General features: G+C 37.5%; 13 protein-coding genes, 1 long non-coding RNA gene and 3 pseudogenes across 14 annotated transcripts; 8 read left to right on the top strand and 9 right to left on the bottom strand.

Annotated features, from left to right (window-relative positions):
• The first annotated feature begins 7017 nt into the window (after positions 1 to 7017).
• Positions 7018 to 7732, top strand: LOC149383749 (ethylene-responsive transcription factor 3-like; annotated as a pseudogene).
• Positions 7733 to 30585: 22853 nt separating this feature from the next.
• LOC149383750 (basic helix-loop-helix (bHLH) DNA-binding superfamily protein) lies at positions 30586 to 32799 on the top strand. The gene is made up of 6 exons (XM_089629232.1): positions 30586 to 30986; positions 31288 to 31479; positions 31572 to 31637; positions 31707 to 31775; positions 31873 to 31950; positions 32289 to 32799. Exons 1-6 carry the CDS (start codon positions 30750 to 30752, stop codon positions 32415 to 32417), a joined length of 771 nt encoding a protein of 256 aa, XP_089485358.1. The 5' UTR covers positions 30586 to 30749; the 3' UTR covers positions 32418 to 32799.
• Positions 32800 to 33204: 405 nt separating this feature from the next.
• Positions 33205 to 34089, bottom strand: LOC149383751 (germin-like protein subfamily T member 2). Its single transcript, XM_089629372.1, has one exon. It carries the CDS (start codon positions 34043 to 34045, stop codon positions 33380 to 33382), a length of 666 nt encoding a protein of 221 aa, XP_089485498.1. The 5' UTR covers positions 34046 to 34089; the 3' UTR covers positions 33205 to 33379.
• A 1597-nt stretch (positions 34090 to 35686) lies between these two features.
• On the bottom strand, positions 35687 to 38612 carry 5-FCL (5-formyltetrahydrofolate cycloligase). The gene is made up of 8 exons (XM_089629514.1): positions 38302 to 38612; positions 37703 to 37843; positions 37459 to 37623; positions 36715 to 36756; positions 36546 to 36591; positions 36328 to 36398; positions 36113 to 36239; positions 35687 to 36018 (listed from the first exon to the last, which is right to left on the bottom strand). Exons 1-8 carry the CDS (start codon positions 38591 to 38593, stop codon positions 36006 to 36008), a joined length of 897 nt encoding a protein of 298 aa, XP_089485640.1. The 5' UTR covers positions 38594 to 38612; the 3' UTR covers positions 35687 to 36005.
• A 1877-nt stretch (positions 38613 to 40489) lies between these two features.
• LOC149383753 (serine/threonine-protein phosphatase PP2A-2 catalytic subunit-like) lies at positions 40490 to 44127 on the top strand. The gene is made up of 6 exons (XM_089628338.1): positions 40490 to 41037; positions 42695 to 42809; positions 43012 to 43120; positions 43217 to 43294; positions 43391 to 43582; positions 43675 to 44127. The coding sequence occupies exons 1-6, from the start codon at positions 40782 to 40784 to the stop codon at positions 43846 to 43848; spliced, it is 924 nt and encodes a 307-aa protein (XP_089484464.1). The 5' UTR covers positions 40490 to 40781; the 3' UTR covers positions 43849 to 44127.
• Positions 44128 to 44501: 374 nt separating this feature from the next.
• LOC149383754 (putative myosin-binding protein 5) lies at positions 44502 to 47702 on the bottom strand. Its single transcript, XM_089628235.1, has 3 exons — positions 46832 to 47702; positions 44845 to 45570; positions 44502 to 44770 (listed from the first exon to the last, which is right to left on the bottom strand). The coding sequence occupies exons 1-3, from the start codon at positions 47397 to 47399 to the stop codon at positions 44724 to 44726; spliced, it is 1341 nt and encodes a 446-aa protein (XP_089484361.1). The 5' UTR covers positions 47400 to 47702; the 3' UTR covers positions 44502 to 44723.
• A 1215-nt stretch (positions 47703 to 48917) lies between these two features.
• LOC149383755 (Pre-mRNA cleavage complex II protein family) lies at positions 48918 to 53301 on the bottom strand. Its single transcript, XM_089628957.1, has 10 exons — positions 53154 to 53301; positions 52491 to 52751; positions 51828 to 51925; positions 51629 to 51662; positions 51288 to 51457; positions 51010 to 51190; positions 50476 to 50656; positions 50180 to 50279; positions 49863 to 49990; positions 48918 to 49258 (listed from the first exon to the last, which is right to left on the bottom strand). Exons 2-10 carry the CDS (start codon positions 52685 to 52687, stop codon positions 49205 to 49207), a joined length of 1143 nt encoding a protein of 380 aa, XP_089485083.1. The 5' UTR covers positions 52688 to 52751; positions 53154 to 53301; the 3' UTR covers positions 48918 to 49204.
• A 559-nt stretch (positions 53302 to 53860) lies between these two features.
• Positions 53861 to 57183, bottom strand: LOC149383756 (leucine-rich repeat extensin-like protein 1 pseudogene; annotated as a pseudogene).
• Positions 57184 to 57459: 276 nt separating this feature from the next.
• Positions 57460 to 59524, top strand: LOC149383757 (small ubiquitin-related modifier 1-like). The gene is made up of 3 exons (XM_089629532.1): positions 57460 to 57679; positions 58110 to 58262; positions 59166 to 59524. The coding sequence occupies exons 1-3, from the start codon at positions 57581 to 57583 to the stop codon at positions 59238 to 59240; spliced, it is 327 nt and encodes a 108-aa protein (XP_089485658.1). The 5' UTR covers positions 57460 to 57580; the 3' UTR covers positions 59241 to 59524.
• Positions 59525 to 60912: 1388 nt separating this feature from the next.
• Positions 60913 to 70317, top strand: MOS14 (ARM repeat superfamily protein). The gene is made up of 27 exons (XM_089628873.1): positions 60913 to 61238; positions 61809 to 61886; positions 62007 to 62069; positions 62579 to 62626; positions 62707 to 62853; positions 63001 to 63132; positions 63264 to 63304; positions 63813 to 63904; positions 64355 to 64482; positions 65038 to 65113; positions 65220 to 65340; positions 65418 to 65517; positions 66062 to 66143; positions 66333 to 66415; positions 66599 to 66718; positions 66933 to 66984; positions 67107 to 67262; positions 67554 to 67677; positions 67798 to 67879; positions 67960 to 68048; positions 68130 to 68204; positions 68313 to 68367; positions 68631 to 68750; positions 68879 to 68971; positions 69063 to 69208; positions 69312 to 69489; positions 69597 to 70317. Exons 1-27 carry the CDS (start codon positions 61116 to 61118, stop codon positions 69873 to 69875), a joined length of 2883 nt encoding a protein of 960 aa, XP_089484999.1. The 5' UTR covers positions 60913 to 61115; the 3' UTR covers positions 69876 to 70317.
• A 1855-nt stretch (positions 70318 to 72172) lies between these two features.
• LOC149383759 (serine/threonine-protein kinase AtPK2/AtPK19-like) lies at positions 72173 to 75090 on the top strand. The gene is made up of 6 exons (XM_089629004.1): positions 72173 to 72897; positions 73283 to 73365; positions 73450 to 73570; positions 73686 to 73859; positions 74420 to 74527; positions 74603 to 75090. The coding sequence occupies exons 1-6, from the start codon at positions 72298 to 72300 to the stop codon at positions 74894 to 74896; spliced, it is 1380 nt and encodes a 459-aa protein (XP_089485130.1). The 5' UTR covers positions 72173 to 72297; the 3' UTR covers positions 74897 to 75090.
• Positions 75091 to 87290: 12200 nt separating this feature from the next.
• Positions 87291 to 89105, bottom strand: LOC149383760 (Homeodomain-like superfamily protein). The gene is made up of 3 exons (XM_089628956.1): positions 88720 to 89105; positions 88227 to 88435; positions 87291 to 87907 (listed from the first exon to the last, which is right to left on the bottom strand). The coding sequence occupies exons 1-3, from the start codon at positions 88997 to 88999 to the stop codon at positions 87527 to 87529; spliced, it is 870 nt and encodes a 289-aa protein (XP_089485082.1). The 5' UTR covers positions 89000 to 89105; the 3' UTR covers positions 87291 to 87526.
• Positions 89106 to 106349: 17244 nt separating this feature from the next.
• Positions 106350 to 112128, bottom strand: PTAC2 (plastid transcriptionally active 2). Its single transcript, XM_089629136.1, has 6 exons — positions 110709 to 112128; positions 109362 to 109874; positions 108620 to 108841; positions 107785 to 108099; positions 107584 to 107691; positions 106350 to 106948 (listed from the first exon to the last, which is right to left on the bottom strand). Exons 1-6 carry the CDS (start codon positions 111821 to 111823, stop codon positions 106630 to 106632), a joined length of 2592 nt encoding a protein of 863 aa, XP_089485262.1. The 5' UTR covers positions 111824 to 112128; the 3' UTR covers positions 106350 to 106629.
• A 3431-nt stretch (positions 112129 to 115559) lies between these two features.
• Positions 115560 to 116438, top strand: LOC149383762 (uncharacterized). The gene has a single exon (XM_089627907.1). The coding sequence runs from the start codon at positions 115560 to 115562 to the stop codon at positions 116436 to 116438; it is 879 nt and encodes a 292-aa protein (XP_089484033.1).
• Positions 116439 to 124532: 8094 nt separating this feature from the next.
• On the top strand, positions 124533 to 126085 carry LOC149383763 (uncharacterized). Its single transcript, XR_016301857.1, has 2 exons — positions 124533 to 124836; positions 125755 to 126085. It is a non-coding gene; the product is annotated as an uncharacterized LOC149383763 (long non-coding RNA).
• Positions 126086 to 127017: 932 nt separating this feature from the next.
• On the bottom strand, positions 127018 to 130070 carry LOC149383764 (ARM repeat superfamily protein). Its single transcript, XM_089628714.1, has 5 exons — positions 129047 to 130070; positions 128788 to 128896; positions 128232 to 128692; positions 127401 to 127781; positions 127018 to 127292 (listed from the first exon to the last, which is right to left on the bottom strand). Exons 1-4 carry the CDS (start codon positions 129860 to 129862, stop codon positions 127416 to 127418), a joined length of 1752 nt encoding a protein of 583 aa, XP_089484840.1. The 5' UTR covers positions 129863 to 130070; the 3' UTR covers positions 127018 to 127292; positions 127401 to 127415.
• A 10672-nt stretch (positions 130071 to 140742) lies between these two features.
• Positions 140743 to 141913, bottom strand: part of LOC149383765 (uncharacterized) — a 4748-nt pseudogene continuing 3577 nt past the window's right edge.

The following is a 141913-nucleotide window of genomic DNA, read 5'->3' on the forward strand; positions in this document are numbered from 1 at the left end:
TTATATGAGCTTTTGACATGTACCGATTTCTTGACATTTTATTTTTATAACTTAAAGCGCGTAACCTCTCATTTATTTTGCCATATAAACAGTAATTAATTGGGTTTGTCATTTATTGTGAGATCCGAATTTCGATCTCTTTTTCAACCATCATAATAACATCAGGATATTTAGAAAAATAAAAAGATATAGCTGGATAAACCACAGATTTAATCAAAATTTCCTCTTCTCTATACGAGTAAAAACAAATCTAATAGAAATTATATATTCTATTATACCTAATAAACCAGGAATCCGGAGCGCCTTCTTTCACCCTAAAAAATTTATTCAGCTGCTGTCTATCTGGGCTTCGGACGCCGTCAGCTCCGGCCCGGAAGGGAGGTCGCTTCGCTTTTTGTGTCTTCTTCCCAAACCCGCCACCGCCATGCTCGCGCGGCTCCACCGGTTCCAAATCTGTCTCCTCTATGCCATCGGATCCAAATCTACTCCTCCGTCGTGCTCGCCCGCCTGCACGGGTTCCAAATACGCCACCGGTTTAAGATCCGCGTCTTCTCCATGCTCGCGTGCTTACCCTGGTTCCAGGTCCACCACCGGGCCCACATCCGCCCGCCGCCTCCATGTCCTTCTTGTGTTTGGTTCAATCGGCGGTGCTGTTTGTTTTTTATTTCTGTTTTTTATACTATGTAATAGCGCACATATATATATATATATATATATATATATATTAGTTATTATTATTATTATATTTATTTATGATTATTTTTTGGGAAATTGCTATAACTACCACCAATTCAATAATAATTTTCAATAATCCACCAAACAATAATTTTGGCCAAATATATCATTTGTCTCTATGTGTAAAACCCTAAATACCCTTAAAAAAATTGTTCTTTACATTTCATCATCTAATTCACTCTCTCTCTCTCTCTCTCCATAACGTCTGATACTTCTCCAAAGATACATCTCCAAAATCTCATCACTCAAACTCACCCAAAATCAAAACCCTTCTTCTTCTTTGAACCACGATCGAAATCCTTACCCAAACATTTCAACGAACGAAACCCTTTTTCTTCTCCACGAATCTCTTCTCCTTCTCCACGAATCTCTTCTCCTTGCCCGGATTCTACTTGGTTAGTTTCAGCGAATCTCTTTGCCAAAGTCTCTACTTGGTTAGTTTTAATGTTTTTTCTTATCATTTATTTCGTTTTGTGTATGTTTATTCTGGGTATGTTTAAATTTGGGGCAAAAATACGATTTTCGTGATTCTGGGTAAATTTTGAAGTTGTTTTGCGAAGTTCGTAAGTTTTATCAGATGTCAATAGTTGACGTCAACAATTGACGTCAACAGTTGACATCAATTGTTGACATCTTATGTCAACAGTTGATGTCATCTGTTGACATATATTGTTGATGTATAATGTCAACAGTTGACATGAACTGTTGACGTCAACTGTTGACATTAATTGTTGACGTCAGTTGTTGACATATGATGTCAACAATTACTAACTTTGGATTTCTTCTTGATTCGTACGCAGTGATGGCGGAAATTTATTGAGGACGTCACTGTAATGGAGAGTTGGCTGAAGTTTGGATTGTTGAAGAAGAAAGATTAGGAAACAATGTAAACAATAGATCGCAATGTGTTTCACGTACTACTCTTATCTTAATCTTTTGTTATGCTTTTGATAGCAATGTTGTTCACGTACTACTTGTATCTTAATCTTTTGGTATGCTTTTGATGGCATGTTTAATGAATATCAACAATATATCAATCATCAATCTGTAGTTGTTTTTTTAATGGTTTTGACGTCAATTGTTGACAACTTGACATCAATGTCAACAGTTGACGTCAATTGTTGACATCTTTGATTTATGAGCTCTCTGTTTATTGACATTGATGTCAACTATTGACATTGATATCAACAGTTGACGTCAATTGTTGACATTGATGATGTTGACATTGATGTCAATTGTTGACATTGATATCAAGAGTTGACGTCAATTGTTGACATTGATCCTGTTGACATTGATGTCAACAGTTGACGTCAATTGTTGACATCAACGTCAACAGTTGAGGTCAACAAGTAGTCTGTACAAAAAAGATTCTATTTAACAAAAGTAGTTTGAACAAAAAAACATAATGAATTAAACAAATACTCTTAAACAAAAGTAGTATGAACAAAGCATAATAAATTAAAAAAAAATATTGTCAGAACAAAGTATAAAAAAGTAGTCATCCAATCTTAATGTAGAACGAATTGCCGATTCATGAGTTGGGATCGAATCACACCCCTCCTCGAGTATTGATGGCATATTCGTTCTATGTTAGTATTGGGATCAAATTTCCGCCATCACTGCGTACGAATCAAGAAGAAATCCAAAGTTAGTAATTGTTGACATCATATGTCAACAGCTGACGTCAACAATTAATGTCAACAGTTGACGTCAACAGTTCATGTCAACTGTTGACATTATACATCAACAATATATGTCAACATATGACATCAACTGTTGACATAAGATGTCAACAATTGATGTCAATTGTTGACGTCAACTGTTGACATCTGATAAAACTTACGAACTTCGCAGAACAACTTCAAAATTTACCCAGAATCACGAAAATCGTATTTTTACCCCAAATTTAAACATACCCAGATAAACGTACACAAAACGAAATAAATGATAAGAAAAAACATTAAAACTAACCAAGTAGAGACTTTGGCAAAGAGATTCGCTGAAACTAACCAAGTAGAATCCGGGCAAGGAGAAGAGATTCGTGGAGAAGGAGAAGAGATTCGTGGAGAAGAAAAAGGGTTTCGTTCGTTGAAATGTTTGGGCAAGGATTTCGATCGTGGTTCAAAGAAGAAGAATGGTTTTGATTTTGGGTGAGTTTGAGTGATGAGATTTTGGAGAAGTATCAGACGTTAGGGAGAGAGAGAGAGAGAGAGAGAGAGAGAGAGAGACAGAGACAGAGAGAGAGAGAGAGAGAGAATGAATTAGATGATGAAATGTAAAGAATAATTTTTTTAAGGGTATTTAGGGTTTTACACATAGAGGCAAGTGATATATTTGGCCAAAATTATTGTTTGGTGGATTATTGGAAATTATTATTGAGTTGGTGGTAGTTATAGCAATTTCCCTTATTTTTTTTCTTTTATTTCTCTTTTTTGTATTAGTGTTATATATATCCAGACTATTGTATTTCTAATGCATTATCATTCAGATTAGCTCTTCTGTTTTCGTAATCTAAACCTTCATGGTATCAGAGCTCTAAAATCGATTATCCTCATTTGTTCACTGTTGGATTGTCACGAAATTTTCACAGAATGTTCGTGAATAACTGTTGGATTGTCACGAAATTTTCACAGAATGTTCGTGACACATATTCGCTCATTCTGAACGATTGGATTGGTGCTCTGAATATTCTAAGTTTAGTTTGTCTGTCGAGTGAAGATATGAATTACGAATTTACTTTCGCAAAAGCTCCGACTAACAACGCCAAAATTGAGTTTGCGCCTTCATCAATCGTTGGATCGCCACGAAATTTGAACATACATGTTCATGACATTCATATGTACGTTTTGAATGGTGGGATTAAATTTTCGAGTTTTCTATGTCTCTATGTCGGATGAATCACAGAGCTGCGAATTGTTTGGACAATTTTACTTTGCATTGGATAGTTTGTTTGTTGTTTGGTTGCAAATTGCTTCGATCTGAAGTGTATATTGGGCTATTTGGAATTTAGTTGTTTGATTTCATATTTGGAGTGTTTTTGGTTTGAGTTTTTGTTATGGCAATGCACAATGACGAGTGTGCTTACTGCAAGAAGAAGGGTCATTGGAAGGCTAAGAGTCTTGTATTGTTGACATTTGAACTCTCATGATATTTTTTATTGTAGTGGTTGTAAACTTGCAAAATTAAACAGTGTTTCGTCATCTCTTGCTCTTTTTGATATTGTGCATTCTGTTGTGTGGGGACATGCTCCTGTGTCTACTATAAGAGTGGTTCTAGATATTATGTTTCTTTTATTGATGACTTCACTCGTTACATTTAGGTTTATCTTATAAGCGTATATCTGATTTTTTTTTATTTGGTATTTATCGTGATTTTAGAGCCCTCGTTAAAACACAACACTCTACTGTCATTAAATATTTTTGTTGTGATTTAGGGGGTGAATATACTTCTAACGATTTTTGTCAGTTACCTGCTTCTGATGGGACCATTCGTCAAACCTCATGCACTGACACACCTCAACAAAACGGTGTTTTCGAAAGGAAACAATGTCACCTTGTTGAGATCGCCCGCTCAATTCTATTGTCTACCGAGGTTCCCAGTATTTTTTTGGGGGGGAGGCTATCCATACCGCTGTCTACGTCATAAACAGAATCGCTACCTCTCACAATTCAGGTTTGTCCCCCTTTGAAAAATTGTTTGGCAATGTCCCTAATTATGCCTCTTTACATGTGTTTGGTTTCACTAGTTCCGTGCTTCGACCTCACGTCGAACACGATAAATTGTCCTCTAAATCTGCTTTGTGTGTCTTTTTTGGTTATGGTATTGGTAAAAAATTATAAGTTTTTTTTATCCGGTTAGTCAAAAATTGTATGTCTCTCGTCATGTCGTGTTTTTAGAGCATATTCATTTCTTTTATGTTCCCGCTAGTTCTCATCACTTGACTCAGGACGACCTTACTCATATTGATCATTTTGATATTGACAAATGAGGCTATACCCACTAATACTTTGGTTTTTGAGACACACACGCCTCTGACCTCCCCTACTACGACTGCTCAGCCATCGCTCGAGATTGCGGATCATTCTACTTTGCGTCAGTCCACTCGTCCTCGTAAGTCCACTAAACTTCCCGCTTTGCTTATTCTTCATACTCTATCTCTTGTGTTTCCTTTCTCATGTCTCTTCATTCTTTGTCTGAGCATTTGTCCTATAGGGAGGCTATTGTTGACCCTCTTTGGCAGACTGCTATAGTTGAGGAACTTACTGCTCTACATCAGACTCACACTTGTGACTTCGTAGCGTTGCCGTTGGGGAAGCGAACCATTGGTACTCGTTAGGTCTATAAGATCAAGCCGAAATCATATGGGTCTATGGAGTGGTACAATACATGTCTTGTTGCTAAAGGCTATTCCACAACTATCTGTACTCTAATCATTGTGGCTTTTGTTCATCGGTGAAAGATATCTCAGATGGATGTGAAGAATGCTTTTTGTATGGTGATCTTCACGAGGAGGTCTACATGACATCCCCTCCTGGTATCGTGCATCAGCCCGGTCATGTGTGCAATTTGTGCAAAGCTCTCTATGGTCTCAAACAAGCTCCCCGAGCTTAGTTTAAGAAGTTCTCCACCGTGATCACCTCTCTTGGCTTCATACCTAGTAAGCATGATTCAGCTTTATTTGTCAAGCATACAAGTACAGGTCGTATCCTCATGTCCTTGTATGTTGATGATATGATTATTATTGGTGATGATTATGATGGGATTGAATCATTGAAGTCTGACTTGGCTCGGTATTTTGCTATGAAAGATCTAGGTTCGTTGCGTTACTTTTTATGTATAGAGGTGGCTTTCTCTCCAAAGGGCTACCTTCTATCTCAGCCAAAATATATATTAGATATTTTTTAGCGCGCTCGTCTCACTAACAACATGACCGTTGATACTCCTCTTGAAATTAATGCTCGCTATTCTCCATCTGACGGGTCTCATCTGCTTGATCCTAGCCTATAATGCACGGTGGTAGGGAGCTTGGTTTATCTCATGGTTACTCGTCCCGAAATTACGCATGATGTTCATATTGTCAGTCAGTTTGTCGTTGCTCCTACCACAGTTCATTGGACTCCCATTCTTTGCATTCTCATGTATCTTAGTGGTACTCAAAGTCTACTATTTCCTTCCTCGTCTATGTTAGAGTTACGCACCTACTTTGATGCCGATTGAGCTGGTGATCATACGAATCGCAAGTCCACCACTGGATTTTATGTTTTCCTTGGAGATTGACTAATCTCTTGGAAGAGCACGAAGCATGATGTTATTTCGCTTGCTTCCACTGAAGCAGAATATCGCGCTATGGTCACGACCATATGTGAAATTGTTTGGTTACGCTGATTACTTGCTGATCTGGATGTCACTCTTCATCATCCTACGCCGCTATACTGGGATAATCAAAGTGCCATCCAGATTGCTCGTAACTCGATATTTCATGAGCGAACCAAACATATTGAGATTGATTGCCATTATACCCGCCATCATTTACACTTTGGTAGGATCACATTGCCCTATGTTCCATCTTTTCTTCAGATCGCCGATTTATTCAAGGAGGCTCACTCCACTTCGCGCTTCCGCTTCTTAGTTGACAAACTGTCAATGTTTATTGATGTAGCATCGTGAGTTTGAAGGGGGATATTAACATATATATTAGTTATTATTATTAGAATAAATCTCATTTTTACCCCCCTGGACTCGTACCTCAGTTACATTTCGCCCCCTGGACTCGAAAATGTTGCAAAACTCATCTCACAACTCAAACACGTGTTACAAGGCCCCACTTCCGTCAGTATTTGGACGTTAAGTTTAACTTTTTGATGACGTGGCAATATTTTAAAGGGTATAAAAGTATTTTCTATTATTCTAAATACTTTTAATATTTAAATATTGTTATCAGATTAAATATTTAAATAATTTCTATTATTCTCTCTCTCATCTCTCTCTTTCCTTTCTTCTTCTTTTCTTCTCTGCATTTTTTTCTTTCCTGGTTCAGCGTGGGTTGTGTTTCCTGCTTCAGCGTGGGTTGTGAAATTAATCGCTCTCTACAGAAGAGCTAGAGAGAAAACCCAAATAGAAGAAAACACAACCCATTTTATATGCAGTTCAAAATTAAAATATTGAACCTCGTGAAGTGAAAGTTCCCAACAAGAACAAGAGCAGAGTTACTCGGTCTTCCCTCAAGCTCTTCTTTTTCTTCTTCCATTACACACTTCTTCTTCCTCGCCGTCCTGGTCTGCAATGGCACAGCTCGGCTCGAAGCTCACCATCTGCAGCGTGAGCCTCTCATCGGCGCGCAAGAAAATCCTCGGCACAACCTTAGCCCTGAGAACGAGCCTCCCGTGCTCGCGGTGGGACCTGAGCTCAAGACCGTACGCATACGTCACCAGCGGAGGAGGGAGGACCACACTGCGGCGGCCCCGCCTCGCTGGAAAGAGACCCTGGGGCTGATTCGCGGCGGAGATCAGAGACCCGTGGAAGAAGGCACGCGTGTGGCTTGGCACCTTCGACTCTGCCGAGGAAGCCGCCCGAGCCTACGACGCCGCCGCCGTCTCTCTCCGGGGACCCAAGGCCAAGACCAATTTTCCAATCCCTAACCCTAACCCTAACTTTAGCCATGCTCTCGTCGAAGATGTCCACGGGAAAGACGTTGTTCAGGCTTCGAGCAGCCTCAGCAGCACCGTCGAGTCCTTTAGTGGGCCCAGAGTCTCGGCCCAGGCCCAATCGCGACCCGCCATGCCCGTGAAGCCGGTCTTCCCGCCGAAGATTGTCGCAGCGACTGCGATTCGTCCTCGTCCGTGGTAGTCGACGACGACGACAATGACGACTGCCTTATGACATCGACGTTTCAGAGAGTGTTGCCGTTCGATCTGAATCTCCCTCCGCGATGGACGGCTTAGATCTGTTCTTTGGAGGCGATGACAATGAGCTTAAAGCAACTGCTCTGTGTCTCTGATGATTGATTTGTCTCTGATGGGGGTAAATCCCATTTTTACCAGTCTAATACTTGTTTCCTAGTAATTTAGTTATGGTAATTTAGTTAATCCAGTCTAATACTTGTTTTTTGAATCTTCATAAGCTAATCAGGAAACACAACCCACGCTGAAACAAAACACAACCCACGCGAACCAGGAAAAAAAAATGCAAAGAAGAAAAGAAGAAAAAAGGAAAGAGAGAGAGGGAGGACAGAGAGAATAAATGGATGTATTTAATTATTTAATAACAATTAATATATCTGATAATAATATTTAAATATTAAAAGTATTTAGAATAATAGAAAATACTCTTATACCCTTTAAAATATTTCAACGTCATCAAAAAGTTAAACTTAACGTCCAAATACTGATGGAAGTGGGGCCTTGTAACACGTGTTTGAGTTGTGAGATGAGTTTTTGCAACATTTTCGAGTCCAGGGGGCGAAATGTAACTGAGGTACGAGTACAGGGGTAAAAATGAGATTTATTCTTCTTATTATTATTATTGTTGAAATTGAGCTCGTCAGCTCGCCCTTCCGCGTCGAGCTCGTCAGCTCGCCCTTCCGCGTCGAGCTTGCCTCGGAAGTCCTCTCCTTGGAACTCATTCCTCATGGGAAATTGTCGCATTTATTTCTCATGTTATTTCCGATGTCTTGCTCTCTGTGTATATTTATTATTCTCTTTTTCCTAGAAGTTGTTATTACACATGTATTTATTACACTCTCTCTTGTACCCACCATATGTATAAATAGGTGATACAAATTAATATTAAATATAAGAAATATTCAAAGTCTCTGAACACTCTCTCTCTCTTTTCCGATTCTCTCTTTCTTTATCTTCTCTCCAGATTCGACTCTCTCTCTCTAAACTTCAACATGGTATCAGAGCAGGGAAAATCAACCACCATGAACACCACTCAGACCCCGCCCACTCAGTCGCAATCTGAATCCTTCTCCCAACATATCACAAGCCACAAACTCAATGGCCACAACTTCCTACAGTGGTCCCAATCTGTGCTCATGTTCATATCGGGACGAGGTAAAGATGACTACCTCACAGGCGTGGCCACATCTCCTGTGATCGAAGATCCGACGTTCAAGAGTTGGAAGGCCGAAAACAGCATGGTGATGTCCTAGCTCATAAACTCTATGCTCCCCGAAATCGGAGAAACCTTCCTCATTTACCGAACGGCAGCAGAAATCTGGCAAGCAGCTAGAGAAATCTTCTCCAACTCAGAAGATATGTCCGAGCTGTTTGAAACTGAGAACACTCTCCACGACTTACGTCAAGGAGAGATGTCTGTTACTCAGTTCTTCAGCTCGCTCACACATCTATGGCAGAAGATCGACCTCTACGAACAGCACCAGTGGACCAGCTCCGAAGACTCAAAAGTCTACCGCATGATAGTGGAGACCAAACGTGTGTTTAAACTACTATCCGGCTTCAACCAAGACCTTGATGAGGTCAGAGGTCGGATACTTAGTACAAAACCACTACCATCTCTCCGTGAAGCCTTCTCCGCGGTCAGACACGAGGAAAGCAGGAGGAAACTCATGCTGGGAGTTATCAAATCGAGCTCACTTCCGGGCTCATCCTCAGACTCGTCCGCGTTCACCACGCATGGAGACGAAGTTCTTGCAGCCCGCGTCTCAACAGAGAAACCTCGCAAACCTCGCCCCTACTGCGATCGTTGCAGACGACCTGGACACCTCCGAGAAACCTGCTGGAAACTGCATGGGAAACCACCGAGCTCGAAGTCTACCCAAGATACTAAGGATCCTAACTCAGTCGGAAACTTAGTATCCACCTCATCCGCTGCCTCGACCTCGACCTCAGACTCCTCTCCCTTCAGCAACGACCAGCTCGCTATTCTCCAGAAGCTTCTTCAACAAGTCCAACTCAGTGGAGAACACTCGGGCATTGGCCCTCTAGGTAACTCTCCTAGAGCCCTCAATGTAAGCTCAGAGAATCCCACAGCATGGATTGTCGACTCCGGTGCCACTGATCACATGACTGGTAATCGAAATCTATTCACAACTTACTCCGCTTGTAATAAAAGCATATCAGTCACCATCGCCAACGGAGCCAAGACTCAAGTAACTGGTATTGGCACCGTTGTCTTGACGAAGTCCATGAGGCTAGACTCGGTGTTCTTTGTGCCTCAACTACAATGCAATCTCTTATCTGTGCATAAGATCAATCAAGACTCTAAGTGCCGAACTGTTTTTGATGGAAGTTCATGTGTGTTTCAGGAACAGGCCACGGGGAGACAGATTGGTAATGCCGAGCTGAGTACCGGACTCTATGTCATCAAGCCAGAACAGCCCGCCATGTGTCAGCTCGCCCAACATTCACCTCAGTACAAAGAGATCATGCTCAATCACCTTAGACTAGGGCATCCAAATTTCATGTATCTCAAAAGAATGTTTCATTCTTTGTTTATCAATAAAAATATCAATTTCATTCAGTATGACATGTGTGAGTTCGCCAAACATTCTCGAAGCTCGTATCACCCCACCTCGTACAAACCATCTCGTCTTTTTGCCACAATTCACAGTGATATATGGGGGCCCGCTAAAGTTCCCAATGTCACTGGAGTTCGATGGTTCCTTCTCTTTGTTGACGACCACACTAGACTCAGTTGGATATACATGATGAAACAAAAATCTGAAACATCCAATCTATTCAAAACCTTTCACAAAATGATCCAAACACAGTTCGACACATCCATTCAAATTGTCCACACTGACAACGCTCGAGATTACTTTAATTCTGAGCTCGGCGATTTCTTCAAAACACATGGCATAATTCACTCCAGCTCGTGCGTTCATACCCCGCAACAAAATGGGGTAGCCGAGCGGAAAAATCGACACATTCTCGAGGTCGCCCGAGCCATCATATTCTCCTCAAACGTCCCATCTCATTTTTTGGGAGAAGCTGTCCTCACAGCCACCTACCTCATAAACAGAATGTCATCTCGTGTCCTTGGCTATAAAATCCCATCTCAAGTCCTTCTAGAGACATACCCTCACTGTCGACTCATCTCAACCCTACCTGCGAAAGTGTTCGGCTGTTCAGTCTTCCCCCATTCTTATGGCCAAAGTAAACTTGAACCAAAATCGCTCAAATGCATCTTCCTTGGCTATTCAGCAACCCAGAAAGGCTACAAATGCTATGAACCCCGATCACGAAAATTCATAGTCTCAATGGATGTATCTTTTCATGAGTTCAGTCATTACTTCGCCAATTCAGCTCGTCATGGGGAGAATGACGAAAATGACTTCCCAAATTGGCTCATCATAAACCCAGAATTCAGCTCGCCTCAAAATCCGACCTCACCTGTCTCAGAAATTCCCAGCTCGCCCAGCTCGCCTCAAAATCCGACCTCACCTGTTCCAGAAATTCCCAGCTCGCAAGCCTCTGAACCCTCTCCATGCGAACTGAATATCACCCAGAGTCCGGTACAAGCTCGCGACCAAGATGTGATGAGAACCTCGCTGCCTTTGCGATGAACGAAGCTCAAATCGTTGCGGAATTACGTGGGTTGCCTCAATAAGTCTTTGCTTCAATTTGGATGAAGGTTTGCTGTTTTGTTGTTGTAGGGAATTTTTGGTGGTTTTTGGATAGGTTGAAAGGAAGGGTCGGTTTGGTGTTTTGGGTGGAGTGATAATCGCCACAATAGTTTGCAATTTGAACTATTGATAAGATTGAGGGGGGAATGAAAGACGCCACAATAGTCTATGGAATGAAACTATTGATAAGTCTAGAACTCGAAGAACGCCACAAAGTTATTTGCCTTGATAAGTTCAACGATATAGAACCTAAGAATTTAGAGAGTATTTTCTCACAAAAGTGTTTTCAGAAATGTTCATTCATAATCTATCCATTACAAAATAGGTGCTCATGATTTATAGATGCATCAAGAGACTTTTCATAATCCAAAACTGAATATTAATGCATAAATTAAATCTACTTAAACACAATAATAAAAGCTATAATTAAATTAATCGAGAAGAACACAAAACGTCATTTTGAAAGCCTAAACGTCAGAATTCGGCTTAAATCCCGAGACCCCACAACGTGGGTCTTGTTTACTAGGTCGATTCCACTCCGAAAACACTACTCTTTTGTCTGTTTCGGTGATCTGAACATTCTTGAAACTACAGCCCAGTTTGCCCTGCATCATTCTCCCCGTGTTTGACAGAATTCGTCCTCGAATTTGATGCATTCTTAGGTGGTGCGAATGAAGAATGGCAATCTTGATGAACTCCAAAATACTCAATTCAACCTCAAATAAATAAGACACGTCAACGAAAGTTGTATCACCTCCATCGGATTGATTGATAATTGGAGAAAGAGATATCTTCGTGCCTTCCTCGTCTTTGTCAAAGATTAGCTCTTCGAAGATCGGATAGTTAAATATTGGCTCTTTGATGTTATATTTTTGGAAAATCGATTCGTCGTTGAATTCCTCGTCATGGAGTTCCTCGTCGTATATTGGATCACCCAATGGCTCAAAAAAATGTTCTTCATCTTCAACGTCGTCATTGAACACGTATGACATGGGGTAGTCTTCAACGAACCCAGCAAAAAGTTGCATGATTCACGATCGTCTTCGGCTCTGATACCAAATGATGAGAACCTCGCTGCCTTTGCGATGAACGAAGCTCAAATCGTTGCGGAATTACGTGGGTTGCCTCAATAAGTCTTTGCTTCAATTTGGATGAAGGTTTGCGGTTTTGTTGTTGTAGGAAATTTTTGGTGGTTTTTGGATAGGTTAAAAGGAAAGGTCGGTTTGGTGTTTTGGGTGGAGTGATAATCGCCACAATAGTTTGTAATTTGAACTATTGATAAGATTGAGGGGGGAATGAAAGACGCCACAATAGTCTATGGAATGAAACTATTGATAAGTCAAGAACTCGAAGAACGCCACAAAGTTATTTGCCTTGATAAGTTCAACGATTTAGAACCTAAGAATTTAGAGAGTATTTTCTCAGAAAAGTGTTTTCAGAAATGTTCATTCATAATCTATCCATTACAAAATAGGTGCTCATGATTTATAGATGCATCAAGAGACTTTTCATAATCCAAAACTGAATATTAATGCATAAATTAAATCTACTTAAACACAATAATAAAAGCTATAATTAAATTAATCGAGAAGAACACAAAACGTCATTTTGAAAGCCTAAACGTCAGAATTCGGCTTAAATCCCGAGACCCCACAACGTGGGTCTTGTTTACTAGGTCGATTCCACTCCGAAAACACTACTCTTTTGTCTGTTTCGGTGATCTGAACATTCTTGAAACTACAGCCCAGTTTGCCCTGCATCAAGATGTCTCTCCGAACTTGAACCACGACACTATTGAACAAGGTAACATCGAATCTCCAGACTTACCCATTGCATTAAGAAAACCTCCTCGGTCGTGTGCTCAATACAGGATGGCGGATTACGTGTACTATGAGAATTTATCTACGAGCTACCAAGCCTATGTGGCGAAGTTAGATGAAGGAAAAGTGCCGAACTCCATCGAGGAAGCCCTTCAAAGTTCCGAGTGGCGAGACGCAAGTCATGCTGAGATCCAAGCCCTCGAAAAGAATGATACGTGAGATATCGTCGAGCTACCACCAGGCAAGCGAACTGTTGGGTGTAGATGGCTCTTCACCATCAAACACAATCCAGATGGGACAGTGGAGAGATACAAAGCCCGAATTGTCGCAAAAGGGTACACCCAGGCGTATGGCATTGACTATCAAGAAACATTCGCTCCAGTTGCAAAGTTCAATACCATCAGAATCCTCCTTTCACTAGCAGCCAACTTAGATTGGCCTCTCATCCAGCTCGATGTAAAGAATGCTTTTCTAAACGGCGAACTGGAAGAGGAAGTCTACATGCAACTCCCACCAGGATTTGACAAAGATCAAGGAGCCAATAAAGTTTTCAAACTCAAGAAGTCACTATACGGACTAAAACAGTCCCCTCGAGCATGGTTCGGAAAATTCACCAACGTGCTCAAACGTTGTGACTACGAGCAGAGTCAAGCAGATCCAACATTCTTCTCAAAAATCTCCACACAAGGCAAGCACGCCATTCTTAGTGTGTATGTGGACGATATAGTCATCACCGGAGACGACCTGGAAGAGATCAGGAGGCTGAAGCAAACTTTGTCATCTGAGTTCGAAGTCAAGGACCTCGGCAGCCTACGATACTTCCTCGGCATGGAGGTAGCTCGATCAGAAAAGGGCATCTCTGTTTCCCAGCGCAAGTACACGTTGGATCTCCTCAAAGAAACTGGCATGCTTGGCTGCAAACCAGTTGACACTCCGATGGATGCCAATGTGAAACTTCTAGCTCGCACCAACGAGGCCGCCACCGACAAAGAAAGATTTCAGCAGCTCGTAGGAAAACTCATCTACCTAACTCACACGAGACCAGATATTGGATTCACAGTGAGTATGGTAAGTCGATTCATGAGTAATCCCTCAGAAACTCACATGGACGCAGTCATGAGGATTCTCCAATACCTCAAATCTGCCCCAGGGACTGGTCTCTCCTTCAAGAAAAGACGAAGTCGAGGTGTCGAAGTATTCACAGATGCAGACTGGGCCGGACATGTTCCAGACAGACGATCAACATCAGGCATGTGCACATACGTCTGGGGAAATCTTGTTACCTGGAGAAGCAAGAAGCAGTCCGTTGTCTCAAGAAGTAGTGCTGAAGCCGAGCTCAGGTCCTTAGCAAGTGGAGTATGTGAAGGCATCTGGCTGAAGAGAGTTCTCGACGACCTCAAGATCATCATCGAAGGTCCAATCAAGCTCTTTTGCGATAATCAAGCTGCTCTCAGGATAGCCAAAAATCCAGTCCATCATGACAGAACAAAACATATCGAGATCGACCGATACTTCATCAGTGAAAAGATTGAAGAAAAAATAATCGATATGGAATACATTCCGCCAGGTCATCAGCTCGCCGACATTCTCACCAAAGCCCTTCCGCGAGCAACCTTTTTCGAGGTATGTAGCAAGCTTGACCTCCTCAACATATACAGTCAAGCTTGAGGGGGAGTGTTGAAATCGAGCTCGTCAGCTCGCCCTTCCGCGTCGAGCTCGTCAGCTCGCCCTTCCGCGTCGAGCTCGTCAGCTCGCCCTTCCGTGTCGAGCTTGCCTCGGAAGTCCTCTCCTTGGAACTCATTCCTCATGGGAAATTGTCGCATTTATTTCTCATGTTATTTCCGATGTCTTGCTCTCTGTGTATATTTATTATTCTCTTTTTCCTAGAAGTTGTTATTACACATGTATTTGTTACACTCTCTCTTGTACCCACCATATGTATAAATAGGTGATACAAATTAATATTAAATATAAGAAATATTCAAAGTCTCGGAACACTCTCTCTCTTCTCCGATTCTCTCTTTCTTTATCTTCTCTCCAGATTTGACTCTCTCTCTCCCTAAACTTCAACAATTATTATTATTATTATTATTTAGTATTATTCCTCTTTTTCTTTGTTTCCATTTTTTATTGTATTAGGATCATATATATTCACATTATTGTATTTCTCTTTAATGCATTATCATTCAGACCATCTCTTCTATTTTCGTAATCCCTAAGTCTTCACTATGTTCATTACTTTTTGTATTGTTTGGTTTTTGGATTGGGGACGAATTGGCCGTTGTCCACCTTCTCGCTCGGAATACTCTGTTAGACTTTTGTCTATATAGACTGAAGACATGTCTTTTTGGTCAACGGACCGCGGCATAGTCTACCATATAGTTAGTTCTCTTCTTAAGAGGGCGAGGGAGCAAGCATTTCGGCATCTATTACTGTTTACCTCTCAGGATTTTAATTATTTTTATTGATTACTTCGTGCTTTTTTTCTTAACAGTTTCGGTTACTTTGCAAAAGCTTATCTCCGCTACAAATTTTTTATATTTTTCTCTTTATCGGTATCATACAATTTCGTTTTTTTATATATATATAAAAAAAAAAAAAAATAAAAAAAAAAAAAAAAACCAGGAATCCGAATTCAATGTCTTCAAGATTAATCTTTGAACAAAAACCAACCACCCTCTTCAAATGCAAAGTTACTGAGAGAAACGCAAATATGACTTTCTTTTTGTGCTATAGCTTTTATCTTTCAAAAATGTCACATGTTATAAAAATGACATGTATAACTTTAATGTAATTGTTATGTCAAAATCAGATTTGATGCGAACAAGATGATGACCAAAGTTATTTCAAGCACGTTTACAAAATTGAAACAAGGTGCAGTTAATGAAATTTTAGTTTGTATTAAAAAGTCCATCTCGAATGGTGACAAAGAAGTGTCTCACATGCCGTCTTCGGGCAAAACAAAATTGGAGTCATATTAAAGGGAATCTGATAACAACAATGTGAATATGATATATGATCATTACTATAAAATAAATAAATAAAAATTAACTATTATGAGGTCGTTCAAATTCCATTCTTTATATCGTTTTGTTGCAATAATTTTTACAAATTTAACCATTAGTCCTATAATCTTAATTACTCGCTGATACACAAAATGACATGAAACCGCAGCAAACAACGCCTAACGATATCTAACTAGTACTCGGAAATATGCAACAAAAAACGTCGATAATACACCCCTTAAAAAAATGATAATACGTGACATTACTTAATTCTAAAGTCTAAAATTTCGGAAAATTGTGCCGAAATTACGATACTTTGAGAAGTCTGACATGTTTACGATCATATGTGCGTTTCGCTATTTTGTGTATCGAGTATTGCGTCGAAATTGCGTGGAGATTTCCATGTCGTTGTGTCCTTAATATCTTTTGGCTCATGGTATAAAATACAAAAAATTGTGTCATTTTCGTCTCAATTTTCGTTGCATTCCACGCCGTTATTCCGGTCGTGTCGTCCAAAAGTCGACCAAGCAAGTGCAAATTCAACAATATTTCGAGAACTTGCGTGAAAATTGCATGGAAATCGCGTTTATTTGTGTACATTTGTGTCTTTCAGCCTATAAATCGTAATTTTTAAGGTTTTTTTTCATTTTATTCATTAGATGTTGTTTGTACTTGTTTCATGGTGAATATATAATTATTTTAATTTTTTTTTTTGAGAGGTTACAAATTTTAAACTGGTGTTAATTGGAAGTTAATTGTTAAAAAATTGTAGTTAATGTTGTCGGTCGTTTTCGAACAACGATTTAGGAACCGGAAGCGGTTAGACCCAAGGCCGGACCAAGTGATCTCGCTTCGGTTCAAGCGTGTCGGACTTGGTATCCCAAGTCTTCCCTTAGCTGTTGATGATGTCTATCTCGTTCAAACACCTGAAAAAGTAAGAAAAGAGGTTTGAACTACAAAGGGGAAACAGAGGGGGTGCCTCTGTTTACCTCTCCGACGCTTAACATTAGTAGGATTGAGGTGGAATGTAGAGCGTTTAAGTGTTTAGAGGCCAAAGATGAGCGAAACGAGTGAGGTATGAGTTCGACAGCGTTTCGGGACTCAAAATCGGATTACATTTGGGAGAGGGCGGACCTCTCTATTTATAGGCGGCCAATGGGTGTTTGGGGAACCCCTTGGCCGAGTGAACCTTTTTGGGTCGGCCATTGGCCGGCTGAAAGCTTGGGCCGGCCAATGGCCGGCTGAACATGTGAAGCTGACTCGGCCCTTGGCCGAGTGAACAGCCTGGCCGGCTAAAGGTTTCACTCGGCCATTGGCCGAGTGAACAGCCTGGTCGGCTGAAGATTTCACTCGGACATTGGCCTAGTGAAGGGGCTGGACCTTCGATCGGCCATTGGCCGGCTGACCTTTGGGTCGGTCATTGGCCGGCCGAACCCTTGGGCCGGCCATTGGCTGGCTGAGCATTGGTCCGGCCATTGGTTTGGACCGACCCATGGCTGAGGTAAGGTTTCGCCGTCCGAGGCCTCGCGCCAGTCGCGTGGGTCGAAGTGACGCCTTTGTCCTCGTCGGTCCGAGACGGGCCGACAACATTAGCCCCCCGAGTTTCCGGTCGAGCGTGGGTCGAGTGGAAACTCAACACTTGAGCTGACGTGCGAACCCGGGATAAACGCCCTCGACCGCAGAAGGGCTTTCAATGCATCGCGATGGATGGCTTCGGTACGTCGCGAGGGAAGGCCTTTTTGCGTCGCGAGGGACGGCATTTATGCGTCGCGAGGGACGGCCTTTGTTTTACGTGTCTTATGTTCTCGATACACTTACCGTAGTCGATTCGCACGGTTTTGTTGATGCGCGTCTTATTTTCTCGATTTGCCGACCATGGCGTAATCGATTTGCGCGGCTCGGCGATGCGTGGATTATTTTCACGACTTACCAACGAAGGCGTAATCGATTTGCACGGCTCGGCAATGCGTGGCTTATTTTCTCGACTTATCAACGAAGGCGTAATCGATTTGCACGGCTTTGTTGGTGGTGCGCGGCTTATTTTCTCGATTTACCAATGAAGGCGTAATCGATTCGCACGTCTTGATGGTGCGTGGTTTATTTTCTCGACCTACCAATGAAGGCGTGATCGATTTGCACGGCTTTATTGTGCGCGGCTTATTTTCTCGACCTACCAATGAAGACGTGATCGATTTGCCTACCAATGAAGGCGTGATCGATTTGCCTACCAATGAAGGCGTGATCGATTTGCACGGCTTTATTGTGCGCGGCTTATTTTCTCGACCTACCAATGAAGGCGTGATCGATTAGCACGGCGTTATTGTGCGCGGCTTATTTTCTCGACCTACCAATGAAGGCGTGATCGATTTGCACGGCTTTGGCCTCGTGGGGCCTCGGTGCCACATTCGTGTGACCAGGTTTTCCGTGGACGCTGGCTAGACCAGTTTCGTCCGGCGGGCGCAAGCCTTTGAAACCCATTTGTGACTCGCTGCCTATTGGCGCACGAGTTGGGCGGCGAGCGTGACCGTACCACTTCATGAGCGCGGCACCCTTGGGTGTGGGTGTCATGTGATAGGGGGGTTAGATGTAACCTTGATCCCCCGGTGAGTGTGGAAACTTAGTGCACTGGCCGCATTTTCGGGTTGAGTCTCCTGGGTCGAGTCTTGTGCCCTTGTGAACGCGATGCCATGGCGCGCGCGTCACGTTTGGGGACCCAATTGGCCCATTCTTTCTCTCACGAGAGCGTCGTAGAGCGAATTTTGGTGCGCCGTTAGGGGCGACTTCAGCACGTCGTTAGGGACGGGTTTTGTGTTACTTGTATGAGAGCACGCAGATTTGTCATCGAGACTTGTGAGTCTATCGGTTATTGGTGAGTCAAGAAGTCGTGCACATTTGACACGAGGACTTTCCAGTCGACTCGCGGGCTTGTGACTCGACTCGAGGAGCAAATTCAACTCGAGGAATCATGCATAAAGTTGACGCGATGTCTCATCAATCGACCCGTGAATCGAGACTCAGCTCGAGGAGTGACCTCAACTCGAGGAGTCATGTGTAGAGTCGACGCGATGTCTCATCAATCGACCCGTGAATCGAGACTCAGCTCGAGGAGTGACCTCAACTCGAGGAGTCATGTGTAGAGTCGGCATGAGGAATTATAGTCGACTCGTCGACTCGGAACTCAACTCGAGGAGTGACCTCGACCCGATGAGTCATGTGTAGAGTCGACACGAGGACTTATCAGTCGACTCGGGACTCAACTCGAGGAGTCAACTCAACTCGAGGAGTCATGTGTAGAGTCGACACGAAGACTTATCAGTTGACTCGCGGACTCGGGACTCAACTCGAGGAGTGAACTCAACTCGAGGAGTCATGTGTAGAGTCGACACGAGGACTTATCAGTCGACTCGCGGACTCGGAACTCAACTCGAGGAGTCATGTGCGAAAATTGTTTCCCTTCGGGACCTCCGGCCCAACCATCGGCCCCTTGAGACTTTGTTATACTTTTATTTTTTGTTTTGAAAGTGAGTTTCAGTTTCATTGATTATTGTTCCCCATTAGCCCCCCGAGTTTCTTGCGTACTCGTAGAGGAGACTAGAAATTATAATGCAGCAGGATAAAGGTTTCGATGCGAAATGTAATCTGATTACCATGTCAAAATAGTCAAAGATTACATTCCCATGCCATTGGCCTTATTTGAAATTGTCTTAAAACCGGAAATAAAACGACAACAATCAGGCATAAAGGAAACGGGAGCGGGCTTCAATTGGTAGTACCATCTTCCGCAGCTTGACCTTGTCTCCGAGCTGGAAGATGGTGCTCACCATCTTTCCCTTTCCCTGCCCGTCCACCCCTTGGACGTAGCACATCCTTGCCATAGACTGGTCTCCAAACATTATGGCAATTCCCTTCTCGATCGGGAATTTCATCATCAGGTGGTAGGTGGACGTTATGGCCTTCAACCGATTGAGGGTCGGGTAGCCGATGATGATATTGTACGTTGAAGGCTGGTCCACGACCATGAACGACACGATGTGGGTTACCTCGATTCCCCCCGGTGTCCCGAAGGTGACCGGGAGGTCGATGGTGCCCTCCGTCATGACCTTCTCCCCGGAGAAGCCGAAGAGTGGGGTCGCAATCGGGGTCGGTCTCATCCCGGACAGTTTCATCCTGTCCAACGCCGATTTGAAGATTATGTCGGCGGAGCTGCCATTGTCGATCAAGATTCTCTGGACGAGATTGTTGGCGACCAGGGCCGAGACGACTATCGCGTCGTTTTGTGGGTGAAGGACTCGTGCCGCCTCCTGGCTGGTGAAGAACATAGACTCGAACGGGGCCGGAGGAGGAGCCTCGTACGTGTGGTTGATGTAGTGCGCTATCTTCCCTTGGGAGACTTCTCGCACGTACTTCTTCCTTTGCGTGCTCGAGTCTCCGAACTCCGGGCCGCCCATGATCGAGCCCACGACGTGCAGCTGTGAGCTCTCCGGTTCTTCGATTGCTGCTCGGTCTGTAACGGTTACCGTCGCCGGACCTTTTCTTTCTTGCCGCGGGCGCTCTCCGTGTGCCGCGGCCGTCCCGGTTGTTCTAAGGACGTACTCTTTCAACTTTTCATCTTGAATCAGGGCCTCGATCTGACGTTTGAGCTGGTAACATTCGGACGTCAGATGCCCATGGTCTTGGTGGTACTCGCAGAACTTGCTTCGATCCCGCTTCGCGGGATCCTTTGTGAGTGGAGCGGGGCTTCCTAGCTTGTCGCGGTGCAGAGCTAGGATCCGTTCTTGCGGAGTGTTCAGGGGGGTGAACGTCGAAAACTTTCGGAAGTTATCGACGTGCGGGGGCCTCGGCCCAGGGAGAGAACGACCGTTAGGGGCCTGGCCTCCCTTGTTCCTCCTCTTTCGAAGGTTTGATCGTCGCGGCGACGACCGCTTTGTCCCCCCGACTTCCGGCCGTCTCGGCCGTCGAGGTAGTCCTCGATCCCCATGTAGGTGCGGGCTCTCGACATTAGCTCCGCCATGTCCCGCGGGACCTTTCCAACAATAGACTTGAGGAAGTCGCTCGTGCGAGCTCCCTCGGTGATCGCTGTGATGGCGTCCTTGTCGTCGAACCCTTCGACCTTGTGAGACTCCTCGGTGAAACGAGCGAGGTATTGTCTCAAGGTCTCGTCTCTCCCCTGTCGGATAGACAGGAGGTAGGTCTTCGACTTCTTTTGCGCCATGAGAATGGCGAAACGAGCAAGGAAAGCTTCTCGAAGAGCCCGGAAGGACGAGATGCTCCCTGGTCTCAAACTCCGGAACCATTCAAACCCTGACCCCGTGAGGGTCAGGCTGAAGGCCTGACACAGGGTAGCGTATGTCTGTCCCTGCATCGTCATGCATGTCTCGTAGTGCTGGATGTGGAAATTCGGGTCCGTCCGTCCGTCGTAGGGAGGGATGGACGGTAGCTTGAAATTCCCCACGCAAGGATGCGCGAGGATTTGAGCGGCGAAGGGAGAGTATGACTCCTCGATCCCTCCATAAAGCATTTGCCTCCCCGATTCCCTCATCTCAATGATTTGATTCTGGAGGCTTTGAATCATTGTCACCATGTCGAGCCCGTTAGCAGGGCTGACTACCGGGACCGCGGGAGTCGCCTGTTGGCGCTCGTTGGACGCTTGGTCCCCGGCATTGGCCTGAGGTCGGCCAAGAGTTGTGGCGGGGAGCGCGTCCCTCCGAGAGTTGAGCCTTTGGCGGAGATCCTCCCCTCGAGAGTTTCTCTGCGCCGTCAGGCGCTCTCTAAGGTCCACACTCGGCGCTTGGCGGGGTGAGGTCGCCCTTGGCCGGATTGTCCGACGAGCGCTTCGGCTATCGGCCCCGTCGTCCACTAGGGTCGCTCTCTCCTCGGCGAGGGGTCGTGTCCGGCCCCCTCTTGAGACCGAGGGGGCGAGTCCCCGGGAGTGTGACCGTACCTGTTGTCGCGTCAGGTGCGACGGTCCGGCCAAAGCGTCATTCGACCTCTCGGGCCGTGAATGGGCAAGGCTTGGAGTTGCCTCATCGGTTCTCGACTCCCCCACATAGTCGGGGTCGGAGTCGTCTCGGGCGGACCTATCCTCGATGTCGTAGCCGAGGAGATTGGCGATGAGCGTGCCATCGACGCCGGGACGGTCTAGGAGCTCCGCGAGCCTCCGAGCCGTGTCCTCTCGGAGCGCGGCCTCGGGGTCGCTCACTAGGTCTTGGGGCTGGCTCTCGTTGTCACGAGGTTGCCCTTCAAGATGGTGCGCGAGGCTTCGGAGACCGTACCTCGAGCTCGTCGCTCGAGTGCCTGCGGAGGTAGCGGGAATGTGACTCATCTTTCGAGAGTCGTAGATGGAGTAAGAAAAAGGATTGGAAGGGAGAGCGTCACCAAGGCTGGGAGACCCCCTCCTTCTAGCGCCAAAACGCTGTCGCTCATTTTCGGACAACGATTTAAGAACCGGAAGCGGTTAGATCCAAGGCCGGACCAAGTGATCTCGCTTCGGTTCGAGCGTGTCGGACTTGGTATCCCAAGTCTTCCCTTAGCTGTTGATGCTGTCTATCTCGTTCAAACACCTGAAAAGTAAGAAAAGAGGTTTGAACTACAAAGGGGAAACAGAGGGGTTGCCTCTGTTTACCTCTCCGACGCTCAACATTAGTAGGATTGAGGTGGAATGTAGAGCGTTTAAGTGTTTAGAGGCCAAAGATGAGCGAAACGAGTGAGGTATGAGTTCGACAGCGTTTCGGGACTCAAAATCGAATTACCTTTGGGAGAGGGCGGACCTCTCTATTTATAGGCGGCCAAGGGGTGTTTGGGTAACCCCTTGGCCGAGTGAACCTTTTTAGGTCGGCCATTGGCCGACTGAAAGCTTGGGCCGGCCAATGGCCGGCTGAACATGTGAAGCTGACTCGGCCCTTGGCCGAGTGAACAGCCTGGCCGGCTGAAGGTTTCACTCGGCCATTGGCCGTGTGAACAGCCTGGCCGGCTGAAGGTTTCACTCGGCCATTGGCCGAGTGAACAGCCTGGCCGGCTGAAGGTTTCACTCAGCCATTGGCCGAGTGAAGGGGCTGGACCTTCGGCCGGTCATTGGCCGGCTGACCTTTGGGTCGGTCATTGGCTGGCTGAACCCTTGGGCCGGCCACTGGCTGGCTGAGCATTGGTCCGGCCATTGGTTTGGACCGGCCCATGGCTGAGGCAAGGTTTCGCCGTCCGAGGCCTCGCGCCAGTCGCGCGGGTCGAAGTGACGCCTTTGTCCTCGTCGGTCCGAGACGGGCCGACAACAGTTAACATATGTAATTAATTGTAAACAAGTATTGAAAATATGAAAAATGATAACTTGCTAGTGAATTTCATATATGGGATAGTACATGAAATTATGATGTGTTTAGAACTTATTATGTGTGTTGCTCATGTGCTCTTGATTTTGATATTTTCAACTTATTATGTGTGTTTATTATAGGGTAATTTAGCAAAATAGCCAACTTAAACGTTGAGAATTGCTAAATAGCCAAGGTTTGGTAAATATTAGTTAAATAGCCAATTTTATATATTTACAAACGTAAATATTGAGTAAATAATTAGGCCTGTGCACGGTCCGGTCCGGTCCAAAACCGGCCAAAAAACCGGACCGGACCGTTCAAAAAAACTCAAACCGGACCGGACCAAAAAACTGTAAAAACCGGACCGGACCGGACCGTTTTAAATCATCTAGACCGGACCGGACCGTTTTGAACCGTTTGGACCGTTTTGAACCGTTTAGACCGGACCGGACCGGACCGTTTTGGACTGTTGGACCGATTTGAACCGTTTTACATAATTAAAAAAAATAAAAACCATTAATTTTCCACCAAAACACAAACATATAGTCATATATGGGAGTTAAATACATGCACAAATGTCTAATTTGGCTAATTGGACATTAATTTATTTTTTTATTTTTTTTATAAATAAACCGGTCCGGTCCGGTTTAACGGGTTTTTTTTTAAACCGGACCGGACCGTTTGCATTGAGTAAACCGGACCGGACCGGACCGGGAAAACAAAAAACCGTTTTAAACCGGACCGGCGGTCTAAAAATCACCGGTCCGGTCCGGTTTACGGTTTCTACGGTTTTTTTGCGCCGCCCTATAAATAATCACTGCCATATTAAGCCACATCATCATTTATGGATATTTACCTAATATTTACCAAACATTGGCTATTTAACAATATCAAACGTTTAAGTTGGCTATTTTTCTAATTTTTTGTTTATTATATGTGTTTGACTTTGAAGTTTGAACTTATTATGATTGCGTATTATGTATGTTTGTAATTGAAACTTATTATGTATGTTTAAAACTTCTTATATTTGTATGAAACTCATTTTTTATGTTTGAAATTATGTAACATTATTTCCGTCGTAATTTTCGTGTTTAGTCGTAATTTTTGTCGGCCACCGTAATTTTCGTCGGCCACAATTTTTTCAAATGTTCACTTTATTTCCGTCGCAATTTTCATCGACCATTCAATTTTTTTATTTTTGAGACCATCGGCACGAAATCAGTCATCGAAATTTCAATCATTACTTGATTAAGAGGAAGGCGATAGAGGTGTCCAAGGTTTGAGTTGCAATACTGTTACCGTGTCATGACTCAGGGTCAACTTGAGACATTACGAGATCTAAAACAAAAGTTCAAAATAAAGATTTTTATATAAAAAAAATATAATAATAAATTTCAAATGGGATAATATTAATAATGATCATACAAACAAATGATAGTTTTATATGAAATGTTATCAAACTGAATTGTAATATACTAATATTTGATTCTGCTATGTCGTAGTTCGTATATCCGCTACTACGTCTAACACCTACTTACTTACCGATTACTATAGTTTTTACTTCATAAAGAAAAAAAATATATAAAATATTATTAAACTAAATTGTGTAAATTCACACCTCTGTTTAATGTTGAAGCTAAAACCATGAGTTTGGTTCGAGCTTTCGTTTAGTGTCGCACCCTATATTTGAAGTATCTTTCACCATAACATATTCGAAATCTATAGATCCGACTGTTTTTCCATTTTTCGTGGTTGCCGAAATATTTAAAGCTTGAAGGCTATATATTTTTAAACAAAATATATGTTCCAATTAAAGTTTCAATTTTAGCTTCCAAATGGCAAAACTAAGAATAAAGGAAGAAGACTTATAGGTACACACAAAAATTTTATTTATTTTTGTTTTACTTCGGATTCAAGCTGGCTTGTCGGTAGGGGACAACACGGAAAGACGGAATTATGTGTGGTGCGTGTGCCTCACGGTACTTTTGTGTACCGTGAGGATGGCAGGCGGAAGACTTCCTTCCGACACATTGCGGAATCGGCACGGGACCACACGAAAATGATGGCAGGCGCACGTACCGTTGGGAGTCAGACTGCTCTGTGTGTGCGTGTGTATGTGTGATACTACTATGATGTTTGTAACATTAATAGTAACGTTTTTTTAATTATTTTTATTAAATTTCAACTGTTAGATCATCAACAGTTATGATCTGGACGGCTAACCATTTCAATCACAACTCAATCTCTCAAACTTTTAAAATCTCTCAAATCCTCCACAAATATATTATCTAAGTTTGTATTCTAATTTTATTTTTATAGTTAAGTTTTAAAAAAATAGTGTATACTTAAGTTTTTTTTACTTAATTTTATATACTTAAGTTATTAATTTAAATTTTTTTAGATAATTAAGTTTATAAAATATTTATTATATAGTTAAGTTAGTATTCTAAATTTTTTTAGATAATTAAGTTTATAAAATATTTATTATATAGTTAAGTTAGTATTCTAAATTTTTTTAGATAATTAAGTTTATAAAATATTTATTATATAGTTAAGTTAGTATTCTTAATTTTTTTAGATAATTAAGTTTATAAAATATATATCATATACTTAAGTTTTTTTTTAAAATTATATAGTTACGTTTTAATTATAGTTTATAAAAAAAAATTATAATGTCTGGAGAGTCATCATTTTGCCGAGGTTCTCGTCGAGGTTCACGTGAATCGCGTCGAAGTTCTAGTCGCACTCTCACACTTTCACAATCACAACAACAAGACGAGCAACACGACGAAGTTCAACAACCCTCTCCACTGAACTAATTTCCACAAAATTAGATAAACCTTTCTCAAAATTCCAACTACATCGAATTCCAACAACCACAATGGAATCCACCAAATGTCCCTCTAGATTAGCCCGATTCGCCCATATCTCCCCTTATCAACTCGAATATCTACCACAATTTTTTTCAGAACAACCTCCACCTCCTCCCCATCCAATTCACGAACAATATCATTCAGAATTTCCTCTTCCTCACGACCAACCTTCTAGCTCCCACCAAAATTCATACGAAGACCCTTACATCGTGTACCGAAAACAACTCCGTAAATTTGAAGAACAACAAGAGGCACCTCTACCACCTCAACACGAGTCACCTCATCCACCACCTCAACACGAGCCACATCTTCCACCACCTCAACACGAGTCACCTCATCCACCACATCAACATGAGCCACCTCCTCCAACACCTCAACACGAGTCACCTCATCCACCACCTCAACACGAGCCACCTCCTCCACCACCTCAACACGAAGCTCCCGAAGCACAACAACCTCCACAAGAGAAGAAGAAAAGAAAATCTCGTTCCGAAATGTGGAAATACGTCATCGAGTTCGACACGACGAAGGAAAGAAGGATAGACTTCATCGAGTTCAAAACATGACTATTAATGAAATGTAACCTTATTATAATGTTTTATTCATGATATTGTTGTAATGTTTTTACTTTAAAAAAAAAGTTATTAATAAAGATGAAATTCAGTTTACATATTAGTAGCTTCTTTTAAAATTTTAGCAGTTTAGTCTATTTCATTTACTATTTAAATTTGGTTTTTTATTTTTTTTAATTACTTAATGGAAGTTAACGGAAATCCATATTTCCATTAACCTTAACGGAAATTCAATTTCCAATAAGCAATGGAAGGCACCAATTTGTCTAATGGAAATACCATTTCTAATCAACAATGGAATGTGACTTATTGGAAATGATATTTCATTTTCCTTCCATTGGTTAGGATGACTTCGGATACGATAAACATTGGTTTTTGCGCTCCAAAAAACATTTTTAAAAAACTAACTTGAAATAATCGTGTATACCCAATCTCAAGTCTAAGTTTTGAATCCAAAATAATCAATATCATTTAATTCTTGTTGTACGCTCAAAATATTTTTAAAATTATAACATAAGAAGCTAGAAGCCGCCATAAAACTATTTAGTTAGTTTTTTTTTTTAAATATGAAATCAGTGAAGTTAATTATTTTGGCAACCGAAAGATAAGAAAATAAAGTTAATTGTTGTGTAATGATGTAATAGAAAGGTAAGATAAGATAAAAACCAATGATGTTACCGAGGAAACTTTTGTCTCCCAGTTAGGAACAATGATTGAAATGTCGACGATCGATTTCGTGCCGATGGCCTCAAAAAACGAAAACTACGGTGGCCGATGAAAATTGCGATAAAAAAATGTGGAAATTTGTTTAAAAAAAACCGACGGAAATTGCGGTGCCGATGAAAATTTCGATAAAGCACGGAAATGCCGACAGAAATAATGTTGCATAATTCTTAATATAACAAATAAATTAGTTTCAAATACACACATAATAAGTTTAAACTTCAAATTCAAGTCTCCAACACACGTAATAATTTCACATATCATAAAAAAAACATAAAACGGTCCAAAACACTTAATATGTTCAAAAACAAAGATAAGTTCAAAACACATACTAAGTTCAACATAGATAAAAAGACTCAATAGTAGGTTGAGTGGCGGTGGGGTTGATAGTAATCCCCGATTCGTGCTTGGAGATCACAGTAGTCAGCCCGTTAAAATAAATTCGGATTCTATCAAAACGACAAAAAATTCTAACTTTGAAATCTAAATCTCAAACATGAAATAAATTCGGGTTCTATAAAAAAAAATAACAATAAATTCTAACTTTGAAATCTAAGTATCAAATATCAAATAAATTTGGATTCTATTATAAAAAAATTGAGAAAAACATATGCGAATCACACAACATAAATACATATCTTTCATTCAGCAAGATTTTTCCAAAAAAAAATAAAACGTTTCGATTTCATCACAAATTCAAATTGTCGGTACAAAACAGTGGGAATAACACGGGAATTTCAGTGACATTCCCAAAAAATGACGAAAATATTGTTGACTTTGCACAGATGCGTGGAAATAATGTGAGCATGGTCGAAATTCCAGGGAATGTCGACGAAAAAAATACGTGAAACGACAAATGGTCCTTTTGTGCCTGTAATGTCAAAAAATCGGAATTTCGACGTCATTTCGACATCATTCCCCGAAATTTAATTCCTTGGTTAGCAAGTCATTGTAGTTCTCAGCATAGCTTAATCGATAATTTCACACAAATTTTAAAGTGAATGCCGTGGGTTCAATCTCTACTCCCAACAAAATTAATTTAAAAATAAAAAATAAAAATAAAAAAGTTAGTAAATCATTTGAAGTGTTGAAGATGTTGGGTACTCGAAATGATTGATGAAATTGTAGGATAAGACATTGCAATCATTTCTTCAAAAAAAAAAAAAAAAAAAAAACATTACAATCATTACTGAAAAGAAAGTACACTATAATCATAAAAAAAGATTTAACAAAAAATATATGCAATCTCCCCGCCTCGTATCCTATCATTAATAAAGGTTAAAGTTTTGGGAAGTTAAATTCCATGTGAATTTATTTATTTTTTATAAATAGGGAAATGAATTTCAGTCATTCCAACACAAATACAAGCATGTAGTGCTATCTCACTACAAGTTAGAACCAGTGATTGAAATCTCGCGCGAGATGAGGGTATCTCGCGCGAGATCACGTTTCTCGCACCTCTGCGAGAGCGAGATGAATATATCTCACGGTATGTATTAAATCTTGCCGTCTCGCCCAATTTCTCGCGCTTTCCGCGCAATTTCTCGCACTTTCCACGGGAGAAAATGAATATCTCGCGAAAAGACTTAAAAATATGTTAAAAAAATATTAAAAAAATATTTAGACTGTTTTGGGTATGCCAAAGTCATTTCAAACAGCACAAGATGCGATATACCCATTTAGTACCTGCTAGCTGCGTCATTGCCACAAACACAAGATGTTTTTTTCCCACACTCTCTCACAGTGTATATGGTAATGTATTAGATTTTAACTTCTATCATATGTTATATAGTCTTGGTTTGTACTTTGTACTATGTTTGGTAATGTAATTTGTACTTTTTTTTTACAATTTGCAAATTAATATCTAAGTGATATCAAAATTAATTTCGTGAAAGTACAATATTTATAAATCAATATCAAAATTACTCTAAAAATTCTAATTTACAAATTAATATCAAAATTACTCTCTAAGTGTAATATGTTTTAAATGATATTAAATGATTTTTAACATACTAATAATATTTATAAGTATCAAAATTCATTAGGAGAAAATCAAACAATTTTTATTAGTATGCTAAATCCATTCATTTCACTTGCAACATATGTATATATTGTAATTTTTTAATAAAATTACTTATTGTCCAAATACCCCGCGGAATACCATTTTTTTTGCGGTATACCTCGCGGAATGCGAGTTACCATGCGGTACGAGATACCATCAACGTTCATCAAATATCGCGGAATACCTTGGTACGAGACGAGATACTCTCAAAATTTAAAGTGCGGTAAGGTTGCGAGATGCGAGATTTCAATCCTTTGTTAGAACAAATAATTAAGACAGCCAAGATAAACGTCTGTCTTCTTTTCTTTTTTTTTTTACATAAAAACCACTAATCTAAAATTCTATTGACTTCTAAATTAGAGGTTGTTAACTAGAAATATAAAAATCACTATTCACTAAGGAATTTTATAGATCGAGTTTAAAATATATTTGTTGTAACTTAAAAAAAAAAAAATCAGTTAACAGATATAGACTCAGAAGAAAAGAAGTTCAACCGATTTATTATAGTAGTTAATTTATTTTATTTAAGATTATACTATACTTTAATATTTATATAATTAGACTATAATTTTGGTAGAAGTAGTAAATGAGTTATTGCTTGTATAAATTTCTCTTCTTATATGCATAAAAAAATCAATTCTATAATTCTCAATAAATGATCAATTCTATATCGGTTGTATTTTATATATATATATATATATATATATATATATATATATATATATATATATTTTCCCAATCTACTTAGGAATACACTTAATCCCTTTACCAAACGAAGACACACAGACCCTTTTTCTCACTGTTTTTCTTTTCAGTTACTTTTTACCGCCACAGTAAAAAAAAAAAAAAAAGGAGGTGCGCACTACGCACCCACCCTCGTCGCAATCCAGCCAAAAAGATCAGTTGCTTCTTCACTCCTCTCTCTCTCTCTTTCCTAAAATCACTCCTTAAATACCACTCTTTAAGCTAACACTCCCAAAAGAAATCCCAACCACCAGAGAAAGCTCAAAACCTCATTTCTCGTTCGCTTCGATTGATTGGATTGGAAGAGCTGTAAATGAGAAGAAATGGATCCACCGCTGGTGAGCGAGTCCTCATTCTCGGCAGCCAACCCATCGGCCTATAGCCTCGTCGAGATTTGGCCTTTCGGTTCCGAAAATGTCGTCTCCGGTCGCCGGACCGCCGTCACCGGCTCGGCGGAGGATTCGACGGTGACGGAGCAGAGCGGAGGAAGGAAGAGAAGGGATGTCAGTTCTGAGGACGAGTCTTCCAAGCTGGTCTCGTCTACTACTGCCATTCCATTGGTTCGTTATCTAATTTTCCTAGTTTTAATTCATTTTCTTATCCAGGAACTAAAAATGAGCTTGTTTTGGAGCTAGATTATGGAATTTTAATGATTTTATAAGGGTTTGGGTTATACGAATGTGCACATTTTCAAGATTCTTTTTTTTTTTTGGTCGAAATGGATGGGAATGGATTTATGAGATTAAGACATTGATTAGATTTGTGATTTTTGTTTCTCTGTAGCTGAAACATTCTGTTATTGAATCAAATTTCATCATTAATGTTGGATTGGGGTTTTCTGTGTCTTTTTTTGGGGGATAGGGTAATTTGAATGGTAAAAGGGCGAAAGTGGAAGAAGGAGCTGAGTTAGAGAACGGTGTTGCGAAAGCTGAAGTGGAAAGTAATTCGGTTGCCGAAAAAGCGACCAAACCTTCCGAGCCGCCAAAACAAGACTTCATTCACGTCCGAGCGAGAAGAGGTCAAGCCACCGATAGCCACAGCCTGGCCGAAAGAGTAATGCCTGTATTTTTTGTTTCCCGTTAATATATCATTGTTTCGTAATATCGGAATTTGAGAGTCGACATTGTATTGCGATCTTTTGGCAGGCGAGAAGAGAGAAAATCAGCGAAAGAATGAAACTGTTGCAAGATTTGGTTCCGGGTTGTAACAAGGTAGGTTTTTTTTTTAATTTTTAAATACAAATATATCCGAGGTTGTTCACTTACTTTGTCTTGATTTAGGTAATTGGAAAAGCGCTTGTCCTTGACGAGATAATTAACTATATCCAGTCACTCCAGCGCCAAGTTGAGGTATGACTAAAAGACCTGGTTGAGTTTTGACTTTTGGAAACTGTAATAACGTTGCCGAATTAATCTGATTGCATTACCTTTTTTCTTTTTTCTGTAGTTCTTATCTATGAAGCTCGAAACGGTGAATTCGAGGATCAATTTGAGCCCTGCCATGGATGGTTTTTCCTCGAAAGAAGTAAGGACATTTTCATTCGCATGAGTTATTTCTAAAAGCTTTTTTTTTTATCTGGATCATATGTTTGAACTTAGTTTTTATTACTGAATCTCGTATATTTAGAAAATAATAGTCAAGGATAAGTACATGGGGCAGTGATGTACTCTTTAAGTCTCAACAAAACCAATGCACTGAGTTATTCATTAATATTTATCTCATGAGATTATGTGCTCTTTCCGATGATTTACATTCTCTCTCAATGCAAGATACAACTTAATTCAGATTCCCCCGAATCATAATTCGATGCCTTTTTTGTCTAATAATCTCAAGATCTCTTATCGATTGATTTCCTGTCTCAGCTTAATGTACAGCCATTTGACGCGGCAGGGTTGTTATTCGGATCTCAAGCACCGAGGGAATACGATCAAGGATCGCACCCTGAGTGGCTTCATATGCAGGTTGGTGGTAATTTTGAACGACCAACATAAAAAATAAAAATAAAATTAATTAAAAAAAAAAAAAAGAGGAGAAGCTCAACGCTACCGATTCTCGAGCTTCATCTTTTTCCCTAATCCGTAGAACTTTTGTTAAACGATTTATGTATCACCATTCTTATGATTGTAATAGGTCTAGAACATTAGAAACTCGTCTAATTTCTTATGTATTATCTTCTGACTCAGATAGCAGCACCATTGGTGTATTTGTACAATAGATAACAAACCGAAAAAACAATGCTAATTAGGTATTGTGATGTATTGTGTCTCTCTCTGAACTCTTTATTCATTTCAATATACGTTTATATGGACTAGAATTAGTGTGTCAGGCTCTTAATATTATCCGGAGTGGTAAATTCGTAGTTTATTTATTTAATCACCTTCTAATTTATTTAATAATGTTTATGGTTCATGAGAAGAATTGCGGATACAATTACTTATATATAACAAAAATTTAGCAATATAAGCCACATAAACACAAGCGTTTGCATTTTAGCCAACGTTTTGTAAATTTTTCGTAAATAGCCAAAAACTGTTGTAAATATTTCGTAAATAACCATATTTACTAGAAATTTACTCTACGTTTTTTGTTATTTTTATAGCGTAAATAGATTTACGTGGCTATTTACAAAAAATTAACGAAACGTTGGTAATTTTAAAATTTCCAACGTTTTAGCCACTGGACCCTATATATAATTTTAGAGAGTTTCGCTAAGTTACCCTAAACCGGGGCATAGAAAAGCCACTCACTTTGTATCATCAAGGCTTTGACTGAGGCAAAAGCTTTTGTTTTTATTTACTTATTATTATTTATCAAAGTACATCACTGTCTATATAGTATATATTATCAAGACGTACGTAGACTAGGCAAAAGCTTGAGTTTTAATTGACAATAATTTCATCAAAGAAAACTGAGCGAGACATCAGAGGGAAGGTAAAAGAACAAACATCGGCGATCAAGCGCCAAATTGTGACCTCATTTCCTTGACGACTTCATCACCGATTCCGAAAGTCTTGGTCAATACTTCGTTTGGGATCGGCGGCTTCGAAGCGAAGAGGGTCACCGGAACGACGACCGCCCCGGGAGATTGGCTATTGAAGGCGGTGAAGGTCATGGCCTTCCCTTCACCGACGTTCTTCTGAAAGTGGACGAGCCCTCTCGGGATCGCAAACATTTCTCCGGCGCCCAACACTTTGGAGTAGAAAACATTGTCTGTGGTCACGAACCCGACGAGGAGTTTCCCTCTGATGACGATCCCGGTCTCGCTGGACCGAGGGTGAGAGTGGGGCGGGTTGAGCCCGCCGGGGGCAAAGTCAACCCTGTTCATTGAAAGTCCGAGCGTGTTGAGGCCCGGGAAGGAAAAGACATTCCCGACGGTCACCATCGACCCGAAAGGGTTGCTTTCGGTGTTCCCTTCTTTGACTAGGCCGTCAAAAAAGAAATCGCCAGAGACTACTTCTGATGCGGGTTTGCAGGGAAACCCGTTGAGGGACGGCTCGGCGGTGATGTTAGCGACACAGAGGTCTTGGAGGGGGTCGGGGTCGGCCGAGCGGGAAGGTATAGCGAAGACAATTATTGCGAGTAAGAGGCAAAGTAAAAATGAAGAAAATGAATCACCCATGGCTCTTAATAAGGTTCTTTATTATTAGGTGTGTTGAGTTTTATTGTGATAGTTTGCAGTAAGTGAAAGGTATTAGTATTTATGCTCTTTAGTATAGTCGTCTTTTGCCAGGCTAATTTTTTTTTTTTTTTTTTAAGAAGCTGATAATGTCAACAAAATAGAGGTTTTATATTTTGAGGTAATAGAAGAAGTCCTACAAGGTAGTTGATTTTTTTTATCATTCAAAGGGTTAGTAGTTGGCTCTTGATTTTGACTGCGTCATGCACTAAAATGACAGTTTAGCCGTTTGAGTTTAAACCAAAAAAATTAAAGGCCATAGTTATTGGTATTTATGTCGTCACTAAATTGACACTTAAATAAATAACTCATCTCAACAATAGTGTAACAGATAGCAATAATCAAAATGATTTATAGATTTACGGTTTCAAATGAAATGTTGCATTGTATCTTTAGTTTCCATAAATGTTGCATTTGTATCTTTATTTTCCAAAAATGTAGTGTATAAACCACGTTCTAAACCAGACCGGTTAGTATTTTGAATAATATATGTAAAACAGCCTGGTCTCAAATATTCTGGTCTAAAATGGTCAAAAATCGGACCAAATCAATTACTATTACAAAAATATATATATAATAAAAAAAATATGTCTAGAACGGTTTGATCTCAAATGGTCCGGTTTAATAGTCTAAAACGATAACCGGTTTGATCTCATCCGTATTTTTCTCTAATTTGGTTAGATCCATTAAAAAAAAAAACCATTTAGACCAGTCCAATTTGATTTCTTGATCAGTTTCGGATCGGACTGGACTAGATCGTTCACACCTCTAGACTGTTTGTACCTCAATTTTATGAATATGACAAAATTATACCATAGAATACATAATTATGCTATACATATATATATCTTTGTTGATTTTTGATTGATTTTGACTATGAAACCCGATTTTACCCAAACTTAATTATTATTCTAATTTAAAACAAAAAAGAAAAGAAAAAAAAATCCCAAAATTCCTTCATCTTCTTCTATTGGAAGTCCTAAAAAATCTCGTCTTGATGAAAAGTCAGTACTTTCATCTCTATGATTCTAGATCTATTTAATCTTTTTGTATTTTGATATTATAGTATTTTTCTAGCTGAGTATATCCAGCATACTAAGAATTTAGAATTCACACCACCGTAAAGCTTGTGAATTGTTTCGAGTTAGACTTTGATCCAGTTTGCTTTGAAGTAATAATTACAAATTGATTTTCCTCAGAAAGAAAAAAAAAATTATTTAAAATATGCCGAGCGTTGAAGAATGTGTACGAAATACGAATCAGTTCTTGTAGTAGTTGGAAAGATAGTCGATCAAGTAAATAATCTTTTAATTAGGGAAACAAAAAAAGTCTGCGATAATAACGTTGCACATTGGATACTCTATCAATGACTGGCGCCAAATTTGAGACTTTGTAAATTAAAAATTAGAAATGAAGCTGATGTATTGGAGCACGTAGAATGTACCAAGAAGAAATGCATTCAACACTGAATTTCCCTGTCACAAGTCACAATAGGAAATATATTTACTTAATTTGACTCTTTCAAGCCCAAAGGGACAAGCGAGGTTCGAACACTTGGAATTAGAGCATAAATTATCTACCATGTTTCTTTCTTCTGTTTCAAGTAAAATGATATAACCATTAAAAATAAGAGTTTGGAGACTTTCGATACCGTATACAAGTTCATGACAGTAATTGATAGTTATACTACGTGAAACTGCATTTTGTTTATATATAAAAAAAAAAGATAAAAATAAAAAATAAAAAAGTCAACCCGAAAACTTCATACAACAATTTTGTTGTTTTTTGAGCTTACAAGGAATTTGGTTCATTACCCTTTTGCTCTCGACGACAAAAGCTCCAAATAAAACCCATGAAAATCACGTCGGAGAAGTATTTTGGGTCGGTTCTTTTATGCCCGTTTTCAGGGCTTCATCCTGTAAAAAATATAAAAATAAAATTTAAAAGACTAGATAAACCGAAAAAGACGAGAGAAATAAAATCGCAATAAGAGTGTATGCCAAAACACACCTTTCTAAGGCAGCTAAACTGATGGGAATCACACCAGTTGGGGACACAAGAGCATCGACCGGCATATCACTCTCAGTCACCGGTATAACTCCATCGTCTAGTATCTGAGTGGAATATGATAGCGCGACTGTGACAAAGTAACTAGTTTTCAGTTTAGTACATAAAATATAATATCTAAAGATGATGAAATGTTGATGGATGATTATAAGACGTACCAAGGAGGGGTTGTTTCCAATTCCGCACCTTTGCGAGATCTTGGTAGTTCTTTATGAACGTGTCGTAATATCTGCATGTTTTATAATGGTAGTGGTAATGGATTAAAAAAAAATAAACTTGCAAGTAAATTTACATTTGTGTATGAGAGGCGAGAGTTGAAGAACAAATAAAAACCCGTCTGACCACGGGATTCAAGGTTAAATATCGATTAACGTACCCTCCACCACGGCCTAATCGTCTTCCAGTTCTGTCAAATGCTAGTCCTGAGAGAGCGGCAAAGAGAAGAAAAAAAAATCAGAATTATCGAGGCTTTTATCATCTCCAACTTATAATTGTTACTTCTAACAATAATACGATAAATTTGGGGGAAAATCATAAAACGTTACCTGGTAAGAGGAACAGATCTACGGGGTCGTTTGCCTGCATGACTGCATTGAATACAAGATACTATAAACTCTGTATAAAAATCTACTACAGCAACGTATATAGCAACATTATTGAAATAAGTAGCCACTTTAAAGAACAGAAGTTTCTGGTTGCTACTAATCATCATATTATGTTTGGCATGTTCTTGGTTTAATAGCTGACCTTTATTTGTTTGTTCTTGATAGTTAAATTTAGCATCAAAAGTTAGTCTATACGTGTTTCTGAAGATAGTCAGAAGATTATGGTGTCACTCCCCAACCTATATGTTCACTGAAGGCTAATAGATATTTGTATTATGACAAACATAAATACATACTCATAAACCCGCTCCTTGAGAAATTTGAAACCATTATGAAAGTTAGCCATACAGAGAAAATCATGAAAGAGAAAAAGGACTATTTTCTTGCCATACCAATTTGTGAGGAAAATCAAAATCCACACGGCAATTATAAAGTCTTCCTTTTCACATTAATTTTTTTTTTCTTTTTCTTAAGGTAACATTTTCCTTCAGTGTACTATGATCTTTCCTTGCAAAAATCCTAATGCCAAACAGCCTAATGTTTGAGTCCATTTCAGAGTCAGCAACTCTCAGTGTTGATTTACATGAAGCACCTAGATTGTCGAAATAAAAAACATAGTTCGTCACTCAAGTTCACGGATTGTTCACTAAAATCTCGAGCTTGACGGGGAAAAAAATATATTACCATCTTCACGTTCATTTCCAGCGGAATCCACTGAAGCTGGCTCTAAAATATCCATCGAGTTCGCGATAAGATCGTCAATGCGAGAGATGTTGAGCATTCTCATGTGACTGTTCTTGTCCTCAACCCGTGGAACATATAGCTTCTTCTTCACTCCTAAATTACCATCTTTAAAAAAAAGTTCTTTAAAAAACACCACCATTTGGGGATAAAAACTATGAGTAAGAAGCAACCCAGACTGACACACCTTCGACCGAGGGTTCCAAAATCTCAGACAATATTTTCGAGGTATCAACTTCACGCAAAGGTTTACAGCTTATGTAAGCACATAGTCTCTCGCAAGACCGGAACCACGGAGCTCCGAGAACTAAATCTTGTACTGCCTCATCTAAATTAAACAAAGAAAAAATCATTTCCCATTATGCTAAGCTAAAACTCAAAATGCCATAACCTAAACCTTGCTCAGTCATAAAATTTATCAAGTTATACTAACTCACATTTTTAATTTATCATAAAATTTTAGAAAGCATTCTTTCTCCTTCTTTTCACTGTCAAGTATTAGCAAACAAAGCCTTCAATAACCAATTTTCAGTAAAAACCATACAAACCACTTTGGAAATATTCACTACACTTCGGTCTTCAATCCGAGAAAAAATTGAATCCAAACACCACGCATCACTAACCTAAACCTCATACTCCTTTATTCAGAATCAAAATCCGTTCCTTCATTCATAAATCAATGCAAAAACAAACAAACAAGCCATTTCCAGTTTCATGAGTTTGAGTTACGAAACTAAGCCCCATATCCTCGATCATAAACAAATTCTCACTCTCGATTGAACTTACCTTCCTTCGACCTCATAGAAGGCTCCATGGCCTTGAGGGCTTTGCGGACTCTGGATCTGACGGCCTTCTTCTGCTTGAAAACGGCATCGAGCTGGTCGTTCTCCGGCTGTCGTTTGGGCTCTGAACCGACGTCGTTTTTTCCTGAACTGCTCATGGTTGCGGCGACGGATCGCGGTGGCCGGAAAGTGGAGATAGATCGGAAGCTACGAGAATTGGCGACGGTTGGTGGGAGAGTGAGGTGAAGAGGTTGAGTCATCAGAGCAACAACCAACTGCTTCGCCGGCCTCCTCATAGTGCGCGCGTGCACACACACCGATGTGTGGCCGAATATAAACGACAGGAAAACTTTTGTGTTTTACTACTATAAACGACAGTGATTTCGAATTAGGATTTTCTTTTAGAAAATGGTGATTTACTAAATTGCCGATTTGAAGTTAAGGATGCAAAATAAAGATTAGAAGAATGATTAAAATGTGCGGTAAGATAGTTTCAAAAACAAATTTAATATTAGAATTATTATTTTTTAAAGTGATAAATTGCTTATAATAATTGTCAAAAATTTTAATTTTTGTGTCAAAAAATATTTGCCAGCAAAAAAATATTGACATCGTAACTTTGGCTACTTTGCTTAAAATTTGAAATTTTGACTATTTTGCTAATCCGTTAGTTTCAAATAACTATTTTGTACAATTTTTCCTTTAAAAAATGACATTTTTCTTCTCTTAATAAGCTACATGTACAAAAAAAAAAAAAAAAAAAAAAAAAAAAAAAAAAAAAAAAAAAATTAACAATATTGATTTGGCAACAAAATTAAATAGAGGGACCCAAACTTGTTTGAGACAAGTGGTAATATCATTTCTCCTCCTACGGGTAGGGCGTGGGATCAAATCCGGCAGGCAACATTACATAATAGATTTTGGGGTGTGTTTGTGTGGTAGTATAATACATTGTTATATTTGTCCAACCTTTCATCCCTGTATATATATGCTCTTATATCATTGGTTAATAATGTCTTCTATAAAAAAAATTAAATAGAGGGATAAAAAGTCTATTGTTTAAAAATTGTTGCAAGCGAGTTCAAAACTTTGCAATTTTTCAAAATTTTAGATTTAGTTGACAAAAGTTAAATATTTATTTGCTGAAAAATATAAAACAAGAAGTGTGCTATATATCGCTTTAGTTGAGATTCAAAATATGGTAGACAATAAAAAAGCTATGAAAGAGAATTTTTAGAGTTTTAATCATTGCATCCTTAACACTTGAGTTAACGGTCTTGATAGGATAGGCCATGAGAAATTTATTCTTTGCGATCAATTTTTTGAACAAGTCACGATCGTATATCTCTTTCTTTCTTTTTAGAAATAACCCAAACTCTAGAAGGGTCGGGTATTTGGGGACTGGTTCATCAATGGCTTTTAGTTTTACTACAACGACCCTGACCCTTAAAGAGAGTCGATGGATATTTAAACGTTTTTTTGATAGATTTGTCTTGTGTTTTTGGCCTTTTAATTGTTATGAGCTAATCTATTTCAAGGGTTCTCGACTTAGAATATAAAAATATAAAAATTAAAACATATCGAAAAGAGTGTTAGCTTATTACTTGATAAATTCATTTGTCTTCCAAATAATGAAATGAGTTCGAGTCACTGAAGCAAAAAATAAAAATAAAAAACATGTAAAAAAAGGAATATATAATAATAAAATGCTAAATAATTAAATTATAATTTTTTTTTCATTTACAGAAAATTGTTACATATGAGTTTAGTTTCTTTATGTGTGTGTGTGTGTGTATATATATATATATATGTCTTTATGTGTGTGTGTGTGTGTGTATATATATATATATATATATATATATATATATATATATATATTCATTAGCTAGTTAAATAGAAGATGTGATATTCTAATCATAAAGTTATGGTTGCAAGAACTTTGATAGTTTAGCAACAAAAAAAAAAATGAAAAGACATCACTTTAATAAATTAATTTAAGATATAAACTGTTATAATCTTCATGCTTCTGCTAAATTTCATGTTTGCATTACTAATGTGCCATGTTACTAATTTATTAATTCTTGGACGAAACAAATGTAATATTTTAAGGTATATTAAAATAATAATATCAAACCAAACGGCTCGTCGTATGGTGTGCTGTGTATTATATTATCCACTCACTCATCAGTATCATTGAGACAACAAAAAAGCAAATACACAAAAACACAAAGGACCGTCCTTGCAAAGATCTCCTTTCATTCTGATCTGCAAACAACAAAACCACCCTCATTTCATCTCTTCATTCTTTCCAGCTTCATTCTCTCTCTTTCTCATCTCTCCGTCTCTAGAACCTAACCCTAACCTCCGTCTCCGGCGAGGCCATGGCCTGAGCTCTAAGCCATCGCCGCCGAGATCGGAGCACACACGCAGAGAGAGCAAGAGAGAGAGAGAGAGAGAGAGAGAGAGAGAGAGAGAAGGAAAGTAATGGCTCCGTCGCAGAGCGATGTGGAGCGGCAGATCGAGCAGGTGATGCAGTGCAAGCCTCTGGCGGAGGCGGAGGTGAAGGTGCTGTGCGAGCAGGCGAGGGCGATCCTGGTGGAGGAGTGGAACGTTCAGCCGGTGAAGTGTCCGGTCACCATCTGCGGCGACATCCACGGTCAGTTTCACGATCTGCTCGAGCTTTTCCGGATCGGAGGAAGCGCTCCGAACACAAACTACCTCTTCATGGGAGACTATGTAGGTCTGTCTCTTCTACTGGTTGTAGTTCTTAGTCTAACAACTTATTGGGGGATTTCGAATATGATAGATACGGTTTAAGTTTTTTGTGTAAGGTTTTGTGGTTTTTTTATCTATTTATTTTTTTGGAGGTTTTGTGTTCAAAATAATTGCAGTGGAGTGATTTTGTTTGCGCCGTATTAGGTATTTTAGGTGTTTCCGTTGTTTGGTTTTTGGTTGATTTGAAGTGTTTCGGTGGAATTGAAACTTTTTCATGGTTGATTTTGGAGATATTTGTCTCAGGTCAAATGTGTGAAAAGTAGAGATTTGTTGTTTTTTCTAGGACACGAAGGAAGTAGCTCTCATTTTGATTATAGACAAAGCGGTAGTAATATGAATAGCTTTCTGTAACTTCCTCATGAGTTTATTCCGATTTTTTCTCTAGATATTGAAAGTGTTTTCTTGGATGACTTGGAGTGTGTTGAATTGAAAAAGAGGCAGAGCTATGCAGATTGATTTTCTTTTATATATGTATTTTCAGCTGACTGATCGCATTCATTTTGATTTAGCTTTCTGGAATTGTGAACTGAGAAAAAATGCAGTGTTAGTGTGCTTTTCATGTTTCTGATAAGAGAGGCAATAAGAGTGTGTGGAAATGTGGGTTCTGGTGGTTGGACTAGAGGACAGGAAGTAATAACTGTAACTTATAAGAAACTAGATCTCATTTTGTTTGGTAGAATAGAACATATTGTCCTAGTACTTTATGGCCTAAATATTAAAGATTGTGAAGCTTAATGACTCTGTGTCCAGAGTTATTAGGTTCTATATTTGGTTTTAAACAAAAAAAAGTGTATGTGATGGCTTATTATAAGTATAGCCCTTTTAGAGGGACAGCGGAAAATAATGATATGGTTGCCATCGTTGTCACCAACTTTTTAAATCGAATTGATGTGACAAAGGAGTTGTCGCATTCTTATTGAATCGCTCATTTGATAAGGACTATTGTCATTCAGAAAATGGTAAAAAAAAATGTGTGCGCAAAGTACCAATGTTGAAAGTACAACGAGGAGTGTTTTAGTATACAGTTACAAATTTTAGTGAATCAGCTTGAGACCAAAGAATTTAAAGCACTAGCAGTGGAAACGTTTCCCGGAACTAACTAGAACCAATATCCTAGCTCTGCTGTGAAAAGTTTTATATCACTTGGTAGTGTAGCATAATGATGCTATAGGAAATTTTCTTAATGGCTAAAATCCGACTCTCTTAGATTAGCAAGTTCAAGACTAAAATTGTTCCTGCATTTATTTCTGGTAAAAAACTAATAAAAAATTCTTTTAAAAGATGGGAAGATCTTAAATTTTAACTTTTGCTTATTCTATGTATAGGATATTCTAAGAATTTTGTTTAGATGAACTGAGCATGAAATTGAGCTTTTTATGTATAAGAATAGGAGATAATTTGTATCTGAGAATAAGTTTCTCTCTTTGCGGTTGCGATGCATAGAGTTTTGAACAGAACAGGGAATAGACTGCGAAAATAAATCTTTAGCAGTTAGGAGTTCCTTGCTTTTGAGATCTATGTTATCGTTCTATTCTATCACTTTTAGATAAGTTCAAGTCACAACACAGAATAATACTTCACATTCATTCTGTGTTTTGTTTTTTTTCCTTCAACTTATGCAGATCGAGGATACTATTCCGTTGAAACGGTCACTCTTCTTGTGGCACTGAAAGTACGTTACAGAGATAGAATTACAATTCTGAGAGGAAATCATGAAAGTCGGCAAATAACACAAGTGTAAGGGACTTGTTTCTTTGTTTACCAACTTATTACGAATAACTTGATGTAAACTCTACCTCAGCTTTTAGTCATAAGAGATATCTCATGTGAGGAACTAATGCCATCATTGAGAGAATACTATAGATTTTTGTAAAAAAGTACTTGCTTGACCCTAAACAAAAGCGACGAATAAAGTCAATCTTCCCCTTATATTTCTTAGGTATGGCTTCTACGACGAGTGTTTAAGGAAATATGGAAATGCTAATGTCTGGAAATACTTCACCGACCTCTTTGATTACCTGCCTCTTACAGCCTTGATTGAAAGCCAGGTTTGTTCACTACAGCTATTTTTATTTTCATTTCTGCTTAATAGTTAACATAATCAGTTACCTTATGTAATGTTCGATTCATGTCTTCATTTGTAGATATTCTGTTTGCACGGTGGTCTCTCTCCCTCCTTGGATACTCTAGACAATATTCGCTCTCTGGATAGGATACAGGAGGTAAATTTTAATAAAAGACCTCTTTTCTATAACTTAAGAACTTACTAATTACATTGTTTTTCACTTAATTTCTTTTTGGTGGTTGCAACATAATAGGTTCCTCACGAGGGTCCAATGTGCGATCTCCTGTGGTCTGACCCGGACGATCGATGTGGGTGGGGAATATCTCCTCGAGGAGCCGGGTACACATTTGGGCAAGATATCGCCGCACAATTCAACCACACCAATGGGCTCAGTCTAATCTCCAGAGCTCACCAGCTTGTCATGGAGGGCTATAATTGGTGCCAGGTTAGTCCAAAAATATAAAAGCCAAAATTCCCAGTTGTGTTTCTTGTTTTTTTTTTTTTTTTCCATTGAAATTTTCCGTAATCGATTTGTAGGAAAAGAACGTTGTGACGGTATTTAGTGCTCCGAACTATTGTTACCGGTGCGGGAACATGGCAGCGATTCTCGAGATTGGAGAGAACATGGAGCAGAATTTCCTACAGTTCGACCCGGCCCCGCGTCAGGTTGAGCCTGATACCACTCGCAGAACGCCCGACTATTTTTTGTAAGCCCCGTCACATTTGACTTTCCCGAGCACTGGCAATTTTTGTTGTGTTTCTGTAGATCTGTATTGCAAAGAAAGGAGTTTCCGCAACCAAAAAAAAAAAATATCGATGGTATTGATATTGTTTCGTTCTATAGGTTTTTTTTTTTCTTTCTGTGTTACAGCTGAGAGGGTGTTTCTTTGAATCTTGTATTAGAAAAAGTTCGTTGAGACAGAATTTAGCAAATCATCTTTCAGTTATTATATAACTTGCATTCTTTATGAAACCCAGGTTTATATCCCTTCCCCTTTTTTTCTTTTTTTTTCGTTTGACACTATCTTTAAACGATCAAAAGAGAAGATGAGGTTTTTGCTTGTTTTCATTTTGGACCAAGTTTTTTTTAGTTTTATTTTGTTTAATATTTTGATAACCGGTCACAATCATTACAGTCTCTCTTTGCTCAATATTGGAGTCCGAAGAGGGCACTTTATGAGGCTGTCACTGGCTGTTTGAAAACTAGTCAAACACAGGCAAGCCCATGCCTCTCTAGAGATGATATAATATATGGTCACAAAAAGGAATATTCTATGAACACAAATCGGTCACCCAAAAAAATATTAATTTGTTACCCAACCAACACATTAATATATATATATATATATATATATGTATATATATATATTTTATCTGCATGAGTCATTACTTTCTTTGTTTAGTATTGTTGAATTCAAGTACACTTCCACTCAAATGGAACAGAATAGTAATAATACAGATGGCAACTTTATGTAATTATTAACCATCCCAACCTTTTAAACAGAAACAATACAACACCCCCATGAAACCAAACCTAATACCATTTCAACAAGAAGGAATGGCTGTACAAGCTTAGCTCTACATCATTAATCTGTATCTCTTTGGATCCTCTCTGTCTCATGTGAGCTTATCTCTGTCAAAAAAAAAAAACCCCCATTTAAGACCAACCCTTATTATATAAGAGAACTAGAGAATGTTCTCAGTTACCTGTATCGCCATCGATCATCTCCAAACAAAACCCGACCCCATCGCCTCCGTCCATCTTTTTCCTACCGAGAAGATACGTCTTTTCGTCCTTGATATCCTTCGACAAGGGCTCTTCTCCGACGAAGCTCACGCAAGAGCTCCCGATCTCCGTCGCCTCGTCAGCGTAGTCGTCCTCGTCCTCGACCAGCCAGCCGTACCTCCGGCGGTACGCCGCCAGCTCAGCGTGGGCCGACCGGAGCTCCTCCTCTCGCCGGAGCAAGAGGTGATTTGTCTCCTCGAGAGCCTCCTGGTCGTACTCGAACTGCTCTTCCATCATCCTCTGGTACTGCAGAGCCTCCATCTGCACCGCCGCCTTCTCCGCCTGGAGCCTCGTGATCATGGCCATCGCGTTGTTCGCCGCCACCGCCGACGCGCTCCTCTCCTCGTCCAGCTCAGCGTACAGCGCCGCCGCCACCGACTTCTCGTCTGACGTGGCGGCGGTTGTGGAGGTTTTTCCGAGGGGTGATTTCTGGCGGGTGAGGAATTTTGGGGAGGAGACGGAGGCGGGGAAGAGTCGGGGGCTGTTTCCGGCGGAGTCTCCGGCGGTGAGAGGGACGCCGAAGAATCGGGAGGAGAAAGAGGATGACGATGACGAGGATGTTCGCATGAAGGTCGGGGTTTTGGCGAGCTCGTCGTAGGGTTCGGGTGTTAGGAACGGGATCATCGCAGCTTTCAGATCTTCCCTGACTATAGATAATGTATAGAGGTGGATAAAATTAAGTTCAATTAAATTATAAAAGCGATGTTTAGTGTTTGACTAGAGAGAAAAATATTATTGGAAAAAGAAAAAAAGAACGAAGTTTGCTAGATCACATTCAGAAAAAAACAAAGTATTGTTTTCATCAAGAAAGAAAAGCAAAAAGGTCTTCTCTTTGGTTCAAGAAAAAAAAAAGGGTCTTCTATTTGGTTGCATATATTTGTTTTTCCCTCGTAATGTTTTCAAATATTACACACAAACGCAGCTAAAATTCTCGAGAAATATAAACAAACAAACTAATAAACCAACAGGCAAACCAAAGGATGTATGGATTTAGAAAAGTATCATGTTTCCTAGATCAAAACCACTATTTCATTTCTTTATTAATTATTAATGATAATTTTGCAACATACATCCTGAATCCTGATGGTTTTTAACAGGCAATAAGCACATGAAGAACTTGGCAAACAAAACCATGCATGCAGCAGCATATATTACCAAAAACACCAATAAAAATATATAAACATATTATCCAAACCGACTGTTATTAGTTCAAGAGCGTAGTAACTATCATTTTCAAACCCGTTCTCATCATTTTTCTTCTACAATCTTAACCTTTCTTTCTAAAAAGTACTCTTAATTTGATCCACAATCATGCATTATGGATAGAAAGAACAGAACATCAGTATACATATGAAACACGGACGGGACAACGGACCCCAAAAAATTCCATAGGATAGCTAATTATAAATTTGCAAATTGTGCAGATAGCTATTCTAATAATTGCTCATATATCACAGGAAGTAAAAAAAAAAAAAAAAAAAAAAAAAAAAAAAAAAACATACAAACAAACAAACTTCGAATTTTCAGAAAATACACCTTTGACGTACATGATATTTTATGTACAAAATTTCTCGGCTAGTTTGGGGAAGTTTCGACAACGAAAAAATATTATCGAGTTTTCAATATATTTTCAAAAAAAATATCAGGGCAAAGCCCCTCTCAGCCTAATGTAGCTCCGTGCTTGTATTATTATAGATAAAAATATCATCTCCCTAGAAAAAAAAAATTACATTAATCGCCCATTTTTTTTCTAAGATAGTAAGTTTCTATGCCCTTTTCATGTTTTTATCGCTCCGCATTTACATACAACAATTTATGACTAGAAAGAGCGCATTGATTCGGAAATAAATTTGGAACGAGCCATAAAAATTTGGAACGAGAGAGAGAGAGAGAGAGAGAGAGACTCACACTTGTCGTGATCGAGATCAACGGAGTCGAACCTAACATCGCTCCCTCTCCTCCTCATCGAGAATCTCCCCCTCGGAGTCGCCGCCGCCACTCTCCCGGTCCCACCGAAAACTCCCGCTTTCGCCGCCGGAGTAGCAGTCTTCCTCGCCGCCGCCGCCTCGCCACCGCAGCAGCAGCACTTCCCGTCGTCCACGTCAGCGCCAGCGTCCACATCATCGTCCACGTCAGCGCAGTGGTGGCAGGCGCGGCGGGCGTGGGGGAGGAGGCGGCGGTGGGCCCGGCAGAAGGCGAGGGAGGAGAGGCGGGCCTTGTGGGAGTCGCAGAGCGAGGCGTCGAGGTAGAGCTCTTTGTTGTTTCCTCCGCGGACTATCGCGTGGTCGATTCTGGTGCAGAACAGGCACGGCGTTCTCAGCCCGAAGAACGACGCGAACTGGTTCGCGAAGAAAGCGATTAGGCCGTCCACGAAGAGGAGTGTTATGAGAATCCATTCGAGGACCGCGAAGACGAGGAAGTGAGGGAATTTTCCCATCTCCTCTTCCACGAAATGACTGAAACACCGCTTCGCCATCGTTGGGTTGGGTATTGGTCTGGTTCAAAGAAGAGAAGATCATGACCTGACCGAGATCATGATCTTTTTTTTTTTTGGGGGGAGATAGAGAGAGAGAGTCAAGATTGGTCTTTGTGGAGGATTTGGGTGGTCTTTGGTGGATTTTGGGTAAATTGCTATTCATGGAAGATTTGGAGGGTGTGATTGTGAAGTGTGTTGTTGTGTGAGCGTGTACCTGAAATAACGGTCTGCCGTGCATTTTTTTTTTTTTTCCTACAAAAAAAAACTTAATTGTCGTTTGATTTTTTTTACAATGTAGGTTCTATTTCCAGATGATTTTTCAAAGTGGCAGAGAAGTTTTAGAAAGAAGCTGAAAAACGCGGATATGTGGATTAGATTAGATAAGTAGATGGATGGAGTTATGGATAGATTTAGGAATGGCAATGGGTACGGGTTTTAGCGGGTACACCAATACCGGTACCCGTACCCGCCTATTAAAATACCCGTTAACCCGTACCCGTTAACCCGGTTTTTCCAACGGGGCGGGTAACGGGTATACGAGCCGGGTGACGGGTGCCAAAATTGAGCACCCGCTAACCCGTTAACCCGTTTAAAAAAAATAAAAAAAATAATTTTTTTAATAAGAATCAAAACAACAACCTACTCATTATGATGTAATCTAATGTTTTCTTAAAAAAAATATCTAGTTTTTTCCATATAAATAATTAACGGGCGGGTTAGCGGGTTAACGGGGCGGGTTTAACATTTTCGCTACCCGACCCGTACCCGCTAAAATACTAACGGGTAATACCCGTTAGCCCGTTAACTCATTTTGAACGGGTATTACCCGACCCGTTAAGACCGGGTAACGGACGGCTAACGGGTTTCGGGTAAAAATGTCATCTCTAGATAGATTGATACATATCTAAAAAAAAAACAAATCTGATATTTGTCAAATATGGCAGTACTGTTTACGTTGGATTGATTTAGGTGGAAATCACCAAATCCTCCCAATTTTTTTAATTAAATGAAAGGTTTGCCGATCAGCTTTCATAAATGAGCATTTAACACTTGCATTTTTAGTTTTTTCCTATTTGATACAAGATCACGAGTCAAGCCAATTTTTAGCTCAGCAAATTGTCCTTATTTTTTTTTATTTTTTTTTTAAGTTTATGTGAAAAATTAGATGATTATTTTTTCTCATAATTATATTAAAACTCGTTCTCCACTCAAGTTATTTATTCATAGCAAAAATAAAAAATTAGAAGTAGGAAAGATTTAATTTAAATATAAATTCAGTATCATTTTATTATTGAATTTCTGAAATTAAAAATAGAACTAGAGTACGATATTATCTAATCATAAACACTAAAATAAAATTATCATTTTAAAAAATATAAATCAATTCGTTAAACCCAACGGGTGAGTTACATAATTTTTTTTGTTCTGGCTAAAATCTCCCCTTTTTTTTATCACAAGCGCAACCTTCTAATAATGGCATGAGCAGCGATATATCTCAGAGATCGATAGATGCTCAGGAAAAATAAATAGTGATTTAAATGGAAACAGAATGGTCAAACACAAATCTTATCCTGCTGAATCTACTTCATTAAAGTTTGGCAGAAATCTTTGTAAAACTCGTGTCTTTGTACAACGGATTTTGCTGTTCTATAGATATGCTTAACAATACATGTTAATTTAAAAACAGAGCATAATAAATTCTAGCAGATATTCACTTCAGTCTCTGTAATGGTTTATAAAGTATAAACTAGTGGCTATAAAAGGTCAGAGAATAAAGTTTCTTCTGCAGCCCAAACAACGGAGATTTAGCTTGTGGAAAAGACATTTGTGGACATGTAAGGTGGTATACATCCCTGAACCTAAGAAAGAAAAAAAAAAAAAATGGTTAATTTGTTTGTAAAATACCACTCACCAAATCAAGTTTTAAAGACTAGCAGATAAACCAAGCCCAAGACAAAAGCACTGAGCTTGAATATTGAGGAGTTTATGTTGATTTATATTTAAATCAAGGCTTTTTAGAACAATTAACCATTTTTCGAGTATTACGTTCGTGGTATTTTGGTACCTAAACTAATTTTTGAAGCAAAATAGTCATAATATTGATCACGTAATATTTTAGTCGTTTTCATAAATTACAAATAAAAAATGTATAGATGAAATTCACACCTAAACAAAGTATTTACAGATTTAAATAACTTGTTTATAATTTTTTTAAGTATCGTTAAAGCAAAAATATACTCTAAAAAGAAAAATTGTTTAAATATCATTGTTAAAAAAATCATTTAGCTTTATATTACTTTTAGGGTCAAAATATCATGTATTTAATTTCTTTTTTAAGTTCATCACTTTCTTTATTTGAGTTCAAGTTCTTCTGTCACTGGCACACAAGTCTTCGGAGATTATGGTGTTTATGTCGGTCTATATTTTAAGGTATTATCAAGATCATCGGGAGCGATTGATTACCTGCAACAATCCGGTGGGAATCAGGATAAAACCCTGCAAGAACATATCGACCTTTTCAAGAGTGCTCAGTGGAACTGGGGTGATGACATAAAACAAGCCTTTAGATGTGTCGATGCCTCTCACAATCCCTGGGTTACAACAAGTCAAGAGATTGAAAAGAAAGAAGAAGGAAAAAAAAAACAATTAGTTCTTGAGCTTTATAAATGAGTGCTTTAAGAAGCTGGGTAAGTAGAGATAAAATCATCAAGGGTTTAAAACATAAACAGGAGATAGATAATAATCAACTTTAAAAGAAGAAATAGGAAAAGTAAACCCACCAAGACCAACACACCAACGTGAATTTCCGGACCCTTCTGAGCTAACAGCCAATCCTACTATGCTTGCATTCAAACTGTGGAAAACTTCGGACTTCGGAACCTGCGATGGTAAAAAGTCATAAAAGTAAGAACAGAGACATGGGAAATTACTTTTAAAATTTCATTTCAAAAGAGATGAAATGTGAAACTCTCATCTTACACATGTATATTATAAAATAATAATAATAATAATAATAATAATAATAATAATAATAATAATAATAATAAGAAACCCTTAATTGAGCTATTATAAGTACCTGGCAGTAGAGGTGTTTGATCTCGATGCTTGCTATTGGAACTTCATAAGGAGGTAGGGATGTGAGGCTGTGTGCGAGTTCTTTGATCGTAGTGATGTTCACATTGCTTGGAAAGCACTGTCTGAAATACGCCATTATTCTTGAATCCCGCAGAATGTGAGCTTCCTTTTGAACCAGAACCCTAAAATAAAATTGATTTTGGACAATATAAGCCCAGATAGAGAGGCCTAGTTCACGTGGGTAAATGTTTATTAGCCATTAAAATCTATATTAGTTAAAAGCGGCTGTCATTTTCTTTATGACTAGCACCATTATCCATGTTATTTTATTCGAGAATCACTTGCATATAAGCTCTATAGTCGATCAAGTCATCAGAGCTAGATGGAGACTCACGTAGTGTTTCAACTACATAATTAGTTGAAATAGTCTTGATCTATATTGGATTAGGACTCGGATAAATAAGAATTAAGATATGATAAATTGTATTAGTAAGTGCAAGAGCAGCAACAAAATGCGAAAGGTATAAACGCTTACGATCTGTTTAAAGAGTCCTGGCGAGCAGAGATCTCAATTAAATTAACAGTCTCTTCACAGCCACTCTCCGACCAGAACACGCCACTCGGAAGATTCTTACTCTTAGCCGATGTGTTTATTTTAACAACATGAGTGGGAGCAATATAATTCAGCATCTCGACCAATATGTCATAACCAACCCCTGAACAATAAGCAGAACGTAGAGTATGGTCTCCGTCAAGAAATACGACAATGAAGACTTAAGCTATATCGCGCAATAATCTTGTTCGTGATATTACCTTTGACCCAGCCTGGTGTATTCACAACCAGAGGCAGTTCAGTCTTACTGCGTTTTCCACGACTGTTGGAAGAGCAGTACTCTTTTTTATAGTAATCGAACAGGGCATATATATAAGTCGTATATGCTTTTGGGTCTCTTTTTGAGGACGTGTCGCCAAAGAAAAACGACCTAACAAAGAATAAAACTGTATAATATCAGATCAGCTATAAGATGTATTTATCACTAGACTCACAATCCCGTGGATTCAATTCCTCGTGTCAGCAAATAAATAAATAAATAAAAAACTATCTACTAACAGAGGCACAAAAGCAATTACAATAGTTTAAGAGTACCCCGTACCTCTCAGGTGTTTTCAGACACGGAACCGCCAAATCTGGTTTTAACACAACACATAAGAGAAAAATCCGAATCATATACTGTAACAGAACGCAGTCTAACTCCTCTATAAACAGAAAAATTAGAACTGCCATGGCACATAATCTTACAGTGACCAAACAAAAACCATTGATGAATCACAGACCAGATAAGGAAAAGTTACCCGGAGTTAGCTTATCAACCATGGTGAGAGACAGAAAACCCGGAGGAGTAAACTCAGCCTGACCAACATCTGTGTCCAAATATGCTACTTTCTTATACCTGTGGATCGTATGAAACAGTCACATCACGATAAGAAAAACCTACGCTAATGTGAAATTTATAGGTAAGACATATCCAATAATCATGCTTAATATTGATCAATCTAACCATTAAATACTCATCTCAGAAACGCAAATCATATGAACCCCTTAACAAAAAGGCTCAACACACTGAATCTGAAAATACTCTCTTTCATCGGAGGGAAAAAAAAATATAATCAACAAAATACACAAACAACTTTATCGGATGGTCAACTATACAGTCAAAGGTAAATTCATAGTTTACAATTCCTAATTACTGATTCACACTCTCTCGGTCGGGTAATAATCAAGTCTAATTCTAACAGAAAAAAGTAAACGCAAAGCCAGCTTAATATCATTGAATGAGCAAGTGAAAACCTCAAAAACATCCAACTGATCAATAATAATAACAAAAATTTAACAAAGGAAGATTCGAAAGACTGAAATATGACTGAGAAAATCGAAATGCCCAAGCACATTCAGTCTACGAAAATCCACAACAAATAGATAACCAAACCTAAGCTAGGGAAGGAAAAAAAAATGACCTCTTGAGAAGAATGTTGAGAAGGTGGCGAGAGAAAGTGGTTTTCCCGGAGTTTTTAGGGCCACAGACGACGGTGATCGGCGGCGAGGAAGCGGCTGAGTCGTGAGCGATGAACTCGGCCGAGTCGGACCAGTCTTGTGGTATGTATATCTTCGCCGCCGAATCGTTCCCCACTGCTTCTTCTTCACCGAAAGCCATTGACTTTGTTCTATCGGAACTCTAAGCGAGTCTCTCTTTATATACAAGCGTATGTTGATTTTCCCTGTGAAAAGTGATATATGAAAGTTATAGTATATACTCATATATATTTATATATATAGGCGGACTCGAAAAAACACGAAAGAGTGGCGGGGTTTGGGAATTTGACATGAGATTTTCGTGTGATGTGTAAACGAAGACGGCGTGCGTGTCACGTGATTTATTTTATTTTTGGGAAAATTAAATGGTGAAAATAAAGAATCATGTCATGTTTGTTTATGGAGTTTAAAAACAATTTTAAATTATTATATTAATCAGGTTCACGTCTGCATATTTTTCTTTGGGGACTTTCGTCGAACAGATGGTGGTGGTTTCTGTATTAATTAGGTTACGTTGTAAAATATTATCAACAACCAAATATTGGGATCTCAATCTTATGAAACAAGCAACTAACGGCATGGCATACCTGTTGAAGACGAAGGCTAGGGTTTCGAAGTTCGGTCCGAATAACCACTGCGAGCAAGACGAAGAAGAAGAAGCGATGCGTGCGAGTATTCTAGAGAAGAAAAGGAAAAGCTACAAAAACGACATTGTGTTGACAAACGACGAAAATTGAGATTTCGACTTCGATGCCATTTTTAAGGTTTACTAAAAGGTCCTTAAAAAGGTTATTAATTGATTTTGAATTTATTAAGTTTATGGGCTAAAATGAAAATCTTATATAATTAACAAGAAGTTATTGAAAAAATACCTCGTTAAAACCTCGTTTTTTTAACCGTTGTAAAATCTTCATTGTAGATTGTAGAATCACCGCCTTATATTATTGAAATGAGACAACTCGTATCCAAGTCCCGAACGATAAATATCAGCGTCAATTTTACCTTAAAAAATTTATTAATTGTCCCTCTTAGAAATTGGACTTTTATACCGGTTAAAATCTTGGTGAAAGTGATATCTATTTTTCTCAAATATCTTATAATTTTTTTTAATCCAGAATTACCTATTTTCATAGTATTTTTTTTATTTACAGTTTTTTCTTTTAGAAATAAAAATTTATTATTAATCACAAAATTCTTGAACAGAGAATGCGGCCTTAATTAGTGGCCTATGAATTTGAATTGGCGTTTGTTTTGTCGATTTTTTCCTATGATTTGATGAATCTTTGCGTTGGTATCAAAGGTCATTTATATTTTCTGAGCCAAACGAGTTTTTTAGTGCATTTTGTTCCATAACTGCTTTCCCTTTCATTGTGTAGTGACCTGATTCCTCTAATATATGAGCCTCACCGCTGATATTTTTCTGTAAAGCGATTTATAATAAATAAATTAAGAAAGTTATTTGAGATAGAAAGGAAAATTAGAAATTCATATGGGTAAGAAATGATAAATTAATTACCTCAGATGTCACCATCTTTTTTGAAGTTTGATATGTAGTTGGGGATGTAGATAGGCTTGCATTAGGACTGTGCACGGTTCGGTCCGGTCCAAAACTGGCTAAAAAAACCAAATCGGACCGTTCAAAACGGTCCAAAAAAAACCAAATTGGATCGGACAAAAAAACTGTAAAAACTGGATCGGACCGGATCGTTTTGAACGGTCTAGTCCGGTTTAAACCATTTTGACCGTTTTGAACCGTTTAGACCGGACCGTTCTAGATCGTTTTGAACTATTTTACATAATTAAAAAAAACCATTAATTTTCCACAAAAACAAAAAACATATAATCATGTACCGGAGAGAAATACATGCACAAATGCCTAATTTGGCTAGTTGGACATTAATTTTTTTATTATTATTTTTCTTTTTTTATAAATAACCCGGTCTGGTCAGTTTAGCCATTTAAAAAAAACGGACCGAACCGTTTGAAATGAGTAGACCGGACCGAATGAAAAAAAATCTCTTTTAAACTGGACCGGCGGTCTAAAAATCACCGGTCCGGTTTACAATTTTTTTGCGTCGGCCTAGCTTGCATGATTCAGTTACAATACTTTTGTAGGAGTATTCATACTGGATTGATGATTTGAATTTGAGAATCTATTGCCAAATATGATGAGAAAATGTTGTTTAAGGGGATCCTCTGATGTGTCATCAGGAGATAAATTGATGGTGCTGGTAGATGGCAGTCATTGTGATTTTCAGCGTTGAACATGAGGAGTTGGGGGTCGTGGAAGATAAAGTAGGATTACTATAAAAAAAAAGGGGGTGTTTTGAGCCAACAAATGAGTTGTTGGGTAGAAAGGGAGATGTTTGGTGACAGCAACGAGTCGACTCCAGCGAGACCTGCCATACGTGATCATAACTCCAGCGAAAAATGCTTCGTCTCTTTGACTCGTTTTTTTTGTACTTCTGTTTTTTTTTTTTTTGTCAAGCGGCTATATAGCCAAATAGAACTTAAGCTTTTGCAAAATAGCCATAGTTTGTCAACTATAAGCAAATTAGCCAAAGTATGATTAATCTAGGCTGGATTAAATTTAATTCAAACGAACTATAAAGACAGAATGTAAGCTTTATGAAGGCTGGATTAAAATTAATCGAGGCATGATTAAAAGTCGTAGTACTCTCAATTTGCTATTTTGCTATGCCTAATGAAACTATGGCTATTTTGCAAAAGTCATAGTTTGAATTGGCTTTTTCATATCATTTTTCCTTTTTTTTCCCCTTTCTTTGCTTATTTATTGACATAAATCCTTGCTGAAATTTGCAGGCAAAAAAAAAAAGAAGAGATCAAGAAAACAAGAAAACTAAGCGAGACCATCTAATCCTCCGTGCTCAAAAGATCCATATTTTTATAGATTATGATTTCTAGATTTCTTATTAACGAATGGTTTTTGCTGTCTTTTATGTTTATTAGATTTGGAATTAGTTTTCCCATTGAGCTACAGATCGTGTGCATTGAAAATTACAAGGATGGCTCGACGGTGAAGGCGTTGAGAAGATTGGCGTCGGTGGTGAGGTTGGTTGCGTTCTTCTTCATGATGTGGATGCAGAGATAGGGAATACTCGCCGAAGATCACGACCGCAGTTCACTACTGGATGACTCTACTTGCTGGATATTCAGAGGCTTTGCTTTATAGGTACTCTTTATTATGTTGTTTGACTTGTGACTTGTGAGCATATGCTAAGGGCATGTTTGGTAACATTTTTGTTTTTTGTTTTTAAAAATACAAATTATGTTTTGTTTTGTTTTCTAATTTTTAAAGAATAAATAAAACATGTTTGGTAGTCGTGTTTTTGTTTTTTTATTTTTAAAAATAAAAAATAAAAACATGTTTGGTAATCATTTTCCCGATGCTCCGGGGAAGACAGCCGCCGAGATCGTTGTTCGCCAGGACGAGCACGGAGACCGGCGAGTTTCCGAGATTCGCCGGAATTCCGAGGCGGAACCGGTTGTCGTTTAGGAAGATCGCGTCCATCGGGCGGTCGAAGAGCTTCGGAGGCACCGGACCTTCGAACTCGTTGAATCGGAGGTCGGGGAACTTCAGGCGAGGGAGGAACAGCACCGGCGACGGAAATCCGTCGGCGAATCGGTTGTTTGAGAGATCCAGCTCGTGGAGGAGCTTCAGTCGCCGGAAAGACTCCGGAACGACGCCACAGAAGCGGTTCGAGTTGACGTGGAAGAGAGAGAGGCCGAGCTCCGACGGGAGGTAGCCGGCGATGTCGCCCTGGTTCAGATCGATTCCGGCGACCACTCGGAGTTTAGGGTTCCACGGCGACGGAGCGCAGAAGACTCCGGTGTAGGAACACACCGAAGGACCGGTCCACGTGGCGGTGAAGTTCTACGGATCGGCGACCAAGGTCTGTTTTTGTTTTCGTTTAAAAAAATAAAGAGACGATCGAGAGTTTTTGTTTTTAAAAATTTTGAAAACAAGTTTTTTTTTATTATCCAGTTTTTTTTATTCTCTCCCCTATTTTTTAAAACAAAAAACAAAAATGACTTTATCAAACACGTTTTTTTGCCTAACGGTCACTTTTTTATTTTTAAAAACAAAAAACAAAAAATAAAAACGTTACCAATCAGCCCCTCAGTTATTTTTAGTATTGTGAACTCAGTTTTGCACTTAAATGTGGAGCTGGTCATTATGCATTGTATTTTAGAATTGTGGTCTATATTCTGATCGGTCAGAGCTCAAATCAACATGGGCAGGTCGAGATCAGAAATACAAAAAAATTGAAAACAGCGACTTCGTCATGGAAACCTTTGTCGCCAGGATGATTTTTCCTCGTCGCGACAAAAAAAAAAATGTAATTTTATGTTTCCACGACGAGCTTGACTTCCGTCGTGGAAACCTTCGTCGCGACGAGGATAAAACTTGTCGCGATGAATAAAACTTGAAAATATCGGTTTCAACGACAGTCTTTGAATTCCGTCGTAGAAACTTTCGTCGCAACGATAAAATTTATTTCGTGATGATTTTTTTTTTAAATGATTAAAATTTTACGTTTCTCCAACGGATGAAACCTTCGTTGAAACTTAGCTTAAACGACGGACAACGACCATCGTTTAAGCCTTTAAATGACGGTTTTTACCCGTGAATCCAGTTTTTTGTACTAGTGTAAAGATAAATACTAGCGTTATAAAAAATATATAAAAACAAATAGTTTTGACATGTGTGGTAAAATTTGAATTTTCACTGTTGTTGTAAGAATATCATCCTCAATACGCCACGGCTGTTGGATTAGATCCAAGAGTCCTAAAACGACCACGTCATCATAAAATTTAATGCATGCATAACTATGCATACTATTTATAGTACACAAATAAGAGCCCGATAAAGGAAAAGCTCACAGCTAACTTAGCTCTCTTGGTTGGTTGATTGAGAGACTTCAGAGAGAGAGAGAGAGAGAGAGAGAGAAAAGAAAAGGAAAAAGAAGAAGCTTTGAGCTCATAACAAAAAATGGCGTCCAAAAAAAGGAAGTACTCATCAACTGAATCTGAAGAGGACTCTAACAACGACGGAGAGGCAAGAAAAATCCATGTAAAAGTGACCTCCCAGGTACAAATTCCTTTATAAATCTATTTAATACCATTAAATAATCTTTGATCTATCTCCTTTCTTGCTTTCTTTCTGAGCTAATATATGTATATATATATATTTAAGTTATTTACTATAGAAAATATCCTAAATCATTATAACAACCTCCAATCTTCATTATTGTCATCTGTTCATATATACTTGATGATTTTGTAGGGTTTTGAGAAGATAAAAATAAAGAGCTCGAAAGGGAAAAAAAATGATTTAAAGGAGAATGATTTTTTTATTTTTTATTTTGTTTAATATTAAACCTTAGGGTTTTTTTTTTCTCTCTGGTAAATTATTTATCTTCAACAAATCTCTGATCTTACTTTTGTGCACGTTTTTTTTTTTTGCTGTAAACAAATCTGATATACAAAGCAACCACCTTTTTTTTAATGTCGTTTTCTAGATCGGTATCCGTGAAGTTAAGTGCTCTATCAAGGAAAATTGTCGTTTTCACAAGCTTATGAAGACGTATTGTGATCGCCAAAACTTTGACTACAATACCATGCGGTTCCTCTTCAATGGCACTCGTGTGAATCCCCTGCAGACTCCAAATTCGGTGAGTTCTGTTCCTCTCTTGCATTTTTTCTTCTCTGGGTTGTAATAAAGTTGTTTGGATAAGGGCAAAGTGATAAGAAAACGCAATAGTTTAATGGGATTTAAGAAAAAATGTAGTTTGAATTGGGTACGAGGAGGATAATCAATTATTGTTTGGATAGAAGCAAATTTATTTATTTATTTTTTTTTACTGGTGAGGCTTTTCACCTATGGTTTAAAAAAAAAGTCTTTTTTTGTTTTTTTTTTCTCGTAAGGTTCAAAAGGTCTTATATGTTATTAATTGAGCGTGTTTGGCACGGCTTTTTTAAGCCTGTTTTTGTTGTTAGCAAAAACCAAAATGCAATCTTACTGTCTGGTAAAACAGTTTTTAGAAAAAATTTCAAAAAACGATTTTAAAAATTGTACATGAGTCACAAAAACTAGGAATCTTAGCTTTTAGAAAAAGCGTTTTTTTATCTGATATAAAATTACTTTAATATCCTCACGTGATTATCCATAGCACTGTTAAATATTTATTTTATGTCTATTTTAGTCTTTTTATTATAATATATTTATTTTACCAAACGTAAAATCAACTTTTGTTATCAGCAACAACTGCCAGTTTAAAAAAAAACAGTCCAAAAGCGTTTTTTTTAAACAAAGCTATGCCAAACGATGCCATTATAACCCATTCGAAAGTAGATTTTAATTTTTTTTTTTTTTGAGAAAAAGCCTTTTGAAATTAGATGTACACAGGACTGAAGGAGTGAGCTAAAATGAGGTTTATTTATTTATGTGAATGATACCAGTAATGCGAATTTAACTTCTTATGTGTGTAATTTATTATAAATTCCATTTCTTTCTCTATGCTTCAGTTTTTTTCTCATTGGTTTTTTTAATTTTAATTTTAATTTTAATTTTTTAGCTTCACATGCGCGACGGCGATGAAATTGATGCGTTGACTGAAAGTAGTGGCGGCGGCGGTGGAGATACCGTGTGATTCGCTAATTAATGAAGAAGTTGATTTAGAACTAAGATATTCTATATTTTGGGTGTTTGTCTTTGTCTGAGAATAATTAGTATTTTGGGATTTATAGTTGTTAACATAGTCCATTTTCTATGCTCAAATAGTTGAGGTCAATATTGGATTAGTATGCATATAGAAACTTGTCTATTATATATGATATTATCAAGAATTAGAATGTAGTTAAAAGTTTGTTTTAAGTAACAAATGATTGGGAGTTTTATTCGTTCATATTGTTAGAAAAAAGTGAATTAGGGGAGTCGGCGCACTGGTGAACGGATGATTGATACTCGTTTTTTTTAACCTTTTGAAGAATTTGGATTTACGGATTGTCCATATTCCATAAATAAAAAAAATCCCATTTTTTTTTATGGGATGGAAGATTTAATTTCTTTTTTTTATATATATATATATATAGATTTCATAAATTATTTTCCATAAAAAGTTGGGTTGGAATATGGATATCCCATATTCCATATATATTTTTTAAACAATTATTTTAAATGTTATATTAAGGGATTTATTTGAAAAGCTCGTTGTAGTTATGGGCCAATTTGAAAAAGATGACTACAAATGAAAAGATAAAATAAAATATATGAAAATGATTAAAAGCTTAAAAATAAGGGTAGTGTAGCGAAATAGCCAAAATGAAACTATGAAATTTGTTTTTAGCCTATGTTTCATAATTTAGCTTGTTGGATTAAATGGAGAACCAACGGCAATAATCGTGGCATGACTAATACACTAGGACTAAGTAAATTCGAGTCCGGTGTCGTTTGTCTCACCAAACGACGTTATCAAGCTTACACTCTGTTAAATGGGCTTGGGCCTAGGCAAATGAGGTGAGCTAAAGTTTACTTTCAACTCGGACAGTGACATTAGCATTAGAATTCTGCGTATAGAAAAATCTGTTAAATTTGTTTTTGTATGTAAGTAGGTCAAAGATATAATCGTCGATAAACAATTTATTTGTTGATATCAATTTTGATATCTTCAAAATACCCAAAAAATACTCGTTGGTCATGCATCGAAAGTGCTACATTCCCATTGGTATTATTAACATTTCAATATTCGAAATCAAATTAAGAGAAAGAAAAAAAAAATGTACCGCTTTCTGTGTATTGGAATAATAATGATAGTAGGAAATAAAGGTGAGCTCTTTATGATGATATAGTTGTATTTCACCATAATTAATAAATGACATCATTTTAAGTTTTAACATGTTTATTTTTAACTTAGCTCAAAAATTTACATATTAGTCTCGGACTAGCAGACCAAACTTTTAGCAAATAATTTTTTTTATATAGAAAAAGCAAATAATGATAAAAAGAAATATGTTCTTTTTAAGACGTCAGAAATAACAAATTAATTTACGCAGTTCAAATTTGTTTTGATTTGATATACGACGGAGATTTCAACTGCTTAACACTCTGTCCAGTGGGACCCACTTCGTGCATTTCCAAACCCCCCTCATCGCTCGCCACGTGTCCCAGACTTGCCCCCAGCCCTTTCTTACCCCAGTTAAAAAAAAAAGTTGACTCGAAAAGAGTCAATCAAATAGTGTACGGCTCAGATATCGTTTCACTTCACGCAGTTCATCTCCAACCCTTCCTGACTAGAGGCGCCAAAAAATAAAAATAAAAATAAAAATAAAAACAAAAACAGAGTGTACAGAGACAGAGAGAGAGAGAGAGAGAATCAACAAACAAAAGATAGAAGAGAGCTTTTAAATTATTATTATATTTTTGAAAAAAATTTGGTTAGGAAATAAAATCAATAACAAATAAATATTTAAGCTCAATTGCTGTTCGAAGTTTTGAAGGTCTAACAGAGAAAGAAGAAGAAGAAGATATGGAGCTTCAAAACACAGTGAAAGAAGCCCTAAACGCACTGTACCATCACCCAGAAGACTCGGTCCGTGTTCAAGCCGATCGATGGCTTCAAAAGTTTCAGAGAACACTCGACGCCTGGCAGGTATAGAACTAAAGCTTTCTCTCGCTAAGGTTCTTCGATTTCGACCGAATTTTATTGGATTTCATTCGATTGTTTGAATACTTCCATTCGTTCGGTCCGGTACGACGATTCTCGTTGTTGAATTTATGGTTTTCGAGCTCGGATGTGTTAGAATGTTGAGATTCGTTTTTTTTTTTCGGGGCTTCAGTGAATTAGGTTTTATGTGTTTTTTTGGTGTAGTTTTAATGTTTGAATTATGATCGGAACGGAGGTAATCAGGGTTGTTTCGGTGTGGGAAATAGTGGTTGAATTTTATGGATGTGGAAGCTTCCGGTGAGTTATGCTATGGATTGAGTTTTTTTTTTTTTTTTTTTTTTTTTTGTTTCTTTGAGCGGATGAATATTAATTTGGACTGGAGTTTTATTCTTGAAAGTGAAATGGTTCTCCGTTTGTTGTTTCACTTCGTACTAAGAATCAGTGGACTGTTTCCTGAATTACCGATCAAAAGATGGTTATTCCTACGTTAGTCAAAGTTTAGTTGTTTTTAACCATAACTTCACATCTAATTGTCAATTTACTTACTTGCTAAAGGTGGCGGATAATTTGCTTCACGATGCATCGAGCAATCTAGAGACTTTAATCTTTTGTAGTCAAACCCTTAGAAGCAAGGTACATTTCTTTTTCATTTTCTAAAATGTTGTTAGGAAGTTGAATTTTAGTTGTTTCGCAAGTTTTAAAAATCTAATTCATGGGATGACCATTGCTTGCACTTCGAGACTTTTATTCTAGGTACAGCGCGATTTCGAAGAGCTACCTTCCGAAGCTTTTCGTCCATTACGAGATTCATTAAATGTGAGTGAGTATTCCTTCTTTAGTTAACAGCTAGAAAAATGTTGGTGACGTGGAATGTATTGTGCCTTCTTAGATAATGTGAGAATAATCTACTTCCTGGACTTTAAAAACTCCTTGTTGTTTATTTTATTTTCAAGTGGTAGTTTTGTGCTGAGTTTACGTTTTTCATTGTGCGTAATGCCTTCTGGATTTTGGAGTATCAGCTGTAAGTTAGGATCATCACTCTAGTTTTTGGAACCCTAAGTGCCCCAACATCAGATTTCAAGAAGCAACATGGGATTTTTATTCAGCTTCTAGGATTTGGACCAGTGATCTCTGCCTAGTCTGACTCACTTGCTCTCTCTCTCTCTCTCTCACGGCTGAACTAATGCCCTAGGGACTTTGAGTTAGGATCATCTAGTCAGGGACAAGATCTCATGTGAATCTCAATGGTTTTATGTGAAGACTTTCTATAGATAATTGAGTAATTATCTCAAGGTATTTTGTGAAAATACATGTTTTGAATGCAGAACTTGCTAAGGAAGTTCCACAAAGGGCCTCCTAAAGTTAGAACACAGGTAATACTTTGACGATCCTTGGTATTCATGTTAATCATGTGCCTTCAGAGTGAACTTAGCTAAATCATTCGGATTTTTAGATTAGCATTGCAGTTGCTGCCTTAGCCGTATATGTTCCGGCAGAAGATTGGGGCGATGGGGGTATAATACGTTGGCTTCGGGATGAGATGAATATGCATCCAGAATATGTTCCAGCATTCTTAGAGCTCCTTACTGTGTTACCTGAGGTAAATAGCATACACTCTTGCACTTGTGCTATGATACGAAAGATGAAAGCCGATTAGGGTTTTATTTCTGGAATCTAAGTTTCTAATATTTGCGGGATGTATTTCTCTCTTTTTATTTTTTATTTTTTCCCTTCTCTTTATGATCAGGAAGTTTATAACTATAAGATAGCAGCTCGACCTGAACGTCGTCGTCAATTTGAGATGGAGCTGATATCACAAATTGAGACCTCTCTGAATATCTTGACAGTGTGTTTGAATATTAATGAACTTAAAGAGCAGGTAAGAGCTTGTAAGGATGATGCCAATGTTCTATGTTTGGACCTTTAAGTACATGTTGGGAAGCCTGAACAGTTCCATCTTGGAAGAGTGAAAGTATCCTCTTCGCTTATTTAACACAATCGTTATTTTAGGTGCTTGAGGCATTCGCTTCTTGGCTTCGGCTAAAGCATGGGTACGTGTTGTTTTTTTTCCTTCTCTCTCAATTCACTAGAAAATCCATAAAGTTTTTTATGTTTCATGCTTATAGAAAACTAATTCTGGTAGACGTTTGAAACCTCTCAACATAACAAGAAATAAGCAATCTATATCTCTTTTGTGTGTAGATAAATTTTAGATTATTAATCGCTCACTGAGCATAGAAATTTTTATCAGTTTTGTATATAGTTTTTAAAACACAGCAGTTTTCTATGGAGTCCCATACTAAACGCGTGGATTCTGGATATATATGTAGAGGGTTTGTGGGAAGGGATTAACCGGAGTATTGGCTGTCAGTTTTGGTCTCTGTTTTGCTTACATCTCTGACCGATCTCGATCACGATTGGTTGAGTGCAGTATAGTTTGTATTTTGCTTTGGCTTATCCAAAGTTTTTTTTTCTTCCCCTTTTTGAATTATTTCAGTTTATTTATTTATTATTTTTTTATATATAAAATTGTACATGGTTGAACTTTGATGGTTTCAGAGTTCCAGGAAGTGCTCTTGCATCTCACCCACTGGTGCTCACGGCTCTCTCAAGTTTGAATTCTGAAATACTTTCGGAGGCGTCTGTAAATGGTATCTTGTATACATGCGTAGCAACAACATCATTGTTTAATTTTGAAATACGGTTATGGTTTTGAGCTCCAATACCCGGGCAATGTGTCTTTCTAGATAGTTTATTGTGAAATAGTTTTCTTAATGAAAAACTTCAAATCAAGCTTTGAGGAACTACCTTTCAAAATATGATTATGCTTATGGCAACGAACAAGCTGTGCACAAAGCGCAAAGTTTCAGGGGAACTTGAGGAAAGAGCTAGGATAGTTAGAATCATGAGATAAAAACAATTCGGACGCATATAACTCTTATAACAATTTTGTGTTTAATCCTCTCTCTATCCAATTCGTAAAATATCTAAGGCTTTTAGTGTCTTTGTCTTCTATACCTGAGCTAGATTTCGATAGTAAAGCTATTTACAAGCGAACATATTTGATTTGTTCTTATTTTTTTCCCTCTTCATCTCTGCAGTTATTTCCGAGTTGATACATTATACAGCAGCAGGAAGTTTCAGTGGTGTTCCGGCACATATGCCCCTGATTCAAGTGATTGTCCCACATGTAATGAATCTAAAGTCACAGCTCAGAGATACTTCAAAGGTATTTTAGCAGTTAATGTTTATTTTTCTGGGACGATTTGAAAGGATAATAGGCGGTGTAACATAGCTTGTACAGATGCAACAATATATATTGGTGGTTCTAGTTGTTATAATAGCTGCTGCTGTTAATAGACCAAGACTATCTCTAATACCAAAGATGGCTCTAGTTCATATTTCTTCATTCCCAAATGAAAATTTCAGATGAGAAAATTTCTCTTATATTTCAAAAAGGGTATGTACAGCCCTACTTTATACATCTAGTAGCAATAAAAAGAATCAGAAGAGTACAAGAAATGAATTAAAGCTTATTACACCCTAAGTGTAGAAGCAAATGAATCTCTTTATTCATAAGTTTCTATCTAAGCACAGTGAGTCAAACATCCACAGTATTTATTATTACAAATCAGGCTGATATGGTCCACAAATTCCAACACATATCACATTTGCTTTTCCAAATTTCGTGCTTAACCCAAAGCCTTCATATCCTAAGCGTCTGTTGTGTGAAATAGTCTGTAATACGTTAAGTTTCGTAAGAATTGTCTATTTTGGTTTGCAGGATGAGGAAGATGTGAAGGCTATTGCTAGATTGTTCGCTGACATGGGTGATTCATATGTTGAGCTGATAGCAACTGGTATTAAATCGTATTCACTCCTAGTGATTGTTAGGGGGCTTTCCATCTCCTACTCCTCATCAAGGATTCCTTTTGTAAATTTGGATATCATGTACATTGTCTCCAGGTTCAGATGAGTCAATGATGATAGTTCATGCATTACTTGAAGTTGCTTCACACCCTGAGAATGATATAGCTTCAATGACGTTCAATTTTTGGCACAGTCTTCAGGTGAACTTGACCAAAAGGTAATATTATATTATTTTCTTACTGTAGGCAGATTGTCGTGTAAAAATAAAATAACATGATAATTTCAAACTTGTAGGGATTCGTATAAATCTTTTGGCAGTGAAATGTCAATTGAAGCTGAGAGAAATAGAAGGCTGCAGGTTTTTCGTCCGGCATATGAATCACTTGTATCCCTAGTGAGTCTTTTCTTTTATGTGGATTTAGATTTTCAGAGAAAGTTAGTAACAACCTCTAAATATGTAGTTCTTGAGCCATAGGTTAGCCTCTCAAGCCCACTTTATTAAGCGGTCTTTTGATTGTCCTTCCCTTTACTGCTCTCTATATCTTTAAACAGTTTCGTATACAAACTTGGCTTCGAATACTATGTTAAGAAAACTGGCCATTTCTGTTTAGTGCTTAGCACACTCATCTTCATCACGCCAGCGCAGACATCTTAGTTTTGAGTCAACCTCTCTTCCTTGAATTTTTAGGAAATGATTCTGTTAATAGCGCATGCATCACAGTTTTTAACTGCATCACTCCCTTGCTTAGAACTATGGTAAAACATAAATCCTTAACATGTTTGAACAACTAGATTCAAAACTTTTTTAAGTGGGGTAAAATAGATAGCCAAATCTTTGCACTAACTTAAATTATGGAAATGATGATATATTGAAAAAAAGAGATGATGATATATTCATTTATATAATACACCTTGAGAAGTTATAATTTTGTGCACAGGTTAGTTTTCGAGTTCAATATCCTCAAGATTATCAAGATCTGTCATATGAAGACCTCAAGGAGTTTAAACAAACAAGATATGGTAAGCAAGCGGCTGATAACTCACAAAATATATTATGAAGACCTCAAGGAGTTACTGGATTTTTTTTATGATATAAATTCTGTTATCTTTTAAAGCTTTCTAAGCTAAAAGTAGACATGATCAATGAAAAGAATGCGATAAATTTGTCGCGGCAAAGCCATAACTGATCAGGTCTATGAATTTACACAGCTGTTGCGGATGTATTGATTGACGCAGCATCCGTTTTAGGTGGCGACCCAACACTAAAAATTCTTTATTCCAAGCTTTTTGAGGTGGGTAAACCTTCTCTGGTACTATATGTATAGTATAGCTTTATGTTACCTTTTTGTACTAAATGTACTAATCTTGTTTCTGTTCATGGTACAATGCTAGACACATCCTGTATTATATAGAAGTTTACATTGCATCTTATCGTTTCTGCATGAAGAATTTCTAATACAATTTATTTTGTTTAGGCCGTAGGAAGATATAAAAATGATGAACATAGTGAATGGCGTCCAGCGGAGGCTGCTTTGTTTTGCATCCGTGCCATATCAAATTATGTGTCAATTGTTGAAGCTGAAGTAATGCCCCAGGTATTGCATCTTTTGTATTTGTATATTGGTACACGCTATTTGCTGTTACCAATGTGTGTTGCTTACCCTGGTGCCGAAATACTTGCACCATTTGGTTTGGATGTTCAATACTGATAATATGCTTAGATTTTACTACATGAAGATAGCAGTATGATTGACACTTTATCTATTTGTTTTAGTGGCTGTAATTTTTCAATCTATCTCATTTCCACAGGTTATGAATTTACTTCCGAAGCTCACTCTACATCCCCAGCTACTCCAGACAGGTAATGCAGGTTTAAAGTTTAACAGCCGATCAAGGTTGTTATTATTTTTAAATATCTTTCGTTACTTGCCGAGGACGAGATGGGTTTATTCCTCACTTTCTGATTGACGAGTATAATTTCAGTTTGCTTGACAATTGGAGCATATTCAAAGTGGCTTGATTCTGCATCTAGTGGAGTTTCAATACTGCCTTCGGTTCTGGAAATCCTCTTGAGTGGCATGGGTAAATCTGAAGATTCTGCCGCAGCCGCCGCGATAGCGTTCAGACACATTTGCGATGGTACTTGATCTCTTTGGGTTGCAAAGTGGTTTCATCTTCTATCACGTGACACACATTACTTGTCGATTCAGAACACTCAAATTTGTCCTACACAAAGTGTTGCTACAAAAGCTACAGAATAAAGATTTTCAAAAATCTTTGTAATCGTTGGTACTTATGTATTATTTAACGTATTTTTTATTCTCTCTCTAGAGATCATCAGTCCGAGTTCTTATCATTAAATTGTCGATATATCTCTATTTGAAGTTACAATAGAGATGGATTAGAATGATGATTTTTTCCTCGATGTAGATTGCCGGAAAAAGCTTTGTGGATGTCTGGAGGGTCTCTTTCATATATACCATGGAGCAGTGAATGGCGAAGGAAGTTTTAAAGTCTCTCCAGAAGATTCCCTGCACCTTGTTGAAGCGTTGAGGTACAAAATTGCTGCTCTGGGCTTTCTCTGTGTGGATTATTAATTTAGTACGTTTGTTTATATCGTCAATGAACAATGGCTTTTGTCTGAAGTCTGCTTGACCTTTCTGCTCTATCCCAGTACGGTTATTACAGAACTTCCTCCAGATCAAGCTAAGAGAGCACTGGAGGCGTTATGCTTGCCAGTCGTTAATCCTCTACAGGCAAGTTTTCTTCAGAAAAAAATCAATTTAGTATGTGTTACGTGGTGGTAAAGTTTTAATGTAACTGCGTTGAATATCAGGAGCTTGTCAACCAAGGCCCAGAGACGTTGAATCAGAAACCTGCTCGAGAGTTGACAGTTCATATTGATCGGTTTGCATACATCTTCAGGTGTGACCTGGATCTCTTTTCAGTTCCCTTGTTTTCTCTGCTGCTTGGTGTGTTCTAAATCGGAAAGTCGATAATTATCAGGTATGTCAATCATCCTGAAGCGGTGGCTGATGCGATTCAAAGGCTTTGGCCAATCTTTAAAGCCATATTTGATATGTGAGTATTCCGAGCTAAGATAGCATCACATATTCGTTTTCCCTATATCTCGTTGTTTAGTACTTTTATTTTATTTTTGTATTCACGTTATGCACCTATTTGGTCCAGCCGCGCTTGGGACATGCGAACAATGGAATCTCTTTGCCGTGCTTGCAAATATGCTGTCAGTTTACTCAACTGCTTTGCCTCCTCCAAATCTAAGTGAATTATTGAGCACCTCAGTTTGTGCGTTAGTAGTCATTGTGTTTTTCTAGGTCAATCTGTGAAGTGAATTTGTAGTAATCGAACAAGCTATATAATTTGAATGTAGATTTGTCATTTTTTTTATACAGTACATAAGTTATAGTGTTTCTGGTGCTGCTTGTGTCCGTTTGCTATTTTTCATTCCTTTTCCATCTCTAAGATGTCTAAATTAATTTTTTTTAGGTGAGAACTTCTGGGAGGTTCATGGGAATCACAATTGGAGCTATGCTAGAAGAGATCCAAGGACTTTACCAACAACATCACCAATCATGCTTTCTTTACCTCTCTAGTGAAGTTATAAAGGTAATACTTTTCCCTCTTTGAATATTTGTTCTATTTTCTTCAGTTTCTCTATCAGAATAGTTTTCCAGTATTATGTACAATCACTACCAAGTCTTCCCTTTTTTTTCAACATGAATATTTTGTTGCAGATATTTGGCTCGGACCCATCTTGTGCAAATTATTTAAAAAGTTTGATTGAAGCATTATTTATACAAACAACACGTCTTCTCACCAACATTCAGGTAATATTTCCCTGAGGCGGTGTATCACCTTCCCTTCTGATCTCTACCAAGTGCCTCTGTTAATAATGAATTGTCAAGTATTTCTTTGCAGGAATTCACCGCCAGACCAGATATAGCAGATGATTGTTTTCTCTTGGCATCAAGATGCATTCGCTATTGTCCCCAATTATTCGTTCCGTTGCAAGTATTTTCATCAATAATAGATTGTTCTATGATTGGTATCACCGTGCAGCACCGGTATAATTTTACCATATTTTTTTTCTTCGAATTTCTCTTCTTTTTGCTGTGTTGATGGTTGATGCTTTATTCCATGTGGGTGCATATTTTTCCTTCGTTGCAGTGAGGCCTCGAATTCAATATTAACCTTCTTATCCGACATCTTCGATATTGCAAATCTCGGGAACGAGGAACATTATATAGCCATTCGAGATTCCGTCATAGTCCCTCGAGGAGCCATCATCACGAGAATTTTGGTTGCTTCGTTAACCGGAGCTCTTCCAAGCTCCAGATTAGAAACCGTACTTGATTTTTTTATTTTTTTTTATAAATAATTTACTTTTTTTTATTACCGTTTTTAGCATAAGCCCTCCGGTTATTCAATGTATGTGTGATCTATTTTTCCCAGGTGACGTACACTTTATTGTCGCTCACCCGGGCCTATCAGGCACAAGCAGTGGAGTGGGCTAAAGAAAGTGTGTCTCTGATACCCTTGACCGCAGTGACGGAGATCGAACGGTCGAGATTCTTGAGAGCGTTATTAGATGCCGCGTCCGGAGCCGATGTTACGTCTTTGGCGGGCCCGATTGACGAGCTCTCGGACGTCTGTCGCCGCAATCAGACGGTTCAGGAGATTGTCCAAGGAGCTTTGAGGCCGCTCGAGCTGAACATAACACCTGTATCATAAGGCGCGACAAAGGGCCTTTAAGCAAATGCATTGCGTATGCGATTTGTCTTTATATTTATTTATTTTACTTTTCGTATTTGTTGTGATTCTCCAATTTTTGAAGAGAATCATTGCCCTTTATTTTCATATTGGGTGGGAGAGTTGATCAACCAAGTGTTGTATCTATGTAATGGTGAGTTATATGGGATATTTTGAGTGGTTCGCTTCTCTTTTTTTTTTTTTTTTTTTTTTTTTTCTTCTTCTTGGCTTTGTCATTTTTTGGGGATAAGATCACATGGTATAGAGAGTTTGTAGATTCAAGGTACTGAAGGAGCTTTAGGGTATATTTATTTCTCCATAGATTTGGGTTTCGAATCATCAAAGCTTTCTTCTTGTTTTAATTCTTCGGTATTTACTGTACAAATTACAGATTTTTTGAGTTCATTCGGTTCTATTTATGTTATTTGCTTTGGGGAAATTTTTCTATGGCTTTTTGTTATCCAAATTGATTAAGAGTGTTCTTTTGGTCTGATGGCCAAATTAATTTAAGCTGGAAGACAGTGAATTGTCATTGGCATTTAAACTGCTAAGAGTCATAAAGCAGTTTTGACTTTTGATTAGTGCCTCGTGAATGTACTTCTGCAACATTTTCAGAGCTTAATCACATTAAATTAGTTATACCTTTGTTACTATAATAATTAATTTAATATTATACATACATCAATATTCCTTGAAATGACTAATCAACGTTGGGTTATATGCCCACTAATAATCGTTAGTAAACTATATAAATTACTTTGCTAGGGCCACGGCCCATTTTTTAGTCAAAATAATATCAAATTGTCATGTAACCAATTTTAAGTAAATAGTTACGAGATTTTATTAATAAAATTAAAAAGACATTAATAATTATAAATATTCGTTAATAATTGTAAATAATTATTAGACTCGAAATGTATAAATGAAATGCTAAAAACGTCTGAATAATGTCATACTATCATAATGATTATTTACTTAAAATTTACAAAAAATTGACTGTTCAACAAATCTTAAAATTTTGGTGGTTTAATTACTCAATATATTCTAATAATTATAACACGAAGCTTAAAGAATAAGCACAATTGAGTTGAGCAAGTTGAACAAAAAAAGATTTTTTGTATGAACTAGTCGTTTCAAATTTAGTGTTTAGCAAAATAGCCAACATTTCATAAGTTATTGAATTTTAGCCAATGTAAAAGTACTAATATACCCTTAATTATTTTCAAAATAATTAATTTAAGTTTCCAAAATTTTAATCCATTGCACATTCTGTATTAATTCGTTATTGAATAAACCAAAAGAAGAAAAAGAAGAAGAAGAAGTCAAAAAATTTAATCCTGCTTTCAAAATATTTAATTCACTCTTCGATAAACCAGAAGTAGAAAAAGAAGAATAATAAGAAGAAGAAGATGTCAAAAAATTTAATCCTGTTTTAAAAAAAATTAATCTACTCTTCGATAAACCAGAAGAATAAAAATAAGAAAAAGAAGACAATGACGTCCTTCTTCCGTTTGGCGCCTCTGCTCCGCCGGCACACCAGAGCTCTCCGAAAAATCTGTCGCCAGAGAAGCCTCAACTCTCCCCCGTCCGATCGATCTCAACAATCCCTAGAGCGACGAAGACGACAAGGATGAGGATGACCAGGCTTGGACCTCGACCAAACCCTAGCCGTGCCGGAGAAAGCCGATTCCGACTTCGCGGCTTCGAAATTCCGCTGGAGCCGGCATAGACGAGAGTTTGAAGAAGGAGGAAGTGATGGACCTTCAACATCGAAGAACCCATCGATCTAGCTGCCGAGGAAGACGACGACGACGGCAATCGATCGAGACGACGATTGACAGTGTTTTTAAGTTTTTTTTTTTTTTTTGGTCGATTGAAGTGTATGTGCGCATTTATATGATATGGGCATTTTGAGAGTTGTAAAATTTTGGTTATTTTGCCTCAATTTGGGAAAGTTTGACTGTATTGCTAAATCCAAACTTTATAATGGTTAGATAACCGCAGCAGTATTTGTTTTAATTAGTCAATTATGTATCTCATTTTAAGGATATAGTCCAAGTTTCATTTAGTAGGAAAATGGCCTATTAAATCGAAATTAAGTAAATTAACTTTAACTTGGTGTATTTTTTCTTAATAAAATGAAATTTGAGTTATATCTTTAAAAGAACGGAACATTGAGCTACTTGTCTAATTGTCCAAAAATATTAATATTATATGATCACAATACTTTCTTTTGATTAAAATAAATATTAGTTATACACGCAAGTACCTTTTTCCTGTTGTCTTTCCTTTCTCAATCATCATCAAATCACATTCCTATCCTCTTCTTCTTCTTCCACTAGTCCGTTCGTTCCTCTGCAAAAATCACGATGTAACCTAATCTCTCAGAGAAACGACGACGAAAATGGTGTCGTCTTCGAACAAAAATTACCACGCTCTCTTGGCCTCCAAGCTCACCAACCTCACAATCCCTTCTTCCTCTTCCTCCTCCGCCGGCGAATTCGATTTCTCCGACGTGTTCGGTCCTCCGACCCCTTCCGCGTCATCAAACCCCGTCCACGTGGACCCACTCAAGCCCATCCACGTCATCCACAACCGCTCGCACTCCTTCGTGGGTCCCTCTCCGCGCGTCGCAGCCTCAGCCCAATCTCCTTTCGCCCAAACCCTCGATTTGGACGAAGAAGAGGAAGACGAAGATGATGAAGAAGTCGAAGCGGCGGCTGATTCCGGCGATATCCACGGCGTCGTTTCGTCGGAAAAGATCGGGCCTTTGGATTTCGAGATCATGAGGATGGTTGGGAGAGGGTCGTTTGGGAAGGTGTTTCAGGTGAAGAAGAAGAAGAAGAGAGAAGGAGAGGAAGATGGAGATGGGATTTACGCGATGAAGGTGATGAGGAAAGAGACGATCATAAAGAAGAATCACGTTGATTACATGAGAGCTGAGAGAGACATCCTCACCAAAGTTGTTCATCCTTTTATCGTTCCTCTCCGATACTCTTTTCAGGTAACAGAAATACAAATTTATCTTCTTTGTTTGGTTGCAGCGAGATTTTTATGGACTTAAAAACTCTCTTGAGTTCTAACTTTTGTTGCAGGCCTAAACTTAATTTATTGGACTACGCAAGTTATTTATTTATTTTTGTAGAAAAGCTGTAATCTTTGATGCTGAAATGTGCAATACTTTAGCTGACTGTCTTTCTGGATTTTTTTTGTTTTTTACTCACTGTTGAATATTTCACTTTTCGACTTTTTAGTAGTAATGATGCAATGTTTCAATGTATGAGTATGAGATCAGTGATTATGACTCGTTATCTTCAGAATAATTTCGGTTCTATATTGGTCCGACCTTTGATTTGTTTTTTTATTTTATTTTTGGGTGAGTTTGACAGACCAAGTCTAAGCTATATCTAATCCTGGACTTTGTAAATGGAGGCCATCTTTTCTTTCACTTGTACAGACAGGGTATATTCAGGTACTTAACTTGAGCTTAAAGAAGCTTCGAAAAATATTGATTCATTCACAGTTTTTAATTTTCGTTCAATGTTTTGGTTGGTAGCGAGGATCAGGCAAGATTTTACACGGCTGAGATAGTAACGGCGGTTTCGCATCTTCACAAATGTGGGATCGTTCATCGCGACCTCAAACCCGAAAATATTCTCATGGACGCTGATGGTCATGTATGATCTCCTTTATTTTTTCTTCTCTCTTTCTCTTCCCCATTGTTCCTCTGATTTTGTTTTATTTATTCATTAAGTATTCTGGATTGTTTTATGTGTCTGTAATGTGACACAGGTATTGCTGACTGATTTTGGGATGGCAAAGGAGATAGAGGAATCGAGCCGATCAAACTCGATGTGTGGGACCACGGAGTATATGGCTCCCGAGATTTTGACTTCGAAAGGTCACAACAAAGACGCCGATTGGTGGAGCGTCGGAGTTCTCTTGTTTGAGATGCTCTCTGGCCAGGTAATAATATATCGTTATATTATGTATATACAATGCTTCTCTGTATCCAATAATGTCCATTCATTTCTGTATCCAAGAATACTTTCTCAGAAAATATTCTTCTCCGATTAACAATCTGATTGCCTTTTTTAATATAAAAAAATTCGAGAAATTCAACTGAAAGTTCGAGAAAGGTTATATATGTCTCAATAAAACTTTTTAGGGTATAAACATGCTACTTAGTGATACATCCGATATTTCTAAAAACTATGGGAATAGTCGCCGCATTCCGATTATAGGCAAAGGATACTGATATTTTTCCCTATTTTCAATCTCACATTTACGGATTTACCCCTCGAGAAATTATCTAGTGCGCATTATGCTTATATTTATTCTTATTTTTATGCTCCTGTATAAGATCATGGTTTCGCCTGTGCATCAATTTGATAAACTCATATTTATAAAATATCTTTAGAAAAGAGTAAAGGGACATAAAAGTAAATTTGGCCGAACTCGGGGATATATTTGTTATTTTCTGTTAATTTTCCCGTGTAAACTTATTTTCCATGATCATATTCCAGCCGCCATTTACACACACGAACAGAAAGAAGCTTCAAGAGAAGATCATCAAAGAGAAAATAAAACTCCCTTCATATCTCACCACCGAAGCTCACTCGTTGCTCAAAGGGGTGCGTAAACCTGGGATCTTAATTCTTTTACTTGGGTCACAAGTTATTTACTTTTTTTTTCTGTTCCTGCTTTAGTTATTGCAAAAGGAACCGCCGAGAAGGTTGGGAAGCGGGCCCAACGGGGGAGAGGAAATCAAAGCCCACAAATGGTTCAGAACAATCAACTGGAAGAAATTGGAGGCCCGCGAGATTGGGCCAAAGTTCAAGCCCGATGTGACCGGAAAAGATTGCACTGCGAATTTCGACAAATGTTGGACGGTTATGCCGGCTCACGATTCCCCGGCCCCGACTCCGACTTCCTCCGGTGAACATTTTCCTGGGTACTCTTACGTGGCTCCGAGCTCTTTGCTTTCTTCTTCGCAGTCTTAGTGAGGGGAAAAAAAAAATGGAAGTAGATACTGTATTTTGTATTGATTTGGATTAAAAAAAACTGTAAAAAATAGTGTTTTATTTTTATAAACAATGTGCTACATTTACATGATAACAGAACGTTCAAATCATGATTGTGTAATTCCATATAAAGCAAGAAGAATGACCGACCATTCACAACCAATATTTCTTCACTCGAATCTTCAATAAGTTTGCTTTATTTTTTCCCTGATACAAAAGAAGATTTTGAAGAATCAATTGGGGATAAGTTCATTTCATAAAAGTAGAAACACAGTCTAATAATACTTAGATCCTTCTTTTTATGTTTTGTTTGATAAAAGATTGACTGGGGCTGAAAGGAAACCAACTAGTGATTCTCATTTGATGTGACAAGCTAACTCTCATATATACTTATTTAAAAAAAAACATGTTTTATGTTCCTGTATATCAAATCCTAAATGATATATTACTGCAACATTAACCACGTTTTCCCAAAAATAAAAGTGATAATATTCGGATAGCAATCAAACCCCTAGCACTAGATTAACCCATGGCTAAATTTTATTGGCATACAAATTCAAGTAAAAAAAAGGGAAAAAAAAAGCTTTATGTGTGTGTGTGTGTGTATATATATATATATATATATATTCTTTTCTCACATGTCTATAGATGCAAGGCATTAGGTGGGGATTAGATTCTTCTATCTCACTTCTATCTCACAAGTCTAAAAAAGAAATCCCATTAATTGGAATTGCTCTACATCAAAGTGATCCTCTATCTTCTAAAGTTACCACACCAATGGCTTTGATGAAATAAATATATAATGATGGCAAGAGTGTGATCTCACTACTCTCACACCACTTGACAATCATCAATGAAAGGCAAGGAGAGAAACATGGAAGAGTCTCTGTGTGAGAAGTCAATGAAAGTGGTGTCGAACGTGATCAAGATGTCGGCTTTCTCGATAGCCAAGAGAAGCCTCGGATCGACGGTCACGGATCCCGATCCTCGTGTGGCTCATCCGACACCGTTGATCTCGATGGAGGCTGTCCCGATCAAGATGATCAAGCCGTTGATGAGAGCCGAACAGCCTCGGGCCAACACCAAGCACACCTACTTGGTGGGCCCCGAAGGAGTCAACGCCGAGTCTTCTTCTTCTTCTTCGCAGCACGTGGTCAAGGAAGACATGAACGTCGATGGAAGAGCCTCCGATTACATAATGAAGTTCCGGAAGAAGAACCAAATCATTGGCTCGGAAACTCCTTCTAGCAAAGCCCTCCTTCGGAGCTGAGTTGTTAAGTAATATTGGTCATCTTTGTAAAGTTATTTATTTCCTACTATTTTTATCATCTTCTATGTTGTTCTTGTTCTTGTTCTCCTTGTTTCTTCATAGTGCATCTTCTAACTCTTGTCCTTTTTTTTGTTTGTTGTCTTCTCCGACTATGTCTTTTAAGAGTAGAATGACGTTAGATCATTTGAATATGTTTGCTTGTAACGTAAGCAACTAACTAATAAAGTTATGGTTATTTTATAGTCTGAGTTCTTATCTATGCATTGTTAAGTAGCGTCCAGTGGATATATATAACCATATTTACATGTATAATTTGTCATTTAGCCAATTTTTAGTAAATATTTGATAAATAATTATTTTTTGTGTAATCAGTTGTAAATAATAGTGCAAAATAGTTGTAACCGTAATAAATGTTGATTATTTACCACATATTTATCAAAAGTTGGTTAAATAGCAATCTAAAAGTTTAAATATGGCTGGTTTTTGTTTTTTTTTTTTGTTTTGTTTTGTTTTTTTTTTTTTTTTTTTTTTTTTTTTTTTTTTAACGTGTGAATTCTCTGTTGCATTGAGAAGTAAATACATCTCTAATTGTTGTAGATTGAAAACTTAGTATTATTTCAGTTTACTGTTTTTTTTATTTTATTTTATCTAGAAGTCCTACCCCTATCAAAGTATATGCTCTCTCTCTCTCTCTCTAAAAAAAAAATGCATGTGAAGGTAACAAAGGAGACATTTAGAATTATACTATTACACATTAATAATGGCTAACCTCTTTGACATGACCTCAACTTTCAGTTTTCTTATTCCATGCCATTTTCTATTCTGTTTTCAACTCTTATTTGAATTAATGACATTTTTGGCCCTCGTCTTTGACCTCTTTAACACATTGGTCATTGATTAAAAAAATCTGCAATCTTGGCCCATTATGACCAGCCAATTTTCATATTTGGTACTTCTGTTAATTTTTCTGTCAAAATTGCCGGATACTCATCACGTGCAAGTCATGCCTGCGAGTTGTGGAGGGTAATTATCGTTTTGCCCTTGTTTGTAGATGAAAATAATAGAACAAAATAATATACTAAATGAATATAGGAATTAATAGAACAAGAAAATAGAAATTATATGTGGTAAATGTCCCCAAATCGAAAGTCCGACGTAGAAAACCATTTGAGAGAGAAGTGCGATTCGTGACTCAGCGGATCGGAGGAATTGGCAAGCGTGGAAGATCGATGGAGTCGAGTCAAAGTTCATCGTCGCGGAGGAATTTGCGCACGCAAGGCAACAACGCCGGCAAGGTGACAAGTGAGCGTCGTGGACGAGTTCCGTCGTGTAAATGCGGTCATATCGGAGTGGAGTATACTTCATGGACATCAAAAAATCCTGGGCGAAAGTTTTATGGGTGTCCTTATTATAAGGTATGGATTTATTCTGGCTTTTTTTCGAGTTTGAGATTTTTCAATGTTTGAATTGGTGAACTTTATACCAGGAGAAAAATGGATGTGGGTTTATTGAGTGGGTCGACCCTCCTATTTATGCTAGATCAAAAATGATTATTCCCGGGCTTTTGAAGAGGATAAATTCGCAAGAAAAGAGGTTCCCGGAGTTTGCCGATGTGCTACAAGAAGATCAAGTAGGAGCAGTCGAAGAACAATTAAGAGCAATAGAAGCACAATTAGGAGCAATTCAAGAACATTTACTATCAATCGAAGAAAAGAATGAACTCAAACTCCTGAAGCGAATGATTCTGTTGATTTTATTGATTGTGTTTGTGTTGTTGATGAAGTGACTGTGGTAACTGAGCTTGGTTATGCAACTTATCAATGGTAAATCTTTGGTTATGTAACTTATCTTTGAGCAGGTCTTATTTTGTAACTTATTTTGGTTATGTAACTTATCTATGAGCAAGTCTTATTTTGTACTTTGAGCAGTTGATGAACAATGTAAATTCTTCCAATGTACTGCCAAAATATGTGACAAAATTGTAACATTCAATATCTAGTAAGTTATGCCATATAATATGAGACAAATTATGATAGTTATACATATGTTTTAAAGTTCCAAAAAATGAGATAAGTAGAATGTCATGTACTTCTAGGTTGCCACAAGTTTTTAGCCTTTTTTACAACATATACAAGCTTGATTATAATCAAAGCAGTAAACCAAAAAAAGTGTTCAAAATAAGGACTTCAGACAGGCTTAATCTAAGTCCTAAAAACAGCATCTAATCGTCTCTGAATAAACCCCGCGGTTGCATCACGTTGGTCCTTGTGTTCTGACACCTGAACCGCGGACTTCTCTGTTTACATATAAAATGAGCCATGTCAGTCCTTATCTCAAATATCACAACAACTTTTCAAATTATAAACATACCCTTGTTGGCTGGATTGGTTGTGATCCTCGAGTTGCTTGGGATGGTTGAGAAGCCATAGGTGGCTGGTTGGATTGACTGGGTGGTTGGGATGGTTGAGATGGTTGAGAAGCCATAGGTGGCTGGTTTGATTGACTGGATGGTTGGGATGGTTGAGAAGCCATAGGTGGCTGGTTGGATTGACTGGGTGGTTGTGACCTTCGTCCTCGACGTGATGGGCGTCCTCGCTGTCCATTTCCATGTCGCTGAATAAACCAAAAATGTCGGATTATAACAAGAGATATAACAAGTAATGATATAACAAGAAACCTACAACTACGTTACCTCATTTTCTTTCTGTCTTCTAAAACAGGTTTTCACATTGTGTCCCATTTGACCGCATTGAGTGCACTTTGGCTGAACATATTTCCTCGTCATCTTTGTTCCATGCCTAGGGACTAATTCGTCATGTTGAAGTCGACGAAGCTTCTTTGGCCTTCATGGTTTGACTCTGTTTGGAGGCATTGCCAGTGGTGGTTGTCCAGTACGTGGCCACTACTCTAGAGGGTTGATTGGCTTAATATGATGAACATATGTGCTCTCGTAACAAGGTTTCTTGTACCAATGGGAGACATATTTCAAAGGATCTTCCTCTCGGTGCCAGATGCAACTGATTGCATGCGAACAAGGAATGCCTGCATAGAATTAGAGACAAACTTAATTAACATTGCAAAGAGTAAGACTGTTTAAACTGAACATTGCAAAGAGTAAAGGAATACCTGACAAATTCCATCTATTGCATGAGCACGAGTGTGTAGACAGATTCACGGCGTACATGGTTCCATACATGTTTGAGACTTGGTAATCAGAATCACCAGCCCAATATGGAATATTCTCAGACGATAGAATTTTGTTTGCTTCGAGGATCTTGAAAGTTCTAGGTCCAAGCTCACCATGCAACTTCTCAACGGATGTTCTCTGTTTGGAGAACCTTTGTAGTAGGTACATCCGAATGCGCTCCAACAGTGACAATATTGGTTTTTGCCTTGCCATAAGCATGGCCCTAGTTCCGTTGAAACTTTCACATAGGTTATTCAACACTATTTCACACTTAGGAGCTGACCTGAAATTGCATCTTGTCCAGTATTAAGGACCCTTTTCGATTAACCAATCGTACGCGTCTTGATCTTCAGCTTTGATTAGTTCCATCTCCGCCTCAAACCGAGCCTGAGAATAAGCCATTTCCGCGGCCATCATTTTTGCTTTAAAAAATGCTCCCTTATGAACCTGGTCAATTAAATCCAAATCATTCAAGTCAGTAAAGTGCCAAATCAAGTACATGAAAACAGAATATCATGAAAATAATAAATGTCATTTACTTGACCTTCGTAAAATTGGCTTGGAGATGGCGTGCACAGTACCTGTGTTCACCTTGCACTGAGCCCTCGCCCTACAAATCATTCAACACCTCTTGAAGGCCTTTCTGTTTATCATAAATGAACGTCCAATGGTGGCCGTTGTTGAGACTCAAATCGTCCTTGAGTAGGTCAAAAAACCAAGTCCAAGAGGACTTGCATTCAGCTTCCACAACAGCATACGCGATAGGAAACATCGAGCTGTTGGCATCGATTCCTATCGCTGAAAGTAACTGACCGGTATGTTGGCCTTTGATATGGCATTCGTCGACACCAATCAAAGGGCGGCATTGTTTACATCCAAGTTTACATGCTTCAAAACATATATAAATCCGTTGAAACACTGCCTTTCCTTCGCTGTCGAGTTCGGATTCAATCTTCACAGTTGACCCTGGGTTTGACCGCTTGATTTCAGCGGCGTAGCTCCATAATGCAGCGTACTGCTCCTTATATGACCCTTCAATAGCCTTCGTTGCATGCATTTTTGTCCTATATGCCTTCATCACGTTACACTTAAGGATATGGTCCTTCTGGACACGGTTCATGAACTCTGGTGCGGACCACGACTCGTTAGTTTTGAAGCTCTGCATATACTCTTTCGCGAGCCACCTAGCTGTAGCAAATCTGTTAACGTTCACTCTAGGGCATGTATGCTTTGGTTCATACGTCTTGATAAGGAATGCACCACCTGTTCCCAGACTTGATGCATAACACACCCATTTGCAATGTGAGTTCTTACACGCTACCCTAACCCTTTGGGCCTCGTTTTTCTTGAAATAGACGTCTTTGCCCTCTTTGATAGCTTGTTGCCTGATTGCCTGCTTGAAGACATGAGAACTAGGAAATGACATTCCCAATTTTAGTATCACGTCACGCATATCAATTTCTTCTCTGAACTCCTAAAATCGTGGTAGCTTCTTCTTGATGTGTACCTTCTGCTTGCCCTTCACACCATCACGAACCTCTTCTGCCTGGTTGTTAATAAAGAATGCCATTTGTTAATAACTGCCAAAAAAAGTTAGCTATAACTCTTATTTAGCTATTATACTATGCCTTGTTATTCTCAGAGTATCTCCTACCAATATCTCGATCCTAGAGCATAAGATATCAAATCAACTATAATTAGCTATTATACTAGGCCTTGTTATTATCATGATATATATATATATATATATATATATATATATTCTATTATACCAAAATGCAATTATATTTTGAATTCTAATATTTTATCACGAACCTCTTCTGCCTGGTTGTCTTCTGAGTCCGATTCATAGCCTCCAATGTCAGCGTCTATGTTGTAGTCGCTATCATCTTCAGAGTCATCAATTAGAACACCATTCCCTTTTTTAACTACGCCTGCTAGGCCCAAGTCAACAGCTGCCCCATCCACTTCAATTTCTTCGTCACTCAACTCGAAACCAAACTCGTTCTCAATTGGCCTTCTCTGATACACTTCCCATGTCTGTTCATCCATGTCATGTTGTGCTTCCTCATCAACTTCTTCATGGTCTTCCTCCTCAATGTCACCCTGTGCGTTGCTATCACTGGCCACGAGATCAGATAAATGGTCATTAATGACTGGTTCCGGACCCGGGTCCTCATGCTCTTCTTGCTCAGCCACAACATCGTCATGGTGGTCTTCATTGTCCTCACCAACGCTGTTTTGTATAAGTAGTGATGCAACTGGATGATCACAATAAATATTGACCTCCCAGCTTGTCTTCAGATTTTCAGCTACACGTTCCAGCAACTGACCGTCCAACTCAATCCAAATCACCTTACCTTCAGGCGCGTCCATGTAGTAATCACAACCAGTTGAGTAACCAAGTTCATTTGTCATCATATTATTCAACACTTGAATAGACATTCTGTCTATATCTACAAACATAACCTGACTTACAGTGCCGCCTTCGTATTTGTCCAAACCATATCCACAGTCAAACCTCACCGCACCTCCATGGTAGACATTGATAGAAAAATTGTTTAGACGTTCCTCTGAAACAACAACATGGCAACAAAAGCTTTCATTTAAGACTCTTTCATGTACAAAGTAAACTAATAAATACCCATTTAAAACATGACACCCATTACATAAATACCCTTAAAACCCCACACTCACCCTTACATGTACCAAACTCTACCGACAAAACCGGGACCACAACCAACACTAAAGGACCGGACACAAAAAAAAAAAAACAAACAAAAATGAAGCCAAAACACTAGTGGTCCCATTACCCTCATTACCCATCTGCAAAAACATATCCTTCGATAACAACAAAAAAATAAAGAACAAATAAAACCATAAGCTTACCATAAGCCCCTTCTTGAATCGGGGTTCGAGATTTATCCCACTCGCGTTTCTCCCTCGAAGTGGCTTGCTTCGCCGGCGATGTCGTACGTCATTTCTTCGCCGGCGATGTCGTACGTCATTTCTTCGCCGGCGATGTCATACTTCCTTTCTTCGCCGGCAATTTCATAAGTCCTTTCTTCGCCGGCAATGTCGTACTTCCTTTCTTCGTCGGCGATTTACCTTTCCTCCGCCCCATAGTCCGTCCTTTCTTCTGCGATTTGCAATGTGAATTTTTTGGGGTTTTTGCGATTTTTTATTTCAGATTTTTCCCTCTTTTTATTGTTTATTCGAATCATTTTTAACATTTTCTTTTTTTGAATTTCAAAATTACAATATTAAACGAAAGAATTAATGAAATTAGCGGGATTACATAATTACCCTCCACAACTCGCATGCGTGACTTGCACGTGATGAGTATCCGGCAATTTTGACAGAAAAATCAACAGAAGTACCAAATATGAAAATTGGCTGGTCATAATGGGCCAAGACTGCAGGTTTTTTTAATCAGGGACCAAGGTGTTAAAGGGCTCAAAGACGAGGGGCCAAAAATGTCATTAATTCCTCTTATTTTGGGTCAACGGTGAGAAAAAAAAACTATTTCTTCTATCTTGTTTTATGCATAGGGCGGGACATAATTTACCTAACAATTGAATTTCATGGAGAGGGAAAATACAAATGTCTTTTTTATTTATATCAACACGGACCATATGATCTACTAGACCATGCTTTCTTCTTCTTAAATAGCCTATTTATAACATCAACAAGCGCTTTCCTCTTATTTCATCGGTAACTTACTTATGGCCTGGGATACACAAATATATTTGAGACATATCTATCTAGAAATATCAAAATTATAAAATTGGTAATTATGCGATAAATTGAGTATTAGAAAAAAATCATTAGTTTAAAACTTAGCGTTATTTGCGGTATTTATGATAGATGGAGTGCTTGAGTAAAGTAGCTAATCAAAAACTTAATTTTCGCAAATTAACCAACGTTTGGTTTATTTGCGAAACATACAATAAACCACATTAAACAACTCAATCAGACTATTATACCCTCTATAAAATAGACTAGATATTGAATTAAATAAAAGAATAAATTTGAAATCAACCAAATTTCGCGTGGAAAGTGGAAATTATATCCAAATATACACGGCAAGTCCATTTAATACAAAATCAAAGAAAAAAAAAACGACCTTTGAAATCTTAAAATCTCTTGTTCATAAAAACAAAAAAAAAAAATCTTTAAAAATGCCCTAAAATTTATGTATATTTTGTAAATGTATGTATATTTATGTTAATGTGTGTGTGTATACGTGTGTATATATATATATATATATATACACACACATTAACATAAATATACATACATTTACAATATATATATATTTATATATATATATATATATATATATATATATATATATATATAAACTTGCTCAATAATACACATATATAAAGTTCATAAAAATTAACACGAATAAACATAAATATACATGCATTAACACTAAGAAAATTAGTAAAAAATTCTAAAAAATTAACACGAATGAACACTGAAAAATTTGTATAACGTCATACCTCGAATAACACAAATTTATTCGTCATCCGGCCTGAATAAATTTCTCCCCCACTTCACCTATATCTCAATGAAGTCCAATCCCTCTTTCTTGCGGCTCTCGATACGTGGTCTCCAAAGCGTATTCGATTCGCTGGAAATATCGCAGCTAAGAGGGGACCACCGCATGGGATTCTCCCAAGCACGCCTCACCAATCTCCGCCGATCTCTGTCTATCCGCTTCCGAAACCGAGTCTAACTCCAGACGAAACTTTTCTTCTCCGTGTAGCGTCAAATTCGTGATTGGGAAATCTGTGTCTGATGCTGCAGCACGCAGATCGTGGATTGATTTGGAAAAAGAAAGAACCTTCTCTCTCTCTCTCTCTCTCTCTCTCTCTATTTGAAATACAGTACCGTGTGGTTTGACAAACGATATTGTATTATATTTGTGGAAAGAAATTAAATTATTTCAATTGAATGCATATTGTAATATATATATTTTAAATAAATACAAAAAATTATCAAAGTTAAAATGGGAATAAAAAAACAACTTGGTATGCCACATCATGAATAATGGCTATTTTGCCAATAGCGGACTCATCTGCAAGACAGAAGATGTCTTGGCCCCAACCCCCTTGCCCCCTCTTTCCTAGACAAAATTTTTAGCCCAAAACATTTAGTCTCATTTTTTTTTTATGACTTTTCAGTCCAAATTTTTTTTTGGTCCATCCGTCATTAGTTTTTCTATATATTTAGAAACATTGGCCTATTTTACAATTATAACGTTTCACGTGGTTTAGTTGAAGTTATTAATTATACCGAGGGATATTATGAAATACTATGGTGCTTGGAAGTTTTTTTATACTAAGAAAGTTTAGTTTCCATAAACAGTTTATATATGTAAATTATTCGTTTCAAAACAAAATCATAATTAAATACTAATGATATTGTGATACAATATTCTTCATATTATTATTCAACGATTCAAATTGTGTAATCTTTTATCGAACATGGACTACGGACTAGGCCCAGCACTCGACCCTAAGAATCAGGCTATGTGGTTCAGAGTTGAGGATGAGATATTTATCGTCCGAGTCCAACTCAGGATTTTGACGCCTCTACACCTATCCTATCTGATACATTTATTTATATACCCTACAACTCTCTTAATTATCACAATCCAATCACTTGCATTATTTGAATGCCATGCTCCACTTTCTTGCCAGTGCAAAATATCTAGCAAACAAATATGAAGAGCCTAATTTAGTCTGTCTCATATATTAACTTTAAAAAAAATTCACGCATACTAATTTTTTAAAGATTCTCTAGATATATTGTCATATAAAAATTTAAATTTTGTCGCATAAGCAATTTTAATTTTAAGTAAATAGTCACGAGATTTTATTAAAAAAAATTAAAAAAAAATTAATAATTGTAAATATTCGTTAATAATTATAAGTAATCATCAAACTCCAAGGGCATAAATGTAATGTCCACATTACCATAATGGTTATTTACTTAAAATTTACAAAAAAAATTGACTATTTAGCAAATCTCTAAATTTTAGTGGCTTAGTTACTCAATTAATTATTTTTTAAATTAAAAATAATCAAATCCTTAATCTAAAAAAACAAACTATACAGTAAAAAAAAAACTACATGAAACGGTAAACAATAAAAAAAAATAATTATAAAGATAAGAAAAAATAATTGTAAACAGTAGATATCTTATGGGATCAAATATATTTAGTCGCTATTTGTCTAATAAGTTTTGAAAGATGGTATGCTATATATATATATATATATATATATATATATATATATATATATATATATATATATATATATATATATATATACACACACACACACAGAGGGTTTCAAGTATATAGTCTATTTAAATTTCTTTAGGTTCAAATTCTAGCATAATATTATCTAAAAAAAAAATTAGCTCAAATTAAGATAAGACGCATATGAAAGACGTTGGCATGATTTGTGCTATATTTGTAATATTTGAATAATTATGCTATAATTTTAATCGAGGCTAATTATTTGGCTTTTTATACAATATATATATATATATATATATCAAAAAATTACTAGGTAATTTTAGCCAATTAAAACGTTTGAGATTGTTATATAGTCAACGTTTCGTAAATCTTAGATAAATAGTCATAAATAAAAATGGTTATGTAGCTAACGTTTCTTAGTTTTTATTGCTATATATATACACTAAATAAAAATGGCCGGTATTGTTAGAAGAATGTCAAGATTTACGCAAAACGGTTAGTCCGCGACCAAGTAATGAATGTGAAAGGGAAAACCCACAACAAAGAACAATCAGAGAAGACATTGAACTTTTGGTCTATAGCTGGACTCACTCATGAGACTCAACCTTAATTGTAGATTTTGAAATTGACTTAGAGCGATTTTCTTCTAAATAAGATGATGATTCCAAGACTTTCATATTGCAATCTATTTTTCAGAAGCTGTAACAAACAAGAAACAACCGGCCAAATTGGACCCTTTTGGTCGAGTCTCATCTCGGCCGTTAAAACACGCTCTTATGACCAAACTTTCAACTAAACTATTATTTTTGTCACATCTTATATTATCCAATAAACAATGCTATTGGATATCAGTGTTGATTATCACAATCTTCACTTTCTATGTTCTTATTCATTAGTTAGGTAGGACCTTTACTTTCCAAGAAAGAGAGGTACATAGTGATCAAGAAAGATCCTAAGTAATAATAAATAAACCGCATGATCAAGTTAAAAAAAATCATATTTAATTAACAAAAGATTAGCTTACAATTACAAATAAACAAGTATAATTATTTTAGTCCTCGTGAACTACATGAAAAATCTTCCTTGGTGAGTGTTCTTATGACCAATCTTAGTTTTTTTTTTTTTTAATCATTATTATATACCTCCTTTCTTTTCGCATCAAAAGCTAAGTGTTATATTAGTCCCCAAATCAAACCTAACAAAACTTTACTTTACTTACTACTTTTTTTTTTGTTTAATACAACAAAATTTTACTTAGTATTGCAATTTCCTTGAAAAGGGGCCTCAAGTTACCCAAAAAAGAAGCTAAAGACCAACTTTAATAATTTCCATAATTAGATGTTAAGTACACAAGCCACACAATTATAACATACAGCTAGAACTCCAATAAACCCACTTTGGAGGGCTAACACAAACTTTCCAATCAAAATATAAAGGAACAATGGAATCTCTATCAATATCCATCCAACTTGATATATATATATATATATATATATATATAATTATTATTTCTTTTGCCCATAAAAAGCTATCTTAGCCACTAGTGGAGCCATGGCAATGTATAGCGACCCACCACGCCATTAATAACAGAGTTATTTTCAGTTACTTCATCCACACCAAAACGAGAATCTAAAAAACATAATTCCACAAGAAGACAAAAAAAAGGGACATGGCATTATCTTGAGTCTGTACAATGAACATGTTGATGAAATTAAATTCAAGTCACACCTAGTAGCTAATTAATTAATTTTGCCTTGGGTCATTTAGAGCATACACATTTCTCTAACACTCCATCTTTCTTTTTCCCCCAACTCTGAAATGGATCAGCTTTTATTGTCTATTTTTTTTAATTATTTTTATTATCATTATCATTCAATATCAAGCAACAGAAATTATTTTATCCCCATTATTGAAGCTGGGCATTGACTGGAAAGCTTGATGCCTCGACGGTGAAGAAGAAGAAGAAGACTCCCGGGGATCGTTCTGTAATGAGAGCTTGAGAGACAGAGGCGAGGCATCAAAAGTTGAATTCAGATTCAAGTTCAGATTAGCCATTCCGTGCGGGACCGAGTGAAGGGCAAATGGACGGACAAGATTGGCCGAGGACGCGATGCTGATCTCGGGAGTACTGTGGCCTAGTGTCAAACTCTCCATTGGGCTGCGAGTCTCGGACTGAATGTTATGCGACTGAGGCACTTTGTCTTGGTGATGTTGGTAATGATTGTTTCCTTGCTCTTCTTCCATGGGAATCGCAGAGACCTAGACCAAAATAAAATCAGGTTGTCAAGCATGAGTGTTTCTTTACACAACATTTATAATGAAAACCCAACAATTAACCACATGATATATAATTGCCAAACCACGAAAAAACAAGACGATCGGGGTACATATTATTCAAAATTAAGCTTGGATTTATATTCCTAGATTTCCACTGCACCCCAAATTAACAAGCATAGATGAACAAATCCTTTGTAAGATTCATGAGAAATAATAACAGCCTCACAAAAAATCTTACAAAGTACCATTCATTTTAACAATAGAAACAAAAAAAAGAAGGGAAACCAGAGAAGAGCGTTACCGAATCAGTAGTGATGTCGAAGAGGCTGGATCTGCGGCGTCGGCGATTGTGATTGTTGCGACGCAGAAAGTACTTCTGAGCGTGGCTCGCGACCTGAGTCGGGGTGCGAGTCTTGACAAAGTTTCGGGAAATTCCTCTCCAATCTCCTTTCCCGACTTTCTGTAATCCCATCAGAAACAGCTTGTGTTCATCTTCAGTCCATGGAATCCCTGATTCATCATCATCATATCATCAAAAACCCAAAAACTCAGAAAGGTCTTGATGTTTGGCTACATAAGCAAAGCCAAAACCTAGGCTATTTAGAAACTACACACCCTAAAAACTTCTTCTTTTTGCCTCAACAGTTATACTAGACCAGATACACAAAAATTCATCGGACAAAACTAAGTAATCTATCTTACATTCATTAAGACATGCAAAAGACTAAAACCACGATTCAATCAAACCAATGAAATTTTCTCCGATATCAAGAAAGAAAGTTTCAGATACGAACCTCGCTTTCGCTCGCGCTCGCGATTCCCTCCAGAGTTGTGAACGACGTCGTTCTCGGAGGCGTATCCCGGCGCCGGAGCAGGCTGCGGCGGCGGAGCAGCGTCAGAACCGCCGTTGACCACCGGTTCGTGAGAAGGCTGTTCGTACTGTGAGAGGTTGTTGAGACTCACGCTCTTTCTCATGGAATCAACGACCACCCTGACTCCGAACAGCATGATCTCTCCGACGCCGGAACCTTCGTCCATCACCGCCGGAGATGCACTCTGCAAAGAGGAAGACATCGAAATCTTCACCGTTGATCTTCGAGTCCGTACGATCGGGAAACTGACGAAGCCGTGAGAAACTAGAGAGAGAGAGAGAGATAATGGAAAGACAGTGAAGAGAGAGAGTTTTGGGGGAAATAGGTATTTATTTATATATATATAGCAGATGTTCACAGTGAAGGTGAGGTGTACGAATAGGACGCGTGGAGATCTCTGGTTGGTTTGTTGAGTTGTCTTTTGCATTAAGGTCTGTATGTTTATCAAACCTCTCTTTCTTTTCTATATATTTTTATTTTTTATTTTTGTTTGTGGTTTCCTTTCTTATCATAACTTTTTAGACACACACGCGACTATTATATTGGATTTCTTGTTGGATTTTTATTTGCTGTCGCTTTTTGAGAAAATAGGAAATCACAAAACAAAAAAGGAAATTCTAAAGCAAAACAAATTTATTATTGAGCCTTTTTTATTTTGGGATATTCTAAGGAAAATCCTTGTTTTTATTTCACATTTCCAATTAATATTTTTTTTATTAAATATAGCGAAGTTTAAATCTAGGCGCCTATGACTGATAATAAAATAAGTATTAGACGCCTTTAATTAAAGAATTCCATTTCTAGAGTTTTAATGTATCAATTAATGATTTTTTATGTTATTATTATCACCTAAAAACGAGTAAATAGCTAGTATTCTATTAATCCCATATTATATTTACAATATAGCTATTATTTTTCGTACGTATGATATCACTACCCTGGTCTATCCGCATTTGTCATGCTAATTTTTCAATTTATTTATTTAGGATAAGTCATTGAATAAAATGAAAATAAGAAGACTTTCAGCTTTCTAAGACAAGGCATATTTTCAAGCCTAATTTTATCTATGGCAAGAAAAGAAAGAAAAGATCATTAGGGTTGTTATTTGAAGTTGTGAGATGTATATAATTATTGAATCAGTCAAAATTGTCGATATTATACACCTTCCTCTCAGACAAAGGAAAAAAGTTGCAAACTTGAAATGTGAATTATATCTGGCTTTTGAGACAATAGAAATTAAACAAATTAAAATTAAAAAAAAATTAAAGACTAAAAGACACTTTATAAATTAGGTTTTTGTGAGTTGTGGTGGAGGCACTTATTAATTACTATACCATTTATATACCATTTTTGGGTTAAGTATATTCCTTGGAAATTGCGGAAAATAGTAACGAGCTTTGACTAAAGTATTACACCATTACTATCAGTTGCAATATTGAGTAGCAAAGGATTATATATGTTAAAATAATACACAATAATTTACTCCTTTAATCATTCAATGAGTTCTAGAATAAGGCCATATATGAAAACAATCATGCAAATTAAGACAAAACCCATGTCATGTGTCACGGTTGATCATTAAATTATTAAATATTAGCAATTGGGTAATTAGTGACGCATATGATATATACAATTAATTTCAAATCAATATCCTATTCATTGATTTTGTCAATAAAAAAAAAAAGATTTACTTTATGTCAATACACAAGCTCCAAAAACTAAAAACAACAATGAGTCATATGTCATCTTTTAAACAAGAGATAAAACATAACTAAAAATAAATAATCTAAAAATGAATTGATTAATCAATCCTGTAAGTAGTGTATTTAGTTTTTTTAGGGTAAGTTATTACGGTTTACAATATACACACACTTATATGCAGTTAAATAGTTATTACATGAACATATTAGAAACTGGATTTGAAACCAATTATATTGGACATATATTGTATTAAAACCAATTATATACTCTAACTATGTTTCCTACTAATTAATAGTTTATTTTGGTCTCCCTCTCCTACAAAAAAAAAAAAAAAATACTTAATTATTTTTACAATCGTCATCATCAAACCATGTATTTGACAATTTTAAGTTATAGTCAATCTCAATCATTCAATTTCAAATACGATACTTTTATATTATCAAGTAGCTTCTATTTTTAAATTGTGATCGACGTGGCGATGTGTTGTATCATCTTCCTATTTGTAAATCTCAGCAAAGATACTACTACGATAAAGAAAAGCTTGATAGTTCAGATCATTTTATTTAATCTTGTATGGTATATAGATTGGGATTCTGGTGAATTAATACTTAGATTTAAGAGTTGGGAAGAATAAAATACAAAGATTAAAGTACAGACAGTTCTTATGAGACCCACTAAACCACCAGTCATTGCCGTCCTCAAAAATCAAAGTGTGATAGCACATGCAATGATGCAAATCGAAGCTAATTAATCACAAATTAACAAATACATTATACATTATATATATTCTTTATCCACTCAATGAATCTAGTCAAACAACCTCTCTTAGAAAACAAGCAAGTGGATAATTAAAAGTACAATTCTTAGCTCATTAAAAAGAATCAAATTAATCCTAAACAAGATTTCAATAGTTATTTGGGAATAATTAATATAGTGGGGTGCTAAATAAGATTAAAATTAATTTGCGTATCAAATTGCATCTAATCTGACAGTACTATTTTGTAATCACTCGTGGATCATATTTAGTAAACATATCAAAACTTGAAATTCTTAGATGATGAATGCAGTAACTTTATTTTCTCAAAAGTTACAACTATTAACCGGATTTTAAATTACAATAAAATTACTATAAAAATATTCGAAAAAAATAAATAAACGAGTTGTTTTTAGATTTAGAAAAGAAGAACAACCTGAAGTAAAACTTAATTTTTTTTGTTATTCTTACACCGGATACTGATATATAACATCGGTGACAGCGTTATCATCGTCAATGTAATATGTGTAATGTATTATGAACACAAGGGCTCCACAAAAACACACAAGTGGTATAACAATTGATTATATCAATATCACACCACTGTTGTGTTGATGCTGATAACCGTTTACGAAAATCATTTCTCTCTTGGGGCAACTCCAACCCCTGCACTATATTTGGTGTTAATTCAACACAACTTTTGTGTTGATTTGGCACCAAATTTTTTTCCAACTCCAATCACAACAACAAATTTCACGCTAAAAATACTATTCACCATTATTATATTATTAAAATAAAACAATCTCTTTATTAATAAATATTTCAATAAATAATTATAATGGTTATATTTTTTAATTAAGTGATTAAAATAATTTAGTACTTACCAATATTTAACAAAAATTAAGATAAATAAAAATAACATTACTAAAAATATTACATTTAAATAATTCAACATAAAAACATACATTTGAAAAGTAGATTACATCGTACTAATTATCAGAATTACTATATTCATTCCACAAGTGCTCAATTAATGCATTTTGAAGTTCAATATGAGCGTCTCTATTCTTGATTTGTCGGTGTCGAGCTAAGAATTATTGAAATCGAGCATCTTCATCGCTTGTCATCTCAACTTCAGCATTTGAACTTCGGCTCGTTCTTCAATGGTTGGATTAACATCGCGTTCATCTTCTATTATCATATTATGTAAAATAATACAAGATGACATGATATCACGTAACACTTTCTTACTCCAAAAGCGGGATGGTCCGGCCACAATTGCAAATCTTGACTTCAACACTCCAAATGCATGCTCCACATCCTTTCTACATGCTTCTTGCTTCATCGCAAATAACTTTTTTTTTGGACCACGTGGATCGTGAATAGTTTGAACAAGGGTCGATCATTTTGGGTATATGCCATCAGCTAGATAATAACCCGTATTATATTCTTTTCTATTAATGACATAATTGGCCGGTGGAGAAGTATCTTCAGCAAGATTAGCAAAAAGATGAGATGCCTCTAGCACATTAATATCATTATAGATCTTGGTAGACCGAAATACGCATGTCATATCAAGCTCAGGAAGATCAATCTCAGGGAAATCAAGCTCTTGAAGATCAAACTCATGGATATCAAGCTCAAGGAGATCAAAATCAAGATTACACCCAGTATTATAATTATCTTGACGGAACTGGAAATAATTTTTCCCGTTATTAAATTGTGTTTTAAGTTTTTACTATGTCTTTTAAAATTATGTTATTGTTTTTAGTTTTCATTTTATTTTGTGTGTTTAATTTAAACTTTGTAACCTATATTTAAATTTTTATGTTTTAATTGAACTTTGTTTTAATATTTTTGTACTCAATTTATGAGTTTTTGTGTTTTATAAACATTTATAAGGTTAATATATGTATATATGAAAAAAAAACTTTGAATTTAATATGTTAATTTAAAAAAAAAAATACCGTGTTGTACAGTGGCACGGCATATATGCCGTGCCACTGTTTAAATCGCCAAGTTTGGCGTTGGATATCATGTGTGGTTGGAGCAGCTTTTACGTCATATTTGACGTTATGGCGGTCGATTGGAGACGCCCTTATGCCGTGTAGTTTTATAATTATTATGGTATAAACATTTAGCACAAATTAATAATTTATAGATTTTAATTCAAATATTTTTTTTAATCTTTCGTTTGAACATGCAAATGAGGTAGACTTGGTGTCATCTGATCCAAGCCGTTAAAAATTTAAATTTTTATTGAATAAAAACTAATAGATGTAGACCCAAAAAGAAAAGGCAGCAGAGATATTTTAATTTATGTTATCTTTATGTGTGTATAATATACAAAAAAAAAAAGGACTAATTCTCTTTCAAGTATGCATGTACTTCTATGTGTAAGCCCTTCAATTTCAATGGTGGGATGTACCCTTGTGGAGGATAAACCAAAGATAAGGTTTTGTGGGGTTCCACTATGCTTTTAAACCTCTAAATCCTTCACTCATTTATAGACCCTATAGTATTTTTTTATTTATCAGAACAGCCTCAATGTTTTTGGTCCCACAAGACCAAACTTATTTATTGTACTACCACTCTTTCTTAATCAAAACTTTAATTTTCTGGTTGAAAATATTTCATGTTACTCTTTTATATACATATATACAAGATACATATACATACATATATACAAGATACATATACATATATTATCAATATCAGGAATACGCCATCCAAAAAAAGGGAAACCTATCTGCTCACAATAGACATAGCAGGGATGATGAGAAATAATGCAATTTCTCTTTCAAAATTTAGATTAAGCTAGATTCACATTTTTTGGTTAACAAAATTAGTACCCACCCTCCTAAATTATGAACTTTTTTTTTAATATTGATAAACCGAAACCAGCTTTTGTTAATAACAATCGTAGATTTTTTTTTAAGCGATATTATTGGCCAACATTACATGATATATTATAGCAGTGCAAGCGCAGTGACACTATTAGCCAAGATTACATGATTTAGTACATGAGCATTAAGCTGAAAGAGGATAAATCATTCACTTGTAAGAAAATATGCATTTCTGCAATCCAAAGGGCTCGAACCCAAGACATCTCAGTCGAGTTATGTGTGAGATTACTACTAGACCAACCTAACTACCACAACAAACGTAGAATTATTAGTTCTGTATAAGCTTGGTCAATCTCCACAATAAAAATTTAAAAAAGTACAATTACATTGCGATAAAAAAAAAAAAATTAAAGAGAGCTGATATATAGCAACGCCAACAACTATCAGGCTTGTGCTAAATGTAACTTATCTGGCTCCGGTGAAGGGCGAGTGAGTTGTGTGCTAAATGTCAGGCTTATATTACATAGATACACCTATAAAAATACTATGAATTTATATATTTTAAATTGTAAGTGCGTATTGTCGTAAATTAGTACATACTAACCATTATTTATAATTTATTTTAATTAAATAAAACTAAATAAATATTTTGAATTTTAAATGACATTTGCAAAATATTATCTTTTTCAAAAATGAGTTACCAAATTTATTTTTTTTCCATTTAAGTTTTGTCTAAGGTCCCAAAATTTTATTGGGGTGACTCTAGATCCGTGTTCTCGCAAACGAGATTTTCTTTTCTCGGATCGAGATTTGGATAGATGAGGCACTCAAAGGGTTGATATGTGGAGAACCTAGATTTTTCTTGGTCCCATAATCCCATTGAAAAAGACATTGCATGCTAACACTTGCAACTTGAGGGGAATCAAATCGTATGTGGTTTGTCTCCATCCTCCACACCAATTTTTCTTTTTTCTTTCATAAACTTATACTTCATTAATATAGTAAAGATATATGTATATATATATTATCAGACAGTAAGTATTTATTTTATCCACTTTGATTCAATGTAGCCTAAGAATAATTACTATTAAAATAAGGAAAGTTGAATATTGTCTGATAATATATATATATATATATATATATTTGAAGGCAGCTTTGCTGGTAGTGGTGATTGAACTCATGACTTCCACTTTAAAGATGGTGTGAGATTACCAACTAGGCTATGCCAGATACCACGGTTTTTACTATATTACTAGTTAAATGTTTGTATGATATTTTTTCGTCTCCTATAAGAAAATAATAAATTATATATATATATATATATATATCTGTTTTTTTTTTTTGATAAATTAATGGGTTATATAGCCATATAAGCCACACGGCTATAGAGATTTTGGATTTGGCCAACGTTTTGTTAATTTTCTGTAAATAGCCACATCAATCTATTTACAGTCTAATAAAATACCAAAATGTCCCCACATAATTCCCGCCCATATACACACCAAAAATAAAAAATTTAAACCAAATATACGGTCAATAATTACTAGCACAAATCAAGACACAAATCAAGGGACCATCAATTAACAATCGAAATTAAAAGACCAAGCACCACAAAATCCTTCAAAACAACGCACCACAGAATCTCAGAGATGAACCCTCGCCGACAAGCTCACCACGAATCTTTTCTTCTTCTGTCATCTTCTTTCTTCTCCGGGGAGGCAACGAGAAGAAAGAAGATGACAGAAGAAGAAACAATTCGTGTAAAAGAGGAAAATATTCATTTGTCCACTCTGATGATGTCGGCCATGTTGTGCTCGACGAGAGAGATGAAGAATTGGGATTAGAGGAATTCTTGGATTATCATGATCTTTTTTTTTCTCTTCTTCTTCTTCTTCTTCATCGAAAATGCTGGTGGTTTTGGGTGTATGAGATTTGCAGAGTTATTGTGAATTTGTTGAGATTTTGGCTCTGGTTATTTTTTTCAAAAAATAATTGTTAATACGATGTTTATTAACAGTTATTTACAGTATATGTTGATTAACAGTTATTTACAGTATATTCAGCGTGATGTTGATTAACAGTTATTTACAGTATACTCAGCGTAAAGCATTGTAAAACAAAGATGATTTACAGAATCTTCGTGTAAATACAAAGCATATTTACAGTATATACATTGTAAATGTAAATCATATTTACAGTCGTGTAAATAAAACTGGAAAACATCATGACAATATGTAAATAAAACTGGAAAAAGTTATGTAAAAATCAGTTCGTAAATCATCAGAGTATTCTAATATTTGAATTGGAATAGGCGGCCATTTGAGATCATGAATTGTTTTCCAAAATAAAGTCAATAAATGAGTACAATTTTGCAGATATTGTGTATATTCTACTCGGCCACAGATATTAAACCGCCAGATTATGGTAACTAAATCTCAATAACTAATCGCACAATTTTCTCAAACCAGATCCAAATATTTCGGGAATAGAATAACTACTATCCAATTCAGTTTATACCAAATTTTGAAAACCGTCGTGACTTATTAATGCGATTTAAATAGATGAAAAACACACACGTCCAAAATAACTACTTTCCTATTAAGTTTATTTTTAAAATTTAAAAAACTGCCAAATAAATAATAAGTCAGGACGATTAATAAGGGCAAATTAGTAACAAAAAAACAGTTAATATCCTGCCACGTAGGCGCAATGGCTATTTACAAAAAATTAACCAAATGTTGGCTAAAACGCAATTACCACTGTTTGTAAGGCTTATCTGGCTAATTATTTGTAAATTAATTGGAGTGAGGACTGTTTATAGTCCTCCTAATCCATATAGATTAGAAGGACTATAAGCAGTCCACTATGGCTTTAGAGCCGATAGACTTGACCATAACTCTTTCTTCGAAACTTAACACAATACAAAAATGATTTTTGTGGCGCTTACTGAAAAGAGCAAGACTGGATTTATATTTTTAATGTAATAGTCGATTATACTTGAATGAATCGTTCATTTAGAATGCGCCACGTCAGCTTTTTAAAAAGTATCGCTATACACATTTTGTGACCCTTTATTATAGAGCGCCTCCAAGTTGTGTTGATAGAAGAAGATCACACATGATGTGTAGCATATATATATATATATATATATATATATATATATAACACTTTTTAGCAGTCTTCATTTTATTTTTTGAAACTTCAAAAATTTTATTGACAACAATCTTGATTGATTGCACCTTGCACCTCAGGCATTACATCATTAATTGAGCAAAACCCAATCATGATTGAACATAGTGCTCTTACAAAGGCCATAAGCCACTATGTTCATGCTTTTTGGGACCCAATTTTTTTTAAAAAACAACAAAAAAACTCGCAGCAGTAATAATCTAATCAAACAAGGTTTCAAGCTCTAATTTGGGCACCCATCTCTTTTCTCAAGGCTGTCCATAATTTGCTTGTTTTCTCTCTCCCTAACTAGCTGTTGTACATTGCGAAACTTTGCCACCAACACCGTTAGATAGACATCGGCCATCTTTATCCTTAATGTCGTTGTCACTTTGATCAAATTTCACTAGAGCCAAAGAACCCAACCTTCCGAGTCCCAAGCCACCATTCCAACTAAGACGCTCATTCTTCCAAAACTCGCGTCCACATTGACCTTGATTTCTTTGGGAATGGGTTTTTTCCAAGAGCCCATTAGAGCCCTTATTCTCTTCTCAACCTTCATCCTCTCTCGAGCCATTTATGATATCCCATAATTCTCTGACTTATCTTCGAATCTCCCAGATCTGCATCTCCCCTGAGTCGCGATTCCCTCTGAAGAATTTATCATTACTCCATTTCCACACTAATTCAACAAGAATCGCACTTTGCAAGAGAAATCACCATTTCTCACATCCCAGCTCTTCAGCTTCCATGTTGTGATCAAGAATTTCTCCGACCCATTCTAATCCACCTTGTTCCCCTGTCATCTCCCACCTGCAACTGTTGGCTTCCATCAGTCAGAATCTTCTCGCAAAGGGGCAAGAGAAGAATAGGTGTTGAATTGATTATTTGTCCTCTCCACAAACCACCCATTTCTCACATCCCTAAACCCTAAACCTTAGCAGCCTTCATGGTCAAGTAAAAAGTTTGCTGAATTTCCTATTGTCACATGGATGATAGATTCATGGTAGTAAGTCCTTTAATGGATTAATGTGAGTGCAGATTGCTAAGTGTGGTATCATTTTTAGTGATCGAGCGTTGTTAGAAGTTGTAACCTCGAATCCATTTGGACCTTATGTAGCAATGTCATTTAGTGGAGCTTTTCTATAAAATATCATTAAATATATTTAGAGTCACTCATTTTGCTAACACTTTTATGAGAAACACTAGACCGTTTTAGATCCGCTTATTAGTTTATAGAGGGCCGATAATACTCATTTTTGTAGTAGTGAATTCTTTGAGCTGCATATGTTTCTTATTCAATTTAAAATTTGTTGTGCATATGAAATTTTATCTTCTTGTCTTTATAAATGTATAACTAATAACGTCCTTTAAATAATAAATTTTGAAAAATCTCATTACTTGAAGATATATCTTACCAAACTCAATAAGATTTGTTTATAGATTTATCATAAGAAAAGTACAATAAAATTAAATGGGTCTTTATAAAATAAACACTCGCAGATTTAAAAACTTAGGATTATTCGCATTTATATAATTTCTTCTTATAGAGTGTCTTAAACTATATCTTAAGGCCTCTAAAAACATCGAGTTACTATTTTCAAATCGTAGTAAGTTTGTTATTTAGTTATATTAAATTTGATATTTAGACCTCCAAAACGTTGAACCATCCCTATATTAAATTACCAAAACTAAATATCACAACCCTACTGTTTTCCCTATAAGTGATCCGATGCTCAACAGTAGTCCAGAGATTAAGTAAGGTTGGTGGTCTCATCTCGTCTTTAGTGAAAACAAACTGAAGTAAGAGGAAATAGACGGAGGTTTTTCAAGCTGAGAAACCCTATCTGAAGTTTGGACGGAGTAAGGTATTTATAGGAGCTAGAAATATTTGAGGCACTAGAATGGAGTCCACATGGGACAAGTACATTGAGGGGTTAGAACCTGAGGTCGTGGACCTGAGGCCCAAACTTGAGGATGCGAACTCTCGACACATACCTAAGGACGGACATGTGGCACAAAACTGACGATTCGAACACCTAAGGCCAGCCTATCTTTTTCGCGGATCAGATCTTGGCCGACTCCTAACTATAAGTCTCAATCAAATCTTGACACAGATTATTAGTTAAGTTTTAATATGGGCTCATGTCAATGATTTTGTCTTTGGGTGGGGCCTTAATTTTAAGTATCCTACTTATTATATAAAGACATTTAAAATGCCATTTTTCCATGATAAAAAAATGAGGTTCTATTTTTAAATGATTTCTTGCTTTAAGGTCTAATTTTATCCATACATGTGATAAGGTTCAAGCGAAGTACATCAAACGTAATAATTTTTGTTTTCTTATGGTCACGTGATATTCTTATTCGCGGACGGCTCTAAAGTACTTCATGATAATTAAATCAAAATGAGAAAGCTATCTACCTTACGTTTTCATGGTGAATATGCGATTCATCCCGTGTTGAAAGTTCTCTTATATATGTCCCTCGTGAATTGGAATGGTGATAATTTGTTTTGGCAACTCTTTTTTTTTTTGGTCGTGCAAATGAAAAAAAGAAGATACTTGGCTGATGGCTGGGAAAGATCGCATCAAAGTAATAATAATGCACTTACAATGGAAGGAAATGTCTCTAATCTCAATCGATCCACCAAATTTGACTTTCAAATCACTTTTGGACACAATATGAGTGGTTTCTTTAACCTTTTCTTAATGTTATTATTATTCTTTTTACTATTAAAAAAAACCATTCCATCTTTATCGCTTTTTATTTTAGTAATTTTGCGATATTTGAGCATGTGATATGTGATGTTTATGAAATTCTTGGTTTTTATTTTTTGCAATCCGAGGTGCTTTATATAATGAAACCGATTTCCTAGGTATCTTTGTCATATTGGGAATTTGTTTCCTTAGGCTCAAAGAAAACTAGAAAAAGCATGGTCAAAAGGGAACGATATAAATTTGGGAAAATTAGAAGCATGAGGGCTTTCAATCTAAACAGCTAATTAAAATTAATTAATTCATAAAATAGCTAAAAATTGTCTAATTTTTGCAAAATTCTCAAAATTTGCTATTATGTAATGTTAAGTGTCAATATTCTATAACCTGAAAACAAATTTATATATAGAAATAATTATATTGTATATTAACTTTAACAATAAAGTTAGAAACTTTGACTATATTAATGTCAACAAAGTAATTTGGATTGAAAAAATTTATGGGAAATTTCACCTGTTGGTTGTAGACTTGTAGGTATATAAATAGTTTATGATAGGGAAAAAAAAAGTTGTACGTCAAACAAGCAGTAACTACTATGGTTTTAGATTATGTGAGAGATGGAAACTTTTAGCATATACAGATTCTTGGCCAATCAATGAAAAGTATAGTGGTCATTGTAAAATTAGCATACACATTGATTGGTTAGATAACTAGTTCTATTAGGTAAACTTTCTCTCTCTTTTGTTTGTTCTTTTGTTTGTTGGTTTGTTAATATAAAAAAAAACTTTTCGTTTGTTTATTTAGCAGGATTTATACGGTCATATTTACATAATATTATACGGTCATATTTACATAATATTTTTATATTAAGATAAAGATTGTAGAAAAAAAATATATTATCCATCATATATATGTCAATTACACAAACTCACCAGATATGTACATATTTGTAACTGTATTTTGGTTTGAATTATTCGAAATGTAAATGTTAACAAAGAAAGAAAAGTAATCCATTATTTTATATTGAGAAGATTCTTTGGAACTTAAAGGTAAAGAACAGACAAGGTTCATGCATACTCTCACTATATCATATTCATATGTAGTGGAGGTGCACATATATCATGATTTATGACAAAAATAAAAATAGATATTTTATTATATTACTAGGAAATTTAACATCACATCATGAACAACTTCGTGGGAGAGATTCAATTCAACGGTTAGAAACGAATTTGATTACATCATGGAATGGTTAATGGAAGTAGAACCTGTTGATATGCTTCCATGACATAAAAATAAATTGAAAAATCGTACAAAATAGTCATTTAAAATTTATTGATTAGCAAAATAGTCAAAGTTTTAACTTTTCAGTAAAGTAGTTAAATTTACGTTTTCAAATTGTTTTTATCAGTTAAGAGTAAAAATTTTTACGATTATTATAAGCAATTTATCACTTAAAAAAAAATTACTCTTAGAGTCGAATTTTTTTTTAAATCAGATTACTACACATTTTAATTATTTTACTAAATTAAGACAAAATTTAACTATTTTACAAATTCATAACTTTAAATTAGTTATTTAACTACCTCACCCAAAATAAAATAACATAGAAACTTCATTTTTATATGAACCACATTTTATTTCCTCTTGCTTTCGTGTAAAACTAAACTTTCCTCGTATGAATAAATCATTAGCCAGAAAAAGGAAACAAATAAACACCTCAAAGTATTGCCTAAACCAACCATCCAAGAAAATGCAAACATTATCATTGACCTTTTAAGATAACCTTGAATATTGAATGATCCATCAAAAAGTCGATAATTTTCACTAATGCTTTTTCATATTTGCTCTTCCGTTCTGTTCGTTTTTAAGTCCGGAACAGATATTTATTTCAATTCAAAGATTTCTGTTCTTGAAACAATAACGAAGAGTAAATTTCATTTTATTTTTTATATTTTGGTAAATTTTTTTATCTAGACATTAGACCAGATTTTAGTTTTTACAATATTAGAATAGATGTTCGTTTTAGTTTTGGCCGAAAGGCCATCTTTAAAACTTAATAGAAATTCTGACCATCTTTAAAACTTAATATTCAATTCCATTACCCGTGTGTACTTACTACTCACTAACTACTGCCAAATTTACCCTTATTCCCTTTGTAACCAAAAAACCTCCAATAATTTTTCTCATCAACCATTTCACGTGCCAATGAAAATCATAAACATGTCTCTTTCATGGGAGTGTCTAAGACTCTAGAGACTTATCTTTTTTTCCAAAAAAAAAAATATATCATCCATCTCAAGCCTATAACTTTCCCATGTAGTGTAAGACCATGTTAATTCACTTTTTTCCATAATAACTTCTATACCCTTATCGTTTCACGTTGTGGATATGCCTGAAATCTGCATAGTTGTCTGTTTTTTAGAGTGTAAAAATATATATTATCTATCCAAAAGAATTAAAAAAACACCGAAAGCCTGTAAAGTAGGTGTAACACGCACCCATTTGCCCATTTTACACATGGAGATTCTCTCTCTGTTTATCTTCTTTCATAATAAACTTTTTAGTCGCTACAATTTTAATAAATAAATCAATTTTCTATACTTAATAAGTTGACCACAGAATTCAGCAACTTTGTTTTTATATATAACTCTCTATCATTTAGTGCTCAAAACAAAGAGAAATATTTCCTCTAATCTATTATGATATATCTAAATATCACATCAATCCCCTACACAGAATTATATATCTAATTATTAAAGAGTTATTTTTTTATTGGCAAACTAAATTGTGACACCAAGCAATCTAAACCTACTTTGGCAGAAATAGCTTCTATTGGCGTTTATAGATTATATTCTATTATAAACCTTCATAATCCCATCATGGGAAGTATTTTTTGGGCACCAATTATTGACAGTTTCAAAACTCTTACCTAAACTCTTTGATTAATGGTCTCCACAAACTTATATTATCAGAGATATCTTGCTGATGTCATGGCTAACATAATATGACAGGGATATTCTATTCTACGGCTAGACCTAAAAGTAAAACAACATGGATACACGGTTTTTAATTAGAAGTATTTTACATTCAAACTATTATATATTCCGATAACTAATCACTGTATATACCTTTTTTTTTATTTATTTAAAGTCTTAGATTTTTTTTTTTTTTTTTTGCTCAACAAGTCTTAGATATCATCCTCTTAAGTTGAGATTTCAGAAAATAAATATATATATAAAAAAGTATTATACCTATTTTTAGACATTTGAAGTTTAGACTTTTTTTTTTTTTTTTTTAATTTTACAAAGGTTTCTCAAAAGAATTTATTGATAAAACTCAAAGCTTAGATTACAAAATTAGCCCAAAAGATATTAAAAAACTTCTATTAGAGGAAGATGAAAAATGGACTATAAACAATCATGAATACAATAAAATAATATGTAAATTACCCATTTATGCAGGTAAATAGTCATTATCAGATTACTGTACGAATCACGAGCAAAAACGCCGGTTTTCGGTGCAGATTGCGATTTTAGGAATCTTGTGCGACTGAGATCCATGCCCAAAAAAGAAAATCATATCTTAGATCTGAGATTCAGATCTGAAGAAAAATTCAAAACCATTCTGATTAAAGATCGAGCGGTGCAAAAGTCAAATCTTATAAGTCTGGATTATTAAAAAAAAACATAATCAAAACGTAAAGCAAAACATGAAAAAGAAAATAATAAATAAAAATTACATTCTCCTAGATTGAGAGTCCTCTATTGGTCGAGACCATCGACTCTCTAATCAAAGGGAAGAAACGACACTGAAAACTGAAAGCCTAAGAGCATCTCCAACCCTAACATCAAATTTGGTATTGAAATCACACTATTTTTATGTGTTTTTAGCACCAAATTTTTTTTTTCTACTCCAACCACAACACCAAATTTCACACTAAAAACACTATTTTTTATTATTATATTATTAAAACTAAACAACCTCTTTTAATAAATAATTATAATTATTATATTTTTTAATTAACTGATTATAATTATTTCTTACATGTAATATTTAACAAAAAATATGTACTAAATGTAAAAATAATAAAATTCTGGAAAAAAAAATTACACTACTTATAAATATATTAGTTTATTTGTAGTTTTTATATTTAGTTTGTGTGTTTAATTTTAATTTTGTAATTTATGTATAATTTTTTAATGTTTTAATTGAATTTGATTTTAATGTGTTATTTTGGTGATTTATACAAATTTATATGGAATATACATATATATAAGTGATAATTAGATAAAGTATCAAAAAGATAATAATAAAAAATAAAACAAGTTATACCGTGTTACATAGTCACACGGCATATATGAAGTGATACTGTACAAACGATATAATTTGATGATGGTTATGCAGTATGGTTGGAGGTCATTTCACGTCAAATATAGTGTTATACCGTGTGGTTGCACATGCCCTAAACTTTAATTTTTTTGGAGAGAGCGTGGCTATGATTTTTGTGGGGAATAGAGATTACGTTCATTTGAAGTTTACATATAAAAAATAAATACATTTTTTTTTTCCAGAAAGCAAAATCAATAAATCCAAATTACACTTGGACTTAAAATATAATATTGATCAAAATCTCGAGTGTTTCTGGTGGTGAACCATTCAAGAATTAAGGAGTAAGGACTACCTCAGACAATAAGTTTTGTGTATCATCGGTAGCATAGAATTTTTTTTTTTTTTTTTTTTTTTTAAAGAAAATCATCGATGTCATAGAGATATGTACTCAGGAAATCAATAAAATCTACTGTATTTGCATTATAGTGGCCATATATCAGTAGTGTTTCCTACTTTTTTTAAGTGCTTTTTCCCTACTTAAAATATCAAATTCCTAATGTTAAAATATTAATTTGTAGCCTTTATTTAATTCCATAACGGCATTATAAACGTGTTGTTATCTCAGTCTCAGATGGTTTTAGAGCCACAAAATAAAAATACCAGGGGGATTTATTTGTGGTTAAGAAACTCTGAGATTTTAGCCAAAAAGAAAAAAAAGAAAAAAAAAAAAGAAGAAAAAAGATACCCTGAGATTGTGTTTTGTCTTTACTCTACTAAGGTATTCATTCATTTATTATTATAATTAGAGATTAGTAAACAATTAGCCTACTTATATAGGAGACTTTAAATTATAGCTCAATTATCCATTTATTTAGGGAAATAGTTCATATTTCTCATACTTTCAAAATTGCCCTTGGTTTCATAAAACTTTGTGTTTATTTGTTTGTTAATTCCATTTTTTTTTTTTTCAGTTATTCATCATCGGATTTGAATCATGAAATCGTTCGCCAAATCGAAGACATGTATTTTGCTTTTTTCGAATGGTAAATAATATTTACTATCGAATGGTCGGACTGTAAATATTATTTACCATTAAAATTATCCTGCGATTTGCAACCGGGATATTCGACAACTCATTTGAAATAAATGTTTAGGATCGTCGATTTCATAGATGTTCTTCTATTGTTCTTATATTACCTGTTTGTCTAGGTTAGTCATTTAATCATTCTTAATTTATGTTTGTCTAGTGTAGGTGTTTATGTTCTTTGGTTTCATAAAACATCGTTCTTATTTGTTTGTTAATTCCAAATTTTTTCTAGTTATTCATCATCGGATTTGAATCATGGAATCGTTCGCCAAATTGGAGATAAGTATTTTGTTTTTTCGAATGGTAAATAATATTTACGATCGAATGGCCGGACTGTAATTATTATTTACCATTAAAGTTTCAGAGTTTCGGTTATGGTGTTCTATGGGTTAATCGAATTGGAAATAATATTTACCATATTTTATAGTTAATCTAACAAAGAATTGATCGGAGATACGGGCTAGGGTTTCGATTATGGTGTTCTATGAGTTAATCGAATTGGAAATAATATTTACTTACCATTTTTTTTCCAAATATGAGAACGGAGACGTCTTCGTCGGCTTCGGAAGTGGCAAAATCAGAAAATTGGTGGTGAAAAAGGAGGTCGGAGACAATATCAGAGGATTGAAGTATTCAAAATCGACGAAAAGTTCTGAGGCAATATCGGAGGATTGAAGGATTCGGAATCGGAGACGCAAATGTTGGTGTGTATTTGATGAAGGGTAAGATAAGAATATTATATTGTTTGATAGTGGATTGGGCTAGTTACATAATTTAAGTGACGGTTGGACTAGAATTTTAAAGAAGGTAGTTAATTTGAGCTAGATACCTAACCGACCCTTATAATTATAATCATTATTATCATTTACATGATTATTTGATCAATGTCTCTACTTAGTTTACTTACTCAAGCACAAAACCAGTTGGTATGATTGAGACGAGCTATATTCTTTCTAAGTACCCCCAAAGGGGTTTAGAGGCCAAAAAAAATAATCTAATGTATACATTTACACGATGAGAAATGGAAAAAAAAAAAAGCTAAACCTACAAAAATTACAGTCCGGTTCGTCAGACGTCCAACCACGGGACTAGGAACCCGGGACCCACTAATACACTCCTGCTCGGTAGAATCTAAGATTCCCCGATTTCATTCACGGAATAGAATCTTGAATCCTTTGGTCCTCGCGCAGAACACGCTGTTGAGCCGTTTACTCTTTTTTCCTTCTGTTAAACCGTGCTAGTCACTAGCTCTGTTCTTGAATTACTGGGCTGACCGATATTAACACCTGTGGTGGTCGACATTCTTGTACCGGGAAGAGGAAATGAGTTTTCTAGAGCGACTATCTTGTCTGTTTTGGCGGACCCATCGGCCGGCGATTCTAAGCCCACGAGTATTTGTTTAAGCTGAGCACGCTGGCAGACGAGCCGGCCCTTATTCCAAGCCGGGAAATCGAAAGACGAGAACATGTTTTCTTGCAGAAACGAATGAGCCGCTTTCGCGATGGGCGTCTCTTGTCCAGCTGGACTCCGTTCCAGCTTTCCCCGTCTGATTATCAAACGCAGAAATATTTAAACGAGGGGCTCAGAATTATCCTTAGTTTATTATGCATTTACTTTACATCCACAGAAAAAAAAAATATATTACTTGTGATCAGAAACGTTGAATCTAATTTCCTTCGTTCCTTTTTTTCTTTTAGAAAGTCCTGTCCCTAATGTTGAAAGGGGTGACACTTGTTTTACGATGCATTTACAACCAATGAACCTATGGGCAATTCATTCAGAGACCCAGACCAGTAATGATTTCTAAATTCTAAATTATGCCAAAAAAAATTGTCCACTCATAAAGTGACTCCATAAGCACATAGAACCCCACTAAACTTGTTAACTATAAACAATAATTTGATTCAGCTTAAGCATAGCAAGTCATCAAAGCATAACATAAAAGTTTAAAGGAGCCTAAAGCATAAAAAAAATAAGACACTGACATTAACTATCCCAGAAAGTTTAGATTTTCGCTCTTGTCCTAGTATTGTAAATTTCGGTATTGGTTTGGTTTTGTGGTTCGATTTCAGCCTGGTTCAGTTAAGACTCGAGACTAGAAGCGTAACTAGGGGTCAAGACTACTATAAGTAGCGATTAAGGAACGGAAACAAAGAAAGAAAAGGAAAAAGGAATTCTTACACAACGACGACAGTTGCGAGATGAGGAAGATCCTCGCCACAAAGGAACATCTCGAGCATATCGTTTAGCCAAATTGAAAGCGCTGTACAGGCACCACCTTCCCACATCCTGCAACATTAAATAAAAAATTTGAAAATTCAACGAACTTGTCTAAACGAAGATATATCAAAAGAAGAAAAAAAAAAAAGTTTCTTTCAGTACCTGTGCACGTCGATTGACCAGACAAGTTTATTTCTACGGAAAAGTTCGGGAAATAGTCCACGCTTCGTCGCTTCGTTCAACACTCGCGCGGCTCTTTCTTTCTGACCCATCCACCAAAGTGCTTCCAGGAGCGTATTGTAGAACCTGATTCCGAATCCGCACCCTTCAGAGTTTAGTTTGTCGAAAACGTACTCTACCATTTGCCAGTTGGAACCGTCGTCGAAATCTCCTTTGATCATCTGCCCAATCACTTGGTGTATATTTGACGCTTTATTATTCAGCATCTCGTCCAGTAACTTAAAGGCATCGTCCCACCTACAAGCAATAGACGGACTAAGATAAGACGACTAACCAAGTACGTTAAATAAAAAATGAAATAAAAACCCATCTTTTGTAAAGTGTGAACTTAGCCCACGAAAAAAAAAAGGAATGCTCAAGCTACTAAATACATACCGAAGATAAGGTCCATCGACAACATATACACATATTGAAGGATAAACTGCATTTCCATACCTGAGGATAGATAGAGCATTCTACAGCAATGTTTATCTCGCCCTCTCAACAGTTCTTATCCACTTATCCATGACTAATACGTATCCTATCTGAGACTACACACAAGCTAGCACCTAATCATCTACGTAATCATGCTCAAAATAATTGACAATAACTCTCAGATACCATGTTAAGTATCATCACATCTCAAAATTAATCAGCAACAAGACAAGTAACTTATGTCATTTTAAGACTTTCCATCTTTCTTCTGTGAGCTCATTAATAGCGCTATATGGCGAGTGATTAATCAGATGACCAAATAGTTTTTCAAGGCTAAACCAACCTGTCAGATCTCGCATATACAGCGAGCATCATGCAATAGCACATGACACTGGGATTTATCCCCGAAGCCTTGATGACCTCGAAATGTTCCTCGCTCTCCTCGACGAGGCCCGCGAAGCAGTATACGCTCAGAAGCGCCTCGAAGGTCCGCTCGTCGGGGCTGCACTTTGCCTTCCCCATCTCGCTGTACGCCCTGACCGCGTCCTCGAACCGCCCGCCTTGTCTGAACGTAAAGGTGGACATTTTGACAGGTTAAAATTAACAAATAATTAGCAAACTAGCCAACTAAAACTAGAGGAATTTCTAAATAGCCAACGTTTTGTAAATTTTAAGTGAATAGCCAACGTTTTGTAAATTTTAGGTAAATAGCCAACATTTTGATAGGATATTTACGCGTGTAAACATTTGGTCATGGCTATTTACCAAAATCTTACTAAAAGTTGGGTAAATGGAAAACCAAAGGCTATATATCTTATGGACCCTAAAATTAACCATTCAATTAATTTCACTTTTAACCATTTGTTTTGGTCAAAATTAACCGAGCGGTTAATTTTAACCGGTAATTTCATGGTTAACCAACTATTAAGGAAAAAAAATATTGAGATTAACGGTTAATTGGTTAACCAGTCTAAATACACGGTTAACCGGTTAAATCTTTAACCGTTTTGAACGGTTAATGGTTAACCGTTGACCGTTCAAAATGGTTAAAAGTTTAAACGGTTGATCATTTTGCCCAGCTTTACCTGAACGCCTCGATGAGGCCGTTGAACGATCCGACGGTCCTCGGCGCCCCGATCGTGCCCATCTTCGTCAGCAGAGCCTCGGCCTCCAAGTACAGCCCGCCCCGCGAGAAGGCCCCGATGAGGGACTCGAAAGTCTCCAACCCCGGCACGCTCCCGACCTCGCTCATGGTGTTGAAGGCGACGATGGCCTCCTCGTAGAGCGCGGCCTGGCCGTAGGCCTCGACGACGCCCGTGTAGGCCCTCGAGCTCGGGACGACCCCTCTCGAGCTCGCGTGGGTCAGAATGGCCTTCGCGTCCTCGTGGAGCCCGCCCTTCCCGCAGGCAGCGAGAAGCCCCTCGTAGGTCTCCATATTGGGCTCGACGCTCTCGTCGACCATGTCGTGGAATAGTGTCACGACCTCCTTGAAGTACCCGCCTTCGCCGAAAACCCCGATCAGGATGTTGTACGTCGCCGCGTCCGGCTCGGTGTTGCTCACCTTCATCTCCAGGAAGAGCTCCCGAACTTCGTCGTACCTATCAAGTATCTCGCGTTGTTAAAATAAAATAAGATAGACCACACGTTGGTATTTAACATGGTTGGGATCGAAAAAATGAAGGGTTTTAGCAGAGGCATATAGGCTATGTTCGGAACCCAGAATTCACAACGGAAAATGAAAAATTCAAAGGGAATTGTGTGGGAGAAATCTAAATTCTCGAAGTTTGACGGATAGAGAGTCTCTCATGTGGGCATATAAGAAACCGAAATCCCCCCACCATGTCGGAATTTGTTTTGATTTTCATTATGTACACATTTTTCCTAGCAACATAAATCACAATTTTTCTTTCTAAGAGAAACCGGGCCGTTCGTATTGACATTCTGCTTAAAAATTATGAGTCTTGGGATTACAAAGTCTGATCCCTGAGAATGTCAAGATCAAAGGTTAAAACTCAAGTCATGTTCATTGTAATGACCCCTTCCACTTTATGTTAACATAAATCCCAATTTTAACCATACACTTTTCCCTCAAATCTATTCCTCTATCCAAATAAAAAAAACAAGAAAAATACAGTGAATTCTCAATTCTTTCCTCGGATTTTCCATATTCCGACATACTAATTTTTTTTAATAACCGCAATGCCGGGTTGGACCCGAGTGACCCCAATTGTTGCGTCCAGAGAGAATCAAACCAAGGACTAACAAGGTCTCAAGAACCGACGCACACACCGTGGTGTCCGAGTTAGACCCGACTAAAATCCACGAGGCCCTGGTCGAGGAAATCGAAATACTAAACATACTAATAAGGTCATTAATTACTCCTCCCATTGCAAATTAGTTTTGAGTTATGAGACGAAATAAGTGACAAATACCTCCCATTCCGGCCGTAGAGATTGAGCAGCGTGCTATACGTGTGGGCGTTCGGCGGGCACCCGGCCTCCTGCATCTGCCGAAAAACACCGACAGCCTCGACGGTGGACCCACGCTCCGCGTAAGCCTCGAGCAACACATTATACGACGTGATATCCGGCGAGTTTCCGCCGGACTCCATCTCCCGGAGGAGCCCCGAGACCTTCTCGAGGCTCCCGAGCTTCCCGAACGTCTCGACAAGGCAGCGATAAGTCGTCCTGTCGGGGACGACGGTCCCGCCCCCGTTCATGGTCCGAAACACCATCTCGGCCTCGTCCCCGAGCCCCCGAGCCGCGCAGGCGCCGAGGAGCGTGTTGTAGGTCGCGAGGTCGGGCTGAACTCCCTCGTGCCTCATCTCCGCGAAGAGCCCGAGGAGACCTTCCCAGTCGAGCCCGCCCCGGGAACACGCGTTGATCACCGTGTTGTACGTGAGAATGCTCGGAGGAACTCGGTCTCTCTTCATCCGCTCCAAAAGGTCCAGAGCTTCCTGGTATTTCCCGTTCCTGCCGTAGGCGTTGATGAGGGCGGTGTAGGAGAAGACGCTGCGAGCCACGCTCTGGGCCGGCATTTCGTCGAACACCTCGGCTGCTTTCTCGAGGAGGCCTTCGCGGCCGAGGAGGCTGATCATGATCGTGTAGATGTGCTCGTTGGGCTTGCACCAGATCTGCCTCTGCATGTACTTGAACAGCCTCAGCGACCTCTGCCAATCGCCGCGCTGAGCGAACTCCTTGAAGACCAGAGCGAAGTCGTTGAGCGAGAGCTTGTTCTTGCACATGTCCAGGCACCGAGCGATGCTTCCCCGAGGAGGAAGACTGCTCAGCTTGTTTATTAGGGTTTCGACTTCGTAGCTGTACTTTCCTTTCTCCACCGTCACCAATGGGCTTCCGAGGACGACTTCCTTCAGCCTCGCTCTCGCCGGAGAGAGCCTCCGGTCGCCGGAGAGGAGGACGAGGAATTTCGGCTTCTTCTCGCCGGAGAGGAATCTTCTGGTGGCGAAGAGCGGGTTAAGGCTTGGCTTCGCGAGCGTGGCCGGGAAGGAAGAAGCGCTGGGGATGGAGATTGAAGGTGAGATTGCCATTTTTTCCCGGCGTTTCTTTCGACGGAGAATCCACAGAGAAAATGTCAATAGAAGAAGATTCCAAGCATTTTTTTTTCCGAAGGGGAAACCAGTCCTTTCCTTTTATTTCTTAGTCGGAGTTAGAGCGACGTAAATTCCAGTAGCAGAGTGCTCCGTTAAGAGTAGTTACCGATATTTATTTCTTGTCGTTGGTATTTCTGTCTGAGATTTTCCGGGGAAAAGTCACTGAGAAAAGAGACTCTTGTAGATGACGAAGAAGACACGCGTGCGTGTGTGAGAGAGTTCGGTTGTGGATAACTCTAATGATTTTAATTTTCTTTTTCTTTCTTCATAAACTCTGTTTTTTTTTCATATTTGGCGGTAAGTGTTTCAAGTGGACTAAACTTTTTTTTTTTTTTTTATTTATTTATTTTAATAATAGGAAAAATGGTATGAAATAGCCAATTTAAACTATGACTTTTGCAAAATAGTCATAGTTTCATTAGATATAGCAAAATAGCCAATTGAGAGTACTACGACTTTTAATCATGCCTCGATTAATTTTAATTCAGCCTTCATAAAGCTTACATTCTGTCTTTATAGTTCGTGGGATTAAATTTAATCCAACCTAGATTAATCTGTCTTCATGTTGATGGTTCCTCTATGGTGTTGGTGTTTGTTTTTACTTTTCTGTGGTTTTCCATACCTTGTTCACATTTTCCGTCCGTCCGAACTTGTGTTGGTTTGTGTTGTATTGTGTTTTGAAGTCGGGTTAGCCGTCGTCCACGTTCCCACTCGGAAAACTCTGTTAGATGTTTGTCTATACAGTCTGAAGACTTCTCTTGACCCTAGTCAATGGATCGCGGTGTGTTGGATCTTTCCTTCATCCATTAAGGGTTATTTGAAAGAGCTTGAGTTATGCTCTTTTTTCACTTTGCCTTTTGTGCACAATTTGAGCTATTACTTGTTATTGGCGTCAGCATTAGCGTTAATGGTAGATCTTTTCTGACTTTGATCTCTATTGTCCTTTGGATCAAGAATGTCTATTGCTGTCTTTTCGGGGATTGCTTCCTCTTTCTAATAGATGGTTCCGAGCATGTTTTCCTTCAAAAAAAAAAAAAAAAAAAAAAAAAAAAAACTCTTCTTCTTTAAAAAAAAAAAAGAGACCTCGAATAATAGCTCAAAACTATAATCGGATGAATGCACATCATGTGTGTACTTCTAACGAACGAAATATTAATCGCACTAAACTTCTAGAAATTTAATGGCTCTTTCAACATACCTTCGAAAGTTAGTTGATGAACCAAAATGCTCGAGAACCACTTACCGTGGAGAAAGACGTCTAAGTGCCTGTACAACCAAAATACCTAGAGAAAACTCGAACTCTTCACCCGAAAGAAGACTAACTCTTCTTCGGAACATAAAAACCACCATAATATAGTGGACGCTATATCATAAATTAAACAACATAAACAAAAGAACAACCTATTCAAAGTGTAGTCATAGAGTTGATAATGCACTCTACATTGGATTTGTGTGCTCTTATGGTTTTTTCATGTATTTTGTATTTCTAATTAAAACTTATTCACAATTATTTCATAAATAAATAAAAATGTATGGATTAAAATAATGCGTTTTGATGAGAACCACCAAACTAAGCAACTCGATCATCTAGATAAAACTACATTTTTTTTTATTAAACTGCCTAATCAAAATCTGTGAAGTTCGGGTTGTTATCAGCCCAAATTGCAAAATTTTCAAGTTGGTTTAAATTTTGATGGGCATGCGATAAAGTTAAATCGAACCAATCTGATGACGCTAATCCTTTGTTTTTTTAGGTTATGTATGTTTTATATGAATTATTATCGTAAAGCAGAAAATGCAATTAAATCTATCTTTTTTTTTTATAATATGAATATAGTTTAATTAAATTAAACAATACTCGGTAGAATTTATTGATTGAGAATAATGATTCCGTTTGGATAATTTTATTTGAATATGTAAACTTTCTCAATATAAGCAAAACTTTTAACAGAGCATATTCAATATAATACATTTGTGCGTGCGCGCGCGGTGTATGTGTGTGTGTGCGTGATTTCATCACAGTTACAAAGTTATGTGTCGAGAAAAATAATTTGATGAAACCAACACGATTATTTATGGTTTGGCCCTAGTTTTACCTTTCAATTAAGTTGTTTGGCCTTTGAAAATAAATAAAATATTAGTTGTATTAGTTCAAATTGAAAAGCACATAAAGACAATTGATTAACCCAACTCGATTACACCCTTAGAAAATATCACATAGCAGTAAAATTACCCACTAAAATTTAATGAAGTGGAATGAATTGTAACTTAATCCTGCCCTAAAAACATGATTAATCAATCGATAACTTCTTTTTAGCTGAACCATGTGGGAGTGGATATCGTCCCCTTCCACCAGGCGAGTTGGACCAATTAGGCCCAAAGTTAGTTCGGCCCAAAAAGACAAGATGATCGCTAGTTCGGCCCAAAAGCCCAGTTCGGCCTAAAAACCCCAGGCACAGGCGAAGATCGGCCCAAGACGATAGCGAGGAATTCATTGCTGAAGACTGAAGCCCAATTCGACCCATGCCCGTAGACGTTCCTAGATGATCCCGCCAAATGGTTTGTGCTATCCACCTTCTCTATGAAACGGTCAAATCGCCTAGAGATGAGGACGGATACGAGATTGGTGGACTGAAGACCGATCCTGCTCATACACGTGTGACGATCTGAAGAAGAAGGACAATCGGCGAGCTAGCTATAAAAGCCCGCTCCATCTTCATTTTAGGACTACTGATTTTCTGAAAAAGAAGCATATATAATTGTATCTCGACTTGTTATCATTGTTTGGATTTTCTGTTCATTCCCTTTTATTTAATATTGTTTATGTTCAAACATCAATAAAGAAATCTTATTTCGCTTGTTTCTTTTATATATTTTATATCATTTATAAATTTCTTTCGGGTCTCGGTTTAATCTTCATAATCGGATTCTGAGACCCTTCCATCTCAAAAATAAATATACGAAGTCATATTTAAATAATCTTTGTATAAATTGTCGGGACGAGAAATCGACTCAACAATTTGGCGCCGTCTGTGGGAAGTCACTATCAGAAACCTAACACCGAAGAGCACAGATCGGATCTGAAAGGATGTCCTCTAACAGTGAGCACGAAATCCCAGTTTCTGGAGCCGATCCAGAGACACGGGCTCTTCTGCTGGAACTTGTCGAAACCACCGTCGAATTCCGGAGATCAACCCGATCCCAGCTCAATAGCCTAACAGCTGCGCAATCTTCGCTTCAAGAGCAGCTCGATGTTGAGCGAGCTATTCTGCTGAGTTCGACCGGTCCGCCCACCGCAAACGGGCGTAGGTTTTCCCCGCCTAGAAGGTGTCTGAGCTTCTCCGGGATCCAGGTGTCGCCCAACACAACTGGTCCTAGCAACACGGCTGGAATGGGTCAGTCCGATGGACAGGCCGAGGCCAGTGTTTGGCAAGCTCAACCGATCCAAGGCGACTTGCCGCCCCCACCTCCAGGAGGCCCCTATTCCTGGATATGTCCCTCAAATCATCAACATCCCTCGTGAAGAAGGGATTCAAGAGGAACCAGATTATTACGAGCCGGTAGCTCGACCGGAAGAAGATAACCCCCAGAGAGGACAAGTCCGAGCTGGGGGAGAACAGTTCGCCGTAGAAATCCCAGGGATGATCACCTTGCGTTCAACGCCTTCCGCCAAATGGTGGAGGAAAAGTTTCAGGCTGTAGATTCCCGAATGCACTACGCCACGAGCTCGGCCCCCGAGATCGACCGGCTGGTGGCAGATACTGGGCAAACCCCTTTTGCTTCAAGTATAACCCAGGTCAGAGTCGGGGATATCGGAAAGATCAGACTCCCCAAATACTCTAGTACTTCCAACCCGAAAACATATGTGACGGCCTTTCGCATCGCGATGAGTCAAGCATGTCTGAGAGACAACGAGAGAGAAGCTGGATACTGTCAGTTGTTCGCCGAGAACCTGTCAGGAAACGCCTTAGATTGGTTTTCACGTCTCGAGGAAGGATCAATAAGTTCTTTTCAGCAGCTGTCGGCCGCCTTCATAAAACATTACTCGATGTTAGTGGAAGATGAAGCGACCATGGCAGACCTATGGAACACTCAACGGGCCCGAGACGAAACCCTGAAAAATTTCATGACAAGGTTTAAAACCGTCATGTCAAAAATCCCCTCCGTTGAAGGAGAATCAGCTTTGAACGCTCTCAAAAATGGACTCTGGCATGATTCCAGATTCCGGGAGGAAATGACCGTAAACAGGCCACCCACCATCGAGGATGCGATTCATCGCGCCTCAAACTACGCAAAGGCCGAGGAAGAAAGGACCCTCCTAGCAAAAAAACACAATCCAAGGAAGGTCCCTTCTATGACACCCGTCCCAGCCATGGCCAGGACACCTGGCATGAGACCTTACCGGAACAATGAATGGAGGAAGCCTCTGAGCGCTCCAGAGCATACCTTTAACGTGAACGACGAGGGAACCTCCAAAGGAGGTGCCTCAAATGGCCTCGTGATAAGAAAAAATATTGCGATTTCCATAAGAATTACGGACATGACACTCTAGATTGCGTTGTGGCTCGGAAGATACTTATCGAAAAATATAAAAATGGAGAACTAAAAAATGTTGATCTGGGACCACCACCCCAGAAAAAGGAATTTAATAATACCAGACCCCGAGGAAATCCCTCCCCAAAAAGGGGAAGGGCAAGGGAGGAGGATAGCAACGTGCCCGAAGCGAAACCCCGAATCGACTATATCATGGGAGGCTCGAAATTTTGCAGAGATAGCGCGAATTCAATTAAGGCACACCAACGCCAACTTAAAGGCGCACCAAGATCTTCAGGACCCCAAAAGGTAGAAGATGCCACGATCTCATTTAACGAAGACGACACCAAAAGGTTATGCGGGCCTCATGACGACGCTTTGATCATCGAGCTCGAAAAAGGGTAACTGCGTAGTAGCCAAGATCTTGGTCGATGGAGGAAGCTCTGTGGATGTTATATTCAAAGCCACTTTGGATAGGATGAACATTGAAAAGGCTGAAATCGAACACAAACCCAACCTGCTATCCGGGTTCAATGGTGAGGTAACACCTTCTCTAGGAATCATTGAACTTCCCGTGCGAGCCGGAGACGTAAACCGGATTATGGTCGAATTTACCGTACTCGACTGCCCATCCCCGTTCAACGCCATCCTCGGGAGACCCTGGATACACGGGATGAGGGCGGTACCCTCAACCTACCACCTATGCGTACGTTTCCCGACTACCAGCGAGATACAAGAAATCAGGGGAAGCCAAGAGGCATCCCGAATTTGCTATATGAATAACCACAAAAGGATCGCCGAGAAGCACAAACCAGAGGAGAGCGATTCAGAAGGTCCGTCCGGCGAAGAAACCAACGAGGGTCAATAGCAATTAATGACCATCGAAAATGAGAGCGCCGATCCACCTCTAATGAAAAATTCAGAGGAGAAGGATGAGCCTAATGTAGAGTCGATAGTACAAATTCAGATCGACGGGACTGACCCCGAGAGATGCGTGGGCATCGGGGCCAAGTTGAAAGGAAGCATACGCCGAGAACTAATAGCATTCTTGAAGAAAAACAAGAAGACATTTTCATGGACGACAGAGGACATGCCAGGTATAGACCTCGAAATCGCCGCACATCAACTCAACGTGGACCCTAGTTACAAGCCCGTAAAACAGAAACGTAGAAAACTCGGCCCCGAAAGGGCTAAGGTGGTCAACGAAGAGGTGGAACGGCTCCTAAAATCTGGGTTAATACGTGAAGTAAAATACCCGATTGGCTCGCCAATACCGTTGTCATTAAGAAAAAGAATGGTAAATGGCGCGTGTGCGTCGACCAGTGAATAAAATGTCGCCGAATTTCTAGGAAATTCGCCTGGAAATTCCATTTCGGTGGTTCAACAGCCGGCGGCAAGCTTTTGTGTCGTTTCCCCGTTTTATGTCGTTGGAAAATCGGGAAAACGGCATGTCATTTCCATTGTAAACGACCGGTTGATTTCGTTGAACTTGTAGTGTAAAACCTGCATATATTCCACGAATGTCGACGAATTTCCAGAGAAAAGAAAAAAAAACGACTTCGGCGACTAAGTTACAGAAGAAGAAGAAGAAGAAGAAGAAGAAGAAGAGAGAGAGAGAGAGAGAGAGAGAGAGAGAGAGAGATGTATACAATCTTGCGTAATATGTTGGTGGATATAAAAAAATTTATCTTTCATGCGTCAGTACTCAGTACAACTCAGTCTTCAACCAATTCTCTCTTTCACGTGGCTGATTGTAGTCAACCAATTGTATACTAAAGTAATAATACAAAGCCTGACACAATGAAATGGATAAATAATATAACTAATTGCATACTAAAGTATTTTAAAATGTATTGCAATTTATCAGTAAAAATTATATCAAATAGCCATTCACAATGAAATGGATAAATCAACTGATTAAAAAATAGTCAAAACATTAAAAATTAATTTTATTATTAAGATATATTAACTTAAATTATTAAATTAATCGAATTAATGATATATTTAATTAGTACATATACATAAACAAATATTATAACTTGCATATCATATATTTTTAAATTTAAAAATTGAAAAATATATATGTATATATTTTAAATATATTTTACCACATTTTTTCCGTTCGGTTTTCCATCGGCACTTCGGTTTTCCATGGAAAATGGCATTTGAAAACTGCACTTCACTTGCCCTTTTCCACATTTTTTCCGTTCGATTTTCCATCGCCATGACAATTTTCCGTAAATTAGGAGCGCCTCGAAACGGCAACGAAAACGACATTTAGTTCCTTGGCGTCGACTACACCGATCTTAATAAAGTTTGTCCTAAAGACAGCTTTCCGCTACCACACATCGAACGCTTGTTGGAAGCCACAGCTGGTCATAAAATCTTGTCATTTATGGACGCATTATCAGGATACAACCAAATCTTCATGCATCCAAGTGACCAAGAGAAGAGTGCTTTCACAACCGACAAAGGCATCTATTGCTATAAGGTGATGCCGTTTGGGCTCAAGAACGCAGGAGCCACATATCAACGATTGGTGAACAAGATGTTCGCCGATAAAATAGGGACGACGATGGAAGTTTACATCGACGACATGTTGGTAAAATCATTACAAGAGACAGACCACATCTCACATTTGGAGGAATGTTTCAAAGTCCTGAACAAATACCAAATGAAGTTGAACCCATCCAAGTGTACCTTCGGAGTATCATCCGGGAAGTTCCTCGGATACATGGTAACTCAAAGAGGGATCGAGGCAAAACCAGACCAAATACAAGCACTCTGGAGTTTGCCCTCCCCCGAGAACAAAAGAGAAATTCAGAGACTAACGGGACGCGTGGCAGCCCTTAGTCAATTCATTTCTCGATCGACTGACAAATGTTTGCCTTTCTATAAGCTCTTGAGAGGAAACAAGAAGTTTGAATGGACCGAAAAGTGCGAAGAGGCATTTAAGCAACTGAAACAATACATGGCCGAGCCCCCGGTCTTAGCCAAGCCCGAAATGGGAGAGCCCATCTACTTGTATGTCGCCGTATCACACACCGCGGTCAACGGAGTACTCGTCAGAGAAGAGCGCGAAGACCAAAAACTGGTGTTCTACATTAGTAGGTCACTGGTTGATGCCGAGACAAGATATCCAACACTGGAAAAATTACCTCTGGCCGTCGTCACAGCGGCTCGAGAGCTGCGACCGTACTTTCAATCCCACTCGATAGTGGTGATGACCACTCAACCTTTACGCTCATTTCTCCACAGCCCTAACAAATCAGGAAGATTAACCAAATGGGCCGTCGAGTTAAGCGAATACGATATCGAATACCGCATTAGGACCTGTGCGAAATATCAAGTTCTAGCCGATTTCCTTATCGAGCTCCATGCAAGCGAAAGTGAGACCACGATAGACGCCGGAGTTCGGACCCTCAAAGTCGATGGTTCCTCCAAAAAACAAGGGGCTGGAGTTGGGATACACCTGGTATCGCCGCACGGGGAAGTGATTGAACAATCCTTCTGCCTGGACTTCACCGCCTCGAACAACGAAGCCGAGTACGAGGCACTAACCGCAGGATTGCCCCTAGCAAAGGCTGTAGGAGCGAAATTCATATCCGCTTTCTGCGACTCGCAGCTTGTTGTGAACCAATTTAGTGGACAATTTGAAACAAGAGACGAACGTATGGAGGCATACGTGCAACTAGTAAAAGAGATGACATGCCAATTCGATAAATTCGAATTAACTCGCATCCCTAGAGGGGAGAACGCCACAGCCGATGCCCTCGCCGCTTTAGCTTCAACGTCAGACCCTACAGTAAGCCGAGTCATACCAGTCGAGGCAATAAAACAGTCTTCTATCACTACCAAAAGCACAAGCATAATGGTAATAATAGAAGAGGGGGGACTGGAGAAGGGATATAATCAGATATATCTCTGAAGGCCACATCCCGACATATAAGCAATTGAGCCGAAAGCTAATTAGCCAAAGCGCAAGATTCTCCATAATCGACGGAGTACTCTTCAAAAGAAGTTTCTCCGGAATTTACTTACGATGCATAGGAAAAGAGGAGTCCAAACGCATCATCTCCGTAATACACGAAGGAGAGTATGGAAACCACGTGGCCGGACGAGCTCTGGCCGTTAAAATAAAAAATCAAGGGTACTTTTGGCCAACCATGGTCGCCGACTGTGAGCAACACTTACGGAAATGTGACCAATGTCAAAAGCACGCCCCAAATATCAAGCAACCAGCTGAGGAACTATCCTCCATATCCGCTCTATATCCATTTATGAAATGGTCCATGGATATCGTTGGTCCCCTAGCCAATGCGCCGGGAGGACTGAAATTCCTCCTAATCACAACGGATTACTTTTCCAAGTGGGTTGAAGCCGAAGCATTCGTCTCAGTGAGGAATGTGGACGTAAAAAATTTTATTTGGAAGAATATAATCTGTCGACATGGAACGCCACAAGAGATAATCACGGATAACGGGTCACAATTCATATCGAAGGAGTTCCGACGCTTCTGCGTAGCAGAAGGAATCACCTTACGATTCTCAACACCCCGATACCCACAAGAGAATGGACACACAGAGGCTACCAACAAAAAAATTGTTAGTAACCTAAAAAAGAAACTCTTAGCCAAAAAAGGACGATGGGCTGACGAACTCCCTGGAGTGTTGTGGGCCTACCGCCCGAGTCCACGGAGGCCCACCGGGGAAACCCCATATTCTCTGGTTTACGGGGTTCAAGCAATATTGCCCATCGAGCACGAGATTAAAACAATTCGCACCATATACGCGAATGATAACGAAGAAACCAACAACAAGATGTTGCACGACTCCTTCGACTTGATAGACGAGAGAAGAGACCAAGCATTGACGCGCATGGATTTATACCGACGATCCATCGCCCGATACTACAACAAAAGAGTCAACTTCCGGGAATTTGACATCGGAGATCTCGTGTTGAGAAAAGTATATCAGAACAGGGCTGAGGACAACGTCGGAAAACTGGGAGCAAACTGGGAAGGACCATACCGAGTCACGGGAATCCCACACACATGTGTTTACAAGCTCGAAACGCTCGACGGCATCCCAATACTTAGATATTGGAATGTCATGAATCTAAAAAAATATTACTGTTAAGAGTAGTATCATAATAATCGAACTACGTAAACATGGGTACGTAGGCAACCTTAAGACAAGGTTCAGCCCCCGTCTCAAATAAACGAGAGAGACTCGAAACGAACAAGTTCGATTCAAGGCAATTTACCAAACACGGTGAATTCGACTTACGTCCGCAAATGAAACTGCCTTAGGCAACGTTCATGCGTAGTGTACGATAAGCCACTCCAAATCCGACTCATGAACAAAGAAGGATTTATAGATTTGGCTCGAAAAATATATCAAGTATAAGGCGTTACCTAAAGGGTACGCCATATACTCAATCCCGACACGATTAGGGATTCGACTTACGATGGCCGAAACACATCATACGAATGAACCGTGAAAAACGACGTCTCAGTCAATAAACACATTCATTCAAGCATGCAAACAATTAAAATACTTGCTATGAGTAATCATCAACTAAAAGCACAAATCAAGATAGAAAGATAAAAAAAAATATTAGATTTAAAACGTTTAATAATTAAAAGCGTGAAGTATGTTCGAGAAATATATAAAGAACCTGACTAAATTTAAGTTCGACATTTCGCCCAAAAACACCGGGCCCAAAACAATCTGCCCACGCAGGGGCCCAAAAACTAGAATAAAAAAAAATTCAAAAGTTTTGCCGCAAGAGATGGCGGAAACTAGGAACTCAAGAAGATAGAGAGAAAAAGAAGAAGATAGAGAGAAAAAGAAGAAGAAGAGAGAGTCGCAATTTTTACCTCTGGGCAGCGAATGGGTTGATATTAATGAAGAAAATCGAAGGGTCAGGGGTCTATTTAAGCATCAAATCGACGGTTGAGAATCCCGAAAGAATCGCTATGATTATGGAAATCTTTGGGTTTTCGAGGTGCGGAGGTGACAACACGTGTCCTTAGCGTTTGCCCCGAAACAACCAAAAAGTAGAAATACTCGAATATTTCGTCAGATTTCAACTAGATGATGAGAAATATTGGTTCGTCTAAAAGTATCTTCTATATTATACAATCTTATAATGTAAAAGATACTAGGGGACTGATTGTGGGAGTGGATATCGTCCCCTTCCACCAGGCGAGTTGGACCAACTAGGCCCAAAGCTAGTTCGGCCCAAAAAGACAAGATAATCGCTAGTTCGGCCCAAAAGCCCAGTTCGGCCTATAAACCCCAGGCGCAGGCGAAGATCGGCCCAAGACGATAGCGAGGAATTCCTTGCTGAAGACCGAAGCCCAATTCGACGACCCGGGCCCGTAGACGTTCCTAGATGATCCCGCCAAATGGTTTGCGCGATCCACCTTCTCTATGAAACGGTCAAATCGCCTAGAGATGAGGACGGATATGAGATTGGTGGACTAAAGACCGATCCTGCTCATACACGTGTGACGATCTGAAGAAGGACAATCGGCGAGCTAGCTATAAAAGCCCGCTCCATCTTCATTTTAGGACTATTGATTTTCTGAAAAAGAAGCATATATAATTGTATCTCGACTTGTTATCATTGTTTGGATTTTCTGTTCATTCCCTTTTATTTAATATTGTTTATGCTCGAACATCAATAAAGAAATCTTCTTTCGCTTGTTTCTTTTATATATTTTATATCATTTATAAATTTCTTTCGAATCTCGGTTTAATCTTCATAATCGGATTCTGAGACCCTTCCCTCTCAAAAATAAATATACGAAGTCATATTTAAATAATCTTTGTATAGATTGTCGGGACGAGAAATCGACTCAACAAACCACACAATTAATCGAATTAATCTTTCTTTACTATTTTTTTATTCTTTTTGAATTAAAGTACTAAAGCAACTTTTGATTTTAAATTTGAAAAATTTCCACTTAATTTTAACACTCTGTAAGTCCCTCATTCAGCTTATCCTATATTTGAAGATTTGGACATAGTTGTTCCAATTTTTTTAACGATAATCGTTTATGTCCCATCTAAAATTTATTTCCAAATTAATGCTCCATTTTTATGTTAAATTATATAAAATGAGTAAAACATGAAGGGAAAAAAATGGTGCATTGAAGTTTACTATCATGAAAAATAAAAAGTAACCAATATTATTTTTACTAAGAGTGTAAGAGAAATTTCATTTTGTGGACTTGGAGGAATAATAAGGCTAAACTCCACAGTTACAAAATATCTAAAACTGGATTTTTGACTCAAAATTAGACAAAAATATTTCTTCAGCTTATTTTTTCTTCTTTCATTCTCTCCCTAATTTTCACTCAAAATGATATTCTCTTTCTTTTTAATTTAGGATTTCGACGCTCAAAATGACCAATAAAGTAAGATTTTCATCCTTATTTCGTGTTTGAATTATTGTATGAAAGTTTTAATAATGATTAGACTGATTATCAATTAAATACAATTATTTAAGATAGTAAAAAATAGGGGTGAAATCGGTTCGGTTTTGGACCAATTTGAAAACCGAAACCGAATTTTCGGTTTTGAAAATTTTGGACCAATGACCGAACCGAATTGGTCCAAAACCGAAAATCGGTTAACCGAAACCGGTTTTGTAAAACCGATAACCGGTTTTATAACCGTTTTAAAACGGGTTAACTAGTTTTGAAACCGGTTAACCCAAAAAATCGGTTAACCGATTTCAAAACTGGTTAACCAGTTTTAAAGATGTTACAATTATCCAAATCGGTTATCCGGTTTTAAAATTGGATAAAAAAAATCGGTTAAATAACCGATAACCGAATTTTTGGATTTTCAAAACAGATAACCGAAGTGATTCTTAAATTCGGTTTCGGTTAACCGAACCGAATTTTCGGTTTGATGACGTGGTACCGAATTTCGGTTCCGGATCAGTTCGGTTATCGATTTAACCAATTTTCGGTCAATTTTTGTACACCCCTAATAAAAAAAGCTGTAAGGGTATTTTTATATGAATTTAGATTTTTAAATATTTTGTAACCACGTGTGAAATTTCTCATTTATAATTTTTCTCCACTCGAATCGCACGTAAAACGACGCGTTTAAGTGCAAAATAAGAAAGACCTAACCAGAGCGCGCGCGCACACAGACTACTCACGACGAGAGAGCAGGGCAGGGTTTGAGAATTGGGAATTGAGAGAGTTGTGAGAGTTAGGGCTGAGAATTGGGAATTGAGAATTGAGGATTCTTGAGAGAAAGATGGGAATAGCCAACAAAGCGGTGGATTTGACCTTCAAGGCGCTAACGGCGGGGCTTGGTGTGACGACGATATACCTCACCGGCACTTTCTCGCTCAACGTTTACAAAGGCATCTCGTGGCACAACGCTCAATCGGTAAAATCCTTTTGTACTCCTTATTTGATTCAATTCAATTATTGGATATCGCTTCAGTTTCGATTTTCAATATTATACCTGATGTGTTTATTGAAATGTCCCTGAAAGATTGGTTCTCGACTCTGCTGAAATGACTTTGGGTGATGATAATATGGTCAATGAACCATATCCTATCGTTGAGTGTACCGTCATTAGATTTTTAGGGTTTACTTGTGATCTCTCTCGTTTAATTTCTGTAATTGCAAGTTCATTTCGCCAAGCTCTACTCTCTTAGATGTATTGTGTGGTCGCTTTTTTTTATTTTAATTATATTCTTTGAGGTAAAATAAAATAAAATTATGATGCATAGCGAACTCTTGATGTTCGAAGTTCGAAGTTCGAAATATGGCTGAATCTGCGTTTTATTTTTCATTTTTTGTATGACGAGTTCTTTTTTTTGAATGGGTGTGAACAATAGTCGTTAGAACAGCGGAGATTTCTACTAGGTTGCATCTATAGAATATCAGTCTATTTTATTTCACTTTTTAAAGCCCGATATCGCCAAGAAGGTCGATAATGTTCCGTTCCTTGATTTTATTTAATATTTTATTTGTTCCCCCTTGTGGTTTTCTTAGCTTTACGTAGTTAGCAACACAAACCATAAGGGTTTTTTTAAAGATAAGAAGTTTCATCGATATTATTTGCAGTTACTAGAAGAATTAGCGTCGTTTAGTTTAGCGATTTCGATAGTCTGGTTTTCTAAGGCATCAGCTTTATTTAATTTGTTGAAGTAACCTTTTCGTAGTTCTGCTTCATAAAGCTCGTGACATTTTAAATCGATGAATCTCCATACCAGTTTCCTGTTTATCGGTCTGATTTTTTTTCTTCTTCTTCAGGTTAGCCCTTTCTAATCAAGTGTTTTCCCTGTTTTATCTGCAGAAACCCGAGGAGCAGAGTTCTAGCTCTAGCGAGCAAGAGTGAATGACTGTCTTTTGAGGATTCAGTGATGTAATTGGGTCTCTTAGTCATTCTGGCATGAAGGCTTTTTACAAAGCTCCCATTTCTTTGGATAATCACTTACAAGTCTAAGTCTTCAACTCCATTTGAAGCCAGAAATCATGTTGGGGTTTGCATTCAGTTTTTTGGAGTTGAGCTCAAGCGTGCCAATTTTTTCCCCTTTGAAAATAAATCGCTATTGGGTATGTAACATAATCCCAATTTGACGTTTACTTTGAGATATATGCATGAATAGTGATTACTTTTTGGGTGATATAGTCAAATTTCCAATCGAAATTAATAGGTTTACAAAATAATCAAGATTTTTCTAAAATTAATGAAATAATCAAAACTTGTAAAAATATATAATTATGGATGATATGGTCAAATATCCGATCGAAATTAATAGGTTTACAAAATAATCAAGATTTTTCTAAAATTAATGAAATAATCAAAACTTGTAAAAATATATAATTACTATATCTGAATAATTATTTATTTATTTATTTATATTGAGATTAATTTTTTTTTTAATGATTAATAAGAGGTGGTTGTTCAGGTTCTACATAAAATGTTCATTTCTTTTACAAAAATGTTATAGAACCTGAACAACCACATCTTATTAATAATCATCTATACAAAATATATATTTCAAACTAATCGATTAAAAATATAATAGATATTAACATTATTATTAATAAAATATTATTATTAGTTTGAAATAGATATTTTGTAAAAAAAATTCCATACTTTTTGGGGGTTCCATTGTGGGGTTTAAATTTTTATTATATTTATTTATTTCCGCGTTGCATACCAATAAGAAAGCAAATCCAAACGAAAACAATCAGTAAAAGAATATTGTTTTGAAAATGCACGGAACCGACAGAAAATAGGAGGTTAACCAGCCAACTAACTGTTGTTGTAACACAAATGTACTTATTATCATTATTATTATCATTATTTATGGATATTATAACAATGGATAGGTCATAGATGAATATGATGGTTGGCATTATTGTTTCATTCTGCAATGTTTGGACTCGGAAACAAACGTCTGTGCCACATCAAACCTTCCCTTTCTCTACATGTCCTCGACGGAAAAATATGTGCAACTTCATAAACTACGTGACTTAATGTTTTTATTTATTCATTCATTTGTTGTGGGTCCATTTTCCTTCATTTTCATTACAGTAATAAATCAACCAATGAAAAAGATACAAACTGATATTAAATTGGGAGGAATAATCCCTAAATTTTTTTTTCTATACATTACACCCTCTATAGAAAGATTAAGTGGCATAAAAGTAACACTTCTTTTTGTAGTTCAGAAGTTTCAAACCTTACTAGACTGAAAATAAGAGCCTACTAAACTTGCCCTTGGCGAAGAAATGTAGCGAAGACTTGGTAACATATAAGACTTGTGTCTCAAGTAACTATATCAGAAACAGAAACCACTGCTGCTTCAGCTCCATTTTGCAAAACTGGAACAAAACAAGTACAATGAGAAACCGCTCTTTGAGCGAATCGGGTCTCACAACACTAAATATATATATATATATATATATATATATATATATATATATATGTACCTCTGGCTCGATGCGTTACTGACGTGGTATAGCCGAGCCGGTCTGTCTCTCTGCAAGCGGGTTCACTATGATCCCGCGGCCCTGAAGGTGAAACCCGCGGCTCAACGGAAGTCTCTCGGTGCTTCCATTAGCCATGACCAAGGCGGGGTTAGAAAATGCCCTAGGCGGGGCCAACCTGTTATCCGATCTTCTCCAAAACTTGGAGCTCAAGAAATCGGCGCCGGGCATACAACACATTGTTGTTCTAAAAGTTGGCTCGGGTTTGGAAACCCTTCCGCTCGTCACAGCCAGGTCGTACGAGATCTCGTCCAAGGCTAATTCCAGGCCGTGGACGCGAGTCTCGAGTGACCGCATTCCGTTTTGCGAGCTCCCAATAAATCTCTGTTTAGAAATCATAAAATAAAATTTTTAAAAAAGCAGCAGCTAATATTCTTTGCAATTTTGTTTTTGGGAAAGGTACAAAATAATACCAGCATCGCTTTTTATATTTCTGCAAAATGATTTCTTAATTCTGCAAAATAATGCCCTTTCAACATCTCGAATCATTGCAAAACAACCCTATTTTTCAAAATAATACTTTAGGAACTTAATAATATTCTTCTCATGTAATAAAATTCTATGACAAGCTCTGAATTTGCATAAATTTGGAATTAAGAAGTCAGAAAACATTGATTTGTATTAACATTCAAAACGTTATTATTGTGTACAGTTGAAAAGTTGGTTGGTTATAACTTGCAACTACTTCATAGAGCCTTCATGTTTGACAATCAATTAATCCCAAAAGACCCAACAAAAGTATAGCAGTAAGAGTATACCAGAGTAGAGCCAAACCTGCAAAAGATCCATTAGACTGGTTTGCTGTTTCTCGATCTGAACAAGCTGATTTCGGATCAGAGATAAGTCCTCCCACTCGACCTGACTGCTCTTTCGGACATCCACCGCGGCATTACTGACAGCAATTACAGAATCTTCTCCGCTCTCCTCGTTCTGCGACAACAGAGCGATCGGGGCCTGGAAAAGCGCGCGTTTGGTCTCTGGCTTCGAGAGCTTGGCTCGCTCGCCGACCCTCCTTGCATCTCCTTCTTCGAACTCGGAGATCTCGGCTTTCGAATTACCAGGCTTATTCTTCGACGGGCTCGCTGTCTTGTCGCCGACTCTCAGAGGAGTCCTCTTCCGTGCAGTGGCGGTGTACGAGGCTTCCGGCGGGGTTGAGTTGGCCGGAAATCTCGACTTCCTTCTCGAATCAGACCCGGAAGCAACGGGGTTTTTCGACCCTCCATAGCTAGCTTTCTCTGGGCTCATAATACAAATAAGGAAAGCGTTAATCCACAGTGGAAGATTGGTAATGCTGTTTTTTTCACAAGATCTTAGATATTAAAGAAAATGCCTTTTGATGAAGCCGCAGATTGTTGCGGCTGAGAATTGTCGCCGGGGACATCTGGAATCTGCTTCCAAGCCTCTAACAGCTGATTCATGACCTCTCTCACAGCTTTTACCTGCATAAATAAGCGACAAATAAATAAGAAAATTGGAAGGAAAAAAAATTGATTTTAAATTAACGGTAGTTGGAATAGAAACAAGATATGTCATTCTCATGAGATCTCACAAGAAACAAACAAGATCGCGATTTTCTTTCTTTTCTTTACCTTATCGAATCTCCGACTCTCGAAGTTCTTCAAATTCCCGGCCTTGAACTCCGACAAACCGTTCCTCTCCACCACGGCGAGCCTGGCTAGAGCCTCCGCCGCGGCCTTCCGCGCCGCCCATTCCTCACTGCTCAGAAAATGTGCAACGCACGGCACGAGACTCCTGAGCGCCGATTCGCCTCCGCCGGTCACCGCTCCGGCGCCGATCGCGCTTCCGATCAGGCACAGAACCGCCGGCTTCGCCTTGAATCCGTCGCACTTCAGAAGCCTCTCGAGCCTCGGCATCAGCTTCGCGATTCTCTCCGCCGCCGATTCTCCGCTGATTTCCACGGCGGCGGCGAGGCAGAGTGCGGCGCCGATCTGAGAGTTCTGGTCCTGCTCCGTGAAGAGCGCGTCGGCCAAGGGCTTGAGGAAGGACGCGAACGGAGGCTTCGACACGTGGCGGCGGAGAGACTCGACGGAGGCGACGCACGCGGATCGGACGGCGGAGTCGTTGTCCCGGAGACGGCGGACCACGGCGGAGAGAATCTTGTTCAGATGAGGAGAGAGATCGTCTCCGTGTGACTCGGCCAGTACGGCCAAAAGCCTCACGCATTGCTTCCGCACCGTCGATCGATCCGAAGCGTCGGTTGAGTGAATACAGGAAACGAAGGCGGCGATGGAGGCCGCGTCGAGGCCTCGGCCGATGGACTCAAGCTCCGACGCGGCGGCAGAGTAGGTATCCCGGTCGGCGAGCCTCGCGAGGCATGCGAAGACGCGGGGCTTCAGACTCGCCGGAGTAGTCGTCGGAGCCGGAGACGGTGAGACGACAGGCATTTTGGTTGAATTCTTTGTTCGTTCGCTCTGTAATTTTCACGGTGGTGGTGATTCCGGGCGGATCTCCGGCGACATTGCCGACGAGGCTTGGCTTTGAGGGACAGTCACTGAATACGAACGGCTTTTGCGTTGTTGTTTGCTTTGGTTATAAACAAAGATAGAAAAAGTGAGAGAAAAGGAAAAGTGAAGAAAGCGAGAGATAAACGTACACGTGGCATCGCAGTGTCTTGTTTAATTAAATTAACGCGGTATTTCCGTAATAAGTTCGTTTTTATAGTTTGTTCTGAATCTCTGATCTGATCAGATCAAGAGAGTGGAGTAAATTAATATGACCCATGCTGAAAATACCAAATATTTATTTTACTTTGGACACAAAAAATAAATAAATTATAATTTAAGTTTTGCGATTAAACACAATTGTCAAGAGAAAATAGTACTCGTCACTTTCACTCGGTCAAGAAAGTTGGTTTGTAACATAATTAATCTGATGTTTCTCCCACACATGTTATCATTATTATTATTTTGTTTAGGGGACATATTACCAAGCATATTACTACATAGATCAGATGTGGGAAAACTTACGTTTATATGACTAATAAATTAATAATAAGGAGTCGGTGATCAGATGAGGACGAGCTTACGTGATCCTCGAAAACTAGTCTGCTCTTATTGGTTTATTTGTTAGTTTTTGTGATAAGGATCACCTCCTTGACCACACCGGATTGATTAGTACCATCTTCTTTCCAGATCTAGTAAACGGTAAAACTAAAGAGTTGCCACGTGTCATTCTTTCTTGCTTCCGAGCTAGTGTTTCACGAGAAGTTTGTCGTATTGAAGAAACGACTAGTTTATGATCAGGCGTGTGATTGCGAAGGACCACCGTAGCTCAACGATGGTCCTGACGTGGGAGACAAAATATTATGCACAGTAACTGAGTGGCACGTGACGAGTGATGATGTGCGTTAAAATATTTAAAAAAAAAAATACATGAAACTAGGGAAAAAAAATTAATTTTTATCTAGTCAAACTGTTATTTTTGTTCTTTTTTTATTATTTTTTTATGCAATTGAATTGACTATTTGTCAAACGCATAAACATAAATTAACGAAACTGATTATATGATTCCGTTTATGGGTTAGTTGCTAAACTTATCTTTTTTAGTTATTTGTTGGATTAGTTGGCATAATTTAGCCAAACTACCTACTCGTTTGACATTAGTTTTATATAAAGTAAGCAATTATTGAAATTAAAATCTATAATAATTTGGTATATTAAACGCTAACATCTAAGAAAATATTGAATAAATATCCAAAGATCACTTCACTTCCTTGCGTAAATATAGAATGAATTCTTTCAATCATACGATATATAACACTACAAAATACATAGTACTTGATTCATGTCATCGCTATTATGTAGCTCGTGGATCTTACTGCGCTTACTTCCTCATGCTACGCTATAGATGACCGATCCGTTTGATTGAACTTACCTTCCAAGGGTTTTTTTTTCTCTTTTTTTGTTAATAAAAAATTTCATTGTTTACTTTATTTATAGGACAAAATCATAAGATTTAAGCACAAATTATTAGAAGTAACATCTATAGAACAATTTTGTGGAGTTTGAATCATCGTATTCCTGTAGAGGTCACTTCACTCACCTTGAAAGTTAGGACGAAAAACAGTAATTTTTTTTTGTAATTACCGACTTAGATAATGATTTATTTATATATAGCACTACACACACTATCATCACTACAACGAGAAAGGATGATTAGGGCTTTAATAAACCTATCGAAGGGGGTCGAAGAGTACAATACCCTTATGCGACCATTATCAATAGTTTAGGAAAGCAATAAATCGTTGGCAATTACTGGCCATTTATCGTATGATAGTAATATGATTCTTTCGGAATAATTTGGAGGGTTCAATACTCTGTACGATTTATTGAATACTAAAAATATATGATCTCGATAATTGGACGAAGGTAACAAGATCATAAATTGATTTATCGCTTATAAATTTCAAATGAATTTGATTATATCTTCAACTTATAAACAATTCACATGTGTCAAATTCTATACATTGTGTCATGCATCAGATGAGAGTGAGTATTGCCGAGTCCGGAGAATTAGGACAATCAAGCAAAATAAAAACCATCTTTAAGTTTTGTTCACCACAATATAGACTAGATTTTAAAATATATATATATATATATATATATATATATATATATATATATATATATATATATATATATATATATATAAATAGTCATTCTCATTTTCTTTTCTTTTTTTTTCAATTTTTTTTTCTTTCATTTTACTACATTAGTCTTCAACCATTATTGTTATAATTAGAAAAAATAAACTATTGTAGTCAATCAAAATTAAAATTTTCGAAATTAAACCCTTTATATAAAAGGAAAAAAAAAAGTCCCTAAATCAATACCAAATAAAAATGGCTCAAATTTCAAAACTAATTTTGACAACTAATGATAGAATGATAAAAACTGCTTAGTTAGTTTTATTTCTTTTATTTATTAAAACAAATAATGATAGAATGATAAAAATAATAAAATGTAAAAAATCAAACCTACTTAAAACGTGTGAATGACTAGTCTCTTTTACAATATAGAACTTAGTCATTTTTTAATTGAATTAGTTTCAATTGATTTAGATTGAGTGAATTAGTGTCATGTGTTTTTAAAATATATGTTTATTGACAATATTATCGTAAGGCAAATTAAAGGTGTTTGTGAATTTTATACTATATGTCAAGATCCAAAATGTGTGTTATATTGTCTTGAAATGAAAATGAAAAAGTCACTTGATGAGATTGTTGTGTTGTGTTGGGTCACCACCCTTACCCGAAAAATAAAAAAAATAAAATTATAAATAAAATTTGTGGAACTTACAAGCTCTTTACCAACTAATCCGCCATCTTTTAATCCATTAGAAAAAAAAATATATAGATTGGTGCCATGAAAACAATTCACTAACTTCATTTAAAAAAAAAAAAAAAACGAGTTCTTTGCAACGTTTTTTCTTTAAAAGAGATGTTTGGTTAATGGGTCACGTGTGTCGGTTGCCAATGGAACAAAGGTGCACTTGAAACTAATTACTTAGCAATGTGGAAAAAAGAAAAAATCAATTACTTTTTTTTTTTTTTTTTTTTTTTTTTTAAGAAGAAGAATTGGCGGTTCTAAATCAATCATAATGTGCAAAGGAGCTTCAGACAGAATCTAACACCACACCTTTTTTTAGAGATTCATTTAAGTTTTCAATCAATGACTTAAATTCTGCCTTGGTTCTAAGGGTACCAAGTCAATTTAATTTCAAGTTCAATGAACAATTCAGAGCAAAAAAAAGAAAAAAGAAAAAAAAAAGTTCAATGAACAATTCCCCTTTTCATTCTTGCCTTATCCAATATGTGAAGTCGAGGCTTTCTTATTCCTCAACAAGAAGAAGAAGAAAAAAGATTTGGATTATATGTATGTAAATCAGTAAATGAAACGTGGTATATAGTTAGCGATTTAATTAACATCATCAATAATAGATATGTGTGAATTAAAATAGCCCGGATGAATTTTTATCAGATGTATGCTCGGCGAGAAGAAGTGTGTTTATTGATAAAAAAAAAATGAGATGATAGAAAAGACTCAAATCAGAAAAAAATTTACCTAATCTTTTAAGTTGAAAGAGTTTTTATAGGCGAGCCTTGAAAAATTAAGAGACTTGGAGTAGTTTAACTTTACATTCATTCATTATATTTAATTTCATAAATGATAAATAGTTTATTTTTTATTAGGTGTGTATATTTTAGTTGGGACGAACCGCGGACCCCAAATATGCGATCTACAAATAGTTACGAGATAAGAATTGTAGTTAGAAGGGGTAAAAAAAATCAAGAGAGGAAAAAAAAATCATATAAATTTAAGTTAAGATTATGAAAATTAATAAATTTTTAAGATAAAATTACAATTTTCAAAATTTTATGGAGGATTTGTCCCCTGGTTCATAGTTGGCTCCGCCAATATATACAAGTTTTTATTGGTTGTATATGTTTGTGATATACTTTTCCTTTTATTTTTTTTATAAGAAGTCTATATATTTTAATAGCAAAATATTTTTAATAGAAATAGTAATAATAATAATAGCGAGTTCCAAGATTATAATAATAATAATAAATTTGAACTACAAACTAAGGTGCACGTAATAATAATGTTTAAACTAAGTGTTGTTGAATTATTTTATGGAAAATATCAACAGTATCTTCTGTGTTTAATCGAAATGCTCGATTTATCTACTCAGTACTCAGAAATATTAGACATATCTCTTCAGTTTAATATAAATGATACATACCTCCCCTAAAAATATGTTACACCGTAAATACCACCATTTTCATTTATTTTTTACAAAAAAAATTTAGAACTCTCCAAAATATCCTCAATGAAATAACTCTTTATTTTCTACTTTATATATATAATTTAAATCAAAATATTTCTTTATAAAAATGTAAGAATTTTTTTATGATGATAGTTTTTTTTTAATAAAATAATAAATAAATATTTTTTAACTAATGGCATTTTGGGGATAATTTTTTTATATAAACGAAAAATGTGGTATTTATGATATAACATATATTTAGATGAGAAATGTGTTATTTATATTAAACTGAAGAAAAATATTTGATATTTTTAAAAATTGAAAAGATAAATCGCACATTTCAATTAAACACAAAAAATATTACTTATATTTTCCTTATTTTATCAACCTTCTTCGTTGCGTTCGAACCATTTTAGATGGCTTGTTCATGTCAAATAACGACATTTTTGCAAACGATTTACTTGTCAACAAAGCCATGTGTGACTCCACAAGTTCAAATTTCCATTTCAAGTTACGTAGCAAGTTCATTCAACTCACATATTTATTGTTTTCTCTATATTAATAAAATCTGATGCCATGTTACCAAGACATAACCAGTCCAAAGATATCTACTAATAAAATAAATAAATAAACAATCTCACATGGTGCATAAATAAAGTAGATACTTCATAAATTATAACCTTATCGTCTCTCCCATATAACACAAAAAAACAAATAAAAATCCAAATTTTTTGGACACTTCTCAAGTCTCAAGCCCATCAAGCCATGTGGGGTGTTTTTTCAATCTGTATATGAGACACATACATAGCACATACCGCGAGAGTTGGAGACTAGGAATTTGGTTTAGTCTTTGTGTACAAATAAATTAAATGATTGTATGGACTATTATTTATGTGCCAGAGGATAGAGGATATATATTATTTATATACATGTCATACACCCCATTTGCAGAGACATTCTTTGGGTCGGTGCTCATTTAGTGTTGAATATTGCTCATTATGAATGTTGAAGAATATTTTTTATTAGAAGTCAAAGTGATATGAAATTTTTAAGTTCTTTTGGAGAAACTCATTGCACTTGGCATTTCCATGTCCAAACTCCAGATATAACAATTGTGTAGATACATACAGCTCTAGTATTTCTAATAATATAATAAAAGCTCTAGTAAATGGCAATGAATAATGGGTCGTTTTAGAAAATTGCTATAGTCTAATTTTCAATGTGAGTCTTCCTAAATTATTAATTTCCCAAGTTTAAGAAAAATGACTTATTTTGGTATAACTCGATGTGTGAAATTGACATTTGTTTTATAAATATAGAGAATGATTGTAAAAATTTATAATTAAACATCAATTAAATTCGATATAGTTTGTAATGTGAAAATTGCAAAGAGAAGAAGAAGAGGAATTTGGGTGAGAGGGAGGGCCAAAAAGAGATTAGAGTTTCATATTGCAAAAGTATTCATAAAAGGATACAAAAAAAACAATAAATAGTCAAATATACACACACACACACACATATATATATATATATATATATATATATATATATATTCTAATGCCCCTCAAACTCACGATGCATTAGTGTGAAGCATCGAGAGTTTGCTAACTAAGAATATAAAAAACGTGGAGTAGAATGAGCCTACTTAGTAAACAAATCGACGATCTGCATGACGGAAGTGATGAACGACAATGTGATGGTCCAAACCTGATAGTGGTGATGAGTGAGATGACAATCGATCTCAATATGCTTCATGCGTTCATGTACAGAGTTACGAGTAATCTGAATAGCACTAACATTGTCACAATGCATGAGAGTGGGATTTGAAAGAGAGATACCAATGTCAACGAGTAACCATCTTAATCATACAATCTCAGCAGTAGTAGAGGCCATGGCGCGATAATCGACTTCTGTAGAGGGTCGCCTAATCGACATCTGAATAAGCATGTAACTTAAGAGAAGAGGTAGATGAAAAGAGCAAACTCTGAAACTGAGTCCCCGTAGATATCAAAGAATATGAAGCACATATGCGCACTAAACTGTAGTCGGAGAATCAATAAATTGACTAACAACATGGACGACATAAGCAATGTCTAGCCTGGTGATAGTGAGATAAACTAAGCAACCAACCAACGTGTGATACAAAGTGGGATCTAAAAGAGAAACACCATTCGAGGAAGAATACCGAGTATTAAGCTCAAGACGGGTATCAACAATGCGAAAGTCAGAGAGGCGAGCCTGATCGAGAATAACAACAATGTTATTGAAAAAAAAAGATAGCCACCAGGAGAATATGCTACTTCTATTCCCAAAAAGTACCGTAGAGATCTCAAATCTTTCATCTCAAACCTGCGAGCTAAATGCCTCATTAACTCTGTAACTCCATCAGCATCATCCCATGTGATAATCATATCATCAATATACAACAAGATCGACGTGCGAACGGAAGGTGTGCACCTGACAAATAGGGCCGAATCATGTGGACTAGGATGAAACTCATAGATGATAAATAGTAGAGAACTTTTCAAACCAGGTTCAGGGAGCTTGTTTAAGCCCATAAAAAGCTTTCTTCAATCTACAAACTTCACTAGAACGGTTAGGAACACCTGGATGAGGAGCCATGTAAACTTCCTCGTGAAGATCCCCATTCATAGAGGCATTCTTAACATCCATTTGAGAAATGTCTCATTGATGAATCGATGCCACTACAATAAGAATACGAATAGTGACATTCTTGGAAATGGGAGCAAATGTTTCCTCATAATCCTTGTCATATTACTGAGCAAACTCTTTAGAAACCAAATGAGCTTTGTATCGCTCACGGTCTCATCGTACTTAGTTTCGATCTTGTAGATCCAACAAGGACCAATAGCACGTTTTCCCTCGGGAAGAGTAACAATTTTCCAAGTACCTGTATTATACAACGCAAAGAGTACTTCAGCAACTGCTGCCAAAGGGGATCAAGAATAGCCTTTTCATAGGAAGAGGGCTTAGATAGGTTGTGTATAGAAGTAAAAAAAAAAAAAAAAAAAAAAAAAAAAAAAAAAAAAAAAAAAGAGGTGGAGAAGGTGGAGTAAACATAATCAGGTAACTGAGTGGACTAACGGGTTCGTTGAGGGTAACGAGGTTGAGAATGAGAAAGAGGATGAGGAGGTGCTGAATCCATACTCTTTGAAGCTTCATCTTGGGAGACAGTAGAAGTAGAGGGAGTATTGATAAGCTGATGTTGATCATCTGCATGGTTAGAAGTATCAACCGTACAAGACTCAAAATGATCAATACGAGTGAGATCAGACTTATGCAAATTGGGAGTATTTGAGAGAATAGAGTAAAAGGGGATAAGTTCAAGAAACACAGCGTGACGAGAGACATAGAGGTTTTGAGTAACAAGATCGTAACACCAATATCCCTTTTGACCTTGACCATAACCAAGAAAGACACAAAGAGCAAAACGAGATGTGAGTTTATTACGTTCAACATGAGGTCGGAGAACAAAATAAGCGGAACCAAAGACTCTAAAGAAAGTATAATCAGGGGCATGATCATGAAATTTTTCGAAAAGAGACAAACATGAAGTGATGGAAGATGGAATTATGTTTGTGGAGTGAATGGCGGTCCCAATCGCTTCCCCCCTAAAACTCACTAGGAACATGAGTAGACAATAGGAGAGAACGAGTTGTTTCAATGACATTTCTATGTTTTCTCTCAGGTACACCATTTTGTTGTGGTGTGTTTGTACAAGAAGTTTGATGGAAAGTACCATCGAAAGCAAGCAAATCAGAAAAGCGAGTAGATGTATATACACCCCCAAGTCACAATGAAACATTAAATGACAACACTATGTTGAATTTTAAAAAAAGCATTAAATGTATGATAAATGTCAATAAATCATAACGATAATTCATAAGAGAAATCCAATAAAAAACGAGTAGAATCATCAATAAAAGAGACATAGTACTGAGACTCACCCTTTGAAGAATGGGTGAAGGTCCTCATATATCAAAATGTACGAAATCAAAAGGTATAAGAGAAATAGAGACACTTTAAGGAAAATGCAAAGCAGAGAATATTGCTAATTTGCAACCACAACAATCCGAAATATAATGAGTCAAATTTCCTAATGCGCATGTGGATGCTAGTACTTTAAACGAGAACCAAAAAAATGTCCAAGATGAGAGTTTCATAAATAAAAACTAGAAGATGAAGGACTTAGACAAAAAGAAGACAAATCGACACTAGAAGCTGCAACGTCAGGAACTCTCAGCTCATCTAACATGTTAAGTCCCCATGCCTACGGCCTGTCCCAATCAGCTTCTCGAAATGAGGAACCTGCACATAAAAACTAGAAGGAGAAAATGAAACTAAGAAACCATAATCACATAATTGACCAAATGAGGCAAGATTCAATGTGAGATTTGGAATATGGTAAACATCGGAGAAGGACATTTTAGGGGTGCATATAGATTCAATCCCTAGTAATGCCTTATTAGTGCCATCAGCAGTCATGACAGACATAGAATGAGCAGGTTTAATGGACTAAAACGATTTAGAATCAGGTGACATATGATGTGAGGCTCCGTAGTTAAGAACCCATTTAAAGGAAGATATACCTGATTATGGTACTAGAGGGCAAGCCTATGTGGGAGGGGGCTGACATGGCATGTGGCTACGAGACAACGAACTTCTGAAACTGCTCTATGAGTGTAGCAATCGAGGTACCAGGAGAGCTCTCGGAATTTGCAGGTGGAACGACAGCTTCCATGTTCGAAGACATAACATGAGGAGTTCGCGGAGCTTGATTTCCATATATCCAGTGTGAAGATGCTTGCGTCTTGTTCAACAGCTTGGGACACTGTGCCTTCCAATGGCCATTTTGCTTGCAAAAGCTGCATTCGTTGTAGTCATCTTGGTTTAAGTCTTGTGTTTATTGTTGGATCGATATTTGATAGGTGCGTAAATCACGCGTAAAACTCCTATCCCTCGGCTTAAAACAAGCGAGTTCTCAAGTGTCTTTGATAGTTTCTAATATGTTTTTGATGATTTACAGGTACAAAGGAGCAGAGAAGCTTAAGAAGTCATTTTCGGAGCAGTCGGGAGTCGAAACGGAGCAAAATTGAGGTTTATGAAGAAGTCAACGCTAGACATAGACCAATCGCGGCGCGGCAACAATCAGAGCGGCGCCATGTGATACCAGCGCGGCGCCAGAAAAACCCGTAACAGATGGCGGTCATTCCTGTTCAGGAGCGCGGCGCGACGAATACTTAGAGCGCCGCGATAGACCGCGACACTTGACCGTGGCGGCGCGATGGATGCAATTTGGGAAACTGATCACGCGTTTTTTATTAAACCTGGGCCATTGGATCTCATTAAGTGGCCCAGATGACTCCGAAAATAGGCTAGAAACTTATAAATCCTACCTTTGTAACCTAGAAAGACATCTTTTGTTTATTTTATTGTTTGCTTAGGTTGTTTTGCTACTCAGAGTTTTTTGGAGAGACAGAGATTAAAGCGCCGTCTTCATTGGTTTCGTTCATCGTGGTTTTCACAGTTCTAATTCCATTCCTTTAATCTCTTGAACTCCAGTTTTTATTAATGAAAATCATGTCGTTGGTTTATTTGTTTTTGAATTGTTCATCTTCTTCTTCCATCTTTCTTCCTCGCATCATCATGAACTAAACCACTTAAGGGCTATGGCGTAGCGAGATTGTGAAACGGTTATGGATTCCATATTATGATAGTGTAGAATTGTTATCGTTCTTGCCACTTTGTTTAATTCAAGTCCGAATTTAATGCTTGTATAAGAGTAGCTACCTTGTGCATGATTCGTATTTCAATTTTATGCTTGAAAGAGATTAGGTTGATTTCGTCTTGATTTGAATTACTATAATACATTCCTATGCTAGATATAGATAGGTTGTTATAGAGTCGTGGTATGCTTCTGTGTGCATTGCTTGCCTTGTTTTTATTAGTTGAGATCGAAAGATAAAACGTGAGCATAGTGTCACGGGCTTAGTTGTTGAACTAAAAACCGTGCGGCCTTAGCTCGCCAGACGGCTAAGTCAGCCTGAAAATTGGGCGAAGAAAGGGAGGGTCGGTCGGGGAGCGAGAATGAAAGTGTTTGTAAGAGAAATTTGTATTATATCATGAATACAAAGAATGTTTGGATGCTTTTTGATGATCTCTCGAATGAGAATGGCCTCCCTATTTATAGGGAGAGTTACAAGAGAGAAATTAAGAGAAAAGTACAAAAATGCCCCTTCTATGCGTGTTCCCTAGGAGATACATTGAACCTAGACACATTCTAGATGGTTCTTGAGTCTGCATGACTTGAGAGACCTTCTAGAAGGTGGGTTGGGCGAAATTTCCTTTGGGCCTTGCAGCTTGTTGGGCCCAAATGTGTCTTGGGTCAAAACCTCCATGGGAAAGTAGGGCTCCATTGGGTCAGATGGTTCACGTGGCCCAGCCATCTTTATTGGGCCGTGACATCCTCCCCCACCTAATAACGCGGCGCCTCTGTCGCGTTGTTGCTCGTAAATTGTTGGATAAGCTTCTTGAACTGCCAAAGTGCATCCTCGTGTTCCCAGCTGGCTTCTGTCTCTGGTAGACCTTTCCACCTGACGAAGTATTCCTTGTATGGTTGGACCCCTCGTCTCCTGATGATCCGTTCTGCCAGTATCTCTTCTGCGGCTTTGTCGAATGAGGTAGTCACGGCTGTGGGCGCCCTTGCGGATTCTCCTCTCGATGGCTCTTCTGGATCCTCGTGGTATGGTTTAAGCTGGCTCACATGGAAGACTGGGTGGATTTTTACCTTCGGAGGAAGTTGAAGCTTGTATGCTGTTGCCCCGACTTGGTTTGTCACCTCGAATGGTCCTTCGTACTTCCGGATTAGTCCCTTGTGTACTTTCCGAAACACCTTGAATTGTTGTGGTAGAAGCTTCACCATGACTCGGTCGCCCACCGAGAATTGGACTTGCCTCCGCTTGGTGTCTGCCCACTTCTTCATTCGCTTGCTGGCTTTGTGAAGATAAGCTCGTGCCACTTCGGCCTGTTCATGCCAAGCTTTAGCGAACTTGAATGCGGCCGGGCTCTTCCCTTCGTATCTTGTCACCAAGGAAAGTGGCGTTGTTGGTTGTTGCCCCGTAATGAGCTCAAATGGACTCTTGTTTGTGGCTTCGCTTCGTTGCAGGTTGTAGGAAAACTGCGCCACATCCAAGAGTTTCGCCCAGTCTTGTTGGTTTGCGTTCACGTAGTGCCGTAAGTAGAGCTCCAGGAGTCCGTTTGTTCTCTCCGTTTGCCCGTCTGTTTGTGGGTGGAAACTTGTGGACATGTTGAGGTCGGACCCGAGTAGCTTGAATAATTCTGTCCAGAAACGCCCAGTGAATCGTGGGTCTCGGTCGCTCACTATTGTTTCGGGCACTCCCCATAACTTCACCACGTTGCTGAGGAGCAGTCGGGCAGTGTCTTCCGCCGTGCAGTCCGCTGGTGCTGGTATGAAGGTGGCGTATTTGCTGAACCGGTCGACTACTACGATGATGCTCCCGAATCCCTCCGACTTGGGTAGTGATGTGATGTAGTCCATGGAAATGCTTTCCAAAGGTCTCCTTCGAATAGGTAATGGCTCCAGCAATCCTCCTGTAGATTTTTGCTCGATCTTGTCCTGCTGGCAC

This window comes from Urtica dioica, chromosome 10, assembly GCF_054948205.1.
Source record: "Urtica dioica subsp. dioica isolate 48M chromosome 10, U.dioica_male_clone48M_v1_H2, whole genome shotgun sequence".
Taxonomy (NCBI): Eukaryota; Viridiplantae; Streptophyta; class Magnoliopsida; order Rosales; family Urticaceae; genus Urtica; species Urtica dioica.

Excerpts from the sequence above, each read along its gene's own strand:
- LOC149383750 (XM_089629232.1), top strand. The coding sequence starts at position 30,750 with ATGGATCCACCGCTGGTGAGCGAGTCCTCATTCTCGGCAGCCAACCCA. Across the intron at positions 31,776-31,872 it reads CACTCCAGCGCCAAGTTGAG|TTCTTATCTATGAAGCTCGA; the intron begins GTATGACTAAAA and ends TTTTTTCTGTAG. Across the intron at positions 31,951-32,288 it reads ATGGTTTTTCCTCGAAAGAA|CTTAATGTACAGCCATTTGA; the intron begins GTAAGGACATTT and ends TTCCTGTCTCAG.
- LOC149383751 (XM_089629372.1), bottom strand. The coding sequence starts at position 34,045 with ATGGGTGATTCATTTTCTTCATTTTTACTTTGCCTCTTACTCGCAATA.
- 5-FCL (XM_089629514.1), bottom strand. The coding sequence starts at position 38,593 with ATGAGGAGGCCGGCGAAGCAGTTGGTTGTTGCTCTGATGACTCAACCT. Across the intron at positions 36,399-36,545 it reads CGATTAGGCCGTGGTGGAGG|ATATTACGACACGTTCATAA; the intron begins GTACGTTAATCG and ends TAAAACATGCAG. Across the intron at positions 36,240-36,327 it reads TTGGAAACAACCCCTCCTTG|TCGCGCTATCATATTCCACT; the intron begins GTACGTCTTATA and ends ACTTTGTCACAG.
- LOC149383753 (XM_089628338.1), top strand. The coding sequence starts at position 40,782 with ATGGCTCCGTCGCAGAGCGATGTGGAGCGGCAGATCGAGCAGGTGATG. Across the intron at positions 43,121-43,216 it reads CAGCCTTGATTGAAAGCCAG|ATATTCTGTTTGCACGGTGG; the intron begins GTTTGTTCACTA and ends CTTCATTTGTAG. Across the intron at positions 43,295-43,390 it reads CTCTGGATAGGATACAGGAG|GTTCCTCACGAGGGTCCAAT; the intron begins GTAAATTTTAAT and ends GCAACATAATAG.
- LOC149383754 (XM_089628235.1), bottom strand. The coding sequence starts at position 47,399 with ATGGCGAAGCGGTGTTTCAGTCATTTCGTGGAAGAGGAGATGGGAAAA. Across the intron at positions 45,571-46,831 it reads TGATCTCGATCACGACAAGT|TCAGGGAAGATCTGAAAGCT; the intron begins GTGAGTCTCTCT and ends CATTATCTATAG. Across the intron at positions 44,771-44,844 it reads GATGATCGATGGCGATACAG|AGATAAGCTCACATGAGACA; the intron begins GTAACTGAGAAC and ends TTTTTTTGACAG.
- LOC149383755 (XM_089628957.1), bottom strand. The coding sequence starts at position 52,687 with ATGGCTTTCGGTGAAGAAGAAGCAGTGGGGAACGATTCGGCGGCGAAG. Across the intron at positions 51,191-51,287 it reads TACACCAGGCTGGGTCAAAG|GGGTTGGTTATGACATATTG; the intron begins GTAATATCACGA and ends CTTATTGTTCAG. Across the intron at positions 49,259-49,862 it reads TTCCCACCGGATTGTTGCAG|GTTCAGGGATGTATACCACC; the intron begins GTAATCAATCGC and ends TTTCTTTCTTAG.
- LOC149383757 (XM_089629532.1), top strand. The coding sequence starts at position 57,581 with ATGGCGTCCAAAAAAAGGAAGTACTCATCAACTGAATCTGAAGAGGAC. Across the intron at positions 57,680-58,109 it reads ATGTAAAAGTGACCTCCCAG|ATCGGTATCCGTGAAGTTAA; the intron begins GTACAAATTCCT and ends GTCGTTTTCTAG. Across the intron at positions 58,263-59,165 it reads CCCTGCAGACTCCAAATTCG|CTTCACATGCGCGACGGCGA; the intron begins GTGAGTTCTGTT and ends TTAATTTTTTAG.
- MOS14 (XM_089628873.1), top strand. The coding sequence starts at position 61,116 with ATGGAGCTTCAAAACACAGTGAAAGAAGCCCTAAACGCACTGTACCAT. Across the intron at positions 65,341-65,417 it reads CAGGTGAACTTGACCAAAAG|GGATTCGTATAAATCTTTTG; the intron begins GTAATATTATAT and ends TCAAACTTGTAG. Across the intron at positions 68,205-68,312 it reads TTTAAAGCCATATTTGATAT|CCGCGCTTGGGACATGCGAA; the intron begins GTGAGTATTCCG and ends TATTTGGTCCAG.
- LOC149383759 (XM_089629004.1), top strand. The coding sequence starts at position 72,298 with ATGGTGTCGTCTTCGAACAAAAATTACCACGCTCTCTTGGCCTCCAAG. Across the intron at positions 73,571-73,685 it reads TCATGGACGCTGATGGTCAT|GTATTGCTGACTGATTTTGG; the intron begins GTATGATCTCCT and ends AATGTGACACAG. Across the intron at positions 74,528-74,602 it reads CTCACTCGTTGCTCAAAGGG|TTATTGCAAAAGGAACCGCC; the intron begins GTGCGTAAACCT and ends TTCCTGCTTTAG.
- LOC149383760 (XM_089628956.1), bottom strand. The coding sequence starts at position 88,999 with ATGTCTTCCTCTTTGCAGAGTGCATCTCCGGCGGTGATGGACGAAGGT. Across the intron at positions 88,436-88,719 it reads CGAGCGCGAGCGAAAGCGAG|GGATTCCATGGACTGAAGAT; the intron begins GTTCGTATCTGA and ends ATGATGAATCAG. Across the intron at positions 87,908-88,226 it reads TCGACATCACTACTGATTCG|GTCTCTGCGATTCCCATGGA; the intron begins GTAACGCTCTTC and ends ATTTTGGTCTAG.
- PTAC2 (XM_089629136.1), bottom strand. The coding sequence starts at position 111,823 with ATGGCAATCTCACCTTCAATCTCCATCCCCAGCGCTTCTTCCTTCCCG. Across the intron at positions 107,692-107,784 it reads TGGTCAATCGACGTGCACAG|GATGTGGGAAGGTGGTGCCT; the intron begins GTACTGAAAGAA and ends TTAATGTTGCAG. Across the intron at positions 106,949-107,583 it reads CTCGCAACTGTCGTCGTTGT|ACGGGGAAAGCTGGAACGGA; the intron begins GTAAGAATTCCT and ends TTTGATAATCAG.
- LOC149383762 (XM_089627907.1), top strand. The coding sequence starts at position 115,560 with ATGGTGGAGGAAAAGTTTCAGGCTGTAGATTCCCGAATGCACTACGCC.
- LOC149383764 (XM_089628714.1), bottom strand. The coding sequence starts at position 129,862 with ATGCCTGTCGTCTCACCGTCTCCGGCTCCGACGACTACTCCGGCGAGT. Across the intron at positions 128,897-129,046 it reads AGAGTCGGAGATTCGATAAG|GTAAAAGCTGTGAGAGAGGT; the intron begins GTAAAGAAAAGA and ends TTATTTATGCAG. Across the intron at positions 128,693-128,787 it reads ATCTGCGGCTTCATCAAAAG|AGAAAGCTAGCTATGGAGGG; the intron begins GCATTTTCTTTA and ends TTATGAGCCCAG.